This window comes from Euleptes europaea, chromosome 2, assembly GCF_029931775.1.
Source record: "Euleptes europaea isolate rEulEur1 chromosome 2, rEulEur1.hap1, whole genome shotgun sequence".
Taxonomy (NCBI): Eukaryota; Metazoa; Chordata; class Lepidosauria; order Squamata; family Sphaerodactylidae; genus Euleptes; species Euleptes europaea.
This window is the reverse complement of record NC_079313.1, coordinates 138,211,008-138,345,781: the sequence shown is the minus strand read 5'-3', so window position 1 is coordinate 138,345,781 and position 134,774 is coordinate 138,211,008. Positions and strand designations below refer to the sequence as shown.

At 48.5% G+C, this 134,774-nt stretch overlaps 4 protein-coding genes across 4 annotated transcripts; 1 reads left to right on the top strand and 3 right to left on the bottom strand.

Annotated features, from left to right (window-relative positions):
* Positions 1 to 19,220: 19,220 nt before the first annotated feature.
* Positions 19,221 to 29,200, bottom strand: POFUT1 (protein O-fucosyltransferase 1). Its single transcript, XM_056844437.1, is given in 9 exon segments — positions 19,221 to 19,409; positions 20,451 to 20,693; positions 22,597 to 22,789; positions 26,049 to 26,161; positions 27,150 to 27,332; positions 27,451 to 27,572; positions 28,879 to 29,074; positions 29,076 to 29,155; positions 29,158 to 29,200. Coding segments are annotated over 9 exon segments (1,362 nt in total).
* Positions 29,201 to 33,313: 4,113 nt separating this feature from the next.
* On the top strand, positions 33,314 to 36,043 carry PLAGL2 (PLAG1 like zinc finger 2). Its single transcript, XM_056844436.1, has 2 exons — positions 33,314 to 33,670; positions 34,641 to 36,043. The coding sequence occupies exons 1-2, from the start codon at positions 33,420 to 33,422 to the stop codon at positions 35,845 to 35,847; spliced, it is 1,458 nt and encodes a 485-aa protein (XP_056700414.1). The 5' UTR covers positions 33,314 to 33,419; the 3' UTR covers positions 35,848 to 36,043.
* A 16,056-nt stretch (positions 36,044 to 52,099) lies between these two features.
* TM9SF4 (transmembrane 9 superfamily member 4) lies at positions 52,100 to 85,693 on the bottom strand. Its single transcript, XM_056844435.1, has 18 exons — positions 85,565 to 85,693; positions 75,939 to 76,052; positions 72,433 to 72,532; positions 70,980 to 71,148; positions 70,718 to 70,844; positions 67,758 to 67,881; positions 66,216 to 66,334; positions 65,394 to 65,505; positions 63,704 to 63,774; positions 61,648 to 61,780; positions 60,804 to 60,885; positions 60,638 to 60,713; positions 57,853 to 57,936; positions 56,135 to 56,310; positions 55,899 to 55,962; positions 53,495 to 53,614; positions 53,204 to 53,293; positions 52,100 to 52,325 (listed from the first exon to the last, which is right to left on the bottom strand). Exons 1-18 carry the CDS (start codon positions 85,652 to 85,654, stop codon positions 52,176 to 52,178), a joined length of 2,001 nt encoding a protein of 666 aa, XP_056700413.1. The 5' UTR covers positions 85,655 to 85,693; the 3' UTR covers positions 52,100 to 52,175.
* Positions 85,694 to 95,308: 9,615 nt separating this feature from the next.
* HCK (HCK proto-oncogene, Src family tyrosine kinase) lies at positions 95,309 to 129,392 on the bottom strand. Its single transcript, XM_056844934.1, has 13 exons — positions 129,367 to 129,392; positions 115,282 to 115,393; positions 114,683 to 114,811; positions 112,337 to 112,455; positions 111,586 to 111,684; positions 110,224 to 110,327; positions 109,744 to 109,896; positions 107,519 to 107,671; positions 104,771 to 104,953; positions 101,100 to 101,176; positions 96,807 to 96,960; positions 95,845 to 95,976; positions 95,309 to 95,511 (listed from the first exon to the last, which is right to left on the bottom strand). Exons 1-13 carry the CDS (start codon positions 129,390 to 129,392, stop codon positions 95,309 to 95,311), a joined length of 1,644 nt encoding a protein of 547 aa, XP_056700912.1.
* Between the last annotated feature and the right edge of the window lie 5,382 nt (positions 129,393 to 134,774).

Here is a 134,774-nt window from a genome sequence, read left to right as displayed (position 1 = left end):
CTGTTGGTCTCTAAGGAGCGACTAGACTCAAATCTATCTCTCCTCCTGCAGACCAGCACAACTTCCCTCTGAAACATTATGTATTGACTAAAGGTAAAGGTCCCCTGTGCAAGCACCGGGTCATTCCTGACCCATGGGGTGAAGCCCCATCCCGATGTTTTCTAGGCAGACTGTTTATGGGGTGGTTTGCCAGTGCCTTCCCCAGTCATCTTCCCCTTACCCCCAGCAAGCTGGGTACTCATTTTGCCAACCTCGGAAGGATGGAAGGCTGAGTCAACCTTGAGCCGGCTACCTGAAACCAACTTCCGTCGGGATCGAACTCAGGTCATGAGCAGAGCTTTTGACTGCAGTACTACAGCTTACCACTCTGCACCACGGGGCTCCTTATGTATTGACTACACACCAGAAAATCTCCCAGTTGAACATTCCCAAACACCCCACTCTGCCCTTATTCAAAACCACAGCCAGATACACAAAACCTGCATGTGACAACTCTTGGGGTTCTAATTTTATCCCCAAGGAATCAGCAACAAAAGAGTAACATGGGACCTTTCATCAGGGCCCAGTGTCAGCCGGCTACATGTATAACAAAAAGCTCTTCATCAGACAGAATGCAAAAGTCGCTAAATCTCAAGTCTGTCCTTCAGGGCAAGGTTGGTTACAAAGGCATTTGAAATCAGGCCAATTCGGACATTAAACCAGTGCTGCCCCTCCCCACTCCCTGCCCTCCCCTAAAAGGCCTCATTTGTGCTTCTCAGTGTCTGAAAACAGCATGGCAAGTACCCATCTGTGACACCACCAAACTCCAGGCTGGCAGGAGCAAACAGGAAATAAATCCCATAACTGCGCATCTGATAAAATCAGTCATTTCTTTTTTCAGGGTGATATGAATGCTGTATTGCACAACCAAGGAACAAAGATGGAGCAACGTAAAGAAATAAATAACAGGCTCTATTTAAAACACAAAGGCAGACGCGAAAACAGATGAAACAAACTCTGTTTTCCAGCTAGAGAACCACAGAATTGGAAGGGACCACCAGAGTCATCTAGTCCAACCCCCTCACAATGCAGAAAATTCACAACTACCTCCCCCACCCCCAGTGACCCCCTACTCCATGCCCAGAAGATGGCAAAAAAATCCTCCAGGATCCCTGGCCAATCTGGCCTGGAGGAAAATTGCTTCTTGACCCCGAAGTGGCGATAGGCATTTCCCTGGGCGTGTAAGAAAGGACCTGGAGAGCCGAGCACTGGTGCAACCCTTTCTACCCTCCCTCTCACGATCTGCCTAAGTTCACAGAATCAGCCTTGCTGACAGATGGCCATCTAGCCTCTGCTTAAAAATCTCCAAAGGAGAGCCCACCACCTCCCGAGGAAGCCTGTTCCACTGAGGAATCGCTCTGACAGGAAGTTCTTCCAAATGTTTAGCCAAAAACTCTTTGGATTTAATTTCAACCCGCTGGTTCTGGTCCAACCTTCTGGGGCAACAGAAAACAACTCCGCACCATCCTTTATATGACAGCCCTACAAGTACTTGAAGATGGTTATCATATCATCTCTCAGTTGCCTCCTCTCCAGGCTAAACATACCCAGTTCCTTCAACCTTTTCTCATAGGATGTGGTCTCCAGACCCCTCACCATCTTTGTTGCCCTCCTCTGGACACGTTCCAGTTTGTCTACATTCTTCTTAAATTGTGGTGCCCAAAACTGAACACAATACTCTAGGTGAGGTCTAACCAGAGCAGAGTAAAGCCATACCATCACTTCACGTGATCTGGACTTCTGCTGATACAGCCCAAGATCGCATTTGCCTTTTACATTCTTTCTTCCATCCAAATGGAGGGTGTAAGCGCCTCTTTTTCTGTTGCAACTCTAAAGGAACAGGTTTTACGGCTCCCTCCCCTGCACTGCTCCGAAGAAGAGCAAAATCAGACATAACTATACATGCTAGTTCTTGCACAGATGAACAATAAAAGTCTTGGAACAAAGATTTGCATCCACCTGTGTGGCAACGGGTTCTCTCTTGAACATCTGGATGCACGTACCCAGGTCTGAAAGACTAGGGTAGTGTTTAATCTGATTATCTCCATATATTGAGCGGTTCCTCACTGGAACAGGCTTCCTCGGGAGGTGGTAAGCTCTCCTTCCCTCGAGGTTTTTAAGCAGAGGCTAGATGGCCACTTGTCAACTATGCTGATTCTATGACCCTAATGTCAACTCTAGTCCCATGATAATCCCGTAAACAGACATCCGTAGACAAGTAGTCCAAAAGAGAGTTGATTTATTGGAAAATCCACAGGTTAACAGAAGCTAAGAGTCAAATGGACACTAATGAAAACTATAAGCACGGTACAGGGCATATATGAAAGAGCATAGGGCAAATCAGGGTGGATCTGGATGCCATGGCAACCCCCCTCCCAGGAGCTGTCAGGGAGGTACGATTCTACCGGAATTCCTACAGAGTCCAGTCAAAACACGTTGTTTGCAGGGCTAGAGCTGGCCTTGGCCAGCACCTGGAGAAACCACAACATCCTTTCCTCAGGCCATGCCTGACATTCTGCCCCCCCAAAGGCCCCCCCTTCAGTTCTCGGGTGCTGGTTTGTGAGGGTAGGCAGCATGGAATTCGCGGACCAGGCGAGGGGTTGGAAACATCGCGCGAGCGCACCCATTCATCCTGAGCAGAACTGAAGTGTTTCCAACAAACTAGGTATTGGAGAGAACCATGATGGATAAGCGAGTCTAGGATTTTTGCAACTCCAAAATGCTCCTTCCCCCCCACCCCACCATCACAGGCGCCTCAGGTGGTGGTTCAGGATGCCACAATACAGTCCTGGAGGCTGCGTTTTGCGCGTCCCGGCTGCGCTGGCTGGGATCCGGGACATCTCTCCCTCCCACTCCCGCCATTGGGAACGGGGAAACGGGCACCTGGACCGGGGCCGCCAGCACCCGCTGCGCCCCGCGGGACGCAACCTCGGTAAACAGCTGGGTTAGAAGCGTTAAGTCCTCTTGCACCAACCAGGTCTCTTCCAGCAAGGTGTCCAGCCACCACAATTCGTTGTGGGCGCGGAGGTCAGCGTCCCGCATCCCCCAGGGGGCCGCTGCCGCCAGTCAATGCCACTGCTCCATGACCAACCCAGTCAGTCGGTTGGACTCAGCAGGGGGTTGGACTAGATGACCCTGGTGGTCCCTTCCAAATCTATGATTCTACACAGGCCAATCTAAGGCATGTGTTCTTGAAATAAATATCTATTGAATTCAGTGAGATTTAACCTAAATTAAGTATTCATAATGCTCTGACCTGGATGGCCCTGGATAGCCCAATCTCAGAAGCTAAGCAGGGTAGGCCTTAGTAAGTACTTGGATGGGAGACATACCAGGGTCACTAAATCAAGGCAATGGCAAAACCACCTCTGAACGTCTCTTGCCTTGAAAACTCTACAGGGCTACCGTAAGTCGGTTGCAACTTGACAGCACTTTATGCACACACAAATGTTCATAAGATTGGAGGGATACATATCACACACACAAGGGGCTTCACCTAAGCATTTCAGTCATGACCCTACCCACTGGATACACTTCAGCATATGTGAATGTGTACACAAAGAAGACAAAGTGCGGTGAGCGACCATCCCCCCCCAAAAAAGAGCTGCCTCTAAGCATATACTGAGAATATACAGGTTTCACTATTGTTCAGAAGATTTATTTTTATACCTCGCGTTTTTCTAGGGCAAAGAGTCTCAAAGCAGCTTACAATGACCTTCCTCTCTCCAGAACACATTGAGCTCATTCCTGAGCCTGGGGGCCAAATGGGCTTAGGAGGCGACCAGTCCCCTACACCAGCGTCTATGCCACTTGCACTGTGCAAAGTGACATGGATGCCGGCGTAGTGCCACTTGTGATGGCCCCCCAGGACTGGTGCAGCAGCATGGCACATGGACACCAGCTTGGCCTCCCACCGGCATCCTGCCAGCGCAACAGCCGGCATCCTGGGAGGTGTTCCGGGGGGCGGGACTGCTGGTAGGCTGCCTCCTAACCCCTTCCTGCCCGGGAACGCCCCCCCACCCCGAAACAGCATTGCTGTGCCAGGCTTTTCCTGGCGCAGCCTTGCTATTCTCTGTGGGGGGGAATGCCCCGTTTTTTAATTTTGAATTTAAAATGGCTTTTTTAGCCTTTTGGCTGCCGGGGAACCTCTTTGGAGGTGCCTCGGCTGTGCCATCTCTGGCCGCCGCAAAGCTCAGGAATGAGCTGCCTGTGAGGTAGGTGGGGCTGAGAAATTACAGATGTTCAAAGCACAGCAAAAACAAGATCACATCCTAACCGCAGCCCGGCTGTCCCAGACTAACGGACCGTTTCCAACAGTGGCCAGTCAGATGCCACAAAGGAAGTTCACAGTCCCCACCCCACCCCACAACAGCCCCTCCCCTTGTTGACTACTGACCAGCATCTGCCAGCTTGGGGCATTTTACCTCTGAACAGAGGGCCCAGTTGGGGTAGCCCGACTAACCCCCAATGAGAAGCCCATCCTTCATCAATGTGCACAGACTCCTTTTAAATACAGCTAAGCCAATGGCCACCCCCCATGTCTGTGGCATGGAGTCCCACAAGTCAATTGCCCTCTGAACAAAGAAGCCCTTCTTTTTGTCTGTCTTGGATCTACTGCTTCAGGGACTGCCTCCCAAGTTCTGCTATGATCGGGGGGCGGGGGGAAGAGATCTCTGTTCACCCACTTTCTTCACCCCACCTGCTTTATTGCCCATAAGAGCCTCCAGCACTCGGCTCAGCCCATCCAAGTAGGGTTGCCAACCTCCAGGTGGGGCTTGGAGTTCTTCTGGAATTCCAGCTGATCTCCAGACGACAGGGATCATAAGAAAGGCCCTGCTGGATCAGACCCAGGCCCATCAAGTCCAGCAGACTGTTCACACAGTGGCCAATCAGGTGCCTCTAGGAAGCCCCCAAAACAAGACGACTGCAGCAGCAGCATTTATCCTGCCTGCGTCCCACAGCACCTGATATATGCTGCTCTGATCCTGGAGAGATCAAACTTCTGATCAATTCCCCTGGAGAAAATGGCTGCTTTGGTAGGTGGCCTCTATGGCCTTATGTGTGTGTGTGTTAAGTGCCGTCAAGTCGCTTCCGGCTCATGGCGACCCTATGAATGAAAGTCCTCCAAAATGTCCTGTCTTTGACAGCCTTGCTCAGATCCTGCAAATTGAAGGCTGTGGCTTCCTTTATTGAGTCAATCCATCTCTTGTTGGGTCTTCCTCTTTTCCTGCTGCCCTCAACTTTTCCTTGAATGACTGTCTTTTCCAGTGACGCTTGTCGTCTCGTGACGTGACCAATGGCCTTATACCCCTCCCCAAACCCCGCCCTCCACCCCCAAATCTCCAGGAATCTCCCCGCCTGGAGTCGCCCGCCCAGCATCCAAGACCCAGGGGCGACTCCCCAGATCTGGTGGCAAATGGAAGGTTGGCTCACAGCACCCCTGTGAGGGAGGCCAGTCCCCCCTGCAGAGGAGGCCACCACATGCACCAAAGGGTGTCTCCTTTGACGTGCGAGGAGTGGGGTCCCAACCACCCTCTCTGCACTGACACGGGTCTGCCAGGCCAGACGTACCCCCCCCCCGGGCACGCTCTCCTTTGCACGCTCACGCCCCCCGAGGAGGCCGCCTTGCGCGCCAGCGGTGGGAAACAGGGGAGGGGGCGCACTCACCTGCGCCGTCACCATGGAGCCCCCCTCCCGCGGCCGCGGCGCCGGATACGGGAGGGCGGGCGGGAGGGAGGCCCAGCCGCCGTTGCCGCCGCTCACTTCCTTGGCGACGCCGCCGCCGCCCTCCCCCACGCCATCACTTCCTTAGCGACGGCCTTGTCTTAGCAACGGGCCCCGGCTTCCTCCGCGCCCTTCCCTGGTAACAGTCCCCGCCCCCTCCTGCGGCGGGCCGGACGGCGACATCCGGGGAACCTCGCGCGCGGTGTGGGCGGGGCGAGATAGGAAGGGGCGGGGCGAGATAGGAAGGGGCGGGGCTCCGTGACTTGGAACCCAGCCTCTTCCTTTTGAATAATAATGAGCAAGTGAGGGGAGAATAATAATAATGTCCATTTGAACAGTAAATTACTATTTAAAATTACAAAACAACAACAACAAGCTTCCTTTTGAGTAATAATAATGCCCCTGAATTACATTTAATAATGATTATGATAATAATAAAAATAAATGACTTGCTTTTGAATAATAACGCCCCACATCTGAATAACTTCCACAACAGTAATAAAAAACGTTCCATCTTTGAATAATAATTACTGATTACGCCCCACTTTTTGGGGGGAAAGGAAAAATAATTTCCTACTTTTGAATGATAAAGAATAAATAAAATTAAATAATCAGCAATAGTAATAACCCATATCTGAATAACAGTGTTCTTTTTGCCTAGATGTGACCGCGAGGCAGATACTAAAAACAGAAAGATGGCAACAGTATTATTATTCCAGGGTACGAAAAGGTTTGAGAGTCATTTTCTCTTGTTTATTTTTACAACGGTGGTAGGAGGAAGAAGAGTTGGGTTTTAGATGCCGACTTTCTCTACCACTTAAGGAAGAACCAAACCGGCTTACAATCACCTTCCCTTCCTCTCCCCACAACAGACACCCTGTGAGGTAGGTGGGGCTGAGAGAGCTCCAAGAGAGCTGTGACTAGCCCAAGGTCACCCAGCTGGCTTCGTGTGGAGGAGTGGGGAAACAAATCCGGTTCACCAGAGTCCACCGCTCCAAACCACCGCTTTTAACCACTACACCACACTGGCTTTCAGAGCGGCAGACTCTAATCTGGTGGTGGAAGTTGAAGGAACTGAATGGGCCAGATTGGGAAAGCTTCAGGGCCCGACCGCCTTTTGTTAACACAGAGGGTTTGATGTTTGTTTTCTCTCACTAGGAATCAACAAATGATGAAGAGGCCGGTATCGGCCGTGGGGTACAAGAGACCCCTCAACCAGCACGCGAGGATGTTCATGATGGTCCGTCCGGAGGTAAGCGCTAATGCTGTGACCCAATTATCCGTAGAGTCCAATGGTGACAATTGAGAGGAGGTTGGATGAAACTACAGCTCTTTATTTGGCCAAAGAACGGAACTGGGTGCACAGGCTCCAAACCCAAGCACAGGCAGGAGACACCCACCCACCCACCCCCAAAAGGCAAGCAGTTAGCTTTATAGACTTTAGGCAACTACGTGTCAAATAAAGATACTTTGCAAACATGTGAGAGTCCATTCTTCATTGTCTTAGCATTAGCAATACATATTTCAGCAGTCAGCAACTCTTACACGCAAGCGCGTCTATCTTGTCAGTTTCACTAGCCAGGAATACAGTGTACCTTAATTCACATAAGAGAGTTCCGTGCGTCCCCGGACGGGGAGGAAGGAAGGGATAACTACAGCCTTAGAGAGGAGGTTTGTATCAGATGATGCCTGCGTGCGTGTTACTGCTTTGAGGCACGGTACTTAGTGAAAGGTTGGTTTTTTTTTTTGCAGGTTTATTCGTACCCAAGTCTGTGTGAATGTGGGAGACTATTCATGGGCACTTCACTAACGCCAAACGATTTATGAGGCGCTAAATTTGTTTTTATTTATTTAGTTTATTTACACCTGGGGCCAGTCGCAGTTCTCTCAGAACTCTCTCAGCCTAACAGACACCCTGTGAGGTAGGTGGGGCTGAGGAAGTGTGACTAGCCCAAGGTCACCCAGCTGGTTTCATGTGTCATAAGTCAGTTTCAACTTGATGACACACCATTATTTATGATTACATTCAGGCTTCTCTTCTTTTTGAGTAAATATTGTAAACCTGACATCTACTGAATCAGGCCTTTGGTCTCTCAAGGTCAGTCTTGTCTTCTCTGATGGGCAGCAACTATCTGGTGTCTCAGGTACAGAAAGGTCTTCCACATTACCTACTACTGGTCCTTTTAACCTGGTCCTGGGATCTTCTGAATGGAAAATACACACACACCCCAACTATATTCCTTTCAATCACTCCTGTCAATGATTTGGGGTTTGGAGTAGGAAGAGTATCACCATACTAGAAACCAGACAGCACCCTCTGCCTGAGACCCTGCCAGTTTGAGTTCAACGTACTGAACTTGATGGACCAAGGGTCTGATTCAGAAGGCAGACGCATGTGGGCGGACAAAGGAAGAAATGTACGAATGGAATCAATTCCAGGCTCACCTAAGTACCCACTCAAATCCACCGCAGTTCCCTCAGGTCTCCTCACTACTTGTCTCTCTCCAGCTAACACATCTCTCATCCTGAGTCACAGAACCTTCGCCAGCTCCACTCCACTCCATGACTGGGTGCAGACATTTTAAAAAAAAGTCTAGTGGCATCTTAAAAACCTACAAGATTTCAGTCTGAGCTTTTGTGAGTCAAAGCTTGTTTCTTCAGATGCCGCGTGGAAGAAGTGGTTTTGCAAAACGGTTTCCTCTCTGGAGCACCTGAAGAAGTGAGCGCCAACTGAATGAAAGCTCACGACGACACCAGTCTTGTTGGTCTTTAAGGGGCCGCTGGACTTTTGTTTTATGTTGCTATAATTGACAAACACAGCTCCCCTGCTGCAGAAATTCACCCAGCCTGTACTAACGCCACCAAATGAAGGAAGGAACCGTTGTGGCCCCAACCTGTCAGGATGGCCTGCCAGAAGAGGCTAGGAAGGCCCCCACACTTCTATCACTTGACAGAATGCAGCCAACAGAACTGTGCAGGAGTGCGTTTGCATAAATTTAACAGTAGCCTGGTAAACTGAAATTGTGTAGGAGGGCGCTTCCTATAAAGATAACAGTTGTCAGAATTTTGACTCTCAGTTAATTTAGGCACCTTTCTTCTTCCACCATACTGCATTGTTTATTTAATGTATTCTACTGTAGTCTAATCCCCCCCTACAAAACCCAGTTCAGCGGATCTTCAATTTGTGAAATTGTATGCATTATACTGCTTCTATTCCATTGTTCTTTAATTGTGTAACCCTGTTTTATTGCATCGTTCTTTGTATTTACCAGTCTTCCTTTTTTATTGTTCTTATAACTGTAATCCACCTTGCGTCTCAGTAACAATGGTGGATAATAAATGCAGGAAATAAACAAAGATACAGGTTTAACCTGACTCAAGCTGCACTATCTCTGCAAACCTTCTGGGTAAGCTACGCTGGATGCTTCTAAGAAGTCTTAGCATCATGGTCTGACACATCATTGTTTTCTTCTTTCTTCTCCCTCCCCCTTTGTTAGTTCAAACATGCAGCCTAATGCTGTGTGTGACATTGGCTGGTTCCAATACAATATCTGAAAAACTGTGTCCTTCCATATGTCCCTGTGTGCCAACCACGGTCATCAGGAAGTAATCTGTTGGTTAGTCCACTTCTTTTCTCACTCTCTCATAATACTAGAACATTGGGTCATCTGCTGAAGCTGGAGGGTGAGAGATTCAAAACTGATAAAAGGAAGTATTCTTCACCCAACGCATAGTTAAATTGCGGAACTCCCTGACCCAGGATGTGGTGATGGCTGCCAACTTGGAAGGCTTTAAGAGGGGAGTGGACATGTTCATGGAGGACAGGGCTATCCATGGCTACTAGTCAAAATGGATACTAGTCATGATGCATACCTATTCTCTCCAGGATCAGAGGAGCATGCCCATTATATGAGGTGCTGTGGAACACAGGCAGGACGCTGCTGCTGCAGTCGTCTTGTTTGTGGGCTTCCTAGAGGCACCTAGTTGGCCACCGTGTGAACAGACTGCTGGACTTGATGGACTTTAGTCTGATCCAGCAGGGCCTTTCTTATGTTCTCTTAGGGTGGCCTGGTCTGGCATTGACCAGATCCTGGCCTTTCTCATCATGGCTGTGGCTCCCTGAAGAGTTGAGGGGGGGGGTCCCCTCCTTGGAGATCTTGGAGGGGGGCGTTGCAAAGCCTGCCTGTTTGAAAGGGGTTTGAAAGGCAGACATCTTTTAAGGGAGGGGGTAAATTTGGGTCTTATTATTTTATCTTTGGTTTTAGACTGAAAATATTTTTCGCTGTTATCATAAGCCAGCTTGAACCATGAGGAAAGGTGAGATATAAATGCTTTAGCAAATAAATAAAAGGCATTACATGTCTTCTTTTTTGGATTTTGTTTTTGGAGAGGTTACATATGAGCAAGTGTTCACCTTCGGCACTGTTCATACAACGCAGACACACAAACTGGGCATTATGAGCTTCAGGTCTACGAATTCGGCTTCTAACCAAGCCACAAAACAGATTTAACCATTAAGTATTCTAATCACAGCATTAAATTATGATCAAGTATATATTTTTAAGAATTCATCCTAGTGAAGAATTCTGGAGAAATCAGTTTGGGGTCGCTTTGATCTTCCTAAAAAAGTACTGCACGGCTTTTGTGTTCTTTGCTTTCTCTTTGGACCAACAGCGACTCTCAAAGACCTTGTAACTGGAAATAACAGATGGACCCCTGGACCTTCAGCATGCAAAGCAGAATCTCTACCACTGAGCTCTAGATCTTGCAGCAAGCCCCTAAGGGGGCAGGAAGGGGCCTTTCCCACACTATTGTCCAAGATCTTTTTGATTGGAGGTGGTGGAGAACAAAGCTGGGAACCTGAACTTGCAAAGCAAGCACCCTGCCAAGCTGGAGAAGACAAATACGAGGGGATACGATTGTCACCTACTGATACCTATAGGGATGTCAGGCGGAGGATGGCGCGGATGTGTTTTCAGTCGTGTTGGACGACAGGACGCAGACTAAGGGATATAAACGATAGCAAAGGAGATTTCATCTAAATTTGATGAAGAACTTCCTGACTGAGTTTTTCGACAATAGAACAGTCTGCCTCGTGAGATGGTGGATTTTTCATCGTCTGAGATTTTTAAAGTATCGACTAGATACTTGCTTGTTGGAAATATTACAGCTGTAGTTCCTGAATTGGCAGGGGGTTGGACTAGATGACTCTTGTGGCCCCTTCCAACTCTGAGATTAAAGATAAACAAATAAAGATGTAGCCTTCCCTCACCTGCTAGGCTAAGACTGCAGCAAGACTTGCCGTCAGCCTCCCCAGCGCAAGAGAGCACAGCCAAGCATATTGTCCTAAGCCTCTTTGCGTTAAGCAAGAACCTTAGAAATTGAGGCCTATGTATATACTATAGCATGTTAACAAAGAGCAAGAGTCCAGTAGCGCCTTAAAGATTAACAAAATTTCTGGCAGGGTAACCAGAGCCAGCGTGGTGCCTTGGTTAAGAGTGGTGGTTTCGAGCAGTGGACTCTGATCTGGAGAACCGGGTTTGATTCTCCATTCCTCCACATGAACAGCGGAGGCTAATCTGGTGAACTGGATTTCTTTTCCCACTCCTCCAGTTGAAGCCAGCTGGGTGACTTTGGGCTAGTCACAGTTCTTTCTGAACTCTCTCAGCCCCACCTACCTCACAGGGTGTCTATTGTGGGGAGGGGAAGGTGATTGTAAGCCGGTTTGATTATTCCTTAAGAGGTAGAAAAAGTTGGCATATAAAAACCAACTCTTCTTCTTCTTCCCCTACTACTACTGGACTCTTGCTCTTTTCTACTGCTACAGACAGACGAACACAGCTACCCATCATGATCTGTCTCCATATTAATAAACTTTTTTTCTGCAAAAAATATATATTGGGGCACTAAATGCATTTAGAATTTGTTGACCCGTTTCAATGGGAGGGGGAACCCCCCAGCTGCTTCAAATGCACTTTGGAAAAGGTTGGAGCCACACATGAACACATGAAGCTGCCTTATACTGAATCATACCCTTGGTCCATCAAAGTCAGTATTGTCTACTCAGACCGGCAGTAACTCTCCAGGGGCTCAGGCAGAGAGGTCTTTCACATCACCTTCCTGCCTGGTCCCTTTAACTGGAGATGCCAGGGATTGAACCTGGGACCATCTGCATGCCAAGCAGATGCTCTACAAATTGAGCCATAGCCCCTCCCCATGGGAAAACACAATGGAAGAGTATCTCAAGTTCTTGCTCAACAGGATAAAGTCTTCAGTCGCCCAGTGCGCAGGGCCTTTGTCTAATCCATCGTACACAAAAATCCATTGCTCTGAAAAATAGACGTTTTGAAGGACATGCACAGATGATGCAGGAGGGGAGAACTCAGTATTTCACTTCTCATCTGTGTCCTCCTGCCTAATCGGCTCTGCAGCAGTGAGTTTCCTAACTCTGGAAAGGAGAAAGCCAGATATCGGCAGAGCAGAAAACAGTAATCATCTGTAGCTCACCAGGTGAGCGTAGCCACAAGCAAAGCCAGGATAAACATTTCAACATATTCAAAAAAATTCAATGCAAAAATGATCTGTTTTATTGTGAAAAAATACAAGTTATTCACTGTACATTTTTTTAAAAAAAGGAAGTTAAAATATGGCTTTTATCGAGGTCATCCCCCCTCCCACATAGTCATGAAAACATCGGAGCAGCCCTGTTGGGACCAGCGGTCCATCCAGTCCCACATCTTATTTCACACAGTGGACAAGCAGTGACCGGGGGGGGGGGCACAAACAGGGCACAGAGGCTGAGGCCCTCCCCTGACGCTGCCTCCCAGCATTGGGTTTTCAGGGGTTTTCAGCTAGTAGTCACTGATGGACCGTCATCTTCAGCAGGTCACCTAAACTGAAGTTACACATATGCTTATGGAAATATCCCTCAAAATCTTCGACAGAACTGGTATATGAGACACTGTCACCTTATGGCACCAGTTTTTCTAACAGTTCCTCAGTGGAACAGGCTTCCTCGGGAGGTGGTAAGCGCTCCTTCCCTGGAGGTTTTTAAGCAGAGGCTAGATGGCCATCTGTCAGCAAGGCTGATTCTGTGACCTTAGGCAGTTCATGAGAGAGAGGGCACCTTGGCCATCTTCCGGGCATGGAGTAGGGGTCACTGGGGGTAGGTAGTTGTGAATTTCCTGCATTGTGCAAGGAGGTTGGACTAGATGACCCTGGTGGTCCCTTCCAACTCTATGATTCTAAGTATCCCTGCAAATGATGTATGGTTAGCATACCGGAAACAGCTGTCATTCACAAGCTACATTCAAAGGCTCTGAGAGGAACATCTATGGACACAGGGAATCCTATAGAACCATAGAGTTGGAAGGGACCTCCAGGGTCATCTAGTCCAACCCCCTTGTTCTCTTCATGTCTACCAAGAGCAGGTTGTTCCTTACAAGCACACAGGCAAGAAAACAAATGATTCTCTCAGAATGTCAGAGCATTCCTCACTGGAGTCTTGGGACAGGAAGTGGAAAATGGTTTCTTGTAGGACGTAAAAATAAATATGCAGGCTCTTGTCAATGACTTTTTTAAAAATATGTAAACTTTTCTTTACACCATTTGATGGTGGTGGATGAATCCATTTCTTAAGCAGTCGCTTTTAATACTGGCTTCAGCTTTCAATTGATTGGAGCTTTTAAATGCAACAATGGAATTATGAGAAACTGGAACAAAGGGAGGTTCAGGGTAGCTTTTGGTTGCAGTGCTGAGAACCAGGGGCTAGCCCTACATTTGTTTATCTATGACACTTTTGTCATAGCTTTAACAAAATTGTGTGAAGTGCTAGGTTAGGCTTTGTAATCAGAAAATATGAATAGAATCAGAGCTGGAAAGGATCTCAAGGGTCATCCCAAGCACAACGCAGGAAATTCACTACTACCTTCCCACCTTCACTCCCCCAGTGACCCCTGCTCTATGCCCAGAGGAAGGCAAAAAACTGCCAGGATCCCTGGCCAATCTGGCCTGGAGGAAAGTTGCTTCCTGGCTCCAAAGTGGTGAACCAGTCGGCATTTCCCTGGGCATGTAAGAAAGGGCCATAAGAGCCGAGCACTGGCCCATCCCTTCCCGCCCTCTCATCACAGTACAAAATTATGAAGCCTGAAAAGCAGGCCTGGCACCTGGATTTTTGGGCTGGCTCCCAGAAGCTGAGAAAATTGGTCAAGGGCTGAACTATCCTATATTTTTATCCCACCATTACGAAGAACGGAGAGTGGTATGCACGGCTCCTCCTTCCTCTGTTTTTTCCTCGCAGCAACACTGTGAGGTAGGTCAGGTGGAGAGAAAATGACTGCCCCCAAGGTCACCTAGCAAGGTTCCATGGCTGAGGAGGGATTTGAATCCAGGTCTCCTCAGTCCTAGCCCAACACTCTATCCACTGTGCCACACTGCCGTTCTTCAAGCCTAGTAATGCACTCAGATAACTTTAAAAAGCACCCCGCTCCACAGTGGTTATTCATCTGCCACCTTTACCACAGACAATATAAAATAAAAACTTGAGCTGCCAAAATTGTAATTGATAAAGAATATGCAGCAACTATGGCATATAGTTTAGCATTTAAATGAGTTGCAACAAAACATAGCTTCAGTATTAAACTGAACTCCCACTAAGTTATATTTTCATCAATTTCTAGAAGTGCATAACACAATACATATAGAACCTTTCATTTACAAAAACTTTTACATGTGGCAACAGTCCAAACAAAAGGGGAGGGGGGAAGAAGATGCAATAGTCCAAAGAAGAGGGTGGGAATTCAGTTTAATACTGAAGCTATGTTTTGTTCCAACTCATTTAAATGCTAAACTATATGCCATAGTGGCTGCATAACCTTTACCACAGAGGCTTTTAAATGAGAAGGAATACTCAGGGAACACACTCAGCAGCCCAGACAATCTATTTACTTACTTAATTTATATCCTACCTTTCTCCCCAACTGGGACCCAAAGCAGCTTACACACTGTTCTTCTCCCCTCCTCCATTTTATCCTTACGATAACCCCTGAGAGTATGTGACTGGCCCAAGGTCACTCAGCAAGCTTCCATGGCAGAGCAGGGATTCGAATCTGAGTTTCATAGATCTTAGTCCGCTACTTTAAGCACTACACCACGCTGGCAGTGTTGACAAGGTCTACTACTGTGTAAGTGATTACTAACTGTATCTGAAGGGAGGGGGAAAGAACAAGAAACTGATCAGCTAACAATCTGCAAGTCTGCCACAGTAATCAGGCAGTCGTTTTAAAACCCAACATGCAGAAAAAGCTGGGCCAAGATTTCAGGGAAAGGTGGAAGCATTTATACTGGGGGTCTCCAACCTTTTTGAGTCTGTGGGTACATTTGGAATCCTGACATAGTGGTGATGGGTGCAACCACAAAACGGTTGCCGCAGGGCAGAGCCAACCACAAAATGTTAGGAAGCAAGGTTGCACATAACTCTCAGAGTAACAGTACAACATCTGAGACAGGAGCTCTGCTTGAGAGCCAGCATGGGGTAATGGTTAAGAGCGGTGATTTGGAGTGGTAGACTCCAATCTGGAGAACCGGGTTTGATTCCCCACTCCTACCGTGTTTCCCTGAAAATAAGACATACCCATAAAATAAGCCATAGCAGGATTTCTAAGCATTTGCGCAATATAAGCCATACCCCGAAAATAAGACATAGTGATAGGCGTGGCTATGCAGCGTACCAAGACTTCCCGCCAGTTCGCTGTTCCTGGAGAGTTTCCTTGGCCTCAGACCACTCATCCTGTAGCCCCACCCATTTCCCCCTGCCATGCCCACTCCCGGGCCGGGCCCACCCGTTGGTCGGCGGTCAGCGGGGAAGGCCAAGGGCCTTGCCTCCCGGAAGGCCATTCCCCACCCGGTTCGATTTGGTGCCAGCCGCGACGGAGCTTTGTTGGCCCGGCCAGGAGGCTCCCTCTGCACCGGGGCACAGAGGAAGTGAAAGTGAAAGTCTCCTCAGTGTAGTGAGGAGCAGGACGCTGTGCTTTAGGTATTGTGTGTCCTCAAGGGGAAGAAGTAAAGCTCTCTCCCCCAGCACCAACCAGCAACAGTCTGTGGACTCTCTCATCCCACACAAACACCAGGGGATAGGGGAAAAGCTTCAGCAAGCAGTCTGCTACTGAGCCCAGAGAGATCATCCCAGCTCCACTGTGCAGACTGGACCCAGTTCTCACTGGATCCCTGATAAATAAGCCAGCCCTTACACATCAGCTTTGCTGGCCTACGGTATCTCTGCTTTTCCTGAGTATCTGTACCCCCAGACAAGATGAGTGCAAAAAGAAAGAGTTATTCTGTTGAGTACAAGAAAGGAATTGTGGAGGACTCCCAGGGCAAAAATCTTATGGCTTTCTGCAAAGAGAAGAAGTTGGATATCCGAATGGTCCAAAAATGGCGGCCAGAATACGATAACCTCAGTCTACAGGTGGACAGAGGAAATGCTAAGAAGCGCAAGTGTGGTTCAGGTCGGCAACCTTTATTTCCTGAGCTGGAAGACATGATCAGTGAATGGATTGCTGACAGGAGAGCAAAGGCTTTGGTTGTGCGCAGGGCTGATATTCAAGCATTTGCCCTTGCAATCGCACCACAATTCAAAATATCCCCAGAATTCAAAGCATCACAACACTGGCTGGATGGCTTCTTTCAGCGATATGAACTGTCTTATCAGAAAATCAACAACACTGTTTAAGTTGGAAGATGCTGAAAGTTCACGTGTTACCTGTATTTTGGCAATTCGTCTGGATGGAAAGTCACACCTGTTATAATCACTAAGGGCAAGAAAGATAAGATTGAACGTGTTTCCAGCATTTATGTTCTTGAAACCAAAAAAGCCTGGTGCACACAAGCAGTTATAAGGAAGTGGCTTGATTTAATGCTGCCACTTGTTTTGTGAGGTGGCCCAAGAGGTCTGCTAGTCTGGGATACAGCCAGCACTCACCGTGCTAAAGACATGAAGAACTTCCTTGCAGAGAGAAGAATAGATCAAATAATGATTCCTGCAGGAATGACTGCCTATCTGCAGACTCTTGATATTGCAATAAACAAGCCATTCAAAGACCATTTGCGTATGAAAATTAACGACTACATTGAACATAGACTGACAAGAAATCAGAGTGGAAACTTTGTGAAACCTAGCCTGCAAGAGGTCGTGATTTGGGTGAAGAATTCATGGGATAAAATCACTGACAGTGTTGTTGCCAATGCACTCCGAGCAGGTTACATGGATAAGAGCTGCTCATTTAATGAGATCTCTATTGCTCGACATGAAGATTGGGGCCAATGGTTCTAAAGGAAATGGAGTCGCAAGAAATTCAGGATGGAATTCCGGGTTTGGAGAGTTATGACGATGTTCCAGAAGAAGACGACTTAACTATCTTTGAATAAATGTAGATTGTTGTACCATACTTAATAAAAATAAGACATCCCCTGAAAATAAGCCATAGTGTGTCTTCTTGAGGAAAAATAAATATAAGACCGTGTCTTATTTTCGGGGAAACATGGTACTCATGAGCGGCAGACTCTAATCTGGTGAACCGTGTTGGCTTCTCCACTCCTCTGCATGCAGCCAGCTGGGTGACCTTAGGCTAGTCACAGCTCTCTTAGAGCTCTCTCAGCCCTACCTTCCTCACAGAATGTCTGTTGTGGGGAGGGGAAGGTGATTGTAAGCCAGTTTGATTCTTCCTTAAGTGGGATAGAAAGTCAGCATATAACAACCAACTCTTCATCTTCTTAGCAGGATGCCTTTTAGTCTGCACAGCTGATCAGAAGCCCTGCTGGGCACGAGCCAAACCTGGCCTCGCCTACTTGCTAAAAACACTTAGTGGTCACCAGGAAAAGTGTTGGCAGGCACCATGGCACCCATAGGCACCACACTGGTGACCCCTGGTTTATAGCAAGACCCTGAAGCTGCCTCTTGGCTCTTCTTTCCAAAGGCTCCAAAACAGCCTCTGAAATGTAGAGTAAATGAGTGGTTATGCCCCACTCTGAGCAATTTTTAAACACACATACACAGCTTGTAAACATGAAATGAAACCCCACAGAATCTGGGACATCCCTGTAATGAACAAATACTAAATAGTTAAATTGTGGAACTCCCTGCCCAAGGATGTGGTGATGGCTACCAACTTGGAAGGCTTTAAGAGGGGAGTGGACATGTTCATGGAGGAGAGGACTATTCATGGTTACTAGTCAAAATGGATGCTAGGCATGATGCAAACCTATTCTCTCCAGGGTCAGAGGAGCATGCCTATTATATTAGGTGCTGTGGAGCACAGGCAGGGTAATGCTGCTGTGGTCATCTTGTTTGTGGGCTTCCTAGAGGCACCTTGTTGGCCACGGTGTGAACAGATTGCTGGACTTCATAGACCTTGGTCTGATCCAGTATGGCCTTTCTTCTGGGTTTTCTTCCCCTATTTCTGAAATTCCTTTAAGGAGCAAAGTCTTAGGTAGGGGCCAGGCTTTGTTTAATGGAGAGTTAACACACAACAGACAGCAGACTCAGGCAGCAATGGATGTGCTGGAATCCACCATGCTATAAAAAGTGTCTGGCGAAAGAGCACAATAATTACATGGGTAAAGAGGGAGCCAAAGGTTCTGCCTCACTAGTAGTGGAGCCTTTTGCCACCGGAAAGCTCCACCATTAGTAGATCAGAGCCTTTGGATATAATCCAAAGAGATTATGACATTTTCAAATTATATATTTCTGGGCAGTAATTCTAAGAAGCTTTTTTAAAAAAACTGCATACAGTGTTTGGACTGCAATCAATGCAAAAGACAACAAAACTGCTTAAAAAAAGATCTCTGGTAATATGAAATGTCAAAAAATAGTAACCCCCCCCCCAACACATTCAGCCTTCTGCAATCCTGCTACCTGGGTGGGGCACACACGGCTGCAGATCCGAAGGGTCTCTGTGGGATCAGGACTAACTCTCCTTCATGGCTGTTCACCTCTGAAGACTCCAAATGAAGTCACAGTCTTAGGCTCCTTACTCTCAGTGAAGGCTATTGAGATTACAATCCTTCTATCCTGATCAGCAAAGTGAAACACAGGAGGTACGTCCAGTCAGCTGACTAATTTGGAATGGATCTCCCAATTCTGAACTCTAGAATTGGTTGCGTCACATTCCAGTTTGTTTTGAGGAGAATGCTGGGAATTAAGAAAACACCTATGAGGGAAACCAGTCCCAGCAGCAGTAGTAAAGCAGCACAGAAAAGGGACAAGGAAACTCGAGGAGCAAGATGAACGGACTGTGTGATTTCTCTCCAACAGAGAGAGGAGGCATGTATCCCCGGAAGCCACGTCCTTCTGCTTTCAGCCACCCAGCTTGTCCAAATGTGTGCAGAACTTGCTTTCCTGTGTTTCTCCCCGTTGTGAGTCGCGGGTGGGTCAAAGGGAAGAGCCAATTCGTCCTGGCAGACTACAGCTCATCCCGCAGCATGGGCGGGTGATCCATGCCAAAAAAGGAGGACGGTTTCCCGTGCACGTCACGCTCCCGCTTCACAAAGGCAGTGAAGGAGGAGACGCAATTCCCGATGAAATGGTCAGACTGGCCGAGGATGTACAAATCTATCTGGGCCACTTCGGGCTGCAGGTACACCACCTTCACCTATGAAAGAGAAAAAGAGGCAAAGCACAGGGATTGACCTCGTTCCAACAAGTTCCAGCATATGAAGGGCTGTCATATGGAGGATGGTGCCGAGTTGTTTTCTGTTGCCCCAGAAGGTCGGACCAGAACCAACAGGTTGAAATTAAATCAAAAGAATTTCTGTCTAGACATTAGGAAGAACTTTCTAACAGTTAGAGCGGTTCCTCAGTGGAGCAGGCTTCCTCGGGAGGTAGTGGGCTCTGCTTCCCTGGAGGTTCTTAAGCAGAGGCTAGATAGCCATCTGTCAGCAATGCTGATTCTATGACCTTAGGCAGTTCATGAGAGGGAGGGCATCTTGGCTATCTTCTGGGAATGGAGTAGGGGGTCCCTGGGGATGTGTGGGGGAGGTAGTTGTGAATTTCCTGCATTGTGCAGGGGGTTGGACTAGATGACCCTGGTGGTCCCTTCTAACACTATGATTCTAAGTCCCCCCTTCCCATGGTTCATTCAGAATACGCTGGAAAGAAATTTGAAGTAGGATTCAATAGCTTTAAAAGACGAAGAAGAGCTCCAAAGAAGGAGAGCCCACCACTTCCTGAGGAAGCTTGTACCACTGAGGAACCGCTCCAACAGCCAGGAAGTTCTTCCTAACGTATAGCCGGAAACTCTTTTGATTTAATTTCAGCCCGTTGGTTCTTGTCCGACCTTCTGGGGCAACAGAAAACAACTCTTCACCATCCTCTATATGGTTATTAGCCATGAGGGATACACAGAAATGCTCTGAAACAGAGGATCTTTCAATACCGATGCTGGAGATAAGCCAGGAGTCTCATGGGAAAGGTGGGAAAGGAAAATGGACTAGATTGACCCACCATGGTCTGATCCAGCAAACCTCCTGTTACGTTCCCTCCTTCAGCTAAACAGATTACATCTTCTATCTTGAAAAGGCAGCACACAAAGCAGCGGGCAGGACTAGAGATGGTGGGAAGCGGCAAAGGCTACCGGGGTGGGTGGGGGGTTGCACCAGGCAGGTGCGACTGGCCCTCCTGGGAAAGACGTTACCTTCCCGTTGAAGAGCTGCTGTATTTCGTGGGTGTAGGGCTCAGAATCGCTGGCGACGTACACAGCTTTGGCTTCCACCGCCTTCACCCAGAGCTTGAGGGCACGCTGGATCTCCTTCAGGCCCGGCAGACACATGTCCATGGTGAGGGGCACGGCGGTGTGCCGGTCATAGCCCACACACTGAGGTGAAGCCATTAAGTGAGACCCAGCTGTGCCATCCTTCAACATATTGCACGCATTTTTCTATGGGATGAAAGAAAGAATGAAGATGAGAAAGCGCTATGGAAGGAGAACAGAACAGTGGACAAACAGAAAGCACTGCTGTGATCCCGAGGCGAAGGATGGCTCACTTCAAGAATGTTCTTATCCTGAACAGTCACTCTCCTCTGGGTTTCATTCAGGTAGAGAGCAGCTGCCAGTCAAAATCTTTGGCAACACTAACCACCCACACAATACCCATAGAATTGATGGGAATCAGAGGGGAGGGGCTGCAGTTCATTGGAAGAGCCTCTGCTTTGCAAGCAGAAGGTCCCAGGTTCAATCCCCTGCATCTCCAGTTAAAAAGATCAGGTGGTAAGTGATGGGAAAGACCTCTACCTAAAAGATCAGGAGGTAGGTGATGTGAAACCCAGGGGAGCCACTACATACAGCCAGGAGAGCCAGTCTACATAGACAGCACTGACCCTGATGGACCAAGGCTCTGATTCAGTACAGGTCGAATATCCCTTATCCGGAGTGCTTGGGACCAGAAGTGGTCCATATTTCGGATCTTTCCGTAGTTTGGAATTTTTGGCTATACATAATGAGATACCTTGGGGATGGGACCCAAAGTCTAAACATGAAATTCATTTAAGTTTTATATATACTTTATACACACAGCCTGAAGGTAATTTTATACAATTTTAAAAATAATTTTGTGTACATTGAACCATCAATGGCACTGCTGAAGGCCTGTGAGTAATGCCTGCATGCCGGCTCAACAGGTCCGGTTTTCAGATCAGTCCAGATATCGGATGTCCAGATAAGGGATACTCAACCTGTATATGACAGCTTCATGTGTGCACTGAAGGACCACTTCTGCCCATGAGCAAAGATCAGCTGCTGGAACACTGCTCTGCCTGCGCTCATTAGCAGAAGTGATCCTGGGGAACTTGTAAAGCAATGCCTTCTCGGGTGCGCCCCGCCCCCCCGGTCTTTGGAACTCTTTGCTCCTGCCCCAGGAGGCACAAGTAGTTGCCTTGATTTTGGCCTTCCGGGGACAGAAAGAAGCTACTTTATTCTGGAGGACATTTAATGACAGGTTTGGGCAATTTGTTCATTGAAACAGCACAGGCCTTTTCACTATATGGCCGTTTTACTACTGATGGTTGTGTACTGTTGCTAGTTTACTAGCTTATTTTTCATGGTTTAACTTTCATATTATAAGTAAGAACAACTAGACTGGAGTCTAGTAATACCAGAGAGACCAATAATATTTTCGGGGTATAAGCTTTTGAGAGTCAAAGCTCTCTTTATCAGATGCAGGCATCTGATGGAGTTTTGACTCTTTGAAAGTTCACACCCTGAAAATCTTGTTGGTCTCTAAGAAGAGTTGATTTTTATATGCTGACTTCTCTACCTTTTAAGGAGAATCAAATCGGCTTACAGACTCCTTCCCTTCCTCTCCCCACAACAGATACCTTGTGAGGTAGGTGAGGCTGAGAGTTCAGAGAGAACTGTGACTAGCCCAAGGTCACCGAGCTGGCTTCATGTGGAGGAGTGGGGCAACCAACCCAATTCATCAGATTAGAGTCCGCCGCTCATGTGGAGTGGGGAATCAAGCCCGGTTCTCCAGATTAGAGTCCGCCGCTCTTAACCATTACACCACGATAGCTTAGGAGATCCCTAAGCCATACAGTTCTACTTCTATTCGATGAAGGGAGCTTTGACTCTTCAAAGCTCACCCCCCAAAAATCTTGTTGTTCTCCAAGGTGCTCCTGATCTTGAATCTAGCTGTTCCACTGTAGACCAACACAGCTACCCCCTGAAACCATACCATAGGCATTTCATTCCAATCCTTCCATTATATTTGTAAGTCACTTTGAGTACTATTTTAGGAGGAAGGCAAAATATACATTTTTCCCACAAAGAGAAGTAAGAGATTTACCCAGTCTGAGCCCACTCGCAAATGTATTCCCACGTAGGGTCTGACTAGGAAGGAATTAATGTAGGACTCTGCTTTGTCCACCAGCTTGTCAGACCACACCATAAACCGGTGCAGAGGCCGATACTCCTCCAGAACTGGAAACTGGGCTGGTGCCCCCGGGAGGGCCACAACAGGGTATTCAGAGGAAGGAAACCTAGCAGGACAAAAAGGAAATAGTGCAGGTTTTCAGCCGTTTTGGCAAATGCGAGGGAAGACTTGGAGGCCCTGTCTGTCTGAGCCAAGCAGGAGAGCAGAGCCGTTCTGCACTGGAGACATCAAGCAAGCCAAGCAGATGCCAAACCAATGCCAACAGCGGGTACCATTTACACAGCAAGGTAACAAAAAAACTTAAGCCACAGAAGTAACATAAATTTCTGCAAAATATGCATTAAAGGTAAAGGTAGTCCCCTATGCAAGCACCGAGTCATTACTGACCCACTGGGTGACGTCACAGCACAACGTTTACTAGGCAGATTTTTGTTTATGGGGTGGTTTGCCACTGCCTTCCCCAGTCATCTTCCCTTTACCCCCAGCAAGCTGGGTACTCATTTTACCGACCTCAGAAGGATAGAAGGCTGAGTCAACCTTGAGCTGGCTACCTGAAACCGACTTCACGTTGAGAAAATGGCTTCAAACCTTCACCTTCAGAGCATTCTTTGGGTAAAAAGAACCCCTTGGAAGACACCCTAGAGCAGGGGTCCCCAACCGCTTTGACCCTATAGGCACCTCTGGAATTCTGGCACAGAGTGGTGGATGCAGCTACCACATGGCTGCTGGCTGCAGGAGGCGGATCCAGCCACAAAATGGCTGGCACAGCTTACTTCAGTCACACAGTGAAGATTCTTGTGCTGTTGTGGCCCAAAAAACTCTGTACAGCCAAACCAAGTCTCCAGTTGCCAACTGGAAGCCTTGCCAGGCAAGAGCCGTATCTTGCCCTGCCCACTTCCTAAAAACAGGTACCAGGAAAGGTGAGTTTTTCCTAAGATTTGATCTTCACATTTAAATGGTGTGCTGCTTTATCAGAAGGTGGGGGGAATCCCCTTGAAATGCCTTATACAATGATCTTTTTAAAAAGGTACACAGTAAATATAAATAACATTCAAGATGCAGAAAACATTTTAGCTCTAATAAAACTACTTCGTGTTTTAAAAATGCTGAAATTCTTGAGATTACAGCAATTTCCCAAGATCCACCACATCATCACCTAAGAATCTGCAGACTGTGGACTCCTGAGAAAAGCGAGTTCCAAAATGTACCTCCCTGTTATAGGAGACCAGCAAGCTTTATAAATTGGAAGGCTAAACAACTACAACATTAGACGATGAACATAGAAAGTTGTGTTATACTAGTTCAATCTTTGTGAAGAGCCAGTGTGGTGTAGTGGTTAAGAGCGGTGGTTTGGAGCATTGGAGTCTGATCTGGAGAACCAGGTTTGATTCCCCACTCCTCCACGTGAGCGGTGGAGGCTAATCTGGTGATTCGTTTCCCCACTCCTACACATGAAGCCAGCTGGGTGACCTTGGGCTAGTCACAGCTCCCTGAGAGCTCTCTCAGCCCCACCATCCTCACAGAGTGTCTGTTGTGGGGAGGGGAAGGGAAGGTGATTGTAAGCCAGTTTGAGTCTCCCTTAAGTGGCAGAGAAAGTCGGCATATAAAAACCAACTGTTCTTCTTGTGCAAGTATCCACTTACTTCTGCTGCATTGTCTTCTACCATTGTAAACCACTGTCTGCATTATGGTAGGTCATGCCTGACAGTGTTTCCTTGGGCACTGTTTTCCAGTTCTGTAATCTTACTATGTCGCATCGTTCACTGGATGTCTTGCACTGTCAGATGGAATTTAAAAAAATATATTTTGTAATCCACCTCGAGTCTCAGTGAGAAAGGACTATAAATGAAGTTCAGGAACAGTATCCGGACATCCCATATCCAGACTGATCCAAAAAATGGACCCTTCAAGCTGGCATGCAGGCAGATCCGTGCTGCCTGCTTTCAATGTTCCCTCTCACCTAAAAAAATAAAATACAGTGTACGCTGCATCATAGGTGGAGACAGAAAGCCTGCCATTGTTAAACAAGAGCAACAACAAACAAACTAACATCTGATGCAGGTATTCTGGCTAGACAGTTACACCTTTGCTTTCTGATGGCTCAATGTACACAGAATTATTTAAAAATACTGTTTGAACACATACACATGAAGCTGCCTTATACTGAATCAGAACCGTGGTCCATCAAAGTCAGTATTGTCTACTCAGACAGGCAGCGGCTCTCCAGGGTCTCAGGCAGGGGTCTTTCACATCACCTACCTGCCTAGTCCCTTTAACTGGAGATGCCAGAGATTGAACCTGGGACGTTCTGCATGCCAAGCAGATGCTCTACTACTGAGCCACGACCCCTCCCCCAAATGTTTAACATTACATTCAGGCGATGCCTATAAAGTGTATATAAAACAGAAAACATAAGTGTATTTGGTCCCACCCTCAAGGTACCTTATTATGTATATGCAAAAGTTCCAAAATATTTCAATATACAGAAAGATCTGAAATACTGACCGCTTCTGGCCCCAAGCAGTCCAGATAAGGGATACTCAACCTGTACATAAATAAACAACTGGCTCACATAACTCCAACAAGCAGCAGCACTTCAAGGCCCCAGGGAAAAGTTTCCCCACCTAGCCCTGCCACCCAAATTCTCCTTGGCTGGGAATGTCAGGGACTGAACAGCTCTGAGCTCCACTCCCTCCACGGGGTCTATTTTAAATGGTGGATGAAAATTCTGGGCTCTTTTTTATTTGGGTGTATGAGAGGTAGAATGGTGTAGTGATTAAGGTGTTGGACTAGGATCTGGGAAACCAGGTTTGAATAACCACTCTGCCACGGAAACTTGCTGGGGGACCTTGGGCCTGTCACACACTTTTAGCCTCAACCCTGGCAAGTATTTGGATGGGAGACCTCCAAGGAAGTCCAGGGTTGTGACATGGAGGCAGGCAATGGCAAACTACCTCCGAACGTCTCTTGCCTTGAAAACCTCACCAGGGGTCGCTGTAAGTCAGCTGAGACTTGACAGCAAAAACATTTTTTTTTTGTTTCCAGGGTGTTACTATAAAAGGGAATTCTGAGAACAAAAATGGACAATTTAAAGCTAAAATTTAACAAGGAGTGGTACCTTTTGATCATTAAGGCAGCTGTACTGAAGTTTTGGTAACATGCATGCTTATTTAAATTTTATCAGTTGCGCAAAGGAGTAATTACCTACACATGCTTTAAGTCATTGAGCCATCCGCTTATCCTTCTCCCATTTTTGGTGGAAAAAGTAAACACTTGTACATCATTCCCAGACCATTTCCGAAACAAACTGAAAGGGGCAAAGAGGAGTTGTCCATTTCCCCACCCCTCCAAGAGGTGCTTGCTACCTTCGGATCCAGTGGTCCTTGTAAGAGGCCCCGAAGGAGATGCCTCCAAACAGCTCCGACCTATCGAAATCCACGTCAAACTGATCCCAAAAGGGCCCAAAGGGATTTCCGTCCTGCAAAAGCAAAGGCAGTCTCTGCTCATTCACCACAGCAGACCAAGCGCGAGGCAGGCAGAGGAGCATGGCATTCTGCAACTGCCAGGGGAAGCCGCGAGCTCCTTCCTGATGCAAACTAAAAATCTGGGTACCCAAGGGTGGGTGGGAATAGAGATAATGAAAATATAATTTATTTAAAGCGCTATGTCAAGATAAAAATTATTTTAAAAAATGTTAGAACAGCACAATGGCATTTCCTAAGGTCGGTATCTATAACCACATGCCAGACGGTTTTCTGCCTGTTTGGCCTTCCTCAGTGGTCAATTGAAACCCATGTAAAACATACACATTGTTTTATCAGGTTGATAATTGCACACATTTTATATGGGAAACATATACAGCCCAGCATAACAACCTGAGACAATCTTACCAGATATTTGTATAATTGGTAATATATTATACATCCTGTATACATGCCTGGTCTGATATATATTGTCTGGAAATTTATATATCTGTGTGTGTATGTTTTACATGGGTTTCAATTGACCACTGAGGAAGGCCAAACAGGCCGAAACGCGTCTGGCATATTGTTATAGATATTGACCTTAGGAAATGCCATTGTGCTGTTTTAATGTTTTTTAAATAATTTTTATCTTGACATAGCGCTTTAAATAAATTATATTTTTATTATCCCTATATTTTATTTATCCCACCCAACCTTGGGTACCCAGCTTCTGTTTTCTAGGTTGGGTTTCATTCCCCTCTTTTCCCCCCTTCTATTATTGCAAACAACAAATCAACAGCTCTAGGGTAGTAAAGCAGGTTGGGGTGAAGCGCAAGAGAAAAAGGTGAGCAGGAAATGAGCGATCCACAAAGCGTGTTATCTAGAATAAAGCATCCCAAGGAGAGACAGCTACCGAAAGCGACCTGAGAAATTTCAGAGCAGCAAGTTTTCCTTAGCACCAGCTTATGCCAGGCTCCCTCAGGATGGAAGAAGAGTGCCTACCTTCATGGGGCATGTCCTTTTATCCACACTTCTCTGAGCTGCCGCTTCAAAGCAGAATCCCACCCTCTTGCCAGGAGGCCAGTGGACAGGGGCCAGCTTCTCCATGAATTCTTCCAGGGTGACAACCCGGTGGTATTCCAGGAGAGGTGCTAGCTTGAAATATTCTTTGTAGGGAACGTGCAGCTACAATGCAAAGCAAACTGAGTTCAAGCCACACCTCCAGACAGATAAACCAAACCGATGTAGAAGACAGATAACTGACGCAACAAAAGCACAACCCAGCTATCAAAGAATTACTCACATTTGTGTATGGAGGCTTGTGATGCCGATACTCAATCCAGGGGGGCACAGCTAATGTCCGATTTATCATCTTGGCAAATGCCAAGGTGCCCAGAAAATGGTCTGCCTGGTTCCCAAATCTCCCTTGAAATAAACAAAAAATAAAGTACTGTTTCACAGTCATGAGGTTGTAGTGCAAAGGTTGCATTTAAAAAAAGGAGCACATAGCTGCTAAAACTCAAAATGGTGCGATCTTCCTTCATTATGCTGAGTCATATAACAAGCTGAAGCATAAAGTACAACCACTGGATTCTGCAAGCATTTCAACCCTCCACAAGGTTCCAGTTGTCATAAGAACATAAGAACGGCCCTGCTGGATCAGACCAAGGCCCATCAAGTCCAGCAGCCTGTTCACACAGTGGCCAACCAGGTGCCTCCAAGAAGCCTGCAAAAAAGACGACTGCAGCAGCATTATCCTGCCTGTGCTCCACAGCACCTGATATAATACACATATAATATAATAGCCATTGTCACAGTCTGCAACACCCTGAAAATTAAACTTCTGCACCAAGGAACAAGCTGAGTGACTGAAGAGGCTTCCAAAGTTCTCAGAGCAAGAACCACCTCTTTGTGACGCCCCTGCTTTCCACAAGCGTCTAACACAGAGGTTCCCAAACTTGTGCTCCACGGAGCACTTGGTGCTCTGCGAAACACCTAGCGCTCCATGAAGAGAATGGAAAGAAAAATACTACTGTCATTCGGTTTAGTATGTAGGTGCTGGGTGAAAATGAGTGCTCCGTGACGAATTTCTCTCCTGAAAAGTGCTCCGTGACTCAAAACGTTTGGGAACCTCTGGTCGAACAAAAGCACGCTTCAGCAGGCAGATCTAAGAAGAACAAAGTGGAAGCGAACAACTTTTGTGGTTTATTTGCAACTTCCAGGTGGGGCCAAATCTCCAGGCGACGAAGACCTGGTCCCCTGGGAGAAATGGCTACTTTGCTGGGTGAACTCTGTAGCCTTCAGGGTCGCCAGGTCCCTCTCCGCCATCAGCAGGAGGTTTTTGGGGTGGAGCCTGAGGAGGGCGGGGTTTGGGGAGGGACTTCAATGCCATAGAGTCCAATGGCCCAAGCGGCCATTTTCTCCAGGGGAACTGATCTCTGTGGAGATCAGTTGTAATAGCAGGAGTACCTGGAGGCTGGCAACCCTAGTGGCCTTATACCCCTCCCACTGATGTCCCTCCCCTTCCCATGCCCCACCACCAAATCTCCAGGAACCCCCCGGCCCAGAGTTGGCAACCCTCCATTCCCAAGCCCCGAAGCCCCCATTCCTTTCTGGCCTCCTCTGCCCAGCAGCCACGAGCAGAGGGTGCCGCCTGCGAGGGGCTTTTGGGGGAAAAGAGAGACCAGAAAGGGCTTCGCTGCTCGACCCGCGCCTGATCCGCCCGCCTCACCCATGCAGGGGCAATAGAGCAGGTACCCCGCCGGGTCCCAGCCGCCATCCCCGCTGCTCGGCTGGAGCAGGCCGAGGAGGAGAAGGAGCAGCAGCCCGGAGAGGGCGGCGGCGGCAGCAGCAGCACCGCCGCTCAGGCCGACCCCCGCCATGCTTCCCCGCCCCAGGAAAGAGAACCAGGCTTTCTGTTTTCAAAGCGGGCCAGGCCCCGTTCCCATGACAACCGGCCACCCTCCCGGCGTGCCCCGCGCGCGATACGGCAAGCGGGGCTTGCGCCAGGGCAGGCCCAGGCGACTTCCGGCGCGGGCCGGATGTGGCGCCATGGAGGCCTGCAGGGGCGCGAGCGAGAGCCAGGCAGGGACGGCTGAGGGGGCGCCGCCGCCGCCGCCTCTTCCTCCGCCTCTCCTCCTCCTCCTCCTCCTCGCGCGGCTCCCCTTCGCCACCGCCGTCCCCGGCCATGGGGCGTCCGCCGCCACAGTTGTCCCCTCCGCCGCGGGTCCCAGCGGGGCTTCCCCCTCCTCCTTTCGTGTCTGAGGGCGCCGGGACGAGACCCCGGAGGGAGCCGCTCGTGAGGCCGCGGTGAGAGGTGGGGGGTGGGGTGGGGAGTGCGCCTGCGCGGGCGCGCGTGGAGTGGGGGTGGGGGGCTGAGAAGGGACCCCGAAGGGCGGGCGGCAACACGGGGCGCATCCAGCGCCCCGAGCCAGCAGCAGCATCCCTGGGTAGGGGCTGCCAACTCCAGCTTGCTAAATCCCTGGAAATTTTGTGGGGAGAAGCCTGAAGAGGACGGGATGCGACCTCATCGGGGTATGAATTACTTACTTTTGTAGTCCGTCTTTGTCATTTGGACTCAAGGCAGATTACACCGAAAGAGTCATCATCATCAGAAGAAGAGTTGGTTTTTTATATGCTCACTTTCTCTACCACTTAAGGAAGAATCAAACCGGCTTACAATCACCTTCCCCTCCCCACAACAGACACTCTGTGAGGTAGGTGGGGCTGAGAGAGCTGTGACTAGCCCAAGGTCACCCAGCTGGCTTCATGTGGAGGAGTGGGGAAACAAATCCAGTTCACCAGATCAGCCTCCGCCGCTCATGTAGAGGAGTGGGGAATCAAACCCAGTTCTCCAGATCAGAATCCACCTCTCCAAACCACCGCTCTTAACCACTACACCATGCTGTAGAACATAAGAAAAGCCCTGCTGGATCAGACCCAGGCCCATCAAGTCCAGCAGTCTGTTCACACACAGTGGCCAACCAGATGCCTCAAGGAAGCCCCCAAACAAGACGACTGCAGCAGCACCATCCTGCCTGCGTTCCACAGCACCTTATATAATAGGCCTGCTCCTCTGACCCTGGAGAGAATAGGGATGCATCATGACTAGCATCCATTTTGACTAGTAACCATGAATACTTCTCTCCTCCATGAACTTGTCCACTCCGCTCTTAAAGCCTGCCAAGTTGGCAGCCATCATCACATTCTGGGGCAGGGAGTTCCACCATTTAGCTATGCGTTGTGTGAAGAAATCCTTCCTTTTATCAGTTTTGAGTCTCTCGCTCTCCAGCAGATGACCCCCCATTCTGGCCTTATGAGGGAGAAAAGCTGCTCCCTGTCCATTCTCTCCATACCATGCATAATTTTATAGACAGTACGAATCAACAGGAATGGGACATTCAATAAGCAATGTGATCGGAATTAGGGTCGTAGAACCAACCAGAAGCAAAACATATGTATTGATATGACACGTTAAATGATGCAAAATTTGTAGTCTGCTTCTCTCACTTGGACTCAAGGCAGATTACACAGAATGAGTCAATACCCTTAACATGGTGGGACATTCAGTAATCAGTGCCATAGGATTAGGGTCGTAGAACCAACCAGAAGCAAAACATATGTATTGATATGACACATTAAATGATGCAAAATTTATAGTCTGCCTTCGTCACTTGGACTCAAGGCAGATTACGCAGAGTGAGTCATGGGACATTCAGTAAACAGTGCAATAGGATTAGGGTTGTAGAACCAACCAGAAGTCTAAAGAACTGAAGCAAAGCATAATTGTTAATATGATGCATTAAATGGTGCAAACTTTATTGGCTGCCTTTCTTGTTGAGACTCAAAGCAGATTACATAGGGTAATTATATAGTACATACTACATTGCCCAAAAATCACCCTGTAACGCAACCAGTTCCATCCAGGGAAACTGATCTCTAGTTTAGAAATTGGTTGAATGCTGTTTGATATCCTGTCCCCACCTGGAGGTTGGCAGCCCTACAGACTGGCACATATGTAGGTAGGGGCCCTGCCCCAAGGAGCCTGCCCATCTGCAACATGCCACACGCCAAACAGAACCGGCCTTCGTTTCGCTTGCTCCGATTCACACTGTGGTTGAATCACTAAGACCTAGACCAACCTATGCAGCAATATGAGGTGGTGGGATTGGGGAGGAGATAGAATGGGTGGCACTATTTCCTCCCTGTAAAAAAAAGCCGCCCCCCCCAATTGTTGCAGCTCACTGGGTGACTTTGGGCCATTCACATTCTCAGACTAACCTACCTCATAGGGTTGTTATGAGGATAAAATGGAGGAGAACCGTGTAAGAGAACCATGTAAGCCACTCTGGGCCCCCACTAGGGAAGAAAGGCGGGCTATTATTGAAGTAAACAAATAAATGGTTCCAACCTAGTCTTATTAATCTAGGAAATTGGAGGGGGATGATCCACCCCTGCAGTCTGAAGTGGCTCAGCCTGCCCTAGGGTTGCCAGATCCCTATTCGCCACCGGCAGGAGATTTTTGGGACAGAGCCTGAGGCAGGCATGGTTTGGGGAGGGACTTCAATGCCATAGAGTCCAATTGCCGAAGCAGCCATTTTCTCCAGGTGAACTGATCTCTCTCAGCTGGAGGTCAGTTGTAATAGCAGGAGATCTCCAGCTAGTACCTGGAGGTTGGAAACCCTAGCATGTCCTGCCACCTGTTGCCTTGTAACCACCTTATTCTGCACTGTACCCATGTTATGATTTTACGAAGAGTTTGAAGGGGGGGCTGGCAGAGGAACAAGTGGGCTGTAAATATCCACACTGAAAACAGTGGCAGAGGTGGCCATTGTTCTTGGAGAGAGTTCCAGGCACAAAGGCTAGCAAGGGAGGGGTTTGTTGAGTGCATGCAGAATTGCCTCCTTATTATCAAGTAGTAACCCCCCCCTCCCAAAAAAAAAAACAAGAGCCTGGCAGGTTGCTTCATGGGTATCCTGAAACGGGTGACTGAAGGGTAGCAGGTGTGTGTGTGTCTAGAGTTCTGTGTACATAGAACTTTTTTTTAATGAACATTTCAGCCACTCATGTCAAGGGCTTGAGTTGGAACAAGTGAGGTTCACTGTCCCCTTCTGTCAGGAGGCAAAAGGGAACGAGAGAAGAGTTAGCGCTGTGGCTGTGTGCCCACTGTCGTCTTGAACTATTTGGATAAAAGGCTTAGCTGGGTGGCAGCCTGCCCTGTCAGTTTGCCAAGTTCCTGGGCAGATGGGCTAGTGGAAAAAATCATAGGGGGGAAAAAGAACTGCTGGCATCTCTTTAGCAGGTGATGCAAGAAGGGAATTCCTCTTGAACTGGATTCTAAAGCAAGGTTTATTTAATTGGAAAAGTGGCAAAATGCAGGATCCAAGGCTGGGATTGCAATCAGAGAATTGCAGCCTTTTACTCTAATGGAAGCTCTCTTGTTCCAGTGTATTTATTACACATTAAACTGCTTGCAGAGTATAATCTCAGTTGTAATACACAGTTCTAGCATGACTGTCTTCTGAAAATGACAGCCGCTACAAAGACAAAGAGTGTTTTAGTTCCCCATCTGTAAAATGAGAACAATCACATAATTCACAGGCACATTATGAAGAGAATGGGAATTTCAGGATTCAGCACTTCAAGAGTGTGTGTGATTGTCACTGTTGTTTTGACTCTGAAAGTGGTATTTAGATTGAAAACTGGATGGGGGGGCAGTGGAAGTGTTCCCCACCACAGGTCTGGAAGCTCACGGGACTGCCAGTTTACAGGGAAGCAATAGAAAATGCTTTACTAAGGTCTGGGAATTTAGAAGAAGGAGGGTTGGTTTTTATATGCCGACTTTCTCTACCACTCAAGGAAGAATCAAACTGGCTTACAATCACCTTCCCCTCCCCGCAACAGACACCCTATGAGGTAGGTGAGGCTGAGAGAGATTTAAGAGAGCTGTGACCAGCCCAAGGTCACCCAGCTGGCTTCATGTGTAGGAGTGGGGAAACCAACCCGGTTGTCCAGATGAGAGTCCACCATTCCAAACCACTGCTCTTCACTGTACCACGCTGTATTTTTTCTGTGTCTAAAACTTAATTGGGGGCTCCATCGCAAGGGTTTTTCCACAGCTGTCTGAATGCTTGCTTCCCATTTTGCCCTTGCAGATAGTAGAGACCGCTTGCTGTTGAAAGTTTTGGAAAGGACTGGTAGATACGACTGTACCAATGAGATGCCCACAGGCAGCTGTTCTCCTTCGAATGGCCCTCCTCCACTAGGCCTGCCATGACAGCATTCTTCACCAGCGTCCCCAACTGGATTCAAGATGCAAAGCAGGAGGAGGAGGAGGCAGGCTGGAAATTAGTGCCCAGACCCAAGGGCCGAGAGAGCGAGGGCCAAGTGAAATGCCAGTATGAGCTGTCAGGAGTCTCCTTCCCCGGTGTGGAGAAGCTGAGAGCAGCCTCGGAGCAGAGACCCTATTGCTGCCCACAGGTGCACTGCGGAAAGGCCTTTGCCTCCAAGTACAAGCTCTACAGGTAAGGTGGGGCTCTGGGCCTTCCCTCCTGCCAGCCTTGGCGGATCATGCGGGGCTTGTCCGTCGCTAACGCTGTGTGTGTTTGCTAAGTGCCGTCAAGTCGCCTCTGACTTACAGCGACCCTATGAATTAATTACCTCCAGAACATCCTACCATTAACAACCTTGCTTGCAAAGGGAGCCAGTGTGGTGTAGTGGTTAAGAGCGGTGGTTTGGAGCAGTGGAGGCTAATCCGTTGAAGACATGAAGTTGCCTTATAATCAGACCCGTAGTCCATAAAAGTCAGTAATGTCTACTCAGGCCGGCAGCAGTTCTCCAGGATCTTGGGCAGAGGTCTTTCACATCACCTACTTGCCTAGTCCCTTTAACTGGAGATTGAGCCTGGGACCCTTCTGCATGCCAAGCTGATGCTCTGCCACTGAGCCGCGGCATATTTGTCATCTGGATCAGGGGTCCCTAACGTGCTTTTCAGAAAGTGGATGGGGCCAGCAGGTCTTCCAAGTGGCCATTGGAGGTTTTCCAGATACTGCCTGATGAGTTTTCTTAGCTAGTTGAGTATGTATATTTCTGTGTATGCACAAAAAATATTTTAAAAACAATGTGTTCAGTTTAAAAAGCATCCAGTTAACCAGTGCTTCTGCCTGAAATGCCGAAGAGCTACGATCAGAGTTATACATAATCTCACTCCCTGACATTTCATTCTGTGGTTGTGCCTGCCACCTTCTGTCAGATTTGAGATTTCGAAAGGTGCCTGCTTGAAGAGGTTAGGGATCCCTGATCTGAACTGTAGGTTATTTTGGGAGAAGGGTTGAACAAGATAGCCTTTTGATTCTCTCGAGTTCCACAATCTAAAATGTCTCACCCCATATTGGGGTAGGAGCTGCTTGCCGGAGCAGGCCCTACCCATCTTTGGGGTATGGAATTTGAGGGCAGGTCAGGCGCTTGTAACCTCCACTCCTCTTTCCTTGCCAGGCACCTGGCCACCCACTCTGCCCAGAAGCCCCACCAATGCATGTACTGTGAGAAGATGTTCCACCGCAAGGACCACCTCCGCAACCACCTCCAGACGCACGACCCGAACAAAGAAGCCCTCCACTGCCCGGAGTGTGGCAAGAACTACAACACCAAGCTGGGCTACCGGCGCCACCTCGCCATGCATGCGGCAGCCAGTGGCGACCTCAGCTGCAAAGTGTGCCTCCAGATGTTTGAGAGCACCCAAGTCCTGCTGGAGCACCTGAAGGCCCACTCCCGGAGGCCATCAGGCAGCGTGAAGGAGAAGAAGCACCCCTGCGACCACTGTGACCGGCGCTTCTACACCCGGAAGGACGTGCGCAGGCACCTGGTGGTGCACACGGGCCGGAAGGACTTCTTGTGCCAGTACTGCGCCCAGCGCTTCGGCCGGAAGGACCACCTCACCAGGCACATGAAGAAGAGCCACTCCCAGGAACTGCTGAAAATCAAGACGGAGCCGGTGGACATGCTGGGGCTGCTGAGCTGCGGCTCGGCCGTGTCGGTGAAGGAGGAGCTGAGTCCGGTCTTGTGCATGGCGTCCCGGGACGTGATGAACAGCAAGAGTTTTCCCGGGATGCTGCCCATGGGCATGTACGGGGCGCACATCCCTGCCATGCCTAGCTCAGGGATGTCCCATTCTTTGGTTCCCAACTCTTTGCCGATGGGGATGAGCTACCCCCTGGAGACGTCGTCCTCCCCGCAGCAACCTCCTCCCAAGTACCAGCTCGGATCTACCTCATACTTGCCTGACAAGCTCCCGAAAGCAGAGGTGGACAGCTGTTTGGCGGAGCTCCCCGGAGGCCTGTCTCTCGGCTCTGGCGAGCCACCCCCATCCTCTCCGCAGCCGGCCCTTCTGGAGGACGCGCTGCTCTCCAAGAGCCCGGCTCTGCTTTCTGAGGCCCTCTGTGCTGCTAACATGGACTTCTCTCACCTTCTGGGCTTCCTTCCCTTGAACCTTCCGTCGTGCACCCCGCCGGTATCCTCCGGGGGCCTGGTCATGGGCTACTCGCAGGGGGAGGCCCAGTCGCTCCTCGCCAGTTTGCCGCCGCAGGAGTCGCCAGGAGCTGCGGCCTCCCTCGGCTTCGGGGCCCTTCATTCGTTGCCCTCGGTGTTCTCCCCCGGCCTGGGTGCGACCACCTTGCCCCGCTTCCACCAGGCGTTCCAGTGAGAAAGGGCAGAGCTTCCCTGGGCATGTGGACAGGGTGCTGCAAAGGTGCCCAGATGTCTTTCCTACCTCAGGCTGGGAAAAGCTGGAGGGGGGAGTGCCGGTGGACTGGAACTGTTGGCACACCCTCTGGTGTGTGCCCCGGTCCTGGACAGTGAGTAGATTGCAGCAGTTAGAATTTCAGGTATTTTTCTAATGTGTTCTTTGGTGAACCAGGAGCCACGCTTCACGCTGACCCTTTTCCAGGGGCCCTCCTGTTGTAGGGGGAGACTGGATCCAGGTGTGTGCCTAGTCTGGGCCCATCACTTGCTCTGCGTTTGTGTCTCAATTCCCCAGGCGGAGCCTCTTGCCCTGCCAACTTCCTTTCACCATCTCTGCTGGCTGCACCCAAGTTGCTGGCTCTGTGGCATGCAGCTCACGCACCCCGGGTTTTGTTTGTTTGTTTTGCCGAGCTACTTCATTAAGAGTCCTTCCAGCAGAATCCCATTTCTGCCAAACCCGGGTTCTTTTCCCTCTACTGTCACAAATCAAGAAGCACCGGGAACAAGAAGCAGTCCTTGTTTCCGGTGTACCTGAATGCTGTTTACACAATGAAGTCGGGTGACGCTGATTTCACTTCACTACTGCTTCCATTTCTTCCCCTGTGGGGAAATAAACTGACTGTGGGTTGCTTCAGCTTTTGCCCGGTCACCTGACCGCCCCGTGAGTGTTTCCTTTTCGTCTCTGTGCAGGCCAGAAGGGTCCTGCAACTGAATAGATCCAGCTTACTTTTGTGTAGGCAAGAGCAGCATTTCCTAAAGTATTATGGGTAGGAAGGGAGACGTAGGCAGTGCCAGGCAGCCAAGGCAGCTGGTCTGCTCTTACGACATCCTGATGTCTTGGCTGGCTGGGGCTTGTTCCCACCTCTCGTGCGTGGAGTCTGCCATTCCTCCATCCTGGCAATTGGCACAGCTAAGGCCGTATCCTGCCTGAGCAGGACTGCGTGGCTGGGAAGTTCCAACTGCCAAGCAAGCTGGGCACAAGTCCCCTGGAGAAGGTGGCTTCATCCTAGCCTCTGTGTGCCTCTTGGGCATTATTTGTTGGAGGAAACCACTAGACTATAACAACCAGCCCCACTCTTGACGAGCCCTGCTCATGGCACAGAGTAGATCTGTAGCTGGCGGGAGGCAGCCTCAGGCACTCCTCAGCCTCCCAGGTGCATGCCACTTGGCCCCAACGGAGACTTAGGAAACGTTCTTGGGTGGCAAATTTAGCCTGGGATGGTCATACGCTCTTCCGCGCCATATTGTATTCCCACTCACACCCCCATGTGAAACTCCTGTGCTCCCTTCTGTTTAAGAAGTTACAGCCCCATTTTCATCACCCATGACTTTTTTGTCTTTCTCCCTCATGTAACCAGTTTCCAGTGTTTTCCTTGCAGTGCCCGAGTAGAACGAGGGCTGCCCTGGGCAGTTTGGTGCGGGAAAACTAGGTTTGGCATCAGCACTGGAACTCAGAGGATGGGGAGGAGCAGAGACTTCAGGGGCTGCCTGTCCCTCTCCTTCTAAGGGGCTGCTTTGAGTGTGGCAGGAGGTGGTTCAGGTGTTGTCAGGAGGAGCTGGGGGGACTGACGGTGTTGGGAATTAGCTCTTTCCCCACTAGTCATTCTGCTCCTTCTGACTCTGCTTCCTCAAGATGAAATAGCAGGTTTTTTGTATTTTTTTAACTTCGCTCTTGCTCTCTCTGTTTCATGTAGGATCCTCTCTCACGAGAGTCGCCCAGCCCTTCTTCAGCCCCTCACCAGAATTTTTTCTGTCTGCCTGTCTGTATCACTACAAATACCTCATGACGTAGGCGCTGTGCTTTCTTGTTCTTTACGGAAATCACACTTCACTGTAACTGTGTTGCATTTCGGGCTCTCTCTGCAGGCTCCAAGCTTGCGCCTCATCATACCTCAACACGCAGGGCGGGCAAAGCCAGAGATGTCGTTTGTGTCTCTCCTCTGCCTGCCCAGGACAGGAACCTCTGCATCAGTCCTGCAGATCAATCACTGTTTGGGCAGACTTACAGAAAGCTCTGTCGGCTCATTCGTGCTAATTCCTGTTTGCTTTGAGCTCCAGCATCTCCATTTTCATGAATTTGATCGTTTGCGTCCTGGATTCCCCCTGCAGGGACAGGCTTTGTAGGCCTCGCTTAGCTAGCTGCCTTCTAGCTGTTTGTTATTTCGTATCAGAATAATATTTACCTCAACAGTTGCATGTGGCCGTGAGTTCCACAAGCTGTACTACCTGACGTTGCCTTTCTGACTTCAACACGTGCCTTGTGCTGGGTAAATAGGAGAGCGTCCGGCCTTCTCCTTATTCTTCAGTATTTTCAAATACCTCAGTTGCATCTCCTGTTACTCTCCTTTTCCAGAAATTGTTGCACAGCCTTTATCTTATGCAATCCTCCTCACGTCCCTACCTCGACACACGTGATTCATTTCCACATTTTACCATCCTGGGAAACGGCGTTTGGTTTTTGGAACAGAGCTGATTCAAGAAACTGCCCAAATGTCGCACTGCTGCTTGGCTTGTGTCAGTTGTCCAGTTTGAGCAATTTGTTGTCTGCTTGTGGCTTCCAGTGCGGCAGAAGTTGAGCCTTGGAGCAATTTTCAGGCCCTGGCCAACGTAAGAGAGACTATTTCACTGTTACTTGTGTCTGCCTCATTATGTAACAAAGGTATAACTAAGCTCCCCCCCCCCCATTTTCACTCAGAGCAGTCTCAAATTCCAAACTTGGTATTCATATTTGTATCCAATCTGTCACTCTGTTATAGAGCTAGATTTGAGTCCCGGCAGCACATTAGAGAGCAACAAGATTTTGGGGGTGTCTGCTTTCGAGAGTTAAAGCACCCTTCGTCAGACAAAAGGAGGTTCGGCTCTCAAAAGCTTACATCCTGGAAATCTCGTTGGTCTGTGAAGTGCTACCAAACTTGAATCTGTCTCTTCTCCTGCAGCCCAACACGGCTGCCCACCTGAAACTATCTCTCTGCTAGTAACTGGAGAATCACAACAGATTCCTTTAGCCGCAGATGTGAAATGGGCAACCCACGGCCGTACTAGGTCAGGTGGTTGGCGTGACTGATCTGGTCTGTTTTTGACAGAGACCAAATACAGGTATTGTTGAAAGTTTCTAGTAGCGAAACTGTTTAGTTTTAGGGAAGAGTGTTGACTGTGGCAGCCGTCTGTGTGGGCTTATTGCCCCCACTTGACCATTACGGGATGGATCTTGCACCCCGGAGAAAGGCACCATCCTTAGTTGAACAGAGCCCCAGGATTTAGCCTGGAGCTGCTCCTGTAGTAGCAAAAGAAAACTGCAAACACACACAGCGGTTTTGGTAAAATCCCAGTTGAGAATGCTGCAGGGAACTGGCTGCTCCACACCATGGAGAGCAGAAGGGAAGAGTGACTTAAAAAGCTTGGGAAATTTTTTTTGTTCTGTCATGCCATGTGTGGGAATTCACACACTTGTTAGTGCACAAGAGGATGTACTCTTCTCATTTGCACATACAGCCCTTGAAAAGGGGAGAGGGTGCAAGGCACTGTCTGTCGGGCAAGAATCTTCTGCTTTATTTACAGCCCTCTCCCACGCAGTCCGAACACCTGCCAATCAGCCAAAGAAAGCACACGTGTCTATTTTGTACCAAATAAAACCCGTGCCCTCTTTATTTTTTTGGTACTAGGTTCTCAGTCAAGTTTGCCATGTCCGCTATCATGTTCCAGCCTCCTTCAACCAAGGTATTGGGGTCGGAGGGTGAGGCATAGATGAGTTCATGCTAGTGGTGAAGAAAAGGCTTTCTGGAACTTTGAAAAACTCAAATGGTGCCGTTTTTGTTTTCTTCTGTTCCCCAAAAAGGCAGCCTTCTCTAGTCCTAATGTCATGGTGTGTCTTAAGCCCCTAACCAAAGCGTACATAAATTCCTGTTGTGATTTTTAGATTTATCCCCTTAGGGATAAAATTATCCAGATGTGAATCTTCTTGCTAACTGATGCAGTCAGGTTTTACAAAGGGGACTAGGGTTATTGGCTAAACTTAAGGCATTTTTCCGGCTGTTGGGGCTGGGGAGCCAGGATGGGTTCCGCAGTCGCATCAAGAGGGAAAAAATCACTCTTGTGGCTCCTCAGAAGTGACCGTCAGTGCCCAGATGAAGATTTACAGCCATTTGAAGCTTTAGGTCAAATTCCCTGAAGATCTTTCCAGATAGCTGTTTAATCCTCCTCCTGTTTCTGGGGAAATAAATGCCTGGTCTTTTTTTGCGCTCTTAGATTTCTAGCCATTTTTACATCTGTCACTAGATGAAAAAAAGGCTGCTCTTGATAAAGTCTGTGTCGGGGGGTGGGTGTGCGCCTTTGTTTTAAAGTACTGCACGCTAACTTGCTTGAGCGCACGGCTCAATGAAAAAGTGAGCAGTTACCCCAGCCATCTCTTTCTCTGGCTGGTGGTTCCCCTCCCCGAAACTTCAGTCATATTCTTGATTCTAAATGCAATGCACAGAAGTGATTCCTGCTGATTCAAGTGCAGTGTTTTTTGCGTGACCAGGGTGCCTGTTGCACTGGCCTCCTGAAGCCAAACGGCGCTAAAGGACTTCCTCTTTGCAAAAAGTTCGGCTCCCCAGTATCATCCCTTAACTCCCCTGCCCCCCAATTTATGGACTGACACATGACGTTTGGGCACAGTGTGTTCATACCGCGGCAGGGTTCCTGTGGGTATTTTTCTTCTGCCCCCTGCTGGTATTTAGTTCTTTGTAGTGATGTATTGAAGGCAAAAGGTTTTCTCTGCGCTGGATACATTTTACCACAGCTGGATCATCACTGTACCAGTTTGCGTGCGCTTCCTTGGTGATCTTTGGTAAATGACAAGTTTTATAATTTCAGGCTCTCCTCGTCCGAGCAGTTCCTTTCCTATCAGTAAACAATCTAGCAATCTTTATTTGCCAGCCTTCTGAATGTAAATAGTAAACCCATCCAGTGACTGGTACCGTTTTCTTCCTTCGACTGGCACACCTTAAGCTGTTGGTTTTGTTTTTTCTTTAGTAATAGTAAGTTGCTTGAAACATGGGGTTACAGTCTGACAAGGGGTTAATTCACTGACCCCTACCCTGTGTGTTTGGGACATGGCTTTTATGGAGTGTATTTCGGAGAGTTCCCCCCCCCCCCATCTGAATATATAATTGGTAGAGCTCTGTTTTAAAAGACCAGTATTCTAGACCGCCATCGGAAAGGGTGAAATGTAAGCCTGTGCAGCCTCCCAGGTGTAAAATGCTAAGCTACCAAAATGAAAGGCGCCCCGTAATTTGGGCTGGCACACCACAGATAACACGTTGAGACTCTGCCAGTTACAACAGGCCGTGCCAAGCATACCACTCACCATTTGACTTTCCATTATTTTGGCTGTGTGCGTTCTGTACGCTTGCTGCTCCCCCAGATGGTCCTAGGAAAGGTAGCAGTCAGACATCCCTCTCCCCAGATTTGAACAGAATGGTGGAAATCATAATCAAAGAGGTCGGGGTTGTGAGGGAGGCAGGAGATACCCCAGGGCCAGCTTCTGATTGGCTTTGTGACTTTTTTTGTTCTTTATATATCAACCGTTGGCTCTTGAGCATTCAAGGAAAGGAAATGACTACATTCTGTGTCCATAAATTCAACTTCCCTCCGCTACTGTTTGCCCACCATGTCCTCGTCCCTCTTCCTTGCATTTCAGGGAAGGAGGAAGCACAGACTTGTGGGAAGAAAGAGTCTTTTGCCAAAACTACGACATGTGGGAATTCTGGGTTTTATTGGCAGCCTGCTCATCTCCCAAGCCAATGAGGTTTCCTCAGCCTTTCATTGGTGTCTGATTAATTCCCTGGGTGGTGGTATTTTTTTTTTTTTAGTTGTCTTAATATCTAGGAGCTGTGGGTTTTTTTTGTTAAAGAATGTTATGTGCTGTTTTAACCAAGATTTTACTGCTCAATGAAGCTTTTGCCTTAGGACGGGGGGGGGTGTTGGGCTGGCCCACCCCTTGCCAGGTGCCACCTCAGTGCCACCCCCCCTCCTCGCACCTGCAGCGTATCATGGCCGTCATGTTTCTTTAGCGATACTGCACCCATACGTGCAAGCAAAGGATTGTAAGGGAACAGAGTAAGGCAGGTGCCAGGAGGCAGTAGGGGAAAGGAAGGGACACAGGAGGGGAGGTGGCACAGTGGCCTGTAGCCCCCCCCCCCCCCCGAGAGGAATCAGATCCAGTCTGAGCATAAGAGGCTGAGGTCAGGGTTTTGCCTGGTGGCTCTGCTTTCTGCAGAAGTCTTAATAGCAGGCACGGCAGGGTGACGCTGCGGTTTGCGTTGCTTGTCAGGGGAAAGGGTGGCTGGAGAGAACAGGATGACCTCTGCCTTCATTGGGCAGGAGTCTGAGAAAGGAGCAGACGCTAGGAATGATCTGTCGTTTCAAGGGAGCCGTCTTGAGGCAGCTGCCTGTTCCTCAGCAGCAGAAGAAAAAGCACCCAATTGAGCATCTTGTTCTGCCTGCCGTTCTCCCCAGCGGCAGGCGCAAGCAGCCTCACTGCTCTTTGTTCCCCAGTGCTCTCCCTTCGACTCAGAGGGGTGGCATTGCCGCAACGGGGCCTTAGCAAAGGCTCTGGCCCCACTCCCTCATCCATCTTACAAGAGGGGGTGACTTCTTTGGCCCCGGGGGGAGCCCGTCGTCCTTGTCTTCCTTTCCTCCCCTGGAGCCGCCGTGGTCCCTCTCGGCCCAAAGCAGGACTCTTCTAACACATCTAGCACTTTTAATAAACACAGCGGATAACCTCCTTTTTATCAGAGTATTTTGGGACTTCTTACGAGTCAAGGTTTTTAAAACTGTAAAAGTTGAAGTGCCATTAGGAAATGTACAGTTCATCACTGTTCAGTTAGCTTTTTTCTTACAGAATTAAGTCCAAAATGAAAGAGTGCGTGTATGTGTTTTTTTTTAAAGGAAATTGCTTATTAAAAATGTTTGAAGTATGACCTCTTCTGTTTCTTTGGGGAATGGCGGCCTTGGGCCAAATACCTCCTTTGGTGCCTGTACAAAATGGCTCCTTTTTTTATTCTACATCTGCAAATCCAGAATCGCTCCGTATTGCTTTGATGTTCACCACTGTCACTGAATGGTATCACCTGCACCCAGAGCCACCCAAGGAAATCCGTTGGCAATAGGTTCAGAAAAGACAACAATTTTACCCACTTTATTATCTTCCACAATGTGCTGTCCTGAGACGCAGTGGCTACAGGTTCAGATAGTTTTTAACAGGGATGTTCATCCTGGAAGAGGCTACTGATGGCTTCTGGGCAGAAAAACTACACAAAAACATCCAAGTTCAGACCAGTTTTAGGATGTCTTGTAAAGATATGATTCTTTGGTCTTATCCAGCAGGGGTTAAAAGGGGAAACTGGAAAGAGATATTCAGGATTAAAATAATTGGGGGGGGGGGGAGAGAAGCTATTCGGATACACGGATATTTCTTCAGACATTAACAGCAGTAGAAGGTAGTTGAAAATTGTGTATCTCTCTCTCACACACACAGAATCAAAGGAATTTGCAGCTCCTTGACATAAAGTTTCCCAAACTGTTCTAGAGGTAAAGGAAGCCCCCTGTGCAAGCACCCCACTGACCCGTGGGGTGACGTCACATCACAATGTTTACTAGGCAGACTATGTTTAACAGGGTGGTTTGCCATTGCCTTCCCTAGTCATCTACACTTTACCCCCAGCAAGCTGGGTACTCATTTTACCGACATTGGAAGGATGGAAGGCTGAGTCAACCTCGAGCCGGCTGCCTGAAACCAACTTCCATTAGGATCGAACTTGGGTCATAAGCAGAGCTTTGACTGCAGTGTACTGCCCCTTACCACTCTGCGACATGGGTACTGTTCTAGCATCCTATTAACAAAAATAAACATTCTCTGCTTTTCCATAGCTATGTGGCCAAGAATTTGCCAGAGTTGTTCAAAGAGCAATCAACTCTCTCCTGGCTTGAGGGATAATAAGCATGGTGCTCCACTCCAAGTTAGGGGAGAAGCTGGACCTGCATTTTTTTTATCAGGTCCACTAAATACACTAACCAGCTTGTATTTTTTCCTGTAAGATTTTAGTTGGTGTGTATAGATGTGTTTGGAGTACCAGCAAATAAAGATTTTGAAAGAGCTTTAGATGGTTAGAACAGCCTGCGTGCCTAAACTCAGGGTTGCCTGGCTGGTTCATGGCACATACACACATTTTCCTCACAGTTGCTACTTGGCCCCGCTCCTATAAAACCCTACATTTCACTCACTTTCCAGGGAGATTTGACTCTTGGAAGCTCACGCCCTGGATATCATGTGGGTCTCAAAAGTGCTACTGAGAGAGCCAGTGTGGTGTAGTGGTTTGGAGCGGTGGACTCTAATCTGGTGAACCGGATTGGTTTCCCCACTCCTACACATGTAGCCAGCTGGGTGACCTTGGGCTAGTCACAGTTCTTTTAGAACTCAGCCCCACCTACCCCACAAGGCGTCTGTTGTGGGGAGGGTAAGGGAAGACTATTGTAAGCCAGTTTGAGTCTCCCTTAAGTGGTAGAGAAAGTCAGCATATAAAAACCAACTCTTCTACTGGACTTGACTCTAACTCTTCTACTACAGCCCAACACAGGTCCCTCTGAAACTATTTCCTAAATATAGGTTAACCGTGCTTGGAGAGCCAGTGGGAGCATTTCTTTTAAATGTATTACAGTGTCTGCTATTTGTGCCCAATATCTGCTTACACAAATTGACAACCCCATCAGAAAGTCCAACCATCAAAAGCGAACCTTAGTGCGTGTCAGTCAAGGTAATAATCCCTCCTCCCCAGTTACCTTCAAATGGTTTCCTTTACCTGGAAGAGTTTTGGCGTCCACATTACCTTGACTTCAGAGGAGCTCACTAGGGTTTAATTTCTCACATCCGGAAAGAACAGTCAGAAGAAACACCGTCCATTATGGATCACCAGTATGAATGTTGATTGAGAGCAGATGGGAAACAAGATTGCTTCCATGCTGTCTGGAGCCAGCGTGGTGTAGTGGTTAAGAGTGGTGGACTCTGATCTGGAGAACCATTCCCTACTCCTCCACATGAGCGGCGGACGCTAATCTGGTGAACTGGGTTGGTTTCCCCACTCCTCCACATGAAGCCTGCTGGGTGACCTTGGGCTAGTCACAGCTCTCTCAGCCCCACCTACCTCACAAGGTGTCTATTGTGGGGAGAGGAAGGTGATTGTCATCCAGTTTGATTCTACCTTAAGTGGTAGAGAAAGTTGGCATATAAAAACCAACTCTTCCTCTTCTGTCAAAGGGCACTCTGGAAAGAGCAAGATTCTCTTGGACCTCCTACTGGGCTCTCTCAGTGCCAGAAGTAGCAACCCATGCAATGGCAGTGTTAATATCTCTTGAGAAACAAAGCAAACCCAAGATGACCGTTGTTTTTCCCTTCCAAAGGTGGTGGAAAGCACCATCAAGTGGCAGCTGACTTATGGCAACCCCCGTAGCGTTTTCAAGGCAAGGAGCAAACAGAGGAGGTTTGCCATTGCCTGCCCCTGGATTTCCATGGTGGTCTCCCACCCGTCCTAACCAAGGCCAACCCCACTTAGTTTCCAAGATCTGAGGAGATGGGCCTAGCCTGGGCCATCCAGGTCAGGGCAGACAAACAGAGGTGGTTTGCCATTGCCTTCCTCTGTGTAGCAACCCTGGACTTCCTCGGTGATCTCCCATCTAAGTCCTAACCAGGGTTGGTCCTGCTCAGCTTCTATGATCTGACGAAATCAAGCTAACCTGGGTATTCCAAGTCAGGGTTTCGCCCTCAAGAAATGAGCTGGGCTCTACAACTACCTACCTACAACTACCTGTAAAACGGAGCTGTTCCGCCAGGCTTACGAAGGAGGGCAGCTGCATCCCAATACCATAGTTTGCTGGCTTCCCCATCCTCTTCCCCCCAACTTAGGTTGGCGGTTACTGCCTGGCCTGGTTTTTTCAGTGGCTCTATTTTTTGAATTCTACTATTGCCATCTCTTGTATCCCTCGTATTTATTTCCTCGTTCCTGGCAAACCAGGCTCAGAGAGGGTCACAACATTTAATATAAATAAATAATATACCAGAACAGTGCTGTTCAACTTTTCCAAACCTGCAACCCACCTTCAGTCACCCCCAGATGACAAGAAGCCATGACATCATACTGTCAGTCACATGACAATAAGGGGGAGAACCAGAGCTATGACATCATGGTCAGCTGGCCAAGAGATCCGAGGATACAGAGCACAAGCCGAAGACCAGGAGGCGTAGTGAGTGAGGAATGAACCAGGGAGTTTCACACTCCAGCATGGAGTGACCTAATCTTACCGGGCTGCTGCTCTTCGGCTAGTGTGCATGCACTCTGTGCATGTGCATGAACAGTAGGTCCTTCCAAATGGCAGGAGAAAATGGTGACTCTATAAGGCCCCAACCCTTGGTGTTGGAGTTCGTTATACTGGAGTAGAGAGAGACCAATGGCAGCAGTATGAATAGGAACAGTTGTAACCCAGCATGCTCTGCACCAGGCACACTCTGGGGCGCAACTCTTAGGTTACTTAATTTAAGAGTTGGTTTTTATACCCCAATTTTCTCTACCTTTTAAGGAGAATCAAACCAGCTTACAATCTCCTTCCTTTCCTCTCCTCACAACAGGCACCCTGTGAGGGAAATGAGGCTCAGAGAGAACTGGGATTAGCCCAAGGTCACCCAGCCGGCTTCATATGTTGGAGTGGGGAAACCAACCCAGTTCTCCAGATAAGAGTCCACTGCTCATGAGGAGTGGGGAATCAAACCCGGTTGTTACACAGAAAAGCAGAGAACACACATGAAGCTGCCTTATACTGGATAAGACCCTCAGTCCATCAAAGTCAGTAATGTCTACTCAGACCGCCAGCAGCTCTCCAGGGTCTCGGGCAGAGGTCTTTCACCTCTCCAGTTAAAGGGACTAGGCGATTCCAGGGATTGAACCGGGGACCTTCTGCATGCTAAGCAGATGTTCTCCCACTGAGCTACAGCTCCTCCAAGGTAGCCTGTCTGTCGTGCAGACCCAGAACCACAGTTAGCGGGTGGGGGGAGGATGATGTTGCTGCCTCTTTGGCATGGGAGGGGGGGTAGTAGGGTAGAAATATCTAAGTAACAATTATGACATTGCAAGTTTTTTCAAACGAACACCAGGATTGCCATGAAGCTACGTCCTGCACTTTCTAGGATCTACAGCGCAGATTCCGGGAATAAGAACCCCATTAACATTCTGGGGGCTGCTTCAGGGGGTTTCTTTTTCGAAGACAAGAGATTTGCAGTTTCCCAGTCCATGTATCCACTGCCAAACAAACAAACTCAATCAGCATGCATACATGAAACAGCTTGATCTTGTTAGAGGGGGGGAAAGTGACGTCGGATCGAATGCTTTCCTGGAAGGGATCCACGTTCTGTTTCTAAACTCGACGTTCTCCAAAGCTAATCCCGGATGCCTCACCGAACAAAGACCAAACCGGAGAGGGGCTTCCATTGCTTGAATCGTTGTATGTCAGGGAATCCAAAACAATATTTGCCCGATAATCAGATGGGGGAGAAATGCTTCCTTTCCTTATGTTCCCAGAGGGCCCTAAGAAGTATAAAAATAATCATTTGCTATCTTTGAAATGGCAAAGCCTTTGTATTTATTTAAACCCTTGCCAATTGCTTCTGAAGTCAGCACATGCAACAGAGCCTGGAATATTGGTGGGAAAAGGGGGCAGCCCCTCCCTCTGACTCACCCACCCCTCCTCTCTCTGTAGCCCCTCCTGGCTCTCCACTTGGGCACTCCCCTGCAAGGAATGAGGTAATGGAACAATCCCATATTTGAGATTCACTTAAAGACTTTAAAAAACCCAGAATTCAAAGCACTTTTAAAGTCATAAAATGCCTTGGGAAGCTTTCTAGCTGAAAGGCAATCCGCCTGGAAACAGATTGTAAAGGCAATAATTTAACTGAGCTAACACCATACTCACCTGCCTGCAGGAAGGAACCTGTCACAGGTCTTACTCTGCAGAACGATACCCCCCACCCCCACACATACTGGCTTACAGAGCTTCTAAAAGTCCTAAATCTGTCTTCAGATTCAGAGAAGCTGCTCTTTCTCATTTCAGATGCCGATCCAGTTGTTTCCTTTAGAGCAGTGGTTCTCAAAGTGGGTAGTACCACCCCCTGGGGGGCGATGGGATTACTCGGGGGGCACTAAGAGGCAAGGGGGAAGCGGGGGCACTAGAGGTGGGCCCCTTCAACTGTGTTGTTGGATAGGGGGCACTGGGGTTGTTTGTGGAACCAAGGGGCCGCTGGCCTGAAAAGTTTGGGAACCACTGCTTTAGAGTGTCACTCTATGCCTTAGCAGCCATGAAAATTCAGGCTAAGCTATATTTAATCAGGGCATTTAATGACTAGTGTCTTTTGGTCAGACTGTTTTAATGTTATTATTTATGACTATGTTTTATATGACAGATTGTAATGGTCTCTGGCTGCAAACAATAAACTTTATTGTATCATTTGCATCCTATTTTTTTGCCTCTGCTAAGCCAAAAGACACAATGAAGCACTGCAGAAAACTGCACTCTGACCAACTACTTCGGCTCTTGTAATGCCATCAAGTGTTGCTCAAAAATCTTCAAAGTCTGACAACCAAAAAAGGTTTCAGGAAGGGCCTCTTATTGTAAGGTCCAAGCTGCTCAAAGTGACACCCACAATACTATATTCTTTGGCTCATGTATCCCCTGCACGGCCCCAGCTATAATCCCCCCACTCCCGGCTAATAACTGGACTCTACATCTTAAAAGCTTGCTGGTGCACCATTTCCTCGCTTTGGGGGAAATGAGCGCAAATGCCACCTGTGTACATTCTGGGTAGCATTTGCCCAGCTGAAGAGAGAAGAGGCTACAAGCAGGAACTGAAACGTGATTAAAGGAGCCACCTCATGTCCAGAATCACATTTCCGCATCGCTCAGCAACCACAAATGAGTGGAAAGAGGCTGGCAAAATGATTCGATCGGGGCCTACCGGGCACAAGATCAAGGGAAAGAGAGATGAGCTCAGTTGAAGCTCCTCCATCACCTTTCCTTGGGTGCCTTCACAATTGAAGCCACTTACCCTCCCCAAAAAAACAGAACACACGAAGCTGCCTTATACTGAGTCAGGCCATTGGTCCATCAAGGTCAACAGTGACTGTTCAGACTGGCAGCAGCTCTCCACAGTCTCAGGCTGAGGTATTTCACATCATGAATACATGAAGCTGCCTTCTACTGAATCAGACCCCCGGTCCATCTAAGTCAGTATTGTCTACACAGAAGCAGGGGCTCTCTAGGGTCTCAGGCTGAGGTCTTTCACATCACCTACTTGCCTAGTCCCTTTAAGTGGAGATGCCAGGAATTGAACCTGGCCTTCTGCATGCCAAGCAGATGCTCTGCCACTAAGCCACAGCCCCTCCACGTTTGACCATGTGCTCTTCCAGGATTACGACCTGCCAGATCCCTGAGTCAGACCAGCAATGGCTCCTTAGAGTCTCAGGCGGAGGTCTTTCACATCACCTACTTGCCTAGTCCCTTTAACTGGAGATGCCGGCAATTGAACCTGGGACCTTCTGCATGCCAAGCAGATGCTCTACCACTGAGCCACGGCCCCTCCCCAAGGAAAGCAGGGAGGAAAGAGTGATAGAAAGGTGTAAACAAACAAATGGTGCAGCTCATATTTACTCACTATTTACATCACCTACTGCCTGGTCCTTTTCTAACTGGAGATGCCATGAATAGAACCCAGAACCTTCTGCGTGCCAAGCAAATGCTCTACCCCTGAACCACGGCCCCTCCTCATCACAAGCAGAAGCAAGATGAGGAGCAAAGAGCCCCTTTTTGCCAACTTGCCCCCCCCACTGGTGACAAAGCCTCCCTTTCGCCCAAAGCTCAGCCTTCACTCCAAAAGAACTGGGGCCGATGCAAGACACTACCTCGGGGCAGCCCCCTTGACCTTGGAACAGGGTACCGGTGGGTGGCCAAAAGCTGCTTTAGCAAAAACATCCACGAGATGGACAACCGGGCGATATGGTGTTTATTTACAGTTGGGCTTGACCAATACATTAAAAAATACCAGGGGATACAGTGTAAAGGGGAGGAGAGAGTGGATCCAGGTTGGGGGGAGGGGGGAGAGGGGGGTCACTGTTTAGGGGATAAGGGGAAATTACCTGAAAGATAATTTCTGAAAGATTTATCTGAAAGAACCTAAAGTTAATTCAAACCAGAGTTCATTCAGGGTTCCACTGAAAAACAAATCCCACGACCTCACCTCTGTCAAACCTGATTCTTGGCTGAGGGGGCTTTGAATGAAGGGTAACGAAGTGACTGATTGGGGAGGGTAAGGTGGGGAGAGCAGGCGGCAGCGGAGAGACCATTCTCTTGGGCTGGGGAGACCAGCTTACTTATACACTCTGTGGGGAAAGAGGACAGAACTCTTCTCCGCAGTCAACTCAAGGCAGGTGATTTTTCTGATATATACCAAAAAAAAAAAAAAAAAAAACACCACGGAAATCTCACCAAGTGATCAGAAATGCACGTTTCCTTCCGCATGCTTTCCAATGATGAAAGATATCCTTTCATGGATTTCTTGAAGTGTCCCCACCTCATATGATTCTCCCTTTCACCACAAAGCATTGGTGAGGCAGAAGAATTCCTTACTGAGGAAGTTTTCCACCACTGGAAACTGAGTGAACTGAGTTTTAGACCAGGGAACTGGGGAAAGTTCTGGTGCGACTTTAGAGTCAGACTATCCCACAATCTAATTCATATTATTGCAACAAAATCAAAACAAATGCCGCTCTGGATCAACTATTTAAAGATTTTGCTTATCAGAGAAGATTCACATTATTGCAACAGTGTGTTTAAAAAAAAAAAAAACTCTGATCAATTATTTCAAGGTTTCTCTCATCAGAGAAGATGCTTTAAACTCGGCTCCTGGTAAATTATGGTCAGGTTGGTTGGTATCTTAGGACAGCAATGCCAAGGAAAAGAGAGACAGGTCTATTTGTGCTTGGGTAAATACATACTTTGCAGGTATCATCTTTACAACGGCAGCAGCTCACAACTTGAACAGTATTCACTCCCAGAAGGGGAAAAGTGGAAGTCAGTCTCTGACCACACATCTCTTCTGCACAGAGATCAAAGGTCAAACCACCGATAAGCAAGATGTGCAAATTTCTAGAAGGACGGGCCAGAACTGGGCTGGGGCGGAGACCATATGGGGCCAGCCAAGACCACGGGGCAGTGGAGGTTGGAGGAAAAGATTGGTGGGGACCAAGGAGGAAGTCATTCTCTTCTTGGAACAAGGCTCCCAAATCATCCAGTTCCCTTCCTCTCTGGCATACGAGAGCAGTCGTTTCCAACATCTGAGCTGTGGATTCCTTGGCACTTAAGCAGTGGGGTTTGTCTCGTCGGGAGCCCTTAGCGCCACCCACATCCAAGAGGTACCTGAGTTCCACACACCCTTCTGACAAGGCTCGACAAGGGCTCCTTCCGTTTCCAACATGCTGAGGTGCCCCTTTTTTCTTCGATTGTTACTCAACGCCATCGTGCTTGCCCAGAGGTGCTTGCTAACAGCTGTCCCAGCTGAATTCTCCAACGCATCACGGGCCCGGCTTCAGTGGAGGTGGGAGAGGCTTACTGTTCTCAAGCCCTCCATAAGAAACTGCACTCGCCTAGTTCTGAAATGGCACCTTTGTAAAATTGGAATGGACGGTCACTGGAACGAGAGAGTCAAAAGGAAGAGACATCTCCAAATGCCAAATTCTCTCTTCTTGCAGACTTTTTTTTCAGAGCACAAGTCCATCAAGAGGCCACTTCGTGCAACAGCCAAGGGATTATCCGCCCCAAACTCAATGCCTGTTTCTCGAACCTGTATCCACTGCAGTCTCATGTTATTTTTGTCTCGCACAGAAAATGAATTAGACAAAGGAAAAAAGAAACACCAATGATTCATTCAGAGGGATGCTTCTCAGTTTTTTAAAAAATCCCTTATAACCGGATCAGGCTAAAGATAAAATGCAAAGTATCTACACACCCTTCCCCACGAGGAGATCCCCAGATTCCATGGACACCGTGCCAAGATTACATTCCAAAAAGTTGCAACTATTTTTATTTCTGGTATCCCACTCCCGAGGGACTTGATTTCCTTAGGAGAACCAGGAGAAAGAGTTCTGCACTTCCTTCCTAGGAGGAAGCGGAGAGGGCATCTGCTTTTTTTCCCTGCGCCGCCGTCAGAGGCGCCCTTCAGTCTATTTTCACGGCGGCGTAGATCTTGCGGACAAACATGTAGGCTGCATAGAAGCCGATGGTCCCCGTCAGGAGCCAGAAAGACAGCACCATGAGGGCCGTGTAGCCGAAGTAGAGCAAGGAGGGGATGAACTCCACAATGTCCAGCTGGAAGAGGGAGAGGGCCAGAGTGAGGCCAGGCAGGGAAAAGAACCCAGCCTCGTCAAAGCCCCAGAACTCATAGAATCATAGAGACGGAAGGGACTACCAGGGTCATCTAGTCCAACCCCCTGCACAATGCAGGAAATTCACAACTACCTCTCCCCCACACACACACCCAATGACCCCCTACTCCATGCCCAGAAGACGGCCAAGACGCCCTCCCTCTCATGATCTGCTTAAGGTCACATAATCAGCACTGCTGACAGATGGCCATCTAACCTCTGCTTAAAAACCTCCAGGGAAGGAGAGCTTACCCCCTCCTGAGGAAGCCTGTTCCACCGAGGAAACACTTTTAGAAAATTCTTCCTAATGTCTAGACGGAAACTATCTTGATATAATTTCAACCAGTTGGTTCTGGTCTGACCTTCTGGGGCAACAGAAAACAACTCGGCACCATCCTCCATATGACAGCCCTTCAAGTACTTGAAGATGGTTATCAGTCTTCTCCTCTGTAGGCTAAACATACCCAGCTCCTTCAACCTTTCTTCATAGGACTTGGTTTCCCAACCCCTCACCATCTTTGTTGCCCTCCTCTGGGCCCGTTCCAGCTTGTCTACATATGTCTTAAATTGTGGTGCCCAAAACTGAACACAATAGTCTAGGTGAGGTCTAACCAGAGCAGAGTAAACTCTCAAGCAAGGAGCCAGGAAGGAATACCTCCTTCCCTCCCTGTACCTGCAGAGTAAACTGCAGAAGGTGTATCTTTTGGGGGCTTCTCCCCTTGAGGAAGACACCAAAGGCAGCCTGCAAACCCCCATGGCTCCCAGTGACGGAGGAAGCCTCTAAAAAGCAGGATTCTGACCCAGGAGAGAGGGCAGCGGTACCTTGTTTACAAAATAGAATACTGCATAAATCAGCACGTAGAAAGCAGATCCTCCAGAGACCAGGAACGTCCTCCACCACCACCGATAATCCTGCCAAAGAGAGGAGAAGAAAGCGCTGCAGTACTTGACCAAGGTCCTCTCTCCGTGAAGCTGGTTGTACAACGTGATGGACCATCCTCATGTCTGGCGGCACGTGGGCCCCTGGCGGAACTCAGCCGGGTTCCAATTTCTGCTGTGACCCAGGAGCCAGATCTCTCCCCGCCCATCCCCCCGGCACCTCTGGCTTCTTACTTCAGCGCACAGCTGGAAGTACACCATGACGATGCTGATCTGGGAACAGGAGACCACGAGGATGATGAACACCAAGAAGAGGAACCCAAAGAGGTAGTAGAATTGGTTCTCCCAAATCGCCTGGGCCAGAGACACAAGAAGAGGCAGGGGTGTGAAAAACGGAGGCTCACAAGGGCCAGAAAAGACAAACAGCAAACGTGCGCTGCAAACGTGTATCAGGGTCTAAGTCCAGTATCGCCTGAGACATTAAGGAGATTTTCAGGGTATGAGCTTTCGAGAGCAGAAGCTCCCTTTGTCAGATAGGTATCTGACAAAGAGAACATTGGGGAGGGGCCTTGGCTCAGTGGTAGAGTACCTGCTTAGCATGCAGAAGGTCCCAGGTTTAATCCCTGGCATCTCCAGTTAAAAGGACTAGGCAAGTAGGTGATGTGAAAGACCTCTGCCTGAGACCTTGGAGAGCCGCTGCTGGTCTGATCAGACCAAGGGTCTGATTCAGTATAAGGCAGCTTCATGTGTTCATGTGACTCTTGAAATCTCATACCCCCCAAATCTCATTGGTCTCCAGGGTGCTACTGAACTTGAACTGCTCTACTGCAGACCAACGCACGGTCACCCTCTGAAACTTATCAGTTTCAATCTCCTTCAACTGTCATGGCTTTCCCCCCAAGGAATTCTGGGAGCTGCATGATCATCCTGGCCCCTAGGCCACAAAGACCCCAGGGCAGAAGAGGATCTAGAAACCCTGACGTGCAGCAGAAAACACATCCTCTGCCCTCTGAAAAAGCAAGCTCGTTTCTCTCCAGCTGTTTCTCAAGAGAAGGAGCTGAGAGCCAGCAAGTAGCTGACCAGACAGAACCAGGCACTCTGGAGCATCTCCTGCAAATTCTGACCCAACATTCTAGCAACAAACTATAAAAAGTACCCAACTATTGGTGTGAACTTATAATCAAGATTCACAATGTATTTGCATATATGAATATAATAGTAGCCAAGGCACATATTACATTTATAATGAAAGTCTTACAAAATGACACCTCCTAATACAGACTGTATATAAAATAATTCTTTTATACAGTGCTTCTTCATATATTATATGCTACAAGTAGCAGCCAAATTCTGTGTTGTTAACAAGCTCCTAGGTTTCACTTGTTTCATAGGGGTTAATTTCCTCAGAACATTCTCAAACTTCCAAACTTCTTTCTAACAAAATTACAACAAATCAAATAATTTTAAAACTTATTGTCTCAAAAATTTTCACGATATATTTCTGAATACTATAATACAATAATTGTACCCGAGCAGGATCTTAATGCAACATGTACCTTGGCTACTATTGTATTCATATATACAAAACATTGTGAGTCTGAGTCTGTGTTGGGTACTTTTTATAGTTTGTTGGTCTTGTACATTCAGTACCTGACTCCCCCCTTTTCATCATTATCCAACATTCTAGCAAGCAAAGGCTCCAATGGATCAGGAGATGGAGGCTTTGCCTCTATGAGCTTGGTTAGGGGTCCCCACCATGGCACTCAGGAGTGCCACGGTACCGACACCTTTCTTGGTGCTCACCAAGTGTATTTTAAAAGTGGGTGGGGCCATGGGGCTTTTGCCCAGCAAGGCTTCTGATTGGTCATCAGAGATCTGACGGGGTGTGCAGATTTTTCAAAACGTTGCTTCGGCAGGAGGCGCCACCGCAGCACAAGGATTATTCAAAATGAGTGAAGGCAACCATTTTGTTGCTGGCTCCACCGCCTGTGGTATCCATTTTATGGAAGCTGTTTTGTGGCTGTTCCCACCATCTATTTGTTTGTTAGTTGGTTTGTGATCCTGTCCTTTCCCGACAGAGGTCGGTCTCAGGGCGGCTCTGCTGTGGCAGAATTCCAAAGGTGCCCGCAACTCAAAAAAGTTGGGGACCCTGACTCTCGGTACTGTCCTGCTGGAGACACACGAACACATGAAGTTGCCTTCTACTGAATCAGACCCTTGGTCCATCAAAGTCAGTAATGTCTACTCAGGCTGGCAGCAGCTCTCCAGGATCTCAGGCAGAGGTCTTTCACATCACCTACTTGCCTAGTCCCTTTAACTGGAGATGCCGGGGATTGAACCCGGGACCTTCTGCATGCCAAGCAGATGCTCTACCACTGAGCCATGGCCTATCCCCATAAAGCTGCCTTCTACTGAATCAGACACTCGGTCCATCAAAGTCAGTATTGTCTACTCTGAGTGACAGCGGCTCTCCAGGGTCTCAGGCGGAGGTCTTTCACATCACCTACCTTTAACTGGAGATGCCGGGGATTGAACCTGCGATCTGTATATCAAGCAGATGCTCTACCACTGAGCCAAGCCCCTCCCCATGGTGAGACACATGATGGCTTCCCAAAGAAAAAGGGTGACACATGCTTACGCTGAAGATGAAGAAGAGCTCAATGAACATGGCCCCGAAAGGCAGAATTCCAGCCATGAGAATCCTAGGAAGCAGAGAGAGAGAGAAAGTTTACTAGAGGAACGTGCTGAGACCACCCCTGAGCCTCGTCCAGCAGCAGACAGAGCCGGCACAAATGGACCAGGCCTTTCTGCAGCGGTCTGCCAATTGCCCACCAAAGTCCACCCAAGCCTGGGCATGCTTCCCTGATCGCTCACCCGACAAATCTGTTCATGTACCACCTCTGTTCCGGTATCTGCCTGGGGATCTGATTGGTCCGGACAGGGTTGTCGTAGGGCTGCTTGCGAAAACCGAAGTAGTAGCCCAGGTAGACCAGGGGCAAGGAGATGCCGAACCACATGCACAGAAGGGCCACCATGGTGGGGAAAGGGACCTGCAAAGACAGCTCAGGTCTCAGAACACCCACCCACCAAATGCTGAGGCCACGCTGAGAGAGTGTGTGTGTGTGGGGGGGGTTGGTCTGATGGACTGCTTGGATAGTCCACTGGAGCCAACTAGTGCCCCATATGCCTCCCAGCATCTCCTGCCCTGGATCCCCCTCCCAGATTCATAAGTCTCTGCTGCAGTGAGCATCATGGAGTTGGAAGGGACTACCAGGGTCATCTAGTTCAACCCCCTGCACAATGAAGTACATTCACAACTACCTCCCCTCCCACACACACACCCAGTGACCCTTCCTCAATGCCCAGAAGATGGCCAAGATGCCCTCTCTCTTATGATCTGCTTAAGGTCATATAATCAGCATTGCTGACAGATGGCCATCTAACCTCTGCTTAAAAACCTCCAGGGAAGGAGAGCTTACCACCTCCTGAGGAAGCCTGTTCCACTGAGGAACCACTTTTAGAAAATTCTTCCTAACGTCTAGACAGAAACTATTTTGATATAATTTCAACCCGTTGGTTCCGGTCCAACCTTCTGGGGCAACAGAAAACAACTTGGCACCATCCTCTATATGACAGCCCTTCAAGTACTTGAAGATGGTTCTTATATCCCCTCTCAGTCTTCTCCTCTTCAGGCTAAACATACCCAGCTCCTTCAACCTTTCACACCACTGTGCTCGGCACTGGGTTAGATCTGGTGCATCTGTTCTCCTAGCGCTGGTGCTTTCCTTCCACACATAAGAGTGCTGTCAGCCAGTGTGGTGTGGTGGTTAAGAGTGTGAGAGTACGATCTGGGAAACCCAGGTTAAAATCCCCTCTCTGCCACAGAAGCTTGCTGGGTGACCTTGGGCCAGTCATGCACTCTCAGCCTAACCTACCCCGCAAGGTTGTTGTGAGGATAAAATGGAGAGGAGGAGAATGATGTATGCCGCTTTGGGTTCCCACTGGGGAGAAAAGTGGGGCATGAATATAGTAAATGTATTTACTTTCCCAGTGCAAGAAGCTCAACAACACAGGTGTTAGGAGAATGGCTCTGTGGCATCCAACCCACTGAATGTGTGTAGGGCCATCAAATTGCTGACTTACAGTGACCCCACAGAGTTTTGAAGGCAAGAGATGTTCAGAGGTGGTTTGCCATTGCCTACCTCGGCATAATGACCCTGGATTTCCTTGGTGGTCTCCCATCCAAGTCCTAATCAGGGCCCGCCCTGCTTAGCTTCCACGATCCATTGAGGCTAACCTGAGCCATCCAGGACAAGGTAAGTGATTGTAAGGGAAAATTGGGTCTCCTAGATCCTAATGAGACCATCTAACCAGTACACTATGCTGGCTCTCAGGAAACCCGAAGCTTCACATTTACGCTGGAGGGGCGTCTCAACTGTTTTATGCCCCTCCTCCTGAAAGGATTCCTCACGGTCTTCGGACTTGTACAAAGACAGAGAGATAAACCATGAAGGCCAGGGCCAGAGAGGAGAAGTCTAACCGCCGACTCTGTATAGAGCAGGGCAAGCCGGCAGAGTTGGGAAGATACGAACCGCTCCCGAAGAGTGTTTGCCCCAGATGAAACAGTTCAGTATGAAACAAATCCCAAAGACGACTCCCGGGTACAGCATGGCTGTCTGCAAGAGAAGATGGACACAGTTACTGAAGCAGTTCTCCGATACAGGAAGGCAACTCGAGACCAGAGAACCTGGCAAGGCCAAAGGGACACTGTAGTGTGTGTGCGGCACACAAATCCGCAGCCCGAGAATCTCACCAAAGCATGTCTCTGGCCTTTAAGCAACGGGAACTACAGACCCCTCAAAAGCCATAGCGAAAGGACAAAGCTCTCAGAGTTCACTAGAACTCTTCTTCTGGCTGACTGTTAAACAAAAAAAGGGGCCAGTGACTGTCAGAAGAGGGTTGATGTGCATAATGAAGAAAGGAAGGCACCTCTATGACAGACAGAACTGGGCCAGATGGTGCTTGGAGCACATAGAACCACTCTCTTCACATGTATGTTATAACTATGGTTGAGGGCAGCGACCGTTTCCAATATAGCTGGCCTCTCTTCCTGTTCCCCTCGCTGCTGTTTATTTCACCAGATCTTCTAACAGAGGACCTGACTGCTTTCCTGGGCCAGCTGTGACCCTGTGTGTCGGTAGACGAGCGCCATTCAATTTGATTATAAATTAGAGATGTTGGTTTTTAGCTGGGGGTAATTTTGTATACTTTTATTGTGTTTTATGGTGTTTTTATCTGACGCTGGCCACCCCGAGACCAGCTTCGACTGGGAGAAAGGGCGGGATACAAGCTTAAAAAAAATAAACTCTAATTACTTCATCCATTTCACCATTACTGGTTTAATTCTTTGTTCTAAATATATTTCAATTAATAATCTATATATCCTTCCTATCAATCCTTTATTTCCTTTTATTAGTATATCTTCCAATTTAGATTTATTTTTATTAAATCCAACCTGAATATCTTTATTAAATATATCTTTTAATTTATAATACAAAAACCAGTCCTTGATATTGAGTTCTTCTCTACTTCTTAAAGCCCATTCTCCTTCCTTACACTCGATAATTTCTCTATATACATCCATTTCTAAATTTAAATGTATCCCTCTCTTCATAAATGCTTCTACTGGATTGATCCATCCCGGAGTCTTATTTTCCAAAACCCTTTTATATTTTTTCCAAATTTGAAGTAAACTAAATCTAATAATATGGATATTAAAATCTTTCTTTAAAATCTTTCTCATCATACCATAAATATGCATGCCATCCAAAACGTAGGTTAAAACCTTCTAATTCCAATATTCTGGGATTCTCTAACAAAATCCAGGTCTTTAACCAAACAAAACATGACGCTTCATAGTACATTCTTAAATCTGGTAGCCCCAAACCTCCTGTTTCTTTTAATTCAATTAAATTATTATATGCTATTCTGTGTCTTTCCTTACCCCATAAAAATTTAATATATCTTTTTTCCAAATTTTGAATATTTTAGCCCCTAAAATTTGGAAACATGGGAAAATTTATGGAAGAAAGAATTTAAATTTACAATAACCAATGAAATTAGAGAAAATTTATATAAAATGTTTTACAGATGGTATGTAACTCCGTGATGGTATCCAAAATGAAAAAAGGAGATATGGGCTTATGCTGGAAATGTGGACAGGAAAGAGGAACATTTATGCATGCATGGTGGATAAATAAAATTGGAAAAAAAATTGGAAAAAAGTTATTATAAAAACTAATAATCTGATTAATATGAGAGTAAAAAGAAAACCTGCATTTTGTTTATTGGGAATCCCACAAGAAAAAATGGGTAGTAACGATAGGGTCATTTGCCAATATAGTTTTGCTGCTGCAAGAATTGCAATAGCTAAAGTTTGGAAGCAAGTGAATAAACCTTCAATTCGTGACTGGAGAGGGAAATTATGGATGTATATGAGGATGGCCAAATTAACAGAATTCCTACATGGAAATGATATCGAAGAATTTAAAAAAACTTGGGCAGAGGCCATCACATATTGGGATAAACTGGCAAAAATGGATTTTACTATTTTAGTTAGTGAGTTATAGAAACAAGTTTACTTACTTTTTTATTAGTACTATTAACAATTTTTAAAACTGTTTAGACACTTCTGCGGAGGTCAGGTGATGGGTCACTTTTTAAGGTGGGTGGGGGGGTCAATAGGGTATTTTTGCTCTGTTGAATTTTATAACTCTGTATAATTATAATTGATACACTTTTGTATTTTCTTTGTATTTTTTGTTATTATTGTATTTGTTTATTTCGTTTTACATTATAAAATTTTTTAATATAAAAAATAAATAAATAAACTCTGTTCCACCGCTGAAGCAGCATCACCAGCTTGACTCACATGAACACACAAAGCTGCCTTATACTGACTCAGACCCTTGGTCCATCAAAGTCAGTATTGTTTACTTAGACTGGCAGCGGCTCTCCAGGGTCTCAGGCAGAGGTCTTTCACATCACCTACTTGCCTAGTCCTGTTAACTGGAGATGCCGGGGATTGGACCCGGGATCTTTTGCATGCCAAACAGATGATCTACCACTGAGCCACGGCCCCTCTCCATGGTCCTCGAATAAGGACCAGCAACCACTCCCCTCCCAGAATCACACCAGGGCTCCTACTTGTTTTCATGCCACTCCCTTCCGTCATTCTCACTACCAAAGAGACGATGTCCCATCACTGGGACCACAGACTCCCACGGCTTAGCCCTGATTAAGGCCCCTCCCTCTTTCCTGGGCCCCCAAACCCTTCTGAGCCCCACAGCCCCACTTGCAGGCGGCAGAATCGCTTACACAGAAAGCCCCTTTCTTCCACCGATGGCCTTTCAGGGTCCGGTACAACCTGCCAGCGGAGAAGCCTCCGAAAACCCTAGGGTGGGAAAGGACAAGAGGCAAGCAGTTAGGTCTCCTACCCCATCGGGCACGGGCACGAAGGGCGCGAGGGAGAGGCCACACCTACCCCATGAACATGAAGAGGAAGCAGGCCGTGGTCATCAGGGCGCCACGGCTCGAGGGAGACAGCATCCCCAGCATGGCCACGACTGCAAGGCAAAGCAGAGGGAGGTGAAAAATAAAATAAAACCAACGAATTCCCAAGGGTCTCTGCTAAAGACTGCAAGCTCCTGGAGGTAGGGGGCGCGGAGTGCCACACATGTGGGTGGAATCATAAAAACAATTGACGATAATCTCTGTGAACCATTTACTGGGAGGGGAGTATGAAGGGGATTAGATAGATTGATGGAGGAGCAGTCCATCAGCGGCTACTAGCCATGGTGACTAAAGGGAACCTTCATGTTCAGAGGCAGTCGAAGTCTGAATTCCAGTGTCAGGAGGCAACATCAGGGGGAAGGCCTTGGCCTCTGTGACCTGTTGTCTGCCCTCCGGAGGAACTGGCTGGCCGCTGTGTGAGACAGGATGCTGGATTAGATGAACCACTGGTCTGATCCAGCAGGGCTCTTCTGATATTCTCATGAAGGCCTCGGCCTCTGTGTCCTGCCAAAAAAGTCCTGGCCCTGGTTGAGGACAGCCGGACACTCTTAGGGCTAGGGATCACTAATAGATTATTTCCAGCTGATCGTAGGGCTCTCTAGGCGCTAAGCCAGGGAGAACTCTGGAACAGGTCAGCATTGAGTGGCTCCTCTGCATCTTCCAAAGCCTCACCCTCGAAGACCTTGCCAGAAAGCCTCAGAGATACAAGAACCTCCCTAACCCCATTTCCCAAGGGCAAGACCCTCCAGCCCTCATAAGTGCCCCCCTCACCCACGAAGAAGGCTCAAGTCCGTCCGTCCCCCAGCGTAACTTACAAATCACGATCAGGATCATGCAGAACAGCTGGATTCCGGAGCCCAACAGGGAGCTGAGGATCATGGGATACTGAGGAGGCCTGAAGACGTCACCGTGGACCAGCTTCCATCCAGACTCCTCCATGGTGTCTTCCTGCAGGGAAATCCAACAGGCCAGGACTCAAACTGGATCCCGAAAGTGAGCGTCACGTTGCAGGAGGAAGGGCGCAAAGGGGAAGAGAACCCTTTGGTCTCTAGGCTCTCCCTTCCCTCTTAGAGCTCAGCCATCACATCTCATGACAGAATCATGAGAACTGCCCTCCTCAAAGGAGTCCATGGCTGCATCTGCTTGGCATGCAGAAGGTCCCAGGTTCAATCCCTGGCATCTCCAGTTAAAGGGACTAGGCAAGTAGGCGATGTGAAAGACCACTGCCTGAGACCCTGGAGAGTTGCTGCCGGTCTGAGTAGACAGTACTGACTTTGATGGACCGAGGGTCTGATTCAGTATAAGGCAGCTTCATGTGTTCAAGTTCTTTGGTGAAATGGGAGGCAGGGCTTTCCTGGTGTTGACTTTTCAGCTCCTGGGCAGACTTTGAATTACAGGAGATCTTTTAACCAAAGAAGCATAGACCCACATGAAAGGAACCAGACACAATCCAAACATTAGTTAACTACTTTTATTTCAGCTCAGCTTGGAAAACCTAAGCAAGGCTGTTAACAAGAGGCTGTATTGGAGGACACTGATTCATATGGTCACTTAACACACATGCAGAATTGAAGATTGTAAGGCAACAAGGTTCATTCCTTCAGATGGAAAGGGATTGGCCAGGGATCCTGGAGGGTTTTTCCCCACCTTCTGGGAAAGGCTAGATGGCCATCTGTCAACAATGCTGATTCTATGACCTTAGGCAGATCATGAGAGGAAGGGCATCTTGGCCATCTTCTGGGCATGGAGGAAGGGTCTCTGGGGGTGTGGGGGGAAGGTAATTGTGAATTTCCTGCATTTTGCAGGGGGTTGGACTAGATGACCCTGGTGGTCCCTTCCAACTCTATGATTCTATTCTCTGATTCTATTTTAACTTATTACAGCAGGGGTGGGGAACGTCAGGCCCAGGGGCAGTTTAAGGCCTGCGAAATAGTTTGGTCTGGCCCTTCGTGGGTCCTGGCAGATCTCTAGCTCAGAAGGATCTAAGACTGGTGATCCGCCCCCTCCTGGTGATCCGCCCCCTCCTGCCTCTATTCAAGGCAGATGTGAGTTTATTTTGCCGAGAAAAGGAACCTTTCCCCCCCTTGCAGAAGGGTCATTAGCTATGGAGCAGCTAGGACCGCCCAAGAAACTGTGTTAACCCTTTCCCACCCAGGCCATGGAGAAACGTCTTCTCTGTACTACAAGAGGACTGGGGAGTGGAAGTGACTACAATGGAGAGGTTAAAGGAGGCAGGGCCAGAACGCACGGGGGGGGGGTTCTTATCCAGTGTGTCTTTATTTCACCCCTGCAGGGGGAGGTAGCAGGAGCCGGCTGTAGAATCTGCCCTGACCATGTGGAGTAGAACAAATCCGGCGAAATGCTGGACGGCTATGCCCGGCTGGTGCAATAGACCATCCTGTGCCACCAGGTGGGCGAGTGCGCCACTGGTAGGATGCCTGCCTGCCCATGCGGGGGGGGGGGGTCATCTGGGACAGCTGCCTGCTTGGGGCGTGGTCAGCTAATTTTTAAGTTGATAATTTTGGCAGAAAAAAGGTTCCCCACCCCTGTATTACAGACTCCTCAACCCAAGAGGATAAATTCTCCATAGAGACCACAAAATTTGCACCTGGTTCCTTCCACATGGGATTTTGTTTCTTTGACGCGAAGGTTAAGAGATCCATTGAAGTTCCACGTTAGCCTGGGAGCTGACAGCTCAACACCAGGTTTGCCAAGAGGCTCCTGAAAGACTGGGGCTCTGCTGGCCGAGCGACTTCCTCCCCTCCCCGTCTTATTATGAGGCTGCCTTCTGCCCACCTCTTACAAAAAGGAGCTTTGAGAACACTGTCAGAATCAATACTCCTCCACACACACACACCAAACAGTACTTACAATGTCATCTTCCTTGTTATAGTTGGCAATATCCTTCCGGAGCGTCCGGATGATGATCATGCTGAGAATACCTGAAATACAGGAAAACCGAGAATGAGCCCAGGTGCTTCTAACCTGTCCTCCTTGATCTCATAGGTATCTACACACAGAAGATGGGGTGGGGATTTGTAGTCAATGAACCTACCACCCCCGCTGTCCATGTGTGCCCATGACTTTGGCTTGTGGTGGCTCGTCCATAGTACTTGGAGCCCTAGACCCCTCCCAGGTAGTAAAATCAATAAATTTGCTTCCTCATCCCCATCTGCATTTTTGGTTTTGCACATGGGTGTCTGCAACAAGCTTAAAAAGCTGTCACTATTTTTATGGTCTATGTTTGTATGCTGGGATTTCCCTCCCTAATGCTGGATTTTATATTAATACCTTTTATGCCACCCTGGGCTGGTTCCTGGAGAAGTGGCATAAAAGTTTTCAAAATAAACAAAAATTGCTCTTACATTGCAGCTGACCTATGGTGATCCCATAGGGTTTTCCAGGCAAGAGATGTGCAGAGGTGGTTTGCCATTGCCTGCCTCTGCACAGCGACCCTAGACTTCCTTGGTGGTCTCCCATCCAAGTACTAACCAGGGCCTACCCTGCTAAGCAGCTGACAGCAGATCAGGCTAGCCTGGGCCATCCAGCTCAGGGCAAAAGAAGTAGAGGTGGTTCATCTTTGCCTGCCTCTGCGTGGCAACCCTGGACATCCTTGGCAGTCTCCCATCCAAATACTAACCAAGGCTGCCGCTCTGGGTAGGGCAATGTTCCTGTAAATATTTTATGTTTGGTCAAAGGACCGTAATAAACAATAAAAAAAAAATACTAACCAGGGCTGACCCTCTTTGGCTTCCAAGTTCTGATGTGATTGGGCTACCCTAACTGGGAGACGATTTTGACACTAACACTTTGTGTTCCCCCCAATGACTACCTGAACTGCGCCAGCAAAACAATCTGGGTCACGTCATACTTTGCAAGGAGGGGTCATTTCAAGCTTAGCGACACCTGCAAAAGCTGCCTTCTACTGAAGAAGTAGAAGAAGGGTTGGTTTTTATATGCCGACTTTCTCTACCACTTAAGGGAGAATCAAACCGGCTTACAATCGCCTTCCCTTCCCCTCCCCACAACAGACACCTTGTGAGGGAGGTGGGGCTGAGAGAGGTATGACTAGCCCAAGGTCACCCAGGGGGCTTCATGTGTGGGAAACCAACCGGGTTAACCAGATTAGCCTCCGCAGCTCAAGTGGAGGAGTGGGTAATCAAACCAGTTATCTGGATTAGAGTCCGCTGCTTATGTGGAGGAGTGGGGAATCAAACCCGGTTCACCAGATTAGAGTCGTGGAGGAGTGGGGAAACCAACCTGGTTCACCAGATTAGAGTCCACTGCTCATGTGGAAGAGTGGGGAATCAAACCCGGCTCACCAGATTAGAGCCCACTGCTCATGTGGAGGAGTGGGGAATCAAACCCGGTTCTCCAGATCAGAGTCCACTGCTTCAAACCACCCCTCTTATCCACTACACCACACTGGCTCTCCCATCTAAGTCCACTGCTCATATGGATAAGTGGGGAAACCAACCCGGTTCACTGGATTAGAGTCATGCGTAAAAGTGGGGAAACAAATCCAGTTTGCCTCTCTCTCTTCTCCCTGCATCTCGCTCACCTGAAAGGAAGAAGACAACCACAACGGAGTTGATGATGGAGAACCAATGGATCTGCACGTCGCTCATGGTGAGGTAGGTGTCCCAACGAGAAGCCCACTTGATGTCGCTTTCCTGCCGGAGAAGATCAGCCAGCTCAGACCACCCGGCCTGCTGTGGGCTGGGTCATTGTTAACTCTCACACTGGCAACAGGACACCAAGGCTAAATGGCAAGCAATTTAACCCACAACAGCTGTTTTATTTTCAAACCACTTTTCAGTATTGTGAAACCCGACAAAGCAAAGTGAAAGAGTTCCGGAAAACAACAGCCAACATCTAAGCCACAGGTTATTCCCATGTTGGGAAAGAAGCTGCCTGATCCAAAGGCAGCTTGGGTCCCTTGAGCTCTCTACTGGCTACTCTGACGGGCACTGGCTGGCCAGATTCTCTGGCAACCTAAGATTCTGTCTGTGCCCAGAACTGAACTTAGTACCTCCTGCCAGCACTGAGCTACAGCTCCCTTCATACAACTTGAAGGCTTATAGGGTCAGAGACAGTTCCCTAAAAATCACAGTGGAATGAGACTGATGATCTTCCCTGCAGACAGGAATTCCACCAGTGGATGCTAATCTTACTTCAAATGGAGGCAGGATCCAGGCAAAATTCTTGATGCCTGTGCACGAGAGAAGGCGTTCTCCAAATCTGGCTGCCCGGCCACAGGCCACCCAGCACCAAGCCCCACCCCTTCTCCTTCCCTTTCTGACAACATCCCCACTTCTCCCTACTCCGGCCCCAGGTTCTCATGCCAGCCTCCGCCTGCCGCTTCCCACACTCTCTCTCGTACCTCCCAGCGCACTGAGTAGGTGAACAGCAGCTTGTTTTCCTTCGTGGGATCCATCTCCTGAGGAGCTGAGCTGGCAGCTTCAGGCAGGGTACACACCCCGTTCTCATCAGCCTTCAGATCTAAAGAGCGAAGCGTCACGTCAAGAGAACCCCTGCTTTCTTTTGCTGGGTGCCCCCACCCAAGCATCAAGTTCAGGCCCCATCGTGCTGTGCATGTGCCCCCTCCTCTAAAAGAGGCCCTGGACAGAGACACATGGACTCAAATGAAGCTGCCTTATACTCAATCAGGCCATTTGGTCTCTCAAGGTCAGTCTTGTCTACTCAGACCGGCAGTGGCTCTCCAGGGTCTCAGGAAGAGGTCTTTCACATCACCTTCTGCCTGGTCCTTTCAGCTGGCAATGCCAGGGATTGAACCTGGGACCTTCTGCACACCGAGCAGATGTCCCTCCACTGAGCCATGGTCCCTCCCCAAAACATCAGCCCCAAAATATGACTTGAAAACATATGAAACTGCCTTATACTAAGACCACGGGTCCATCAAGGTCAGAACTGCCTACTCCGACTGGCAGCGGCTCTCCAGGGTCTCAGGCAGAGGTCTTTCACATCACCTACTTGCCTAGTCCCTTTAACTGGAGATGCCAGGGATTGAACCTGAGACCTACAACTGAACCACGGCCTCTCCTATAAACTGGAGATGCTGGGGATTGAACTGGGGACCTTCTGCATGCCATGCAGAGGTTCCATCACTGAGCCACAGCCCTTACCCAATCATCAAGGTCATTATTGTCTACTCAGACTGGCAGCGGCTCTCCAGGGTCTCAGGCAGAGAAAGGTCTTTCACATCCCCTACTGCCTGACCATTTTCACTGGAGATGCTCGGGGCTGAACCTGGGACCTTCTGCATGCCAAGGAGGTGCTCTACTGCTGAGCCACAGCCCCTCCCCTTCTTGCACTAGCCGATTCTCATTTGATAATGGTATCATTTTTACATGTTGTGTATCTCAGATTGAACACACACACACGAAACTGCCTCCTACTGAATCAGTCCACTTGGAAACCAGGGTCAGTACAGTCTACTCCAGTTGTCCCCAACCTTTTTTTGGCCATGCCCCACCTAAGCATCTCTAAAATCCTGATGCCCCCCGTGACATATAATTCTTAGAGGGCTTTCCCCCTCTCCATTGTCACCAGCTGACCGCCGTGTACATTCTGATTTTAATTTTAAAAATGTGTATGTCACAATATATATTTATATACTGTATATGAGGCCCCTAGAACCATAAGAAATGCAAAAAGTTCACTGTTAATAACTCATTCTCCAACTGCCCCCCTTAAAAATCAAATTGCCCCACGTTGGGAATCACTGGTCTACTCTGACTGGCAGCAGCTGTCCAGGGCCTTAGGCGGAGCTCTTTCACATCAGCTACAATGTAAGCCTTACTGGAAGAGCTGGGGATTGAACCCGAGACCTTCTGCATGCCAAGCAGATGCTCCACCACCGAGCCACAGCCCCTCCCCACATCAGCACGCAACCGCAGCTTACCGGCCAGCTTAATGCTCTGAGGAATTACTTCAAAGCGAACCACCCTGTAGTTCGGCTCCTGGTTCTCTTCCACATCCTCTCTGTGGTAGTAAAGGATGAAGGACAGGTGGTTGTGCAGGTAGTACTACAACAGACAGACATTAAGATACAGGTTAGCAGCTCCAGAGCACTGCAGGAAGCCAAAGGGGCGACCGGCGGTACCCCCTTCCCAGCCCCGAGGTCTCCTGGTGGAGGCGGATGTTAACTGCCACACTTTTCCCTAGCCGCTGCAGGATAAGGGAGAGATGCAGTCCAAGGGGGGCCCCTGCAATCAACCCCCCGCTGGGGTGCGAGCACTGCAGTCGCCTGGACAAGATGACCACATGAAATCGTTAGCCCCATATTTATTTTGTCCCAGAGATTCACATGTTCGAGGATTTGCAATCCAGTGGCCAAAAGGAACAGGAAGACAAGGATGAAGCTGCCAGTGTGGTGTAGCGGTTAGAGTGTCGGCCTAGGATCTGGGAGACCCAGGTTCAAATCCCTGCTCTGCTACGAGGAAGAAGAGTTCGTTTTTATATGCCGACTTCCTCTACCACTTGAGGAAGAATCAAACCAGCCTACAATCACCTTCCCTTCCCCTCCCCACAAGAGACACCCTGTGAGGTAGGTGGGACTGAGAGAACTTTAACAGAGTTGTGACTAGCCCAAGGTCACCCAGCTGGCTTCGTGTGTAGGAGTGGGGAAACAAATCTAGTTCACCAGATTAGCCTCCACTGCTCATGTGGAGGAGTGGGGAATCAAACCCAGTTCTCCAGATCAGACTCCACCACTCCAAACCACCACTCTTAACCATTACAATAGATGGCTCTTTGGGTCAGTCAAACACTTTCAGCCTGACCTTCCTCACAGGGTTGTTGTGAGAATTAAATGGAGAAGAGAATGATGTGAACCACCTTGGGTCCCCATTGGGGAGAAAGGCAGGGTATAAATGAAATAAATAAATAACTCAAAAAATTTTGGTTGGCCACCTTGTCAAATAGTGGTCTAGTATTTAAAACAGGGGTGGGGAACCTCAGGCCCGGGGGCTGTATGCGGCCCCCGAGGACATTTTTTGTGGCCCTCGGGAACTCCGGGGCCCTGCTGCAGAGGCGGGGCGCAGGCCGGCCCTCCCAGAGGGTGTTCCTGGCGCCACGGCTTACAGCGGCGCTGCGGCGCCCTTTGGACCTCCTCGCCGACTGTTGAGCAGCGAGAGGGAGGGGGAAAGAGGCTGGCGGTTCCCGGCGGCAGAGCATGCATGCAGGAGCCCATTGGGCTTCGGGGGGGGGGCTTTTGTGGACTCTGGAAAGGAGAGGGCATGGAGACTGGGGCCCGGTCGCGCGGGGCTCTGTGCGCCACCGGGTGTGTGTGTGGGAAGGGGAGGCTGGGGCCAGCATGCGCGGGGGTGTGTGTGTGTGGGGAAGGCTTTTCTCTCTTTTCTTCCTCTTTTTCTGTCACTTTTTCTCCTTTCTCTCCCTCTTTTTCTGTCTCTGTCTTTGTCTCCCTCCGTCCTTTTGTCTCCCTCCGTCCTTTTCTTTCTTTCTTTCTCCCTCTCTCTCCATTTATTTCTCCCTTTCTCTCCCTTTTCCTCTGTTTTCCTTCCTCCCTTGCTGATCAACTGTGGGCTGCGCCCCCCTGGCACATCGTTTGCTCGGGCCCACTGCTGGCTGCCCTTCCGCCTGGGAGGGGGGAGTGGGGGCACCCTGCAGGCCTTCTCTGTGTGGCCTCCTCTGGGGTTGCCAACCTCCAGGTGGTGGCTGGAGACCTGGCAACCCTTGCCTCTTCCCCCCCCCACCGGGAGATCTACACCTGGTATGGCCCCTGAATGATGTCATAAATGTGCAAATGGCCCTTGGCAGGAAAAAGGTTCCCCACCCCTGATTTAAAAGCTCAGTCCTGGATGGCCCAGGCTCGTCAGATCTCAGAAGGCAGGGGAGGGCAGGGGAGGTTCCTGCTTCAGAAGCACTTTTATTATTTACCTACTTCATTTACACCCTGCCTTTCTCCCCAATGAAGACCCCAAAGAGGCTCACAACATTCTCCCGTCCTCCGTTTTATCCTCACAACAACCCTGTGAGGTAGGTTAGTCTGAGTGTGACTAGCCCCAGGTCACCCAGCGAGCTTCCACGGCAGAACAGGGATTCGAACACAGGTCTCCAAGATCCTAGTCTGGCACTCTGACCGCTGCCCCACACTGGCTGTCTGCTTCAGTAGCTGCAGGTTCACTCCCGAGTATAGCGCCATGTTCCTCGCTTAGGCCCCATCAGGCCTTCCAGGGCTCTGAACACTACGCCACGCTGGATCTCAGGATGCAGGTGATAAATATTGGTCCTCGCCCCAAATGATGGTCTGAAACTCTCCCTGGGCAAAAAACCAGACGTCTAAGAATCAGAGTCATAGAGCTGGAAGGGGCCATACAGGCCATCTAGTCCAACCCCCTGCTTAATGCAGGATCAGCCTAGACAAGTGCTTGTCCAGCCTCTGCTTAAAGACAGCCAGTGAGGGGGAGCTCACCACCTCCCTAGATAGCTGATTCCACTGTCGAACTACTCTTACTGTGAAAAACATTTCCCTAATATCCAGCCGGTACCTTTCTGCCTGCAATTTAAACCCATTATTGCGAGTACTATCCTCTGTTGCTAACAGGAACAGCTCCCTGCCCTCCTCTAAGTGACAGCCCTTGGAATACCTCAAGAGAGTAATCATGTCCCCCCTCAACCTCCTCTTCTCCAGACTAAACATTCCCAACTCCCTCAGCCTTTCCTCGCAGGGCTTGGTCTCCAGGCCCTTGATCATCCTCATCGCTCTCCTCTGCACCAGCTCCATTCTGTCCACATCCTTTTTGAAGTGAGGCCTCCAGAACAGCACACACTACTCCAGGTGCAGCCTGACCAATGCAGTGCACAGCGGAACAATGACATCTTGCAATTTGCGATCTTCACCTTATTGTTATCCATGAAGCCGAGCCGGTAGCCATGTTCGAACTGGATGTCCTTATCCTTGCTCTTGTCTTCCTCTCGGTTCAGGTAGAACTCCAGCCGCGTGGCCACGGGCAGGTTGTCAGCAATGCTGAAGCGACAAAGGCCCTGGGATCAGACCTTCCCCCCGCTGGCTGCTGCCCACAGACTGCCCCCCCCGGCCCCAACTGCAAGGCGAGCTCTGGCCGAGAGCCACTCCGGCCCACGGCCGAGCCGAAGGACTCACAGGTGGACGTAGTAATCCTCCTGGATCCGCTCGGCAATCAGCTTGCTTTTCTCCTTGTCCAGGACCAGCGGCTCCTTGAGGCTGTTGCACAGAACCTCACACTTCTTCTCGATGGTCATGAAAACCTGGAACGGCGTGTTGACGATCCGGTCACCTCGAAGGACCTCGCCTGCGGGAGAGAGAGAAGGTTCAGGTGTTGCTTTTTCAGGATACCAAGATCTCTCTTGCGCTCAGCAGAATAACTTCGGCTGAAGGACTTTTCCTGACCTCTCTCTCTCTAAACTGGGCGTGGGTGGGTGGGTAAGAAGTTCCATGTCCCCCCCCCAAAAAAAACACTCCCCCCAGGAAAGAAAAGTATAGTAACGGTAACTAGCTAAGGTTCAACTAGTTCCGAGGAAGAGCCCGAAGACTAGAAAAAGGAGGAGGAAGAGGAAAAAGAGGAAGAGGAGGAGGAAGAGGAGAATTGGTTTTTATATGCCGACTTTCTCTACCACTTAAGGGAGAATCAAACCGGCTTACAATCACCTTCCCTTCCCCACAACAGACACCCTGTGAGGTACGTGGGGCCAAGAGAGCTCTATCAGAGCTGTAACTTGCCCAAGGTCAATCAGCTGGCTTCATGTGGAAAAGTAGGGAATCAAACCCAGTTCTCCAGATCAGAGCCCACTTCTCCAAACCACCACTCTTAACCACTACACCACGCTGGCTCTCTTAGTAGGTCTGTAAGGTCTTTTTGGGAAACTCCACCAGGTTAAAAAAGGCAAAACAATAATGAAAAAAGCAGACAGCTGCTCCATGTTCCCCTCTTGAGACAGTGTCAAATCAACCCACACACTCCGTTCCCAGGAAGGCCAAAGGCTGCCTGGGTAGTTTTCCAGCCTTTCCCAAACTTTCTGGAGCAGTGCAGGGAAACCTTCACATTTCCCCTTTAGGACCTCCCTGAATCCCCCTTAAGGAGACTTGCCCCCCCCAGAAATGGATGGGGGAATCTAGAGACCCCAGCCCCAATGGAGGGTTTTTCACTGCTGACTGCATGTACCCTTGACTACTTGGAGTTGGGGGTATGTGAACAGGATTGCCCCGCCCCTAGCCGCCGATCAGCTGGCTGGTGGGAGGACTCACTGACAGTGAGGAAAGGCCTAGGCTAGCATCGTAGCGATGTCACTGATGACATCACTTCCAGTGCACTGGAAGTGATGTCATTACATCGCTGGTGACACGGGACACTGGCATTTGAGTAAAAATTCTATGGTAAAATAGGCATCTACCATAGAGCCAAATGCCAGAGTGTCCCGCATTGCCAGCAACATCACTGCGACACTGACCTAAGGCCTCCCGCCTGTCAATGCTTGGTGTGTGCGACACAACGGAGGGAGCACCTTTGGAACAGAAGCCTACAGCTTAAGCTACAGATGCTGGAGACAAGACAGGCCACAAAGCCTCGGCGCCTTACCCAAATTTTCGGCTTTATACGTGATCTCTTTAGGCTGGCAAAAGGGCAACGAGTAGTACTCATAAGGCAGCTGGGTCCGCGAACTGGTGAGCTTCACAGCCTGGAAGACAAAGGAGAAGCCGTCAGCAACAGTTCCCCAAGCCCCCAGGAGGGAGAGAGGGCAGCCTTCGGCTACCCCCTCTGTAAGGGGATTCCACGTCCTCAACACCTCGCCTGCCCTCCCTCCCGCACGGAGAGAAATTCTGCACTTCAGACGAAGTACAGAAGGCAGGAGCTTGGCTCAGGCCAGGAAGTCAGCTCTCATGCTCGAGAATGACCCCAGCCAACTGGCCTGCTTCTGTGGCTTCCCACATGGGACAAACCCCCACAGCTGGAGAAAAAGCCCCGGGAGGTTTGAAACTCTACCCAGAGCCCAAGCCTGACCCACACCCAAGAGGCTGCGAACAATTAGAGGTCTTAATTAGAGGTCTTGGAGAACCCGATGCCCCATTCCTGCCCTGTCTGAGACACACGGTGGTTTTTGTGGTGGCGGCTGTTACGGAAAACAGCCTAGGATTAGAACAGATTTGTTTGTTTTTTAAAAAACCCCAACACTAGCTCTACATCCAATAACAGCATCCACAGTTTTTTAAAAATCCACTTCGTAAAATCCGTACAATTACCATCAAAATATCAAGAGTCTAGCCCAGGGGTCCTCAACCTTTCTGAACTGGTGGGCACCTTGGAAATTCTGAGACAGGGTGGCGGGCGCAGCCACAAAACGGCTGCTGAGGTAAGTGGAGGCAGGAAGAAGAAGAGTTGGTTTTTATATGCCGACTTTCTCTACCACTTAAGGAAGAATCAAACCAACTTACAATCACCTTCCCTTCCCCTCCCCACAACAGACACCCTTGTGAGGTAGGTGGGGCTGAGAGAGCTGTGATTAGCCCAAGGTCAACCAACAGGCTTCATGTGGAGGAGTGGGGAAACCAACCCGGTTCACCAGATTAGCGGCTGCCGCTCATGTAGAGGAGTGGGGAATCAAACCCAGTTCTCCAGATCAGAGTCCACCGCTCCAACCCACCGCTCTTAACCACTACACACACGCGCAAGCATATACACAAAGCTCAAGTCCAGGGGACAAGATTAATTTTTTTTAAATGCCCTGGGAAAGAGGACAAAAGAGAGGACAAAATAAACACTACAGTGGCAGCTTGCGCTGAAACAATGTTATTTTAATGTCCACAATCAACTAGATCCCCAAAACTAATCAGAAGCCCTGCTGGGCAGTCGCCCCACCTGGCCACGCCCACTTTCTACAAACACTTGGTGCACCTGAAAAAGGTGTCAACTTTTTAAGCTAGATTAAAAGCTAACCCTTCCATGGTTTTGCAAGGTAGATTTTTGAACCTACCATAATGGAAATGACTTGTTCGTGCTCCTCTGGCTCCATCGACTCACTAGCTCTTGGAATGTCGTTTTTGTGAGGATCTTAGATTACGATATCTCTCTCCTCTTTTAAAAGATAAATCCAATGCCTGTCTGATATATTGCCTTTTTTATTAAGTGATGGGGATCCCAAGGCAATGCTGCCAGTAGCAAAATTTAACCCAGTCCTTATATCTCCCAAACAATGGATTTAAAACTAGGCTGCTCAAGCTCAATGGATCAAAGAGCTTCTAAGGGAGAAAGGAAAAAGGTGTCGTGGGAGTCATGGCACCCATGGGCACCACGTTGGGGACCCCTGGTGTACCAGCATCTTAAAAACTAACATGGTTTTATTCCAGATTGAGCTTCATTGGGCGCCAGTCCAGGCAACCCTGTGCTCGAATAAGATCTTGTTAGTGTTTAAGCCACGACTATCCTACTGTTCACTTGTGCGGCAACAGGGCTAACGTGACTACCCCTCTGGCGTTATCTTCAAAATTCCAGTGAACAGCAGGATGAAAATCCCAAGTCAACCACTACACGATTGGGAGGAACAGATGGTGGCGAGCTGGGGCAGCGCTAGCCTTTGTGGGAAGGGCGTTCCACAAATGAGGGACCACCACTGAGAAGGCACTGTCACTACTGGTCACCCCCACAAAACTGTGAAGGACTCTGCGGATGGTCTTAAAAAGGAAGAGGAGGAAGAGTCGGTTTTTAAATGCTGACTTTCTCTACCACTTAAGGAAGACTCAAACTGGCTTACAATCACCTTCCCCACAACAGACATCCTGTGAGGTAGGTGGGGCTGAGAGAGTTCTCAGAGAGCTGTGACTAGCCCAAGGTCACCTAGCTGGCTTCATGTGTAGCAGGTTCAAGTGATCAGAAATAGCAACATTTAACAATTATCCGATTTTTGTGTTCAAACAGTTTTGCTTACTTTTGGACAGCAACCCTTCAACACCTCTGCAAGGCAGGCCAGTAATACCCCAAGGGAAAGGAGGCCACACCATGACAGCGCCTGCCAGGCATGCAGGACTCGGGTTCAGCCCCTGGCCAATCCTGTTATTATTATTTTTAATAATATGTATATATCCTGCCTTTCCTTGTGGTGCCAGCTGGCTTACACCAAAATGTTCCTGCCTGGGCAGTAAGATCATGAATAGTCTGATCCCGACAGTTTGGTGGGTACACAAGAGAGGGCCTTTTTGGTGGCAGCCCCAAGGTTATGGAAAAACCTCTCCAGGGAGGTGCACCTGGCCCCCTCGCTCTCGATCTTTAGGAGGCAGCTGAAGGCAGTTTTATTCATGACAGCATTTGATTCATTCTTCTGCCTACCGGCAATTTTAAATTATCATGATTCTAATATATTTTATTATTATTTACATTGTAAGCCACCTTGAGTAATAATAATTAATACGGTCCCTGACCAGCAAAAACAAACAAACAGCCACAACAGATAAGAAAACCACAACAACAGCTACAATTAATCTGAACCTAAAAATTACATATTATGTCTATGAATAAAATTTATACAAACATTGTATAACTTGGTGTGACCCCCTTAATATTTTGAGTAATAAAGTATTTCTGTTACTCTTATCCTGTTAGGGTATGGCGTATTTTAATAGCTGCAGCACAGAATTTAGCAGTCATGGGTGTAAACTGTGATTTTTCATCAGTTAGGAGCTTCTTAGCCAGAAATTCATCTGGTTGGTCAGGGCAAGTGTTAAGCAAAGGGGAAAGAACGCCTTGAGTTCATATAAGGTAGAAAGGCTGCTAGTAAATATTTTTTTATTTATTTAAAACAATAACTCAAGGGACCTCAAAGTCTTTAAGTGTGGTGTCAACAAAACAGGAGACAAACCAACCCAAGGAGTTTGTAAAAACAAGATATCGACAGAACGCCAGAGCATGTGAGTAGACTCAAAAGGATCAGGCAAAGACTGGGATCTAATGAAATATAAAGGCTGAAATCTAATGCAGAACGCGAAGAGCAAAAGGCTCCTTTCTTTTGGCCTCCAATTGCTCCAGCCAAGCCAAGCTTTTGACACAACCTCCGCCCACGGCGGCCCTCCCCTGCAAGGCTGATCCCGGCCCACCTTAATCTCGACGACGGCGTTTTTGTGGAAGTTAATGGGAGCCACGCCCGGTACGTAGAAACAGCTTGCCCCCTGGCACCACAGCAGCAGTGCCAGGGCATACGTTAGCGTGCCCTGCAAAGAGAAAGCAGAGACTTCAGTCAGCGGAAATGCCCAGCGAGAAGCGAACGTAGGATGCGAGCAACGCCCAACAGTGCAAACACAATAATATTTTTTTTAAAGATGGAAAAACCAACTGAGACACAAACCTGTGATTTCTGGAAAATCTACCACTACAGAAACCTCAGACAAAGAAAACCAAGAGTGAGCCGGCAGGGGAGGCACACTAGGAGGGCGAGGGGCTGTGGCTCAGTGGTAGAGCTTCTGGTCCGACCTTCCAGGGCAACAGAAAACTCGGCACCCTCCTCTATATGACAGCCCTTCAAGTACTTGAAGATGGTTCTCATATCCCCTCTCAGTCTTCTCCTCTTCAGGCTAAACATACCCAGCTCCTTCAACTTTTCCTCATAGGACTTGGTCTCCAGACCCCTCACCATCTTTGTTGCCCTCCTTTGGACCCGTTCCAGCTTGTCTACATCCTTCATAAATTGTGGTGCCCAAAACTGAACACAGTACTCTAGGTGAGGCCTAACCAGAGCAGAGCAAAGTGATACCATCACTTTGCGTGATCTGGACACTGTATTTCTGTTGAAGGCTTTAAAAGAGGAAGGCTTTAAGAGGAGAGCGGACATATTCATGGAGGAGAGAGCTATTCATGGCTACTCATCAAAATGGATACTAGTCATGATACATTCCTATTCTCTCCAGTTATCAGAGGAGCATGCCTATTATCTTAGGTGCTTTGGAACACAGGCAGGATGGTGCTGCTGCAGTGTCCTGTTTGTGGGGTTCCTAGAGGTACCTGGTTGGCCACTGTGTGAACAGACTGCTGGACTTGATGGGCCTTGGTCTGATCCAGTATGGCTTTCCTTATATTCTTAAGATATGATTATCCTGGTAGAGACAGGGGCATAATCACAGGTGCTTATGTACATGGCCACCTCTAAAGCATAGCAGGGGAGTGAGGTAAGGTCTATTTTATGGGGGCGCAGGCAAAGGGAGCTAAACTTTGCCTCTTCCCTCTGAGGCTTTTGGCACCTGCCTTCCCAGATAAAAAAAACTCTTACATGGAGAGAATACAAAGAGGTAAGGAGAGAAAGGAGACTCTGACTTGGGCCGCTCTTGCAGCACACTCCATTTCAACGGCCTGTCATTCCACACACACCCTCTGCCTCTGAACAGTACATAGGGCAGCTTACATGGCCTTCAAAGAGCCAGCACGGTCTGGTGGTTAAGAGCGGCGGGCAATGATCTGGAGAACCAGGTTCGATCTCCCGCTCCTTCCGATGAAGCCTGCTAGGTGACCTGGGGCCAGTCACAGTTTTTTTCCAAATTCTCTCAGCCCACGCAGAGGCAGGCAATGGCAAACTGCCTCCGAAGGTCTCTTGCCTTGAAAATCCTATGGGGTCGCCATGAGTCAACTGTGGCTTGATGGCAGACGCACACACGGCCCTCCCTTCTTCCATTTATGCACATAAAAACCCTGTGAGGTAGGCTAGGCTGAGAGAGAGAGGCAATGACTGGCCCAAAGACACCCAGTGGGCTTCAGCACTGAGTGGGGGATTTGAACTTAGGTGTCCCCAGCCCTAGTCTGACACTCTAACCACTACACCACACGGGCTCTTAGAAACTGGCCACCCCCCAAAAAACAAACACACTTTAAGCATGCATGGCAGGGAGATGTTTGTTTAAATACCCACAGATCTGCATGCAGTTTGACCCTAGTTGTGAAGGAAGGCATCTACACTAGAGTATTGTGTTCGGTTTTGGGCACCGCAATTTAATAAGGCTGTAGACAAGCTGGAAGGTGTCCAGAGGAGGACAACAAAGATGGTGAGGGGTCTGGAGACCAAGTCCTATGAGGAAAGGTTGCAGGAACTGGGTATGCTTAGCCTGGAGAAGACTGAGAGGTGATATAACTATCTTCAAGTACTTGAAGGGGTGCCGACTTGTTTTCTGTTGCCCCAGAACGTCTGACCAGAACCAATGGGTTGGAATTAGATCAAAAGAGTTTCCTTCTAGACGTTAAGAAGAATTTTCTAACAGTTATAGTGGTTCCTCAGTGGAACAGGCTTCCTTGGGAGGTGGTGAGCTCTCCTTCCCTGGAGGTTTTTAGGCAGAGGCTAGATGGCCATCTGTCAGCAATGCTGATTCTATGACCATAGGCAGATCACAAGAGGGAGGGCATCTTGGCCATCTTCTGGGCATGGAGTAGGGGTTACTGGGGGTGTGGGGGGGAGGTGAATTTCCTGCATTGTGGAGGGGGTTGGACTAGATTACCTGGTGGTCCCTTCCAACTCTATGATTCTAGAGCAACTGCTTTGTGAATTGTTTCTTTTTCTCCATGTGGAAACGGTCTTGAGAAGCTCCAAGTTCCTACAAAGCACCAATCCCACCCGCCACAAAAATTCCTCAGCCCTGACTCGAGGTGTTCCACCTCAAACCGGTGAGATTCTTATCTACCAATGACAGCTTGAAGGTGAGGCACTTCCAGGTGAACCCGGCACTTCTGGCTTCTAGCAGACAGAAGATAAACTAAAGCTCCCATCAGCAAAGGAAGACTGAGCCCGCAATCCTAACAAATGATACGCCAAGCTCAGCTTACAAAAGACAAGAAGCACAAAACCCAGCATCAGGTACTTACTTTGCCCCCATTACAGCCTAATTCCTATGCATATTTTTCATTCAGAAGCAGCCACCACTGATAGCAATGGGATCTACATACCAGACAGGTAGCATAGGACCAAGCCGAAGATTTTAGTGCCTTCATTTAAAACATATATCCCCACCTTTGGCATATAAAAGAGGCGCTCTATTTACAGCCCTTCCCATGTCTCCAAAGGCAGGCTTGGGCAGAAGGCCTTAAATCACCGCAGTAGTAAGATCTGCACTTCCCCAAGTGTGGAGGAAGGCATTCCTTGCTCGGCAATTGAGCTCACAAGGAGGAGCCATCTTGACTGCCCCATCAATCAGAGATGCTTGTTTGGTGGGTACACAAGAGAGGGCCTTTTCAGTAGCAGCCCCACAATCATGGAAGAACCTCCCCAGGGAGGTGTGCCTGGCTCCCTCGCTGTCGATCTTCAGAAGGCAGTTGAAGACCATTTTATTTAGGAAGAAAAAGAATTGGTTTTTATATGTCGACTTTCTCTACCACTTAAGGAAGAATCAAACCGACTTACAATCACCTTCCCTTCCCCTCCCCACAACAGACACCGTGTGAGGCAGGTGAGGCTGAGAGAGGTGTGACTAGCCCAAGGTCAACCAGCTGGCTTCATGTGTAGGAGTGGGTTAAACTTAACCAAATCTGCTAGTAAACTTACCCAAATCTACACTTTGTTAAGTCTACTAGCAGTCCTGAGTTGTGATTTTAAATTTTGGTTTTTACATTTTTAACGTATGTTATTTTATCCAATTTATCTATGTTGTAAGCTGCTTTGAGCTCCATAAGGAAGAAAAGTGGCCAATAAATGTTTTAGATAAATAAAGGTGTGGCAATAACATGAACAGGTGTAGAGTCACCAGGAGAACCACCAGCCAGTACGCCTACTTGCTTAAGAGGGGCCACCGCCTTATTTAGGAAAGAACAACCCCATGTCTGAGGCCACTTGATTTCCTACCACCAACACCTCCATCTTTCTGCACTGGTTCAGCCAGGTCAACTTTCAGGTCGCCCTGATGCTCATAGGAGGGTCTGTCTCACCTGGGCCAAACACAATGCAGCCAAGCCGAGAATCAACGGCAAACCAATGAAAACCTCCCCTGCATACACATATAAATAAAACTGTATACAGCTGTTAGAGAGCACAAGCGGTATGATGGAATCATATGGCAACCAACACAGCAATGGAAATAAGGTAGGACAGCCGCCCCCTAAGCACCTTCTAGAACTACCTTTCAGCTAGACAGAATCGGGGGCCAAGCACCACCCTCCGCATATCATGTGGTTTGTCTGAATACACCCTCATCTGCCTCATACCTCAAATGACACTTATCCTTGACAGGTTTAGAAGCCACCCAGTGTGCTAAGAGACTGCACAGAAGCCTCCCCTCACAAGTGACAGATAAAGGGACTCTGGAGATCTCAGAGGAAGAGAGCCACAGCAGAACACCTGCTTTGCATGCAGTAGGTCCCAGGTTCAACCCCTGCCATGGCCAGTTAAAAGAATCCGGTGGTAGGTAATGTGATCGAATCCAAATCCTTAGAAGCTGCTGCCAGTCAGAGCCTTGAGAGACAAAGGGCCTGAGCCAGTAGTAGGCAGCTTCATTTAGGGAGGTCAATGGCAGAACATGTACTTTGCATGCAGAATGGTCAGTCTTCACCTAAAGGGAGCAAGAAGCAGGTGACACAAAAGAGGTCCACCTGAGACCCTGGAGAGCCACTGCCAGTCTGAGTAGACAAGACTGATCAGTATAGACCAAGTGCCTGACTTGGTATAAAGCAGCTTTGTGTGTTGGGGTAAGCCATGGTAGCCCCTCTCCCTGTTCAAGAGAGGAAGATGCGACCCCAGTAGGTCAGGAACTAAACACCTTTTCCTTGGAGTCAGCCTGTGGGCCAGATTCAAAGCATAGCTGGTCCTTTCTTGCTTTTTTTTTTTTAATTACATTCTTTATGGTCTGCCTTTGTCACTGGGACTCAAGGAGGATTTCACAGAGTGTGTCACTACAATCAACAAGATGGGATATTTGATAAACAGTGAAATAAGGCTTAGGGTTGTAGAACCAACCAGAAGTCTAAAAAATAGCACAGAAACAAAGCATAAGTATTAACGTGACACATTAGATGATGAAAAACTCAAGGTGGATTACACAGAATGGGTCAATACAATCAACAGGACGGGATATTCAATAAACAAAGACATTGGATTCGGGTTGCAGAACCAACCAGAAATATAAAAACAACAGAACTTAAGCAAAGCATAAGTTTTAACACGACACATTAAACAAGGCAAAATAACCTAACAGGACCCCACTTACAGCAACAGACCGCAGTCCCTCATGATTTGTCCAATTAACTTCATGAAGCCCCTTGTACAGTGCAGCCCTACTGCCTGCGCAGAAACCACCAATCCCTAGCCAGTCACTTACATGGGCCATTTACAGTAGAAATAAGCCCCCTTTCTCAACCTCTCTCTTTCCCCCAATAATAACACAAGAAAGGCCATGCTGCATCAGACCCAGGCCCATCAAGTCCAGCAGTCTTTTCACACAGTGGCCAACCAGCCGCTTCTAGGAAGCCCACAAGCAAGACGACTGCAGCAGCGTTATCCTGCCCGTGTTCCACAGCACCAAAGATAACAGGCCTGCTCCTCTGATACTAGAGAGAATAGGTAAGCAGCATGACTAGTATCCATTCTAACTAACAGCCATGAATACCCCTCTCCTCCATGAACATGTCCACTCCCCTCTTAAAGCCCTCCAAGCTGGCAGCCAACACCACATCCTGGGGCAGGGAGTTCCACCATTTAACTATGCGTCATGCGAAGAAATACTTTCCTTTTATCTGTTTTGAATCTCTCACCCTCCATCTTAATCTTCCCCTTAAGGCAGTGTTTCCCGAACTTTTTGAGTCATGGGGCACTTTTCAGGGGAGAAACTCGTCACGGAGCGCTAATGTTCACCTAGCACCTGTATACCAAACTGAATGACAGTATATTGTCGAAGGCTTTCACGGTCAGAGTTCATTGGTTCTTGTAGATTATCCGGGCTGTGTAACCGTGGTCTTGGAATTTTCTTTCCTGACGTTTCGCCAGCAACTGTGGCAGGCATCTTCAGAGTAGTAACACTGAAGGACAGTGTCTCTCAGTGTCAAGGGTGTAGGAAGAGTAATATATAGTCAGAAAGGGGTTGGGTTTGAGCTGAGTATTGTCCAGCAAAAGTATTGTCCTGTAAGTATCAAGATAATGTGCTAATGAGGGTATGGTATGTTAATATGGAACCATTGTATCCTGAAGTGATCTGTTAATGTGTGTAATCCAAAACTAATCTGTATGGCTATTGTTGAATGTTGTCTTTGTCTGGAGGTTTTTCAGGGCAGGAAGCCAAGCCTTATTCATTCTTAAACTCTCCTCTTTTCTGTTAAAGTTGTGCTGATGTTTATGAATTTCAATGGCTTCTCTGTGCAATCTGACAAAATAGTTGGTAGAATTGTCCAGTCTTTCAGTGTCTTGGAATAAGACCCTGTGTCCTGTTTGTGTCAGTCCATGTTCAGCCACTGCTGATTTCTCAGGTTGGCCAAGTCTGCAGTATCTTTCATGTTCTTTTATCCTTGTTTGTATGCTGCGTTTTGTGGTCCCGATGTAAACTTCTCCACAGCTGCAAGGTATACGATAAACTCCTGCAGAGGTGAGGGGGTCTCTTTTGTCTTTTGCTGATCGTAGCATTTGTTGTATTTTCTTGGTGGGTTTAAACACTGTTTGTAGGTTATGTTTTTTCAAAAGTTTCTCCATCCTATCAGTGACTCCTTTAATAAATGGCAAGAAAACCTTTCCTATGGGAGACTGTTTTTCTTGAGTTTTCTGATTTTTGTTTGGTTCAATGGCCCTTCTGATTTCATTCTTGGAGTAGCCGTTTGCTAGCAGTGCATGATTTAGATGGTTAGTTTCTTCCTTGAGAAACTGTGGTTCACAGATCCGTCTTGCACGGTCCATTAATGTTTTGATTATTCCTCTTTTCTGTCGGGGGTGGTGGTTGGAGTTTTTGTGTAAGTAGCGATCTGTGTGAGTTGGTTTCCGGTAGACCTTGTGACCTAACTGAAGGTTTGATTTACGGATGACAAGGGTATCAAGAAATGGGAGTTTACCCTCAATTTCCTTTTCCATGGTAAACTGAATGTTTGGATGGATATTATTAAGATGGTTTAGAAAGTCCATTAATTTTTCTTCACCATGGCTCCAAATGGTAAATGTATCATCTACGAACCTGAACCAGACTGTAGGTTTGTAAGGTGCTGATTCTAATGCTGTCTTTTCAAAATATTCCATGTAAAAGTTTGCTATTACTGGACTGAGTGGACTTCCCATAGCTACTCCATCAATCTGTTCATAAAATTCTTGATCCCATAGGAAATAACTTGTTGTCAAACAATGGTGAAATAAGGCTGTTATATCTTCTGGAAAAATAGGAAAGGTTTCTTGTCATTTATTAAAGGAGTCACTGATAGGATGGAGAAACTTTTGAAAAAACATAACCTACAAACAGTGTTTAAACCCACCAAGAAAATACAACAAATGCTACGATCAGCAAAAGACAAAAGAGACCCCCTCACCTCTGCAGGAGTTTATCGTATACCTTGCAGCTGTGGAGAAGTTTACATCGGGACCACAAAACGCAGCATACAAACAAGGATAAAAGAACATGAAAGATACTGCAGACTTGGCCAACCTGAGAAATCAGCAGTGGCTGAACATGGACTGACACAAACAGGACACAGGGTCTTATTCCAAGACACTGAAAGACTGGACAATTCTACCAACTATTTTGTCAGATTGCACAGAGAAGCCATTGAAATTCATAAACATCAGCACAACTTTAACAGAAAAGAGGAGAGTTTAAGAATGAATAAGGCTTGGCTTCCTGCCCTGAAAAACCTCCAGACAAAGACAACATTCAACAATAGCCATACAGATTAGTTTTGGATTACACACATTAACAGATCACTTCAGGATACAATGGTTCCATATTAACATACCATACCCTCATTAGCACATTATCTTGATACTTACAGGACAATACTTTTGCTGGACAATACTCAGCTCAAACCCAACCCCTTTCTGACTATATATTACTCTTCCTACACCCTTGACACTGAGAGACACTGTCCTTCAGTGTTACTACTCTGAAGATGCCTGCCACAGTTGCTGGCGAAACGTCAGGAAAGAAAATTCCAAGACCACGGTTACACAGCCCGGATAACCTACAAGAACCAATGAATGACAGTAATTCACAATGGGTAGCCGTGCTAGTCTGTCTGCAGTAGTAGAAAAGAGCAAGAGACCAGTAGCACCTTAAAGACTAACAAAAATATTTTCTGGCAAGGTATGAGCTTTCGTGAGCCACAACTCACAAAAGCTCATACCCTGCCAGAAAATATGTTTGTTAGTCTTTAAGGTGTTACTGGACTCTTGCTCTTTTCTACTACGAGTGACAGCAGTATTTTTCCTTCCAGTCTCTTCACGGAGCACTAGATGTTCCGCGGAGCATCAAGCGCTCCGTGGAGCACAAGTTTGGGAACCGCTGCCTTGAGCATAAAGCTCATACCCTGCCAGAAAATATGTTTGTTAGTCTTTAAGGTGCTACTGGACCCTTGCTCTTTTCTACTACAAATGACAGTAGTATTTTTCTTTCCAGTCTCTTCACGGAGCACTAGATGTTCCGCAGAGCACCAAGCGCTCCGTGGAGCACAAGTTTGGAGCACCACTGCCTTGAGCATAAAGCTCATACCCTTCCAGAAAACATGTTTGTTAGTCTTTAAGGTGCTACTGGACTCTTGCTCTTTTCTACTACGAATGACAGTAGTATTTTTCCTTCCAGTCTCTTCACGGAGCACTAGGAGATGTTCCGCAGAGCACCAAGCGCTCCGTGGAGCACAAGTTTGGAGCACCGCTGCCTTGAGCATAAAGTTCATACCCTTCCAGAAAATATGTTTATTAGTCTTTAAGGTGCTACTGGACACTTGCTCTTTTCTACTATGAGTGACAGCAGTATTTTTCCTTCCAGTCTCTTCACGGAGCACTAGGAGATGTTCCGCAGAGCACCAAGCGCTCCGTGGAGCACAAGTTTGGAGCACCGCTGCCTTGAGAATAAAGCTCATACCCTTCCAGAAAATATGTTTGTTAGTCTTTAAGGTGCTACTGGACTCTTGCTCTTTTCTACTACGAATGACAGTAGTATTTTTCCTTCCAGTCTCTTCACGGAGCACTAGGAGATGTTCCGCAGAGCACCAAGCGCTCCGTGGAGCACAAGTTTGGAGCACCGCTGCCTTGACAATAAAGCTCATACCCTTCCAGAAAATATGTTTGTTAGTCTTTAAGGTGCTACTGGACCCTTGCTCTTTTCTACTACGAATGGCAGTAGTATTTTTCCTTCCAGTCTCTTCACGGAGCACTAGGAGATGTTCCGCGGAGCACCAAGCGCTCCGTGGAGCACAAGCTTGGAGCACCGCTGCCTTGAGCATAATTCCCAGCCTGACCTCCCTCCTCGTCTCTGCGGAAGCGACCTGTGGATCTCGAAAGCTCGTCCAGTGATGCTGGCGGCCAGTCTTGAAGGGGCGGCGCGGGGCTTCCCTGTTCCCTGCCCAGGAGCTGCAGGGGAGGGGTCTGCCTCTGAGACCCGCCAGACTCTCCCCCGACCCCGGTGCCACTGGGCTCCACTCCCCGGCCGGGGCTGTGTTCGGCGCTGCGCAGAGGACCCGGGGGTGGGGTGGGGGCATGCGTGGCCATGACCGGCGGGGGGGGGAAAGCCCCGGGGGTCCTCGGAAAGGAGGGGAAGGGTCCCGGCCTCCCCACTCACTCACTCACTCTCTCACTCACCAGCACCCCTGACGCCGCCATCTTGGATCCACGTGTCGGCGCTGACGTCAGCGGAAGTGGCTCGCGGTTGGCCGAGGCGCCAGGCTCCATGGAAACGGCGACAGGCCGCCGGGAAGCGCCCTCGGGAAAAGCCTCTCCCTCTTCCCTCCCCCTTCTTCTCCGCTTCCACCTCAGCAGCGGGTGAAGTCCGCCGTAACTGGCTCATTGGGCTGCTGTTTGGGCAGGAGAGGGAAGCAGCGGGCCGTTCCCGCGCGCCTCCATCTTGCTTACTGGCAGGGCGGCGGCTATTCCGTCATTAGAGCAGCCGGCTCAGGCGGATGACGCAAATAGACGGAAGCGCCATCTTGACTCCGGGCGCTGTTGCTAAGCGACGGGCCCTGAGCGTCACGTTTAGTACTGGCAGGCCTGCTCGTGAGGATTCCTGCGGAGGGCCATCTTTGATGAGGGCAACGGTGGGGGAATACGTGAACGTAACCGTGGAAGTCCGCCAGGTGTCTGTAAAGGGCGGCGGTCGGAGGGTGTGTCTCCTGACGCCATCTTTCTTGAGGGCACGATGGCGCCAAGTCCTGGAATAAACGGAGGAGGCGGTTTACATAGCGAGAATTCTGTTACAGACTTTATTTATATTTTGAGTAAATGCTGATCTCTGAATTTTATCAATAATTTTTTTATCCCATGGCCATGCTTAAATGCCATTGTGTACAAGGCCAAATGTTATTCATAATTGTTCCGCACGAGCTAGAATTACTTACGTGCAGGGCGGCCACCTGGAGCTCTCCTGCTATTACAATTGATCTGGAGACAACAAAGATAAGTTCCCATGGAGGAAATGGCCCTTTCAGGGGCGGGGCTCTATGGCATTGTACCCCGCTGAGGTCTCTCCCCAGGCCCCGCCCCCCCGCCAAGCCCCGCCCCCAAAAATCTCCAGGTATTTCCCAACCCAGAGGTGGTAACCCTACCTATGTGTAAGGAACAACTGGTGGGCTTAAACCGTTTTGCTGAGGTAAGAATGACTACCTGTAGAAACTTACCTTAAAACCTTACAGTTAACAAAATATTGTCGAAGGCTTTCACGGTCAGAGTTCATTGGTTCTTGTAGGTTATCCGGGCTGTGTAACCGTGGTCTTGGAATTTTCTTTCCTGACGTTTCGCCAGCAACTGTGGCAGGCATCTTCAGAGGAGTAACACTGAAGGACAGTGTCTCTCAGTGTCAAGGGTGTAGGAAGAGTAATATATAGTCAGAAAGGGGTTGGGTTTGAGCTGAGTATTGTAATAGCTCAGTCCAGTAATAGCAAACTTTTACATGGAATATTTTGAAAAGACAGCATTAGAATCAGCACCTTACAAACCTACAGTCTGGTTCAGGTTCGTAGATGATACATTTACCATTTGGAGCCATGGTGAAGAAAAATTAATGGACTTTCTAAACCATCTTAATAATATCCATCCAAACATTCAGTTTACCATGGAAAAGGAAATTGAGGGTAAACTCCCATTTCTTGATACCCTTGTCATCCGTAAATCAAACCTTCAGTTAGGTCACAAGGTCTACCGGAAACCAACTCACACAGATCGCTACTTACACAAAAACTCCAACCACCACCCCCGACAGAAAAGAGGAATAATCAAAACATTAATGGACCGTGCAAGACGGATCTGTGAACCACAGTTTCTCAAGGAAGAAACTAACCATCTAAATCACGCACTGCTAGCAAACGGCTACTCCAAGAATGAAATCAGAAGGGCCATTGAACCAAACAAAAATCAGAAAACTCAAGAAAAACAGTCTCCCATAGGAAAGGTATTCTTGCCATTTATTAAAGGAGTCACTGATAGGATGGAGAAACTTTTGAAAAAACATAACCTACAAACAGTGTTTAAACCCACCAAGAAAATACAACAAATGCTACGATCAGCAAAAGACAAAAGAGACCCCCTCACCTCTGCAGGAGTATATCGTATACCTTGCAGCTGTGGAGAAGTTTACATCGGGACCACAAAATGCAGCATACAAACAAGGATAAAAGAACATGAAAGATACTGCAGACTTGGCCAACCTGAGAAATCAGCAGTGGCTGAACATGGACTGACACAAACAGGACACAGGGTCTTATTCCAAGACACTGAAAGACTGGACAATTCTACCAACTATTTTGTCAGATTGCACAGAGAAGCCATTGAAATTCATAAACATCAGCACAACTTTAACAGAAAAGAGGAGAGTTTAAGAATGAATAAGGCTTGGCTTCCTGCCCTGAAAAACCTCCAGACAAAGACAACATTCAACAATAGCCATACAGATTAGTTTTGGATTACACAAATTAACAGATCACTTCAGGATACAATGGTTCCATATTAACATACCATACCCTCATTAGCACATTATCTTGATACTTACAGGACAATACTTTTGCAGGACAATACTCAGCTCAAACCCAACCCCTTTCTGACTATATATTACTCTTCCTACACCCTTGACACTGAGAGACACTGTCCTTCAGTGTTACTACTCTGAAGATGCCTGCCACAGTTGCTGGCGAAACGTCAGGAAAGAAAATTCCAAGACCACGGTTACACAGCCCGGATAACCTACAAGAACCAACTTACAGTTAACGTTGTAAGCCGTCATGGTAAAATAATAATATTATATCATAATAATATTATTATTATATAATAATATTTCAGGCTGATGAAGCCAAACAGTTGGTGAAAGCGCTACAAATATCCGGGATAGCGTTCCCTCTGTCACCTCCTTTGGGGCAACAAGATGTGTTCCAGCAGACGTTGATTCTTGTAACTTGATATTGGTCTTTGTCCCGTTGGAAGATAGCCATTGGGCTTTATTTAATAATATTGCTTTCACATTGTGAATAGCTTTGTACATATTGTTACTTTGTATTTTCGTGATTGAATTTGTGATTGTTTTCCTGTAAGAGCGCTGTCTGATATCTTGCACCTTTCTTGAATATATGTTTTTGATACATTTGCCTGCACTGTTCTCTTCTTGCCACCCTCCAGGTGGTGGCTGGAGATCTCCCGCTATTACAACTGATGTCCAGTCGATAGAGATAGAGATCAGTTCCCCTGGAGAAAATGGCCGCTTTGGCAATTGGACTCTACGGCATTGAAGTCCCTCCCATCCCCAAACCTCGCCCTCCTCAGGCTCCGCCCCCAAAAATCTCCAGGTATTTCCCAACCTGGAGGCTGGCAACCCTACTTACGAGAGATAAGGGATGCTCAACCTGTATTTGACACTTTCAGAATCCATGAGATACTCGTTTTCATCTGTTATATGGTAAGAGGTGGATGAAACTGTATAAATTTAAGTCTTTTTAAAAATTATTTACAAGTTCTTTGGCAACTCTCTGAAGTCCCCCCCCTTCCCAAAATGAGTGGGAGGTCTTGTGTATCATTATTACCCTTCCCACTGTACTAGGACTGTTTGTCAATGCACCGCTCTGTATCCTTGAATTGTTTGCGGCCAGCTATTCTCTCCATCTCTGTTTCCTTGTTGCACACACCAAAGTGCCCTGCTGGCTTCCACAGTGCCCGAGGTCCATTTAAATGACGGCAAATCCTTTTTGTTGGTACTTGAGCAGGCAATGCCAGTCGTCTTGCTAAGGTTGCCAGCTCTGGGTTGGGAAATGTCTGGAGGTTTGGGGGGTGGAGACTGAGGAGGGCAGAGTTTGGAGAGGGGAGGGATCCCAGTGGGGTATAATGCTATAGACCTCATTCTCCAAAGCAGCCATTTTCTCCATGGGAACAGATCGCTGTCATCTGGAGAACAGGTGGAATACCAGGAGATCTCCAGGCCCCACCTGGAGGTTGGCAACCCTATGCCTCACCCATTCCTTAACCAACCTAATTTCTATTATTCTCATTTTAAGAATGGTGAACGGAAGTTTAAATGTTTTCTAGTTTCCTCCCTATAGTGACAGCCAAGCAGGAATTGTAATAATTTTAAAGTTTATTGTTTATGGTTTTATCATATTGTATATTGCTGTTGATGTTAGCCGCCCTGAGCCAGGCTGGGCATAAATCGAAATATGAATAAATAAATTGAAATATAAATGAATGAATCATTTATTTTCATCCAGCTCCAGGGCTGACCCTGTTATGCTGCACTGAATGATGCTGTCACCGGCTGAACACTATAGCTCTGGTCCCTCTGTTAGGGAGCTGGGAGCTGTTCTCAGTAGAGTCTGCTGAAGGAAGCTTTGCTTCTTGAAAGTATAAAGTGTATACAGGTTGAGAATCCCTTATCCAGACTGCTTAGGACCAGAAGTGGTCCATATTTCAAATCTTTCCATATTTTGGAATATGTACATCTCTCTATCTCTCTATCTCTCTATCTCATCTTGGGGATTTATGTTTTATGTAAACTTTATACACATAGCCTAAACGTAATTTTAATATTTTAAATAATTTTGTGTACATTGAACCATTAGAAAGCATATTAGTGTGCTGCTAAGGGCTTGTGAGTACTGCCTGCATGCCGGCTCAAAAAGTCTGGTTTTTGGGTCAGTCCAGAAATTGGATGTTCGGATAAGAGCCTGTACCCTGGAAATCTTGCTGGTCTTTAAGGATCTCCACGACTTGAATCTCACCAGCGTGGTGTACTGGTTAAGAGTGGTGGTTTGTAGTGGTGGACTCTGATCTGGAAAACAGGGTTTGATTCCCCACTCCTCCACATGAGCGACTGAGGCTAATCTGGTGAATTGGATTTGTTTCCCCTCTCCTACACATGAAGCCAGCTGGGTGGCTAGTCACACTCAGCCCCACCTACCTCACAGGGTGTCTGTTGTGGGGAGGAGATGGGAAGGTGATTGTAAGCCGATTTGATTCTTCCTTAAGTGGTAGAGAAAGTCGGCATATAAAAACCAACTTTTCTTCTTCTTCTCTTCTACCAACACGGCTCCTCATATGAAAGTAAATTCTTTGATATACTTGAAACAGAAAGTCTGGATCCATGTTGCAGGATCCAGAGGTTGCTTGTTGGCTTTGGAACCTGATTTCAGGGCTAGGTTAAGTCAAAGAAGAAAGAGACCGGCTGGGGCTCCGCAGAGCACTTTCTTACCACCTCTCGAGTCCGCCCACAGCAATGGGGCACGCTCCGTGGCTCACAGACAGCCACATTCATAATTACTGTCAGCCCCAAGAGCCATATTTTCTTCCATCCAATGGGTGAGGTCCGCACCTCAGGGAGGCTTACAGGTTACCCGTTGCACTGGCAGCCGCTGTTCCAAGGTGAGAATCACTTGCCACTTGCAAGTGTCCCTGGGCAAAGGCCTTGCCCACTTTCCCAAAACATGGGGCAGGCACCACGTTGGGGAGTGCCACCAAAACTGATTCGTTGTGCGTTTTAATGATGTGTTTTTTGTTTGATTGCAAATGGTTTTTAAGACAGGTGTCCAACGTAAGGCCCGGAGGCCAGATACGGCCCTTGGAGAGCTCTCATCCAGCCCGCAAGCCAGCCACCCCCCACCCCCGCTTCCGATCTGGGCTGGCAAACCTGCTGCAAGCTTGCTAGCCAGGGCAGCCAACCCACCCCCCCGCCTCCTGATCCTAACACTGTAAGAGTGTTACTCCATTAAGCATGTTTGTATTTTAAGTAAAAAATAAAGTAAAAAATAATATAATTAATTGGTTTTGCATGTGACTTCTATAAAGTTTGTATCTCTTGTACCTGGCATTAAATTTTATGGTACACATGGCCCGGCCTGACCAAGTGACTTTTATGTCATATCCGGCTCTCGTAACAAATGAGTTCAACACCCCTGTTTTAAGACTTGTTTTTATGACGTATGTGTTTAATGTGTTAGTGTTGTGGCCAACTTGGTGGTCCTGATGAGGGGCAGAGAGGCGAGGTATAAACTTAGTAAATAAATAAAATGGTGGACAAAGGGGGATTCTAAGCTTCCCATCTTCCTCACTTTACTGTAGGTTTGCCAGGTTCCCCCTTGTGTGGGGGGGCAGGGTTGTCAGATCCTGGTTGGGAAACTCCTGGAGATTTGGGGATAGAGTCTGGGGAGGACAGGGACCTCAGTGAGGTACAATGACATAGAGTCCACCCTTCAAAGAATCCATTTTCTCCAGGGGAAGTGATCTCTGTAGTCTGGAGAGAAGCTGTAATTCCAGGGGATCCCCAGGTCCCACCTGGAGGCTGGCATCCCTACCCAACTGGGATCCTACTTCTGGAAACCCATGAAGAGCAAGCTGTAATTAGGGTGTACCTCTTATTACACCTTTAAATTGGCACCATTAGGTTGCTTCATACAGATCCAAATTCATCCCTGCCCGTGAGCAGAAAACACGCTGAAAAAGGAGATTCAACAACTTCAACTTTTTATCATTAGAAATACACCCAAACTGCTTACATTGAAGTCTATCCCAATATATGACGTAGAAAACATCTTATTTCTTTCTACTCATCCTTGTTTTTTGCAGAGCTGTAAATTTAAGTACAGTCCCGAGTACAAAATAAACCCAAAAGCTGCCTACAAGAGCGTTTCAGTTAATCAATGGAAGACACTTCCTCGGCTTTTACCAGCATTAAAAACACAAGCCCCTCAAGTTAGCCTGGAGTCCAAATTTCACCTGCCAGGGAAGCAACTCGTGAACAATATGCCACACATCAGATGAAGACAAACATGGACTGACAGCATGGATATAAGGGCACGGCCCTCAACCATCCTCCTGCCCTGGAGAAAAACAACACTAGTATCCAACTTGGGTTTAAATATACAGTTTGATTTAAAATAAAACTACGGTTGGCAAAATGGCAAAGCAGGAGAGACTAATAGTGTTGTTTCTGAAACAGGTTAGGGTTTTTTTTTTAAATTGAAATGACTAATCCAATATCTGGGAAATACCCATGTTTTCTATGTTTTCAAAGGTATTTAATTCCAAGGCACCTTGGCTCCTGTGCAGTAGTGGTTAGAGCGTTGGACTAGGATCTGGAAGACCGCGGTTCCAATCCACCTACTGCTGTCAAGCTCACCGGGTAACCTAGGGCCATTCACACACTCTCAGCCTAGCCCACTTCACAGGGTTGTCGTGAGGTGAAGATGAAGAAGTGAGGAGCCCGTATGCTGCTCTGAGCAACTTGAAGGACAGGCAGGCTAAAAATGTGTGCGAGAGGCGGGTGTGGTCGTAATGACACCGATGCGTTTCTTCAACCTATAGCGCTCTCATAATTTCTAATCCAGGTTGGATAGGGTTTTCAAGGCAAGAGATGACCAGAGGTGGTTTGCCATTACCTGCCTCTGCATGGTGACCCTGGACTTTCTTTCCTTGGTAGTCTCCCATCCGGGTACCAACCAGGGTCAACCCTGCTAGGCTTCCGAGATTTGACGAGATGCCAACCACCACGCTGGCTCAAATAAATACACACAGAGAGAGACACCAGTCAATGGACTGGTCGCACCGTCAACTGGCCATCTGGTTTGGGCTGCCTGCCGAAACTGAAAATGGCAGCCACCTCCCTCTTTAATTACATCACATTGGCACGTAAAGAGAGGAAGGAACTGAGTTTTCCTCCTAGCCGTTTCTTGGGCCGCACACACAAATGCACACGCACCCTGCACTGTCACCACAACTGCATTTTAAAACAGGCTTTTGTGTTTTATAGTTGCGGTGGGAGTTCCATTTCACTTTAAACAAAACTAGCAGCTTGGTTGTGGTGTACATTGTTGTTCAAATCCGAGCTACCCCTCTGGGATTCCAAGTGAAAACCGAGACGGGATCTCTTGACTACTGCTGGCAGGCATTTATATCTGGATCGTATTGTAAGCTACAAATTGTAATAGTAATAGTTTAGAAGAGGGGTCCCCGACCTTTTGGAGCCTGCAGGCATCTTTGGAATGCTGACACAGGCTGGTGTGCGCACCGCAACTCCAAAATAGCTGCCGGAGGAGGCGAAGCCGGGCACAAAATGCCAGGGCATTAGATTATGCTTAGTTCTAACTCTAACTCTTCAACATTTCAGGCAGAAGCTCTGCTTGACAGAACACCCTTTTCAATGAACATATGCTTTAAAATATCGTCTTCCTTACACATAGGTTGCTTTCAGTCACACATTGCTTTGGTGGTTTCTGTTGCCAAAGCAATGTGCTGGTGTTTTTTTTAAATCTGCAAAGCCAATCAGAAGTTCTGCTGGGCAAAGGCCCCACCTGGCCTGCCTACTTTGCAGGGGGGGAACCACTTGGCAGGCGCCAGGTACGTTCTGTGGGTGAACCCATGGGCATCATGTTGGGAACCCCTGATTTAGAATTTAGTGTCACTATATACAATCCTGTGCTCGCTTTCCTGGGAGTCAAGCTCTGCTGAATGTTGTGAGACTGAGTAGGCAGGCATAGGACTGTACCATCTTCTAACCAGTTTGCCAACTTGGGGTTTTGTAAGTAGCATCCCTCTGTAGAAGGTGCAGAAAAGAGCAACCAAAATGATTAGGGGACTAGAGCAACTGTCCTATGGGGAGCGGTTAAGACGCTTAAGGCTGTTTAGCTTGGAAAGAAGGTGGCTAAGGGGAGACATGATAGAGGTTTATAAAATTATGCATGGTTTGGAGAGACAGGACAGAGAAAAGTTTTTCTCCCTCTCCCATAATACTAGAACACGGGGTCATCTGCTAAAGCTGGAGAGTGAGAGATTCAAAACGGATAAAAGGAAGTATTTTTTCACACAACGCAAAGTTAAATTGTGGAAATCCCTGCCCCAGGATGTGGTGATGGCTGCCAGCTTGGAAGGCTTTAAGAGGGGAGTGGACATATTCATGGAGGAGAGGGGTATTCATGGCTATTAGTTAGAATGGATACTAGTCACGTTGCATACCTATTCTCTCTAGTATCAGAGGAGCATGCCTATTATTTTGGGTGCGGTGGAACACAGGCAGGATGGTGCTGCTGCAGTCATCTTGTTTGTGGCTTCCTAGAGGCACCTGGTTGGCCACTGTATTTAAATGTTTTAAATACAACCTGCATACATACACACACACACCCAAATAATCTCATCATGCTAACCACAAAATTAAGGCCCTTTGGGGATACAAACAAGTGACTCTCTCAGCCTAGACCAGTGGTTCCCAAACGTTTCGGGCCACCGCCCCCTTGATTCCACAAACTCAACCCCAGCGCCCCCTTACCCTATCCTATAAAAAGCATTATTCAAAATAGGGGTTTGCATGACTCACTAAAGAAGATAATAACAAGATTTCAAAACAGTAACCAATTAATTGCACATCTATTCAAAATCAAATTAAAACTTTTTAGTTGAAATTTATTCAACAAAACTGATGAACTTGATCCAGTGGTACCAGCTCTTCAGTCTGGGAAAAAATTCTCATAGTTTCCACCAAATTGGCCAGCGTGGTGCCTTAGCTTGATCCATTGTAAATTAGTGAACACAGTTGAAGGGGCCCACCTCTAGCACCCCCCTGCTGCCCCCCTTGCCACTAAGTGCCCCCCTAGGTAATCCCACTGCCCTCCAGGGGGTGGTACTGCCCACTCTGGGAACCACTGGGCTAGACCTTGAGGCAAAAAGGAAAATGTATATGACGTTCCATTTGGAATGGAACGTGGTTTTTGTGGCTTCATCTGGCACAGAGCTGTCTCCAGCTGTGGTCAGCAAGATCCCCGAAGGAAGTTCACGAGACAGAGCTGCTTTTGCCCAACCCACAAAGCAATCTCAAAGCCACTTTGGGCAGGACTCTTTGGCTTTCCCTTCCACGGTCTCACAGTCACCGTTCTAGGGCTGTTGCTGGTATTGGCTTTCTGTGGCGGTGAAGAAATCCTCCAGGACACTCTGGTTGTACTCAAATGTCGGTCGGTCCTCCGGCTTGCTCTTCCAGCACCGCATCATGATTTCGTACAGCTCCTCCGGGCAGCCTTCTGTGCGCGGCATCCGGTAGCCACGCTCGATGGCGCGCATCACTTCCTGTGTTGACATCCCTGAATTGAAAGAAAGGAAAAGCAAGAGAAGAAGAAGAGTTGGTTTTTATATGCCAGCTTTCTCTACCACTTAAGGAAGAATCAAACTGGCTTACAATTGCCTTCCCTTCCCCTCCCCACAGCAGACACCCTGTGAGGTAGGTGGGGCTGTGAGAGCTGAGACTGGCCCAAGATCAGTACAGTACTGGCTCCAATACAAGGAGGTAGGTGGATGAGAGTTTGCTGCTTACTTGTGCCATTCTCTCTGGCCATCTCCCCACCACCCGCCCTGCACCTCTTCTCCGCCAGAGGTCAAGAAATGTGACTTGAGGCCGCAAGGAGGCCTTTACCCACCTGGATATGGGGTCCGTCCATATGTGATGATCTCCATTAGAAGAACACCAAAGGACCAGACGTCAGATTTTATAGTGAAACAGCCGTAGTTGATAGCTTCGGGCGCCGTCCACTTGATGGGGAACTTGGCACCTGCCAAAAGAGATCCAAGCAGAACCATCAAGACTCAGCAGGGCAGAGGGGCAAGTCTGGTTCTCAGCCCAAGGGCCATCCGGAGGGGGAAAATACCGAGGGTTGGATCCCACAAACCTAACAGCAAAGGTACCCCTCTCTTCTGGCACCAGGTGCCTTTCTCTGAGGCACAAGGCGTTTTCAGTCTTGGTTTCTAAAATACGTTGTGGGTGCAAGCTGCCCTGAATGGAAAACGGCCTCTTAAATACGCAGAATATAGCTAGTCAAACTGCAGAAGCCATAGCAGGGCTGAGCAGGATTGCCAGCGGCTGGGGACGACGTTTCGTTCCCTAGCAGGGAGGTTTGCACTTCTTCCCGCACTGGACGGAAGAAGAAGTTGATTTTTATATGCCGACTTTCTCTACCACTTAAGGGAGAATCAAACTGGCTTATAATCATTTTCCCCTCCCCACAACAGACACCCTGTGAGGTAGGTGGGGCTGAGAGAGCTCTAAGAGAGCTGTGACTAGCCCAAGGTCACCCAGCTGGCTTCATGTGTTTGCGCGGGGAAACAAATCCAGTTCACCAGATTAGCCTCCGCCGCTTGCGTGGAGGAATGGAGAATCAAACCCGGTTCTCCAGATCAGACTCCACCGCTTCAAGGAGGATCAGTTATTCGAAACAAGACAAGCACATTAGCCTAAGGAAGAAAGGCAGCTCATAAATGTTTAAATTGTACATTTTTTTTGGCTATTATTATTTCTGAAGAACTTAAAATCCGTTATGCCCCATACAAAAGCAAAAGAGAGGATGAAAAACAGGAGAACTCTCCGGAAAGCACCGCTGCTTACCTTCCCGGGCTGTGTATTCGTTATCTTCAATCACTCTGGCCAAGCCGAAATCGGCTATCTTGCACACCAGCATTCCCGACACCAGGATATTGGCCGCTCTCAGATCCCGATGGATGTAGTTTTTCTGCTCAATATAAGCCATGCCTTCCGCTATCTGCAGCAAGGAGAGACCAAGACATCTGGCATAAGAGGACTTTTTATACAGGAAAAAAAGGGCTTTAACTGTAGCAAAATGATTCAGAAAGAAGTTTAAGAGCATAAGAAAGGCCCTGCTGGATCAGACCGAGGCCCATCAAGTCCAGCAGTCTGATCACACAGTGGTCAACCAGGTGCCTCCAAAAAGCCCACAGACAAGACAACTGCAGCAGCATTTATCCTGCCTGTGTTCCACAGCACCTAATATAATAGGCATGCTGACTAGTGGCCATGGATAGCCCTCTCCTCCATAAGAACATAAGAAAGACCATGCTAGATCAGACCAAGGTCCATCAAGTCCAGCAGTCTGTTCACACAGTGGCCAACCAGCACCTAATATAATAGGCCTGCTCCTCTGATCCTGGAGAGAATAGGGATGCATCATGACTAGTATCCATTTTGACTAGTAGCCTTGAATACCTCTCTCCTCCATGAACATGATGGGCCATTGGGGATTTGATTGGCTGGGCAGATTTTTTTACAAACGTTGCTTTGGCAAGCATCTTCGCTGCACAAGGATCTTTGCTGTGTGGCTGAAGGTAAATTGCAGCAGCCGTTTTGTGGATGGCTCCACCTACTGTGGCTGCTCCCACCATGCTGTGTCAGAATTCCAAAGATGCCCACAGGCTCAAAAAGGTTGGGGACCCCTGCCCTAACCCTTTACGCCAAACTTGCAGAAAAGAGCAACCAAAATGATCAGGGGACTAGAGCAACTGCCCTATGAGGAGCAGTTAAAACGCTTAGGGCTGCTTAGCTTGGAAAGAAGACGGTTAAGGGGAGACATGATACAATAATCCATACAATAATCCATGGTGTGGAGAGAGTGGACAGGGAGAAGCTTTTCTCCCTCTCTCATAATACCAGAGCGCGGGGTCATCTGCTGAAGCTGGAGGGAGAGAGATTCAAAACGGATAAAAGGAAGGATTTCTTCACACAACGCATAGTTAAGTGGTGGAACTCCCTGCCCCTGGGTGTGGTGATAGCTGCCAACTTGGAAGGCTTTAAATTTGTTTCAATAATAAATTTATACATCTTTGCTATCTGACCTTTGTTTCCCATATTTAATATTAATTCCAATTTAGATTTATTTCTATTAAATCCTATTAATTTATCTTTATTAAATATATCCTTTAATTTATAATACATAAACCAATCTCCAATCTTGAGTTCTTCTCTTGTTTTAAGAGTCCAAGTACCACAATACTCAATAATATCCCTATCATTACCTATATCCAGATTAAGCTGTGTTCCCCTTTTCATAAATGCTTCTATAGGATTAATCCACCCTGGTGTTTTAACTTCCCAACATCTTTTATACCTTTTCCAAATCTGTAAAAAACTATTCCTAATAACATGAAAATTAAAATCCCTATTTACTTTATCTTTATCATACCACAGATATGCACGCCAACCAAATCTTATATTAAAACCTTCCAATTCTAATAATCTAGGATTCTCTAATAGTATCCAATTCCTTAACCAGCCAAAACAAGCTGCTTCATAATACATTCTTAAATCTGGGAGACCCAAGCCTCCAGTTTCTTTTAATTCAATTAAGTTATGGTAGGCTATCCTATGTCTTTCTTTTCCCCATAGAAAATTCAGAATTTCCTTCTTCCAAACTTTAAATTTTTTTACTCCTTTTCTAATTGGTAAGTTCTGAAATAAAAAAAAAGCATCTTTGGTAATACCATCATTTTAATTACTGAAATCCGTTCCTATAATGATAATGGTATCTTCTCCCATTGCTTAAGATCTTTAACAATTTGTTGCCAAATTTTTACATAATTATTCTGAAATAAATTAAGATTATTTGAAGTTAACCATATTCCTAGATACCTAACTTTAGAATCAATAATAAACCCTGTTTTACTAATTAGGTCTGCTTGTTGTGGTAGAGTCATATTCTTTACCAAAATTTTCGGTTTGCTCCTGTTTATTTTAAATCCTGCAAGCTTTCCTAGCTATAATTCCTGAATGGCATATGTATTGCCCATACCCACTTCCCTCGAGGGTCTGGAAAATGTCCAGCTAATCACATTCCTAATTGGCATTAGCTATTGCTACTAATGGACTCTAAAGGGTATAGAAGCTCTCCAAATCCACTGTCCTGGGCTCCATGCCAACGACACAAGGGCTTTGGTCATGCCTCGGTATGCAGATGGAATATATTCCTTATTATTTTTATTCTACTATGCACTATTGGGTTTCTTGGGTTGTAACGGCTATAAATGCTTTGTTTAGTTTGTCTCCTGGTATATTTAATAGATATACAGTGTCAATGGTCTGTCTCTCTATGTGAATCTGTTCATAACATAGGAAAGTAAGAACGGCCCTGCTGGATCAGACCAAGGTGTTTGTCCAGCCTCTGCTTAAAGACTGCCAGTGAGGCAGTCAACACCTCCCTAGGTAGCCGGTTCCACTGTTGAACAACACTTACTGTAATTTCCCCCCCCTAATATCCAGCCGGTACCTTTCCTCCCGCAATTTAAACCCATTATTGGGAGTCCTCTCCTCTGCTGCCAACAGGAACAGCTCCCTGCCCTCCTCTAAGTGACAGCCCTTCAGATACTTAAAGAGCAAATGTCCCCCCTCCTCTTCTCCAGACTGAATATTCCCGTCTCCCTCAGCCTTTCCTGGTAGGGCTGGGTCTCCAGGCCCCTGATCATCCTCGTCGCTCTCCTCTGCACCTGCTAGATTCTGTCCCCATCCTTTTTGAAGTGAGTCCTCCAGAACTGCACACAATTCTCCAGAACAATATTTGCCACTGTGGGCACACCTGCTCTTTTGAATTGCTGATTCGGGAGGAACAACACAGGCCCTTCTTGACAAAGGATGGCTTGTTTCCCAGGGTGGTGAGAACAACCACTCATCGCAGAAACCCCAGAGAAGGAAATGCCTCCGGGCCCCTTCCTGTTGCTGCTTCCTCCAGGGACAAAGAGTGTCCCACCACTGCACTCCCTTAAGTGTCCAGCCGGATTTGCACATTCAAATCAGCCTTGCTTGGAACGACGCATCCCCTGGCAGAACCTCCAGCTGGGCTGGCTCAGGTCTCTCCTGACTGGCGACCAGGGCAGAGGGAACCAGTTCGCCGACAGGCCTGGAGAGCAATGTCCTGCCCCTCTAGCGTGTGGGACGGAGCAGCTGGAGGTTTCCACGGTACGGAGGCAAATAAAATCCCATTAAGCCTCTGTGCAAGGGGCAAGGCCATTTTCCTCCAGGTCAGTTGGCAATCCTACGAGGGAGGCCCTGATCCACAAGGCGCATTGAGGGACATGGAGCACCCCTGGGGAATGTACTTATTTTATTTATTTACTTCTTTTATGTTCCACCTTTCTCTCCAACGAGAACCAAAAGTGGCTCACATCGTTCTCCTTGACACAACAGCCTTGGGAGGGAGGCTAGGCTGAGCGTGTGTGAATGGCCCAAGGGTCATCCAGCAAGCTTCCATGGCAGAGGGGGGGATTCAAACCTAGAGAGGCAGTGTGGTGTAGTGGTTAAGAGCGGTGGTTTGGAACGGTGGAGTCTGATCAGGAGAACCGGGTTTGATTCCCCCACTCCTCCACATGAGCAGCAGAGGCTAATCTGGTGAACAGGGTTGGTTTCCCCACTCCTACACATGAAGCCAGCTGGGCGACCTTGGGCTTGTCACAGCTCTTTTAGAGCTCTCTCAGCCCCTCACAGGGTGTCTGTTGTAGGTAGGGGAAGGGAAGGTGGTTGTAAGCTGGTTTGATTCTTCCTTAAGTGGTAGAGAAAGTCGGGCATATAAAAATCAACTCCTCCTCCGTCTTCTTCCAAGTTCGACAATCTAACCTGGGAAATGCAGATTCCGAGAGTGGTGTGGGATAGTCAGTGGCCAGCATGACCCAGATTCTATGCCCCCTCACCCCCCAAAGGTCCATAGGGATAGCAAGGAGAGCCTGGTCTTCACAACTCTGCCCCAAGGCCTCTAAGCAACTCATCTGTAACAACAGAAATGCCACTCTGCACAGGTTCAGAAGCACGCATTCACGGCATATTCCAGGGCTGGACCCCAGGATGAACCTCAGAACATCCCCTAGGGGACTGAAAACAGCAACTTCCCTGGATCCTGCTTACCTGGGCAGAGAAGTCTATCAGTTTTGGGAGTAGCTGGCTGTGTCCTTCATCGCTTTTCAGAAAATCCAGCAAGCTGCCTGTGGAGAGGAAAGAAGGCCCAGTGAACACAGGAAGCTGCCTTTAGTAAAATTGGATACCTATCATGACGCATACCTATTCTCTCCAGAATCAGAGGGCCACGCCTGTTATATTAGGTGCTGCAGAACAAAGGCAGGACAATGCTGATGCAGTCGTCTTGTTTTGTGGGCTTCCTAGAGGCACCTGGTTGGCCACTGTGTGAACAGACTGCTGGACTTGATGGGCCTTGGTCTGATCCAGCAGGGCCTTTCTTATGTTGTTATACTGAAGCAGACCATCAGTCCCTCAAGGTCAGTACTGTCTACTCAGACTGCCAGCTGTCCTCCAGAGCCTCAGGCAGAGATCTTTCACATTGCCTATCACCTGTTCCTTTTAACTGGAGATGCCAGGGGTTGAACTTGGGACCTTCTGCACTCAAAGCAGAGGCTCTACCACTGAGCCACTGGATTGCTTCAGGTTATGGAATTGTCTGGGAGCCCCCCGCCATCACCAGGCTCTTCCCCGCTAGCTCTGTGTCACAGCAAGGAAACACCAGCATTTCTAACCGAGCCAGGCTTGTGGGAAATTCGTACTTTTGAGTTAAAGGGGGTGAGACAAGTTTGTGAAGGAAAGGTCCATCAATGGCTACTAGCCGTGGTGGCTCGAGGGAACCCCCATATCCAGAGGCAGGAAACCTCTGAATACCAGTGACCTATTTTTTTGGCTCTCCAGGGCAACTGGCTGGCCATGGTGTGAAACAGGACTAGATGAGCCACTGGTCTGATCCAGCAGGGCTCTTCTGATGTTCTTATGAAGGCCTCGGCTTCTGTGCCCTGTTGTTGGACCTACAGAGGAACTGGAGGGCCACTGTGTGAGATAGGATGCTGGACTAGATGGACCACTGGTCAGATCCAGCATGGCTCTTCTGATGTTCTTATACAGGCCTCAGCCTGTATGCCGTGTTGCTGGGCCTCCAAGGCAACAGGTTTGCCACTGCATGAGACAGGATGCTGGATATATTCTTATGCAGCACAGAGACCAACAAACTAGAGGAATAAACTCCTTAATAACTTTCACCAATGTGCAAGACAGGATGCTGGACTAGATGGACCACTGGTCTGGTCCAGCAGGGCTCTATGGATGTTATTCAATTCTTAGCACTGTGACATCACAGCAGCTCAGCCAATAGCGGGCAAGGGAGGGCAGTTTCAATGTAAGGCATAAGTAAGACTCTCTACCCCTTGCTTGACTAGACTCTACAATGTAGTCTGGGGTACTCAAGAACTGTGCTTTATACATCTCCACTTCCCTTCAGGAGGCAGGGAACCACACTCAATTCTGGGAAGGTGGTTTCTTAGAAACAATCCACTTCCGCAGGGGCTGATCTTCTGTCTTAGATCTCCTATCTCCACTCCCTGTTCTGTGTCTCGCAGCTTCTGCTACCCATCAGCGAACAGCTATCTCTTCCCGGCAGCCTATTGTACATTATGCAACTTCCCTAGTGTGAGGCAACTGCATGTGTGTGTTACATATGTGTGTGTGTCCATATTGAGGAGCTGAGCTACCTCTGCAGTACCAGGATGCTTAGGGCTGCAAGGAGCAAAAAAGAGGGCAGCCTAAGAAACCCAGGTTTTAACCTAAACTGGGAACGTGGTTTTTTGGGGGAGGGGAGTTGTACACAGCTCTGAGTGTCAAATCTCCACCAGGAACCTCCCCAGCCACAGAGCTTACTTAAAGTGTAGATAAATTCAAAAAGCAGCGTCCCAGAAGCATCTACTAGCCATGTTAGTTAAATGGAACCTCCATGCAATAACCATCTTCAAGTACTTGGAGGGCTGTCATAGAAAGGATGGTGCCGAGTTGTTTTCTGTTGCCCCAGAAGGTCGGACCAGAACCAACGGATTGAAATTAAATCAAAAGAGTTTCCGTCTAGACATTAGGAAGACTTTTCTAACAGTTAGAACGGTTCCTCAATGGAACAGGCTTCCTCAGGAGGTGGTGAGCTCTCCTTCCCTCAAGGTTTTTAAACAGAGGCTAGATGGCCATCTGTCAACAATGCTGATTCTATGACCTTGGGCAGATCATGAGAGGGAGGGCATCTTGGCCATCTTCAGAGCATGGAGGAAGGGTCACTGGGGGTGTGGGAGGGAGGTAGTTGTGAATTTTCTGCATTGTAGAGGTTTTGGACTAGATGATCCTGGTGGTCCCTTCCAACTCTATGATTCTATGTATCGAGGCAGTATACCTTTGAAAACCAGAGGCTGGAACAAACAAGAATGCAAGGCCCTTAACCTCAGATCCTCTTTGTGAGCTTTCTGGGCTCACCCTGAGGAAATACGATACTGGATCGTGTAGTTATTTAGGGCATTTGTGTGGTGCCTCCCCTGCTTGAGAGAAAGTCTTCAAGGCATTTTACAAACATGAATGCCCCAACCATCTAATAAAATAATAAAAACCCAAGTAGCCATTTAAAATCCAGCAAAAGAACCCAGCTTCATCTGCAAACGCTGTAAAATGAAATGCTGCTCAAAACCTGAACATAGAAACATAAGAAAGGCTGTGCTGGATCAGACCAAGGTCCATCAAGTCCAGCAGTCTGTTGAGCAGTCCCTCTTTTGGAGACATTTTGGGGAACCCTGAAAGCTTACCCTTGGCAAAAAACAAGTCTCCCACTGCAAGCTGGCACTGATTCCCCCCCCCCCAATATGCCCACATGGTGCCATATTGAGGGCAGAACATTTTGCCCTCACTTTGATTTGACTTCATGGCGGCAGCACCTAGCCAATCACATGTGGCTAAGCGAAAGCATCGGAAGCCAAATCAGAGCGAGGGCCAACCTACGTTTCTTGCCCTTGCTTTGGCATCATAGGTGGAAGTGTTGCAAAAAAATGGCGCTTAGCAGCTGTGAGAATATCAACCACCACAAACAATTATTATTGTTGTCGAAGGCTTTCATGGTCAGAGTTCATTGGTTCTTGTAGGTTATCCGGGCTGTGTAACCGTGGTCTTGGTATTTTCTTTCCTGACGTTTCGCCAGCAGCTGTGGCAGGCATCTTCGGAGGGATAACACTGAAGGACGGTGTCTCTCAGTGTCAAGTGTGTAGGAAGAGTAATATATAGTCAGAAAGGGGTTGGGTTGAGCTGAATCATTGTCCTGCAAAAAGTACTTTTTGCAGGACAATGATTCAGCTCAACCCAACCCCTTTCTGACTATATATTACTCTTCCTACACACTTGACACTGAGAGACACCGTCCTTCAGTGTTACTCCTCCGAAGATGCCTGCCACAGCTGCTGGCGAAACTTCAGGAAAGAAAATACCAAGACCACGGTTACACAGCCCGGATAACCTACAAGAACCAATTATTACTGTTGTTCACTTCATTTATAGCCTTCCTTCCTCATTGGAACTTAAGGCGGATTACAAATATGATAAGACCTATTAAATCAATCTGCAAACCAATTACAGCTTCTGCTGCCACCAGGGCTACACAAACACAGTGAAAAAGATGAGAGTGGGGGGCTTTGGGGGAATAGTTGCCCCCTCCCCAAAGCCTTCTTTTGAGCCCAACAAAGTCTGCTGCAGACTCTTTGGTTCTGTCCCCTAATTCTCACCTTTCTCCATGAATTCAGTAATGATGTAAATGGGCTCCTCCTTGGTTACTACGGCGTTCAGCTTCACCAGCTTGTCATGCTGCAGGGTCTTCATGATGTTGGCCTCTTCCAGGAAGGCTTCCACAGACATGCTCCCCGGCTTCATGGTTTTCACGGCAACTTTTGTGTGCTTGTTGTAGACGGCTGGATGACAGAGAACGGGAGGTGTCAGAGCCACAAAATCACAGCTGGAATTACAGCCAGCCTAGCAGGGTTGCCAACTCCAGGTTGGGAAACGCCTGGAGATTATGGGGGTGCAGCCTAGAGAGGGTGGGGTTTGGGGAGGGGAGGCTCTTCAATGCCATAGACTTCAATGGCCATTTTCTCTAGGGGAACTGTTCTCTGTCATCTGGAGATCGGTTGTCATTCTGGGACCTCTCCAGGCATCACCTGGAGCATGGCAACCCAAAAACCTAGCCAGGGCAGCATCTGTTCTGTTCCACAGAAGTATGGAAGAAACGTGTAAAGTGCTATTGGCACTTTGCCCAGCAGGGCTTCTGTTTGGCTGTGCAAATTTTTAAGAAGTTGTTTTGGCGGCAGCTGCCACTGCAGCACGAGAATCTTCATTGTATCACTGAAGATAAGATGTGGGTACGCAAGAAAATATTTTCCAAATACGTTCATTTTAAAAGGCATCCTGTTAAGCAGAGCTCCTGTCAGATAAGACTTCCTGGCTTCTGGCCCCGGCATCTACACCTCAATGGAGACCTGCCCGGCTAATCGTTACTGAGTCACCAGGGCCAGCGGAACAATGCCTGGGAACCCTGACAATCACCTAGCTATTTCACACATTGGTTTCATGTATGGTTTCTCCTGTGAATAGTTACCGGCTGTTACCTTCTGTATTGTTTCCTTATACCTAAACCATCAAGGGGAATGCCAAAGCAGGACTACAGCTGAACATCAAGAAAACAAAAGTAATGACTACAGGAGAATTACACAACTTTAAGGTTGACAATGAAGAAATTGAAATTGTTCAAGACTTTCTATTCTTTGGCTCCACCATCAACCAAAAGGGAGACTGCAGCCAAGAAATTAGAAGGAGATTGAGACTGGGAAGGACAGCCATGAAGGAGCTAGAAAAGATTTTGAAGTGTAAGGATGTGACTCTGGCCACCAAGACTAGATTAATTCATGCCATCATATTCCCTATTACTATGTATGGGTGTGAAAGCTGGACAGTGAAGAAAGCTGATAGGAAGAAAATAGATTCCTTTGAAATGTGGTGTTGGAGGAAAGTGTTGCGGATTCCGTGGACTGCCAAAAAAACAAATCAGTGGGTTATAGATCAAATCAAGCCTGAACTGACCCTAGAAGCTAAAATGACTAAACTGAGGCTGTCGTATTTTGGTCACGTCATGAGACGACAAGAGTCACTGGAAAAGACCGTCATGATAGGAAAAGTTGAGGGCAGCAGGAAAAGAGGAAGACCCAACAAGAGATGGATTGACTCAATAAAGGAAGCCACAGCCTTCAATTTGCAAGATCTGAGCAAGGCTGTCAAAGATAGGACATTTTGGAGGACTTTCATTCATAGGGTTGCCATGAGTCGGAAGCGACTTGACGGCACTTAACACACACACAAACCATCAAGGCAACTCTGCCTCAACTCGCCCCTTTTGTATTATGTCCTGAAACTAATCAATCCTATTGTATGAATCCTTTAAATGTACTGGTATTTCCCCATGTCTGCATTCTAGCCTTATGTCTCAACGGACCTACTGAACCCACTGGCTTTCTCTAATAAAACTTTTTAACTCACGATTATGTCTGGAGTAAAGTTCCTTAGGAGAGAAATGCAACGAGGTACTGAAGTCTCACAGCTCCTGCCTGAAATGTTGAAGAGTTACTCTAAGAATTATGCATGAACTCACTCCCTAAGGTTTTGTGGCTGGCTCCACCTCTTGTGGTTGCCATCTTGTGGTGGCACCCACCATCCAGTATCAGAATTCCCAAGGTGCCCACAGACTCAAAAAAGTCGGAGACCTTTGCTCTGTCTTATGACCTGCAGATCGCCTGCCTGTTGTTTCTACAACCCTCTCTGCAAACTGTTTTCTGCCGTTTTCTTTGGATGGCTGAATAATAATTAAGGGGAGGGGAGTCAGGTACTAATGTGTGAAACAAGCCATACATCAACCGATATGCAAACAATATGGAATTATTTTCAAAACTCACAGTATTCATAAATATATTTGTATATACATTAATATCAATTCAATAATATAGTTGCAAATCAAAGGTACGTTTTACATTTGTAATACAAGTCTTACAAATAAGCACTTTTTAATACAAAATGAATGGAGACAAGGAAGCAAAACTTGCCACTTGTGACATAAACTGAAACACGGAGTTAACCTTTTACACGAAGGAGACAGACTTCTTACTCGTGATATTTGAAGAAGTTTTGCATCTATAAAAAAGGCAATAGTCTCCATTCATTTTGAATTAAAAAGTGCTTATTTGTAAGTCTTGTATTACAAATGTAAAATGTACCTTTGATTTGCAACTATATTACTGAATTGATATTAACGTATACACAAATACATTTATGAATACATTACTGTGAGTTCTGAAAATAATTCCATATTGGTTGGGTACCAGTTGATATATGGTTTGTTTTCTTTGGATGGGGCTTGTGTGCTTGCTCAGTTGGGATTGGATCTACGTTTTCGTGGCTCTGATCCAGAAGGCCTTTCCTTGTGCTCTTACCCAGCCAGACTTCTCCAAACTGCCCAGCTCCCAGCTTCTTCTCCAGCTTCAGCGAGTCCCGGGGGATTTCCCAGGCGTCTTTTTCCCAAGGTTTCTGAGGCTTCGGCGCAACGCAGGGGTTAGACAGCTTTTGGCACAGCCCGTCACTCTGTCCTGAAAGAAAGCAAGAGGGGTCCTCTCTATCAGGTTTTTTTACAGTCTGTCAAGAAAGCAGGCAACCTCCAAAGGGACCCCATTACACCCCAAAAACGAGGGGCCGTGGCTCAGTGACAGAGCACCTGCGTGGAATGAAGAAGGTCCCAGGTTCAGTCCCCGGCATCTCTGTTAAAGGGATTAGGCAGGTAGGTGATGTGAAAGACCCCTGCCTGAGACCCTGGAGAGCCACTGCCAGTCTGAGTAGACAAGACTGACTTCGATGGACCGAGGGTCTGATTCAGTAGAGGGCAGTTTCATATGTTAATGTGTTCAGTTAGGGGGAGGGCTGTGGCTCAGTGGTACAGCATCTGCTTGGCATGCAGAAGGTCCCAGGTTCAATCCCCGGCATCTCCAGTTAACGGGACTAGGCAAGTAGGTAATGTGAAAGACCCCTGCCTGAGACCCTGGAGAGCCACTGCCGGTCTGAGTAGACAAGACTGACCTTGATGGACCGAGGGTCTGTATCAGTAGAAGGCAGCTTCATGTGTTCATGTGAGAGCACCAGGATGACAGGCAGCACTCAGTTGTCCAAGTCCTCTTCTCAGCTAACAACAGGCCAAGCACGGTGGGCTGCAGGCAGCAGGGCAGCGGGGGCCCTGACCGAGGTCCACCGAGGGAAAAAGGGCCTGCCTAGAGCTGCCCAGTGGGCCCAGTGGGACCCTCGGCAGACAGGCAACTTGGCAAGGCCTGGGAAGGGTTTGTTTTAGCCCCATCTCATCTCACGTATTGACTCCATCTTCCCTCTCTCTGGATGGTGACCTACTGTCAGATGAAGGGGTCGGAATGGATGGATGGGAGGGGCGGCAGCTGGAGCCTCGTGGGTCTAGAGCCAGCCAAAATCTGAAGCTGGGTTTCTAGTCCTATTTACTGTTGGACTAAAGACGTGGATATTTTTGCCAGAGACTTTGGCTTGGATCATGTGAACGAATTCGGTCCGTGCTATTTGTGTAAGATCGATTGTTTTCAACGGGCCCTTTTGCACAGATGGAATTTTTAGAGAAAGAGGCTCTTGCACAGAGACCCTCTAACGTGTCAAGAACTTGTTTATCAGCCCGTGAAATCTGTTTCAGTCTAGGGCGGAGCTTTCAGAGAGTAGCAATTACAGCTTCTGCCCCTTAGAAGAAGAAGAGTTGGTTTTTATATGCCAACTTTCTCTATCTTTTTAAGGAGAATCGAACTGTCATACAATCGCCTTCCCTTCCTCTCCCCACATCAGACACCTTGTGAGGTAGGTAGGGCTGAGAGAGTTCTAAGAGAGCTGTGACTGGCCCAAGGTCACCCAGCAGACTTTGTCTGGAAGAGTAAGGAAACCAATCCGGTTCACCAGATTAGAGTCGGCTGCTCACGTGGAGGAGTGGGGAATCGAACCCGGTTCTCCAGATTAGAGTTCACTGCTCTTAACCACCACACCACACTGGCTCAGATACTTGTTGTATCTGATTAACGGAGCTTTAACTCTCGAAAGCTTTATGCCCTGGAAATCTTCCTGGTCTTTAAGGTGCTCAATAAATGGGTTGCACTCTTAAGCATTTAAGATTGTCCAAAAATCAAATCAGTGGGTTCTAGATCAAATCAAGCCTGAACTGACCCTAGAAGCTAAAATGACTAAACTGAGGCTATCGTATTTTGGTCACGTCATGAGATGACAAGAGTCACAGGAAAAGACCGTCATGCTAGGAAAAGCTGAGGGCAGCAGGAAAAGAGGAAGACCCAACAAGAGATGGATGGACTCCATAAAGGAAGCCATAGCCCTCAATTTGCAAGATCTAAGCAAGGCTGTCAAAGATAGGACATTTTGGAGGACTTTCACACATAGGGTCACCAGGAGTCGGAATGACTGGATGGCACTTAACACACACACATTTCCCCAAGTGGCGCATTTCTTGGGTGGGGGGAGGGCAGTGTTTTGGCATTGGGCACCATTTCACATCCGAAGCAGCCTCTGGCCTCGGCTCCATGGTTGCGTGAGCCCAGCTACCCTGGAACGAAGAGGCTCCCTCAGCACAATACCAGAAGCAACTTGAATGTACCCTTATAGTGGCTGACCAGTTCCTGGAGGGTGTTGAAGCTGTTGCGGGGGGAGATGTAGAAGCCGCCGCTGTCCATCGTCCGGATCTTGTAATGTTTCACGATGTCCACTTTGTTCTGGTTGTCAAAATCTCTCACGGACAGAGAGTAGCTCCCTGAGCAAAGGGGGAGAAAGAAAGGGATGGAGAACCAGGACAGTGGGGCCAGCAGAGATTCTGAAAACCTGACCCCTGGTGACATCTGATTAATCTAACGGCCGTGTTTCCGGTTCCCCCAACTAAGCCCTGCAGACCTGTTTGATTACACTCGGGCACTTGTTGTGCTCCAGAACCTGCAGCCCCTGTGCGACTCTGGGCAGCAGTGGCTCCGTCACGCCACAAAGCTTCTGAAAACCTGACCCCTGCACCCATAGGGAGCTCAGCAGGTCGCAGGGGAGAAAGAGATTCTGTGCCCCCACCCTCACAGCCTGCGGGTGCTGGTACCTTTGCTCGTCTCGCTGTCTCGGATCATGAAGGAGCCGATCACGTTCCCAGGAGCCAGCAGCTGTCGCTCGGCATCTTTCCGGCTGACACCTCTGAAAAACCACCTAGGAGGGGGACATTCCAAAATAGCAGGATGAGCAAGGTCTTTCGCTGGCCTTTCATGGAACACCCCCCCCCCCGGGCAGGGGGTAACCTGGCAGGGAATTGCGGAGGATGAACCTAACCAGGTCTGATTCCACACTGAGGTTTTTCTATTTCATCAGCTCTAGCCACGTGCCTTTTATTTTGTTTCTACACGGCACGGTCCTTCATTCCTGCACAAATCACGAACAGCCCATTTTTTCCCACTAAAAGCACAGGGAATTTCCCAAACCTTTCAGGAAAGAGAACAAGGACCCAGCTGGGATAGGCAGTCCTTCATTCCGGATTTCACTAAAGAAAATGGGCTCGGCTGCCTGGAAGGCCATCTAACAGAAGAACGCCTATAGTTAGCCAGAAGGGCCAAAACGGATATGATGGAAACCACAGATCTCTGGCATGCTGTAAAGGACGTGCACACCCACAATTTGGACTGGGGGCATGCTGGAGAGGATCTAACACTTCAACCCCATGCTTGGTTTTGCAGATCAAAACCATAAAAGGGCCTCACACATGAAGATTGCTTAGATTGAAATAGACCATTGGTCAATATTGTCTTATACTGAATATAGTCAGTATTTTGTACTCAGACTGGCAGTGGCTCTTCAGGGTCTCAGGCAGGGGTCTTTTACAACACCTACTGCCTGGTTGTGTTTAACTGGAGTTGCCGGGGATTGGACCTGGGAGCTTCTGCATGCTGAGCAGAGGCTCTTCCATTGACCCATGGCTCCTCACCAAACCATGCTCCTGATGCTGCGGTTAACTTTGAAATGAAAAATAGTTTTCAAAAGACACATCTTTTTTCCCCTTTAAAACTGCATAGGGATCCTGGTTTTGTTTAGCCAAACTGAGCAAGATTGAAAGGGTTAGATCAGGGGTGTCAAACATATGGCCCACAGGCCGGATCCGGCCCCTTGGGAGCTCTTATCCGGCCCACAAGCCAGCTGAGGCAGCCACCCCCTCCAGTCCCAATTTGGACTAGCGAGGCATGGCCCGGCCCGACCAAGTGATATTTATGTTATATCTGGCCCACGTCAAAATCGAGTTTAACACCCCTAGGTTAGATCCTCCCATCACATATGGCCCTGATCCAAACTGCAGCTGCAGTTCCTTTGTCCAGATGAGGCCAAGCCCTTTTGGCCCTAAGAGAAGTTGGCTATCTCAGGCACACATGCTGCACGCAGATGTTCGGCTCCCCAGTTCACAACCACGGGCCAGACTCACTCCTCGGTCTCCAGCGAGTTCACTCGGGCAACGTAATTGCTGGGGATGTAGCCTTCTTGTCCCGTGGACAGGGCCTTCGCTCTCCACCATTCGCCTGACCTGCAGCATAAGAACATAAGTACATAAGAACATAAGAAAGACCCTGCTGGATCAGAGCCAGGTCCATCAAGTCCAGCAGTCTGTTCACACAGTGGCCAACCAGGTGCCTCCAGGAAGCCCACAAACAAGATGACTGCAGCAGCACCGTCCTGCCTGTGTTCCACAGCACCTAATGTAATAGGCCTGCTCCTTTGATCCTAGAGAGAATAGGTGTGCATCATGACTAGTATCCATTTTGACTAGTAGCCACAAATAGCCCTGTCCTCCATGAACATGTCCACTCCCCTCTTAAAGCCTTCCAAGTTGGCAACCATCCCCACACCCTGGGGCAGGGAGTTCCACAATTTAACCATCACCTTTGCCACTGGTCAGGGAAAGCTCAGTGGATTCTATGGGGCTGCCAGGGCTGCTAGACCCAAGACTGCCTTGTGCCTGGCCCACAGCAACCTTCCAGGGCAGCAGCCCACTGGGAATTTCCCCAGTCAGTTCAAGGGTCAATCCTCTCGTGCTGGGACCCAACGTGGCCATGAAAAAGCGCAGGGGGCCACCCAAACTCCCACACAAAACCGGTGGCCCTCCGAGAGCGTCTGGCTCCGATGTTGGCTCCTGCATGTCCAAAAAAGAGATGACCAGGAGGCCGCCTGGCACTTACTCCTCGAGGACTTTGAGATGCTCCCCCTTCTGGAAGCTGAGGTCCTCTGTATGGATGGCATCGTAGTCATAAAGGGCCAGGACGATGAAGTCTTCTGATCCTGCGGGAACAGGCAAGTGCTTGCATTCTTACCCCCTTAGCATTCTTTTACCCCTTAGCAGAGGGGTAAAAAAGTCTTTCTTGAGAGCTACGGCGCCAAGGCTAATGTGGTTAAAAGACACTACATTCTGTCTCAATTTCGGGAAAGGTGCCCAAGTTGGAGGTTGGGGAGAGAAATCTTCCTGGTCTCTGGCTGATCGGCTTTTTGCTTAATTTACATGATTTATTTGGCTTGCCCTATTTTTTGGGCCTGACCTGGATGACCGAGGCTAGCCTGATCTCATCAGATCATGGAAGCTAAGCAGAGTCAGCCCTAGTTGATACTTGGATGGGAGACCACCAAGGGTTGTTATGCAGAGGAAGGCAATGGCAAACCACCTCTGTTTGTCCTCCCTGACCGGGATGGGCCAAGTGAGCCTGGTTTTGTCAGATCTTGGAAGCTGAGTCAGACCTGGTTGGTACTTGGATGGGAGACCACTAAGAAGATGAAGAAGAGTTGGGTTTTATATGCCGTCTTTCTCTACCACTTAAGGAAGAATCAAACCGGCTTACAATCACCTTCCCTTCCCCTCCTCACAACAGACACCCCATGAGGTAGGTGGGGCTGAGAGAGTTCAGAGAGAATTGTGACTAGCCCAAAGTCACCCAGCGGGCTTCTATGATTCTATGTGGAGGAGTGGGGAAACCAACCCGGTTCATCTGATTAGCATCTGCCGCTCATGGGGAGGAGTGGGGAATCAAACCCGGTTCCCCAGATCAGACTCCACCACTCCAAACCACCGCTCTTAACCACTACACTACACTGGCTCTCTTGGTACTTGGATGGAAGACCACTAAGGAAGTCCAGGGTTGCTACAAAGAGGCAGGCAATGGCAAACCACCTCTGTTCCTCTCTTGCCTTGAAAACCCCAGGCCAGGTCGCCATATGTTGGCTGTCACTTGATGGCACATTCCACCACCACAGTTTTTTAGGAGGGAGTGATAAAGCATAGATCACAACTCCTGATAGCCATTTCCCAGCCTGGCCCGTAATGTATTGCAATGCTCCAATCCTATGTACAGAGGTAAATCCCGCTGGTTTCAATGGAATTTGCTCTTAACTTAGTATGCATAGGATTGCAGCTTCAGTAAATAGACTCTCTTGTGGCCAACTCCTGTGAGGCTGTTTTTTTCCACTAGGTTTTCAATCCAGACTAACTCAAACCCAAAAAAGGGAATCTCCTACTGAGAGGAGGTGGGTTTGAGTAGAACAGGAAAAGGATGCAATTTTGGTTGCTAGGGAGGGCAAAAAATTCAGGGTTAGCAACTTGCAATCTTTAGGCCAGGTCAACACCTCTGAGGAATGCTGCCAGCCTCTTAGTCATAAGCCCAGAAGAAAAAGCTTGGCTGTGGTCAAGAAGAGTTGGTTTTTATTACCCCACTTTTTCTCTACCTTTAAGGAGTCTCAAAGCAGCTTACAATCTCCTTCCCTTCCTCTCCCCACAACAGGCACCTTGTGAGGTAGGTGGGGCTGAGAAAGTTCTGAGAGAACTGTGACTAGGTCAAGGTCACCCAGCTGGCTTCACATGGAGGAGTGCAGAAACAAACCCACTTCACCAGATTAGAGTCCACTGCTCATGTGGAAGAGTGGGGGAATCAAACCCAGTTTCCCAGATTAGAGTCCTCATTTGGAGGAGTGGAGAATCAAACAGCAGAAGGATCTTCACTGCATGACTGAAGGTAAGTGATGTGTATGCAATGAAATATTTTTAAACAATATGTTCATTTTTAAAGGCAGCCTGTGTGGTGTAGCGGTCAAGAGCAGTAGACTCTAATCTGGAGAACCGGGTTTGATTCCCTGCTCCTCCACATGAGCGGCAGACTCTAATCTGGTGAAGCAAGTTGGTTTCCCCGCTCCTCCATTTGAAGCCAGTTGGGTGACCTTGGGCCAGTCACAGTCCTCTCTGAACTCTCTCAGCCCCACCTACCTCGCAAGGTGTCTGATGTGGGGAAAGGAAGGGAAGGAGATTACAAACTGGGTTGGATCTCGTTAAAAAACGGTAGAGAAAATTGGCATGTAAAAACCAACTCTTCTTCTTAAACAGAGCTTCTACCTGAAAAGTGGAAGAGTTACTGTTAGAGTCCCTGACCGTTTGCGGCTGGCTCCGTCTCCTGCAGCAGCCGTCTTGTGGCTGAGTCCACCACCCTTGGTCAAAATTCCAAAGATGCTCACAGCCTCAAAAAGGTTGGGGACTCCCATCTAGCTACCGCCTTTGCCGTCAGGTGGACCTCTTTGCCGCAAGCCTGGACCACGGACATCAGAAGCTGCCCACAATCAGTCAGTCCATACATACCATCCGTTCCCAGGGGCTGCATCTTACTGAACGGTTTGCTGCCCTGGGATGCAACAGAAAGAAAGTGTCCATTCAATATGACAGCCATTTGATCACGGACTTAGTGTTTTTCATTTGCAAAGTGCTTCAGTCTCTGTGGAGGCTGCCCTAGCCCTAACCCCGTTGGCCAGCTGCACGCGTTCTGTCTACTGCACCAGGATCAGGGCCCAATACCCAAGCAGCAACAATTGGCCCAGACCCTGACTATCCTAAGGGAGAAAGGCCCAGGCAAGAGAGACACTTTGGTCATCTCCCTGGATAGCAAGAGGATTCACAGTTGGGTAGCAGTTCAAGGGCCGTGGGGGCCGCATTCATCTCCACCAACGCATGCTGCCATTTTTACACTGAAATCAAAAGAGAAACAAATCCCTACATGGTTCCTGTAATGGGTGGCATCTCTTATAACTCCATAAAGATCACTCCCGGCTTCCCCCCTTGAACCCAGCCAGGAAGCTGCAATATCATCAGACTTACATGGCTCACAGACGTGGGATCTTTCACATAATGAGTCTGAAGGCTGGTGCCAGAATTGGCTCTCCAGATCTTGCCAGGCAGGCCAAATTCCTTGGATTTCACACAGCCCATCCTGCAAGCGAAGAGAGAGAGAAAAGAAGGAGACATTTCCTACATTCAGACTGGGGTGGGGGGAGGATGCTGGTCCCTGTGCCACATTCGTCAAATCCCCATACACTACTGGAGAAGGGCCCGGTGTCATTTAGTACAGGTTAAACTTCAAGGGCTCACCTGCATTTTTCCTCGCAATCTAACCAGGAAACATTGAGAACCATAACAGGAATTGCTCCTTGAATGCAGTTTCAGAGGGTTAGCCATGTTGGCCTGCAGTAGAAGACCTAGAGCTGCATCCAGGAGCATCTTAAGAGATCCACAAGATTTTCAGGGCACGAGCTTTCGAGAGTCAAAGCTCCCTTCATCAGATACAAATAGGAATGGAGGTACCCGAGCCCTTATATCCAGCCAGAAGGTGGAAGGGGTGTTGCAAAGAAGGGAGCCAGGATGCAAAGGTACAGTGCAACACCCCTCCTGACAGCGATATAAAGGCTCAGGGGTCTCCATTCCAACTTGTATCTGACAAAGGGAGCTTTGTCCCTTGAAAGCTCACACCTCAAAAATCTGGTTGGCCTCTAAGGTGCTCCTGGACTTGGATCTAGCTTTCCTCGAGCACAGTCACCTTTTTACTATTGAAGAATAATTTCACAAAGGGCTTCGTCTCTAAAGGTTTTGAAATCACAAGAGCCCTTCATAACACCCCGGCCTCCGGGAGAGTTGCTATGCTCTCAAATCCTTGTAACTGGGCATTTTCAGAACTATCTGCGGTTTGCTGAAAGAGAGAACAGGATATCGATGACCTGTATCAATGCTAAGGGGTTAGGACTGAGATGTCCAGGACAGACCCACAAACAAAGGATTGCATAGGTCTCTCCTCACCTTACTGTATTTTGACAAGGGCAAAAAATGCACACGAGCTTTATGTTTCGCACACCAAGGGATGGGAGTAGAAATCAATTGAACTAACTGGTTTTAAGTAGTAAAAAAGAGCAAGAGTCCAGTAGCACTTCAAAGACTAACAAATTTATGGCAGGGTATGAGCTTTCATGAGCCACAGCTCATTTCTTCAGGTACCATGAGAGCCAAGCACTGATGCAACCCTTCCCGCCCTCCTTCTCATGATCTGTCTAACGTCACAGAATCAGCATTGCTGACAGATGGCCATCTAGCCTCTGCTTAAAAACCTCCAAAGAAGGAGAGTCCACCACCTCCCGAGGAAGCCTGTTCCACTGGGGAACCGCTCTAGCTGTTAGAAAGTTCTTCCTAACGTTTAGCAGGAAACTTATTTGATTTAATTTGGTTCTGGTCTGATCGTAGGCAGAGGCCACGGCTCAATGGAAGGATGTCTGCTTGGGATGCAGAAAGTTCCAGGTTCAATCCTTGGCATCTACAATTTTAGAAAGGATCACGTAGTGGGAGATGTAAAAGTCCTCTGTCTGAGACCTCAGAGAATCACAGGTGGTCAGCATGGACAAGACTGACCTTGAGAGCCTTAGGTTGCAATCCTAAGCAGGTCTACTCAGAATCAAGTCCCATGTTATTCAAAGAAGCTTACTCCCTGGAAAACCTCCTTGGGGGAGGCAGACTGATTCAGCAGGAGGCACCTTCCTATATTCACTCATGCTCTTTTCCGCATCCGCTTCCAACTCCCCCGTCTGTTTCACCCTGAGAATCCCCTGCCCCCCAACACTGCTCCTCTTGAATATTTGGGCCCCACCACTCCAAACAGGGCCTGGAATGCATGTCTGTCAAATGTGAACTCGCCGACTAATTTATCGGCTTCGTCACCACCCAGAGAGGAAGCAACCAGCAGACAAGCAGGGGCCTGATTAAACAGCACAACCGCTCTGTCTTTAAATAGACACCGGTCACAATGAGTTGCAACTTTAGATCCATGTCCGCAGCCCCGCAGGGTAGGAATTTGGCTGCTGGAGATGGATTTGCATCAAAACAAAGACTTTTTCTTATTTCCTCGTGAGCAGAATAACCGTTCAAAGGGTCCAACCTCATACCCCACCCATGCTATGGAGTCAATATTAGCATAGGCAAAACAATTTCAACAAGCTTCCAGCAAAGAACAGTCTTAGGGGAAACACAATAGCCAGTGTAGTGGTTAGAGCAGGGATGTCGAACTCATTTGTTACAAGGGCCAGATAGGACATAAATGTCACTTGGTCGGGCCATGCCTCGCCAGCCCAGATCAAGACTGGGGGGTGGTGGCTGCCTCGGCTGGCTCACGGGCCGGATAGAGCTCTCAAGGGGCCGGATTTGGCCCACGGGCCGTATGTTTGACACCTCTGGGTTCGAGTGTTGGAATCAGACCATGGGAAGGGCCGTGGCTCTGTGGAAGAGCCTCTGTTTTGCATGCAAAAGGGTCCAGGTTCAATCCCCAGCATCTCTAGTTAAAGACCAAACATGCTTCTTATATATTAGGGGTTTCCCCCTGATATTCGATTCACTGTAATTTAAAACTTTTCTTCATTAAAAACAACAACAAGAAAAATAACAACAATGCCTAGTTCTGAAACTGATTACTAGGGCACACTGGTATGTCACGAGAAACAAATTAAACAAAGGCTCCTGTGAGCTGAAAGTGCTTTACTTACTGGGGAGGATGCCCACCGCACCCCTGTGTGATTTGCTACCAGAGCTTTTCCAATCAGCCTCTTCTGGAGCGATGTGGTTTTGTTATCTCTCTTTACCCACTCTTGGAAGAGCCTGGCGAAAATATAGGTGGGGGCTCCTCTCAGGGCAGGCACGTCAGAAAAAGACTAAACCTTTGGGGGGGGGGAAAGAGATATTTCTAATTTTAACAAAGGAGGAGGAATATTCTCCATCCTAGAGGCTGCCTCATCTCCTCTGACCCTTTCATTTGAACTGCACTCAATGCGTCTAAGAGAGGGAAGACCAAAAGAGGGGCTTGGTTTATGTGACATTTGTCTTCACAGTATTCCCCATGTTTACTTTAATCCTACTTTTCATGCCCTGGCTTGTTTTTTAATGGCTTCAAATTGTTTTTCAACAGCTATGTTTTGGTGGAATGATTTTATTCTTTTAGTTGTGTAGCAGATTTCGGTAGAGGTGGCATATACTATTTGAAAGAAAGGCAGACAGAGAGAAAAAGCTGCCTTATACTGAATCAAGGTCATTATGGTCTTCTCAGACTGGCAGCAGCTCTTCAGGGTCTTTCACATCACCTACTGCCTGATCCCTTTTAACTGGAGATGCTGGGGACTGAACCGTGCCAAGCAGATACTCTACTCTACCACTGTGCCACAGCCCCTCCCCTTGAAACTGCCTTATATTGAATCAGACCATCAGTCCATCAAGGTCAGCATTGTATACTCAGCCAGAAAGCGGCTTTCCAGGGTCTCAGGCAGAGGTCTTTCACATCACCTACTACATTAACTGAGATGCCAGAGATTGAACTCAGGATCTTCCACATGCCAAGCAGATGCTCTACCACAGAGCTACAGCCCAGAGAAAGTGCCGAGCTGGTGATTTTCAGTATACTAATGTGGAAGAAAGTCCCACGGAAATGCCATGTTCTTCCATAGGCAACTGGCTGTGGTTAAGGATGCTTTGGGACAGCCCATCGTCATCTTTCTACCCTCACAATTTTCAGTGGGGGGGGACGATGACCAGTTTCCTTAAGATGCATCACTGTGACGGTACACCAAGGAAAGAAAACCATGACGGAGGAAGCCATTTCCTTCCACCTTGGGGAGATCCCCTCGCGAACAAAGAAAAAGAGGAAGGAACAGAGGAGGGGGAACGCACAGTGACAGACCGATGCAAGTCGAGGCTGACCCAGAGATGCCGGGTGAAATTGAGTTAAAAGGAGGGGAAGTTGGAACTTCCCCTGGTGAAACACAATGCCCAGGTTTCAAGAGAGCTGGAGTGCAGAGTGCTATATCTGAAGGTCGGCTCCAGAGATCATCTGGAAGGAAGGCTGCTCTCTTTCTCTGCCTGGTCTGCCTTACAGGGTAGTTGTGAGGGCAAAACAGAGGGGACAATCCAAAACAGAGGGGACAATCCATGTATGCCAAGTCGAGCTCCTTAGAAGAAGGGTCATTTCCACACAGTTAGTCTCAATGTTGGGGAGGGGGGGAGGGAGGGTTTATAAATCTTTTACCAAAACAAATAACTAATAAACATACATAGAGCTGGAAGGGACACCAAGGGTCATCTAGTCCAACCCCCTGCACAATGCTGGAAATTCACCACTATCTTCCCCCCCACTCCCCCAGTGACCCCTGTCCCATTATGCCCAGAGGAAGATAAAAAACCTCCAGGATTCCTGGCCAACCTGGCCTGGGGGGAAATTCCTTCCTGACCCAAAGTGGTGATCCATTAACCTGGGCACAAGGATCTTCCCTGCATGACTGAAGGTGAGTGATGTGTATGCAATAAAATATTTTTAAACAACATGTTCATTTTAAAAGGCAGCCTGTGTGGTGTAGTGGTTAAGAGCAGTAGACTCTAATCTGGAGAACCAGGTTTGATTCCCCACCCTTCCACATGAAGCCTGCTGGGTGACCTTGGGCTAGTCACAGTTCTCTCCCAACTCTCTCAGCCCCACCTACCTCACAAGGTGCCTGATGTGGGAAGGGAAGGAGATTGTAAGCCTTGGTCTGATCCAGCATGGCTTTCCTTATGTTCTTATGTTCACATGAAACTGCCTTATACTGAATCAGACTCTTGGTCCATCATGGCCGGTGCTGCCTACCGAGACTGGCAGCAGCTTTAAAAACATAAGGAAAGCCCAAAGCTCACTGAGTCTGGCAGTCTGTTCACACAGTGGCCAACCAGGTGCCTCCAGAAAGCCCCCAAACAAGACAGCTGCAGCAGCACCGTCCTACCTGTATTAAACAAAACCTAACATAATAGGCATGCTCCTCTGATCCTGGAAAGAATAGGTATGCATCATGAATAGTAGCCATTTTGACTAGTAGCCATGGATAGCCCTCTCCTCCATGAACATGTCCACTCCCCTCTTAAAGCCTTCCAAGTTGGCAGCCATCACCACATCCTGGGGCAGGGAGTTCAGTGAGACCTGGAGGCCAAGCTAAGTCGAATGGGGGGAGCTCTTTGCCTTACCAGCTTGTAAGCTCATACCCTGAAAATCTTGTTGGTCTCTGAGGTGCTACGGGACTCGAATCTAGCTGTATCAGATGAAGGGAGCTTTGGCTCTCAGAAGCCTATACCCCCACACCCCCAAATCTTGCTGGACTCAAATCTTGTTCTCCTACCGCAGACCAACATGGCTGCTCTCTGAAACCATCTTCCCTCTGCGATCAGGCCTAACCCAGCAGCCGTGGCAAACCTTTGGGTGGGAAGGGGCTGTGGCTCAGTGGTAGAGCATCTGCTTGGCACGCAGAAGGTCCCTGGTTCAATCTCTGGCATCTCCAGTTGAAGGGACTAGGCAAGTAGATGATGTGAAAGACCTTTCTCTGCCTGAGACCCTGGAGAGCTGCTGCCGGTCAGAGTACACAATACTGACCTTGATGGACCAAGGATCTGATTCAGTAGAAGGCAGCTTCATGTGAAAAGTCAAGACGATGGCAGGCCATGGCTCAGTGGCAGAGCATCTGCTTGGCATGCAGGTCCCCGGTTCAATCCCTGGCATCTCCAGTTAAAAGGGACCGGGCAAGTAGGTGATGTGAAAGACCTCCGTTGAGACCCTGGAGAGCTGCTGCCCGTCTGAGTAGACAATACTGACTTTGATGGACCAAGGGCCTGATTCGGTAGAAGGCAGCTTCATGTGTTTACGTGAGTTCTTTCCTCTGTTCCGTCCACAGAAATTCTGCTACTGACTGTACCAAAGTTGCCTGCACCCTCTCCTCACATCCCTGACACGTCCCCTTGACCATACCAGCTAGGACCCCCTTCACAGGTCATTCACAGTCCAAACCAGAAACACAGCTCAGAACCAAAGAGGTTTCGATCTGGGTCAAACTTCCCCCCGGCTACCAGTACAAGAACTCTGTCCCCCTGCTACGTGCATACTGTAACGTACTTTGGCTCGAACAAAGGATGTGGCAGCCGGCAGCATGGGCCAGTCGCTAAACCTCAGCCACGCTTACGAGAAGGCCAGTGTTGTACAGCTGGGGGAGAACTGCACGAAACGAGAACCACAGGAGGGGAGCTTTACCCCGAATATATTTGCAAAAAGCCACTCTGCCAGTGATAGAAATGGCAGAAACCCAGCATAGTGGGGCGGTTAAAAGTGGGGGACTCTAATCTGGAGAACCAGGTTTGATTCCCCACTCCTTTATGTGAGCGGTAGACTCTAAGCTGGAGAACCAGGTTTGATTCCCCACTCCTCCACATGAAGCCTGCTGGGTGACCTTGGGCTAGTCACAGTTCTCTCAGAACTCTCTCAGCCCCACCTACCTCACAAGGTGTCTGTTGTGGGGATGGAAGGCAATTGTAAGCCGCTTTGAGACTCCTTAAAGGTAGATAAAAGAGTGGTATCAAAACCAAACTTTCTTCTTCTTTCCGAGGAGGCGGTGACTCAGAGGCCTGCTCTGATTGGCAGCTGCTCTGCAAGATCTCAGGTAGGGGTCACCCACAGCCCTGCCATCTTTGCAGCTGGCGATGCCAAGAGGTGAACATGAGGGTGTGCAAAGCATTGCCCAACCAACACCAGGTGCCCCCTGCCTAGCCGAGCTCCTATTTCTGACATCTAAACACTTTGTTTGGGTGCTCTTTGTACATGGTTTGGTCCACATGTCAAGAGCATCCCAGGAACCAGAGAGACGGTTAGACTCACAAAGTGATGGCGGTGCTCCAGGCACCAGAATTACTGGTTTGTCGAGCAGCAAACAGGAGCAATTACTCGTGAGCAGGTCATCCTCTGTTGCAGAACCCAGAACTCTTGGTTCAGGCACCAGCACCACATGGTTCCAGACTCATGTGCCACTGCCCTCTGTGATGTCGTCCTGGGCATCCTGGGGAAGAACGGGCAGCGTGCATCTCCTTGAGGTGGCAAAACATCTTGGGCAGGCCCGCGTGGCATGCAGAAGAGGTTGCATTCATCTTGAAAACCCCCGCTAGACCCCACCCCCCTCCGCTCCTTTACTTGCTCCCGAGAAGGTCTCACTAGGACATTTAAAGTCCTTCTCTCAGCACTGTCAATTCACTGTATCTACCACTGTGGGAAGAGATAAGGGGAACAAAAATACCTTCTTCTGATATGCTGAGTTCCTTCTCTGGAAGCCGCAAGTCAAGCGCTGGTTCCTAGCTGCGGTAGAAGAGAGAGAGAGAGACAGAGGGTTTGGTTTTTTTAGAGGTCTCTTTTTGGGCTCTTCAGCTCTCAAGCAAAGCAGAACGGCCAGGCACAGTTCGCAGCAGGGTTTGCCTAAGGAAACAAAGCCCTCGAGTGGACTGAAAAAGAAAAATGCATGGCGCCAGAATGTGTAGAGAGCCAGCGTGGTGTAGTGGTTAAGAGCAGGGGTTTGGAGCGGTGGAGTCTGATCTGGAGAACCGGGTTGGATTCCCCACTCCTCCACATGAACGGTGAAGGCTAATCTGGTGAACTGGATTTGTTTCCCCGCTCCTAACCACAAAGCCAGCTGGGTGACCTTGGGATAGTCACAGTTCTCTCTGAACTCTCTCAGCCCCACCTACCTCCCAGGGTGTCTGTTGTGGGGAAGGTGATTGTAAGCCGGTTTGAGTCTCCCTTAAGTGGTAGAGCAAGTCGGCATATAAAAACCAACTCCTCCTCCTCCGTCAGAGAGCAGAGGGACCTGGGAGAACAGTAGCTCTCTTTCACCTTGAGATGCTGCTCTTCCTGGTCTATCTGCTCACTCTGACAGGTAACATCCTCGCACCTTGCGCCCCCCTGACCCATCGAATCATAGAGTTGGAAAGGACCACCAGGGTCATCTAGCCCAACCCCCTGCACAATGCAGGAAATTCACAACTACCTCCCCCACACACCCCCAGTGACCCCTACCCCATTTCATTTTGTTTCCTTTTTCAAGGGTTTCAAGAGTGCTGATTTTGTCCCAGTGTCGGGTCAAAGGGCTCATGGTTCAGCCCCTTTGCTGATGCCAACCTGGTCTCAGTCTGGTCAGTGGAGCCATGGTTCAGTGGTAGAGCATTGGCTTGGCATGCAGGAGGTCCCAGGTTCAATCCCCGGCATCACCAGTCAAAGGATCTGGCAGTAGGAGATGGGAAAGACCTCTGCCTGAGATCATGGAGAGCCACTGCCAGTCTGAGTAGACAAGACTGACCTTGATGGACCGAGAGTCTGATTCAGTATCAGGCAGATCCATGTGGTCAGTGTCCAACTGGCAGACCTCCTACGGATTCCTCCCCCACCCAAGACCACCTTGACTTCCAGGATGGACACAAAACTGCACATCGGCGAAACAATTACATACATGTCCTGAAAAAAAAGCCACAACTTCTGAATGCATCACAATTAGTCCCGCACTGGGACGCACCATGCCAGCAACGCTTATGTATTTATTTAAAACATTCACACACCACCTTTCAACCCAAATACAGTTCCCAAGGTTGCAAATGATGAGTGGCAGAGCTTGGCAAATAGTTTCAGAAACGCCCCAGGTAGAGAGGGTGCGTGTTTCAAAACAACTTTTGAAACAACTTTTCAAAAGTCCAGAGAAGCAATCTATCAAGGATGTTTAGATCTAGGATACCCTCAGTTTTTGAAGTGGGGGTGGGTGATTAGATAATATTATTGCAGGGGCGATGCTCCTTTGTAGGATCAAGGGGGTGGCAATGACCATTATTAGGCGGAGCAAGGATTTTGCTCTGCACATTGAAAACAGACTTCAAAGAATGGAGGGAAATCCACCTGTGGAATCTTCATAACCTGTGGCTGAGAGCTGGAGGAGTGAAAAGGGTAGTGGAAAATATCACTCCCCACTTGGAGTCACCCCTGCCTTAGTAACTCTTTTGCAGCTCTATCAGTACAATCCTAAACAGCTACACCTGGACTTAGATGGCCCAGGGTCGCCTGATCTGATCTGGACAGGTAAGCAGGATCAGCCCCTAGATGGGAAATCACTTGGATGGAAGACCACCAAGGAAGTCCAGGGTTGCAATGTAGAGGCAGAAACCACCTCTGTTTCTTTGTGCCCCGACCTGGATGGCCCAGGCTAGCCTGATCTCATCAGATCTGGGAAGCAAAGCAGAACCAGCCCCGGTGAGTGCTTGGATAGAAGACCACCAAGGAAGCCCACCAATTCCACACAGTTAAGATTGTATTGTTCCAGCTATCAAACTGGCTCTCGTCTAGCTGAAGATGGTTCCTCAGTGTATGCCAAAGGCTACAGACCCTTTCCCAGGTGAGCAGTTATGGCAAATGGCTACCAGCTGTAGCATAAACGCCACTTGCTCAGCAAAGAGAGAAACCATTTGAAAAGCAACCATGGAGACAGAGGTTTTGAGTTCGGCAGCTGACTGGGGGGGCGGGGCTGGGGGTCCCAAGGCACCGCTGTTTGCTTTGGGTTAGACCTGCCTGGGTGCCTGCTGGCAATTTGCATATTTGCAAATAAACAGACGCTACAAAAATAGATGCCAGTTCACAATAAGGAACTGGTCCAGTAAATGGTGCCCCTTGAAGCAGGAGGCAAAGAGCCCCAAATGAGATGGCTCCTACCTGGCCTCAGGTTTAGTGGGAGGGTGGGCTATCAAAAAAAGGCCAGCTGGTATTCTTCAAGAAGTGTGACTGCAGAGTTGTTTCTTCTCTGTCGGCTTCCATCTAAACCCCTTTCCATGGTGGTGGTGGAAAGTGCCGTCAAGTGGCAGCTGACCTATGCCGACCCTGTAGGGTTTTCAGAGGTGGTTTGCCATTGCCTGCCTCTGTGTAGCAACCCTGGACTTCCTCTTCTCATCCAAGTGCTAACCAGGACTGATCCTGCTTCGCTTCCGAGAACCTAAGCAGGGTCAGCCTTGGTTAGTACTTGAGTGGGAGACCACCAAGGAAGTCCAGGGTTGCTATACAGAGGCAGGCAATGAACCTCTCTTTGTCTCTGCCCTGACCTGGATGGCCCAGGGTAGCCTCATCTTGTCACATCTTGGAAGCTAAGCAGGGTCGGCCCTGGTTAGTACTTGGGTGGGAGACCACCGAGGCAGTCCGGGGTTGCCATGCAGAGGCAGGCAATTACAAGCCACCCATGTTCATCTGCCCTGACCTGGATGGCCTAGGCTAGCCTGATCTCGTCAGACCTTGGAAGCTAAGAACGGTCGGCCCCTGGTTAGTACTTGGGTGGGAGACACCGAGGCACTCCGGGGTTGCCATGCAGAGGCAGGCAATGGCAAAACACCTCTGAACGCCTCTTGCTTTGAAAACCCTATGGGGATGCCATAAATTGGCCGCCACTTGATGGCACTTTCCACCACCAAGACGATCAAGGCACACTGCACATGGCAACAGAGACGAATGAGCAGCTCTTGAACGTTTAAAAAGCCATCTGGGATGGAGTGGGGAAACTCTGGATCAGGGCTCTGACACTGGGCAGGAAGTGGGGGGGATATCAACCCGACCTTGCAGTGTCCTTGGTAGCCACTGGTGGTGGTGATGGGGGTTTCCTATTAGATTTCTACTTCTCGGTATGGGAGATATCTGGTGAACCCATGAAGCTACCCTCTACTGAATCAGACTGTCGGTCCATCGAGGTCAGGCATGTCTACTCAAGGTGTCAGGGATGGAACCAGGGACTTTCTACATACCTTCTGCTCGTCCCCTAAAGGCGCTTTTCTCTCTGCTAGGGGTAATGTTACTATACATCTAAAACCAGGGTTTACAACTCTGGATTGGGAAATACCTGGAGATTTTGGGGGTGGAGCCTGGGGAAGGCGGGGCTTGGGGAGGGGAGGGACGTCATAATGCCACAGAGCCCTCCCTCCAAAGCAGCAGTTTTCTCCAGGGGAAATGATCTCTGTCACCTGAGGATCTGTTATAATAGCGGGAGATCTCCAGGCAGCACCAGGAGGTTGGCAACCCTAATCTATAAAAACAAAATGGAGAAGGAAAGACCCAACTTAAAACAAAAGCTGGGTAGCCAAAGGTTGGGTGGGAAAAGAATCAATTATGTATAGAAATATATATTTATTTTCAGGCGCTGATGTCTATATTAAAAACATTAAAACAGTTATATTCTTTTTCCACCCAACCTTTGGGTACTTGGATGAGAGACTACCAAGGAAGTCCAGGGTACCCAACCCTAGCCTAAAACCCATAAAGCGCCAAGGCACCCTGGCATCCATCACATGCACATCCCTTTACACTGGGAATGAACCGAGTAACTTCCCCCAGTAGGGTTGCCACCAGCCCTGGAGAAAATATCATTTCTTTTACTACAGCCTTAATGGGCAGAAACGCCTCACAAGGTGGGCTGCAGGGCATGATGCCCTGCTGAGGTCCCTCCCCTCACTAAAGCCCACACGCCCTGGCCCCACCCTCAAATCTCCAAGTACTCCCATCCCAGAGTTGGTGACACTCCTTGCTGAGAGAACCAGCTGCATCTCCACACAAACACATGAAGCCGCCTTCTACTGAATCAGACCCTGGATCCACCGAAGTCAGTATTGTCTACTCAGGCTGGCAGCAGCTCTCCAGGGTCTCAGGCACAGGTCTTTCCCATCACTTACTTGCCTGGTCCCTTTAACTGGAGATGCCAGGGATTGAACCTGGGACCTCCTGCATGCCAAGCAGATGCTCTACCACTCAGCCATGGCCTGCCATCATCTTGACTTTTCACATGAAGCTGCCTTCTACCGAATCAGACCCTTGGTTGGTCCACCAAAGTCAGTATTGTCTACTCGGACCGGCAGCGGCTCTCCAGGGTCTCAGGCAGGGGTCTTTCCCATCACCTACCTGCCTAGTCCCTTTAACTGGAGATGCCAGGGATTGAACCGGGGACCTTCTGCATGCCAAGCAAATGCTCCACCTCTCAGCCATGGCCTGCCATCATCTTGACTTTTCACATGAAGCTGCCTTCTACTGAATCAGACCCTTGGTTGGTCCACCAAAGTCAGTATTGTCTACTTAGACCGGCAGCGGCTCTCCAGGGTCTCAGGCAGGGGTCTTTCACATCACCTACTTGCCTAGTCCCTTTAACTCACTGGTTCCCAACCAGGGGTCCGTGGACCCCCAGGGGTCCGCGAGAACTAAATTAAGGTCCGCGAAACAAAGTTCTAAACCCATAATAAATTAATATTTTCAATTAAAAGTTCTCTATTATAAAAATATATATTCAAATATTATTCTAAGTTTAATGTTTAACTAACAGTTATGATTAAAGTTTATTTTCAAATTCTCGGAATTTTTATTTTGAACCTTGGGGTCCCTGCACCGAACAAAAAGTCCTAGTGGTCCCTGGTCAAAAAAAGGTTGGGAACCACTGCTTTAACTGGAGATGCTGGGGATTGAACCGGGGACCTCCTGCATACCAAGCAGATGCTCTACCACTCAGCCATGGCCTGCCATCATCTTGACTTTTCACATGAAGCTGCCTTCTACTGAATCAGACCCTTGGTTGGTCCACCAAAGTCAGTATTGTCTACTCGGACCGGCAGCGGCTCTCCAGGGTCTCAGGCAGGGGTCTTTCCCATTACCTACGTGCCTGGCCCCTTTAACAGAGATGCCGGGGATTGAACCTGGGACCTCCTGCATGCCAAGCAGATGCTCTACCACTCAGCCATGGCTACTCTACTGAATCAGACCCTTGGTTGGTCCACCAAAGTCAGTATTGTCCACTTGGACCGGCAGCGGCTCTCCAGGGTCTCAGGCAGGGGTCCTTCACATCACCTACGTGCCTAGTCCCTTTAACTGGAGATGCCGGGGATTGAACCGGGGACCTCCTGCATGCCAAGCAGATGCTCCACCTCTCAGCCATGGCTACTCTACTGAATCAGACCCTTGGTTGGTCCACCAAAGTCAGTATTGTCTACTCGGACCGGCAGCGGCTCTCCAGGGTCTCAGGCAGGGGTCCTTCACATCACCTACGTGCCTAGTCCCTTTAACTGGAGATGCCGGGGATTGAACCGGGGACCTCCTGCATGCCAAGCAGATGCTCTACCACTCAGCCATGGCTACTCTACTGAATCAGACCCTTGGTTGGTCCACCAAAGTCAGTATTGTCTACTCGGACCGGCAGCGGCTCTCCAGGGTCTCAGGCAGGGGTCTTTCCCATCACCTTCTTGCCTAGTCCCTTTAACTGGAGATGCCGGGGATTGAACCGGGGACCTCCTGCAGATCGAGCAGATGCTCTACCCCTCTCTGGCAGCCAAAGCCCCCCCCCCTCCAGTCCGCCACAAGGGCTTGATCCCGCTGGCCGACCTTGCAGGGGGGGCTTCAGAAGCGCTCCCGAACGCCGAACGCGCCCCAGCCCAGCCCCTTCTCCGAGCGCGCGGCTCACCTCCTCCGTCCCGCCGCCGCCTAGCCGCTCCCCGGCCCCGCCGCCTCGGCCGCCCGCCGCATCTCCGCCCGGTCCCCCGGCCGCTGGCGCACGACGCCGCTCCGGGGAGCTCCGCCGGCCAAGCCCGCCTGGCCGCGCCCCTGCCTGGAAGCCTCCCCGCCACGCCTCCCCCTGCCTTTCAAGGAGTTGCGGGACGGGGGAGGGCTTTTGGACCCCCCCCCCATTTCCCCCCCCCCGTCCAAGGGTCTGATTCAGGAGAAGAAAAGGGCAAGAGTCCAGGAGCACCTTAAAGACTCCCCAAAATATTTCCTGGCAGGGTAGGAGCTTTCGTGAGCCGCAGGCAGGAAAGCTACTCTCGCTCCCTTCCGCGGCATGGGGGTGATAGCAGGGGCCTACCTTGCAGGGGTGGTCAGCGTGACCAGGACTACTGAACAAGTGCAAGGGTCTGATTCAGGAGAAGAAAAGGGCAAGAGTCCAGGAGCACCTTAAAGACTCGCCAAAATATTTCCTGGCAGGGTAGGAGCTTTCGTGAGCCGCAGGCAGGAAAGCTACTCTCGCTCCCTTCTGCGGCATGGGGATGATAGCAGGGGCCTACCTTGCAGGGGTGGTCAGCGTGACCATGACTACTGAACAAGTTCAAGGGTCTGATTCAGGATAAGAAAAGGGCAAGAGTCCAGGAGCACCTTAAAGACTCACCAAAATATTTTCTGGTAGGGTAGGAGCTTTCGTGAGCCACAGGCTCACGAAAGCTCCTACCCTGCCAGAAAATATTTTGGTGAGTCTTTAAGGTGCTCCTGGACTCTTGCCCTTTTCTACTACTGCAGACAGACTAACACGGCTACCCACTGTGAATTGATTCAGGATAAGGCAGCTTCAAGTGCCCTCCCCCAAATCCCACCTCCCCCAACCCCTAAGGTTGACAACTCTGGGTTAGGAAGGTCCTGGAGACTGGGGGATGGAGTTGGGGGAGGCTTGAGGAGGGGAGGGGCCTCAGCAGGATACCTGCTGCCGTGTCCTCTAGGAGAACTGATCTCTGTGGCTTGGAGATCAGTTGTCGTTCTGGGAGATCTCCAGGCCCCACCTGGAGGTTGGCAACGACAAGAGGCAGGGCCCAACCCCCCCCCCCTTCTGTAAAGCGCACCTGGAAGGCAGCTGCAGCTAAATCCCAGCTCCCAGATCAGGGTCTTCTACTACAACCCTGTAACCCATTCAGTACTGGAGGGGCTGTAAGAAAGCTTGGGGGGGTGTCTTCGGTGTGGCACGGAGACTGGAGCATGCATTTCGGGGGGGGGGGGCCTCCATGATATGGAAACCCACAGAGAAGAAGGTCAGGAGGTGGGTCCCACCCCGCTGGGGCTGTCTTACCCCCCTCCTAGCCTTCTTCTCTCTCTCTGCTGCCGAGCGATTCTGGCAGGAAAGCTACTCTCGCTCCCTTCTGCGGCATGGGGATGATAGCTGGGGCCTACCTTGCAGGGGTGGTCAGCATTACCATGACTACTGAACACTCTGCAGTGTGATGTGCTTTGGATCCGCTGCAGCTCCCAGCTTTCTCTGTGGTTGATTTGGTTGATATTTTTCATGGTATTAAATAACATACACACACAGTGAAAGTAGGTTTGTGTAACTGGAATGAATGCAGCAGAAGCTTCCCCTGTCCCCCTCCCTCGGCCTCCAATTCCCTCTTCTCACTTTCACCTCTCTCTCATATCAACTATTAGACTATAATCTCTCTGGGGCAGGGACTTCTCTCGCTCTTTGTAAAAACACCATGGGCATTGAGGGTGTTCATTCATTTGCTCCTTGGACATTTCTTTCCCGCCTTTCTCCCCTAATAAGGACCCAAAGCAGCTGACGTCGTTCTCCTCTCCTCCATTTTATCCTCACAATAACCCTGCGAGGTAGGTTAGGCTGAGAGAGTGTGACTGGCCCAAGGTCGCCCACTGAGTTCCCATGCCACGAGTGGGGATTCGAACCTGGGTCTCCCAGACACTAGTCCACCACCCTTAGCCACTACACCACACTGGCTGTCTTTGTAAATTTATAAATATGCACCTTTATTATGCACCCAATGGGAGGCTGACATGGGTTGAAAAACTGTTTGTGGTGTGCTGGGATCCGGCATGCTTCCTGTCAGAAAGATCTACCCCGCTCGTCGCTTCTGCCTAGGGGACCCCCAGACGCCCAGATGGTGGTTTGCCCATCAGATGCTGGGTGGGGTTGGCGCAACTGGTATTGGTGCACATTGCTGAAGCACAAATAACCTCTGGGGAAAACAAAAGAGGAAATACCTCCCATACTTCCCCCTCTTGCTCGCAAAAGCATGACCACTCTGGAGACATTTCAGCGTCTGGGGTCAGTGGCTTGGGGGGGGGGGAGCGTTGCTGGTGCACTTCTCTGTTTGCAATTCGGAATGAGGACGGGAAGTAGGTGTAGAGCCTGGCCTTCCACTGAATTCCCATGTGCCGGAGTACTGTTAACACACACACCGCAAACCGTTGGGTTTTGGGATGGGGCTGCCTTTCTTTGGAAGAGAGACGGCCGCTGTTTTGTGGGGTCTCCTAGGGATGGACCCTGCTGATCCCTTCCCCAAACAGTAGGGCTTTCCACAGGCACAATGTCCCCTCCAAACTTTGCCATTTGTGGAAGAGATCTGAGAGATCCAACCCTTAACTTCCAAATTTATTTATTTACGTGGCCTGTTTCAATTTAAGACCGCAGTTATGTATTTTAAAAAGCCATCTTAAAAAAAACAAGCCACTAAAAAACTCACACCTGTTAGACATAGGTAGCTTCAAATCTATTCATAAAACAGAGGCAAACCATTAGAAAGCTTGTAAGATAAAACCCCTAATGAAAAGCCATGGGGAGAAAATATGTTTTTTGGCCAGGCACTAGGGTTGCCCGGTCCCTCCATACCGCCAACAGTGCATGGCGGCGGGGGGGGGGGGGGGAGAGAGTTACCAGATCCAGGTTGGGGAACTCCTGGAGATTTGGGGGCGGAGCCTGGGGAGGACAGGGACCTTAGTGGGGTACAGTGCCATAAAGTACACCTTCCAAAGTGGAGGCTGAAAGTGTTAGAAATGGGGGAGCCAAGTTCTCAGCACGCAAAGTCTCTTGCTCCCAGCCCAGCGAGATTTCCTTGCATGTTTGATCAGGCCAGGAGAACATAAGGCTAAGGGCCACCCAATAATTCCCAGGTCTGAGCTGAGATTCAAAATGGGGTGTAAGCAGCAACCCTCCTAGGGTTGCAAACCCCCCCAGCGGAAGCTGGAGATCTCCCGGAATTACAACTGCTCTCCAGACCACAGTAGGGTTGCCAGGTTCCTGTTTGCAATTGGCGGGAGGTTTTTGGGTTGCCAGGTCCCTCTTCCCCACTGGCGGGAGGTTTTTGGGGCGGAGCCTGAGGAGGGCAGGGTTTGAGGAGGGAAGGGACTTCAGTGCCATAGAGTCCAATTGCCAAAGTGGCCATTTTCTCCAGGTGAACTGATCTCTATCGGCTGGAGATCAGTTGTAATAGCATGAGATCTTGAGCTAGTACCTCCTCGCTGTGGTCCTCATTTTTTACATTTTTGACATTTTGTGTCCAGCTACCGAGAAGTACAGGAAAGTCTTTCATGGACAGCTATATTGTTTTTATGTGATCCATTGGACAATTTCTTTTGTCATATTGCATATCTTGCTGGACTATTTATGCTAATTGTTAAAAAAAAAACCTGATTGTGTTTCCCTTAATTTTTGTACATATGTTCACTCCTTGCACTTACCTGCACCTTTATAAATTTATCTTGCGTTTATATTACCTTGTAGTGCTGTTTGGATCTTTTCCAGTACCTGGAGGTTGGCAACCCTGGACCACAGAGATCAGTTCCCTTGGGGGAAATGGTAGCTTCAGAAGGTAGGTTTGATGACATCACATCACTGCTGAGCTCCCTCCCTAAACCCCACCCTCCCTCAGCTCTACCCCTTCAGATCTCAAGGAATTTCCCAACTCAGACTTGGCAGCCTTACATTCCTTACTCTCCCTGGCTAGCAGATAGGCTTGCCAACCTCTAGGTGGCACCTGGTGATCTCCCGCTATTACAATTGCTCTCCAGATGACCAAGATCAGTTCCCCTGGAGAAAATGACTGCTTTGGAGGATGGATTCTATGGTATTATACCCTGCTGAGGCTCGTCCCCTCCCCAAACCCCACCCTCTCCAGGCTCCAACCTCCAAATCTCCAGGTGTTTCCCATGCTGGAGTTGGCAACTCTACTAGCAGGAGCACAGCGGGGCAGAGAAGGAGTTACGCGTTTTCTGCACAGGAGAAGAACCTCAGCTGTTGTGGGCCAAAGTCTTTCCCGTAGCCTGCCTACATGAATATACAAAACCGGCGTTTTTTGTTTTGTTTTTTTACTGTTAAAAGAAGGAACTAGCCAAGCCTTTCATGCAAAGCTTAACCAGGAAGCTTTTCACTTCTGCAGAAAACAAGGTTGTGCATCTTCTGTCCCCTCCCTCATCCTCTCTCTCCTGACTCCTTGCCTAATATACATTTCGGCCAGACCTCTGGGCAGGGACGGTGGGATTTCTGCAAACTGGGCAGCATCTAGTGCCTCATTAGCAGTGGAATTAAGGTTGCCAACAGTGGGATAAGAAATTCCTGGAGATGTGGGGATGAAGCCTGGCCTGGGCAGGGTAGGGTTTGGGGAGGGGAAGGGCCTCAGCAGCCAGCGGGGTGTAGTGGTTAAGCCAGCGTGGTTTGGAGAGGTGGAGTCTCATCTGGAGAACCGGGTTTGATTCCCCCACTCCTCCACATAAGCGGCGGACGCTAATCTGGTGAACTGGATTTGTTTCCCCACTCCTCCACAGGAAGCCATCTGGGTGACCTGAGGCAAGTCACACTCTCTCAGCCCCACCTACCTCACAGGGGGCCTGTTGTGGGGAGGGGAAAGGAAGGTGATTGTAAGCCGGTTTGATTCTCCCTTAAGTGGTAGAGAAAGTCGGCATATAAAAACCAACTCTTCTTCTTCAGCAGAGTATAAAGCCAAAATAGCAAAATAATCTTTTTTAAAAAAATAAAATGTTTATTTTTCAAGTTCATTTATATGCAATTACATGTGTCCATTGACCAATTATATAATATAACGTTTTCTTATCATATCTAATATATATTTCTTTAACTTCCCCTCTCCCCTCCTCTGTCTCTTTATTATCATTGTTACTCTCTTTGTATTTATTGTCTAATTCTTTATAATAAATCACCTGTAGGCTAGCAAAATAATCAAGGCACTTCCACATTACCCAGAAAGATGAAATGTGACCTATCCCGGCACACCCTGACAGTTAGCAACGATGGAAAATGCTACAGGTTAAAATGTTAACAGCGATTAAGTCTCCCTCATACTCCGGTAACAAACCACACCAAGCGTGCCAAGAAACACAGAGGTGAAGGAGTTCCTATTCTCCTTGCAAACATTTGAACTAGCTTCAGGTTAGGGAAGGGGGGATTTGATGGGTGGCGGAGTTGGAAGTGGACATGTTCATGGAGGAGAGGGTTATCCATGGCTACTAGTAAAAATGGATGCTAGTCACGATGCATACCACTTCTCTCCAGGATCAGAGGAGCATAACTATTATATTAGGTGCTGTGGGACACAGGCAGGACAATGCTGCTGCAGTTGTCTTGTTTGGGGGCTTCCTAGAAGCACCTGGTTGGCCTTCTGTGTGAACAGACTGCTGGGCTTGAACGGCCTGGGTCTGACCCAGCAGGGCCTTTCTTATGTTCTTGTGAAAGTGCCGTCAAGTTGCAGTTGACTTATGGCGAGACGTTCAGAGGGGGATTGCTCTGCATAGCGGCCTTGGACTTCCTAGGTGGTCTCCCATGCTGGGCTGACCCTGCTTGGCTTCCCAGATATGACAAGATCAGGCTAGTCCTGGCCATCCACATTGGGGCATTTGATTGGCAGCAGGGAACCACAGTCTGAAAATCTTACAAACCGAGCATGTGGCAGACTCCTCAAGCCGG

What these genes read in the sequence shown, in the direction of transcription:
- PLAGL2 (XM_056844436.1), top strand. Translation starts at nt 33,420, where the DNA reads ATGACAGCATTCTTCACCAGCGTCCCCAACTGGATTCAAGATGCAAAG. An exon ending in TCCAAGTACAAGCTCTACAG is followed by an intron (nt 33,671 to 34,640) that starts GTAAGGTGGGGC and finishes TTTCCTTGCCAG; the next exon opens with GCACCTGGCCACCCACTCTG.
- TM9SF4 (XM_056844435.1), bottom strand. Translation starts at nt 85,654, where the DNA reads ATGGAGCCTGGCGCCTCGGCCAACCGCGAGCCACTTCCGCTGACGTCA. An exon ending in GGTTGTCTTCTTCCTTTCAG is followed by an intron (nt 63,775 to 65,393) that starts GTGAGCGAGATG and finishes CCTGTATTTCAG; the next exon opens with GTATTCTCAGCATGATCATC. An exon ending in GGAAGAAAGGGGCTTTCTGT is followed by an intron (nt 57,937 to 60,637) that starts GTAAGCGATTCT and finishes CTTCTCTTGCAG; the next exon opens with ACAGCCATGCTGTACCCGGG.
- HCK (XM_056844934.1), bottom strand. Translation starts at nt 129,392, where the DNA reads ATGGTCACGCTGACCACCCCTGCAAG. An exon ending in ATCCCACGTCTGTGAGCCAT is followed by an intron (nt 114,812 to 115,281) that starts GTAAGTCTGATG and finishes GTTGCATCCCAG; the next exon opens with GGCAGCAAACCGTTCAGTAA. An exon ending in TGATAGACTTCTCTGCCCAG is followed by an intron (nt 96,961 to 101,099) that starts GTAAGCAGGATC and finishes TCCTTGCTGCAG; the next exon opens with ATAGCGGAAGGCATGGCTTA.